The sequence below is a fragment of the Salarias fasciatus genome, chromosome 7 (genome assembly GCF_902148845.1).
Source record: "Salarias fasciatus chromosome 7, fSalaFa1.1, whole genome shotgun sequence".
Lineage (NCBI taxonomy): Eukaryota > Metazoa > Chordata > Actinopteri > Blenniiformes > Blenniidae > Salarias > Salarias fasciatus.
This window is the reverse complement of record NC_043751.1, coordinates 28,499,116-28,607,609: the sequence shown is the minus strand read 5'-3', so window position 1 is coordinate 28,607,609 and position 108,494 is coordinate 28,499,116. Positions and strand designations below refer to the sequence as shown.

The following is a 108,494-nucleotide window of genomic DNA, read 5'->3' as shown; positions in this document are numbered from 1 at the left end:
GAAAGCTTGGTCTCAGTCGCAGGTCACGAGTCTCACAACAGGACAACAACCCAAAACACAGCTAGAAACACCCAAGAATGGCTGAGAGGAAAACATTGGACTGTTCTCAAGTGGCCTTCTATGAGCCCTGACCTAAATCCTATCCAACATCTTTGGAAGGAGCTGAAACCTGCCGTCTGGAAAAGGCAACTGGAGCAGTTTTCTCATGAGGAGTGGCCAAAATACCTGCTGGAAGGCGCAGAAGTCTCAGTGACAGTTACAGGAATCGTTTGATTGCAGTGATTGCCTCAAAAGATTGTGCAACATTTTTGTCCAGGCCTGTATCATGAGTTTATCTTTTTTTTTTATAATAATTCTGTTGAAGCATGGTTGAAAAGCAATGCCTGACTTTCATTGGTTAAATTTCATAGAATTTTTATTTATTACTACTTTTGTCAGATTCAAGTTGTTTCTCTGACTACCGTGAATTTTTCTTTCATTAAACGAAGGGTACCAACAATTTTGTCCACGTCTGTAGATGCCGTTTTATTAATGCTTCAGCCTCTTCAGAAATGAAGTAGCTTTTAGGAGGTGAAACAGATTTAGAACCTTTTAAGACATTTAATGTAAATTTCAGCCCACAGCGCTTCGGATACTGGAAGGTGAGTAAAAATGGAAGAGTTTTAAAATGAGCAGCTGAAAGCTGGATTGACTCATTGTGCAACCAAGAAGCAAAACCAGGAACAAAAAAGTAAGGTCCCCTGTGAAACTTGGATCAAATAATGAAATGAAAGATCAGTCTTTTACCGAATAATCCACATTCACAGAAATCACTGGGTTTTATTTTTATTTGAAGGTACACTTTCTTTAGGCCATAAAGTGCATTATTTTCCCTAAAAATTTGGAGAGGACTTCAGGAGGATGGAGGGGGAAAAAAAGGACGTATATTCAGATCTAACAGACTGAACTTTTGTGCTCTTCTTTGTTTTTATTAGTTTGAATTCTGGGAGGGGGACGAGTTGAAAGGTGACTGTGGTGAAGCACCAGCGTTGAGCACACATTGGAAAATATAGGCACGCCCCCCCCCCCCAACAGTCCTTACAGTACTACAGCTGGACTCTGTGACGCTTCACAGGTTAGTGGATTAAAAAAAAAAAAAAAAAAAAAGAAATTGTTGGCTCTCAGAAAACAACAACAAAAAAAAAGCGATCTAACAAAAGCACTTCTTGACAGCGAGGAACGAATTTGTGCTACGTTTCAACAGGTCATGCTCGTCATTCTCTATAAATTACTTTTAAATAAGAAAATTAATTACAGCATTAAAAACACATTTACATTGGTCGCACCGGCTTGCTTTGCCTGATTGTGCTGCTTTTTGCATCTGAACAGAAAATCCTGCCACCAAACACGACGATGATCCTCGCTCGACTCTCTCTCCAGAAACCCGGACGGCAAACTGCTGTTCTCCCTCATCCTGACACCGTGGCTTCGCAACAATTAATCTCATTTTATTTAGTATTTTCGCCAAGAAAATGACGTTTCACAGTAACCACCAACTGATTGTCATGGTGGCGTGTTTTTTTTCCCCCCCAGGGTTCATTTGGCACAAGTTTCAATTTGAATTCATCCATCAATTAAACCAAGTAAAGAGGGCATTTTAAGGGAGAACGAACATTCCGCCAGATGAATTTCTCATTTTAGAAAGAGAGGAGCAGATGAGACCATCATCACTCGATTTCAGAACCTTCCTCTCAAGCAAAGAAAACAGGGAATACTGTAAATACTTTATATTATACTTAGATGTTTTCTATTTTATAGAAACCAAGCTTGTGACTAATTTCTGTACATAAAAACAACAGTTCCTTTTAAAAAAACAAAACAAAACAAAACAAAGAAAAAAGGTCCTATACAGGTAGGCGGCATTGGAGACCCACCAGCCTTGGTTGGAATGATTCACATCATGATCGGGGAGCTGCGCGACAGTCTGGGCTCCGGCTCTGCTCTGATCCGTGGAGACGGACGTTCGCTCATTAGTGGGAGGTCGATGTTCTGTGAGGCTCCTCTGCTCTAGTGTTGATTGTACCAGAAATGTCTGTTAGTAATCCAGCACAGCTCTAGCAGAGACTCTCACCGAAGGAAATCCAGGCAACAAACAAAAAAAAAAAAAAAAAAAGGAGAGAAGAAAAAGCAGCTTATCCAGCACAAAAAGTTTCCACATTGTCCTTACGAGATTTGGCTTGGAGGTCAGACGGGAGGGTTTGGATCTTATGTACAACACAACAGCAGTTTCCGTGTAGAAAAATCCAACAGCTGGCGGCGAGCGCGGCCTTATGTGCCGTTGGTGCCGGCCTCGTGTTCGTTGTTGTTGTCCGACACGCCGGGGTTGGCGCCGTCGGTCTGGGGGCGCTCCGGCCTCTCTCCCAGCACGGCCACTCGGATCACCTTCAGCCAGCGCAGCTTCAGCTCCTCCGAGTCGGCGGCGAAGCCGTGCACGGACTTGGACTGCGAGAGGCGGAAGGTGGCGGGCGGGTCGGCGGGCCGGGCGCTGTCCTCCACGGTGTAGCCCAGGAGGGGGATGGTGCTTTGGGCCTTCACATCCTGAGGGGTGGGGGGACAATGTGATCAGCATGAAGCGTCTCCAGAGCATCTCGTCGGCTCGGCCGGCCGCTCGGCTTTACCTGCGGGGCGCCGTAGAGGTAGAGCACCAGGCACTCCGTCTCCGGGATGACGCACCAGACCTTCTGCCAGGGCTTGCTCCTCTCCGAGTACTGCAGGAAGCCGCACATGATGCTGCTGTCCGTGAACTGCCCCGCCTCGATCTGCACAGGGAGAACATGCAGGAGTCACGGCGCCGGGTCCGGCCTCCCGTCTGGGTGGAGGCTCGGAGGCATCACGCAGGCGTTGAACCCTCACCTCCAGAATGCCCTTCTTCTTGCCCTCGGTCACGCTCTCGCCCTTCAGGATGGCGTAGCAGTCTTTACAGACCTTGTTCAGCTTGTTGGCGTCGTATTCAAGCGCCACTTTATTGTCTGAGCATTTCCAGCAAACCACCTGCAAGAAGCCAGAATGTGAAAAGAATTTTTTTTTTTTTGCATTTTAAATACTAAAAGTTTCAGAATTATATGTTAATATATTCCTGCAACTGTTTCCTTTTTTGATTGCAGAGATCTTGAAATACGTCTGCAAAATGTCTGCATGAAACACAGCTCTGACGTTCCTGTAATCACTGCTCATGCTGCACCAGATGGTGGATATAAGGAAAAAAGCTTTCATATACCAGCAAAAGTAGGCATAACAGATGTTTTAAAATAATTATTGCATGTTTATTAGTCGTAAGTTACGTAAGTTGATTTTTTTTTTTTTTTACTGGGAGTAACATTTTTTTTGCCCTTTTTTTTAAAAATCAATTTTCTGGAACATCTGAAGGGGAAAAAATATACAGAAAATTCTTGAGTATTTCAAAAAAAATTCTAACATTTAATTGTGATTACATTTTGGAGATACTGCAGCAACTGTATAATGTATAAGCTGCAGTTTCAAAAGGAAAATATGATCAAACAAATCATTGCGAAGGAATCAATCTGCACATTGTTTCATAAAATGTTCAGCATGTTTTTTTGTATCTAAATTAATTTGTGTAATTACTTTGTAGTAGCAAAATCTCTGCATTTGGTGATTGATTAATGGACAGATTATCAGAAAAGTTGAAGATATATTTTGTATATATAAACTAGTAAAGCTGATGGTTTATAATTCTATGACATTTGAACATTGTAGACTAATCTCTTCTTAAAAAATATGACATGTTTAGGCATGAATCTTAAATTTGTTGTTAAATATAGAAACTATAGTGAGGAAAATGAATCATATTGCAAATAATACAAACAATAATCTGATTGAAACAAAGTTTGAATTCACATTTTGTTGAAAATGTACGGAAAACCTGTAACGGTGCATAAAGCATAAAAGTGACAGTTCTGCTTAAATATGACTGTAAAGTTATTTATGTGATGTTTCTTGGTGGTTTTTCTTCAGAGATGATTTTTATCCCACTGAGCAGCGGGTTGAGCAGAATGTGAGGCTCTTGAACCCGTATCCTGCCCGCATCTCTAACCCAAACCCGCCGCCGCTGCCAGGTCCTTCCTCCCACATCAAGACGACTCACGTAGCCGCAGGCTCTGCAGTGGTGCCTCCGCCGGGTGATGGCGTTGAACGGCTCCTTGCACTTCATGCACATGGTCACCTCGTTGTCGCGGATCCACCGGGGGGCTCGCTTCCCGAGCTCGGCTTTCTGCGGAGGGAAACAGGCTCAGAACGACGGCTCGGGCAGGCGGACGCGATCACCTCTAACTGATCTGGATGAGACACTGACCGAGACTTCCTCCACGTCTTTCAGCGCGTTCTTAAAGGACTCGTTCTTCTGATTGAAGATGTCGATGGTCTCCTGGATCGCCTGTGAAACAAGAACAACATCGAAACTGAATTTCTATCAAAATAAGTCAGTCAAAGGGAATAATATTGTGGATTAACGTACCTTAATCCAGCCTGCCTTGTCTTGCTCTGAGCTGCATGAGAGAGGACGATAAAAAAAAAAAAAAAAAAAAAATTAAAACAGAGAATATAGTTGTGTTATTACATGAGTTATTACACTACAGTTACTTTAGCCACAGCTCCTGGGAATACCTGGCCTGGAGCTCTAACGTCCGCTCCTTCCCCGACACCTGGAAGGTGAACGGGTAGTCCTCGTTGTTGGATTCGCGCACCGTCATGCCGTCGATGCCGATCCGCGTCCTCACCGTGTACTTGGGCCCGCCCAGGCTGAACTTGGGGACGCAGTACAGCAGCATGTTGTTGAACTGGTGGGAACAGAAGAGAGACGTTCTGCAGCTGAGCCGCGCGAGGCTTGGATAGCGGTGGATCAGCGGCGCTGCGGCGGATCGGGCTTTCAGCACGCTGCGGGCGCAACATTCAACTCTGCAGGTAGCCTGAACGACACGGCCGGGAAGCATTTCGCGCGCGACTAATGAGAAACAGCCGCGGTGTAATCACATCAGCCTGCAATCTTCATAATTTAAAGATGGGTTCATGAGCCCCCGATGTGTTTTCACACAGGAGGTGTTCCCGGCACGAAGTGATTCACTTGTTTTGATTGAACAGCGCCGCAGACGTTCGGCCTCGGCAGGTTTTCAGAGAGGACGCCTTCGCTCGTTCTCACCAGGAAGAGATGTCGCTCCATCGCCGAGGCGTTCCTGGCCGCCAGCTTGAGGAGGTTGCCCTCCTTGATGAACTCGTTGGAGGCATGCACGATGTCCTCCTCCTCTCCCAGCATCTCGTAAATCTCCATCAGTTTCTTCAGATTCTCCTGAGAGGTTAAGAGCCGTCTGTTTAGTCAGGGGCGAGCGACGCCGTTTGACAGATTCTGCATCAATCAGCGTCACTCACAGACTTTCTGATGGCAGAGTTGGAGTGAGTCGCTGCCGTAGCGATGATTTCTAATGATTCTGAAAACAAACCGAACAGATTTAAATAAAAAGCAGAAGCGGCCTGTCACGGCGCGATGGTTTGGAGCCGCTTCCTCTTACTTTCTGCGTCCCGTCGGTCCGGGTCGTCTTGAGGCAGCTTCTTCAGGTAGTCCTTCAGCAGCATCTCGTACCGGGGGACCCGCTGCACCGGCTCCAGCATGTGGTGCTGGAGCGTTAAACTGCCACACGCCTCCTGACTCTGTGCAGAAATGACAAAAACAAAAGAAGAAGTTTTATGCTGCAAAAATCTAAAAAAAACTTAGGACAAAAATATTCTTTACAGTAAAAGAAGCAAACAGCAAACCGGAGAGGATTTTATCTCACAGATACCTGAATGTCCTGAATTATGGCCTTGAACTGAGGCGAGCGGTCGGTCCAGTGCTTGAGCAGCTCCATGGCCTTGTCGAAATTCTTCACATACTCGGCATACATTTTGAGGAAGGGCGTGAGTTTCTGCAGGATGTCCCCAATACGAGGCGTGGATGCCCTGTGAGGAAGGGGAGAGCATTTTAGTTTTGCGGGAAAAAAACCTTCACCAGGATCAGCGATCTCTCGGTCTCTGAGCTGGAGCTCACCATTCTCCCATGCGCTTCTCCAGGTCCGGCAGCAAAAAATCCCTGTGGAACGTTGTGATGGAGGAGATGTTGGAGAAGATGTTTTTCACCACATCCACAGGGAACGTCCCTTTGTTTGCCTCCTCCATGAGCTTTGCATAAAACTCCTGGAAAAAGGCACAGGTACAGGAAATGGGAGTTACTTTGACTTCCATTAAAAACAGAGGAGCTGAGGCGTTCGGTGAGTTCCTCACCTGGTCCAGCAGCTTTAGCCGAGTCACGTACGCCTTCTCCGTGTTCAGGAGCTCGCTGGCAATGTTAAACAGCTTCTGGTCGTTTGTCTCCTGCAAAAAAAACGGTGCAGTCATGGGATTATGTCTTTATTCTGACTCCCTGAGGGGATACACGAGTGCTTTGTACTCCAGCCTCGCAGTAGGAGGCTATAATGCACCAACATCTGTCTCTCCTATAGTCTCTCTCTCGCTCTCTTCCTGCAGGATCTCTCACGGTGGAAGTGGAAGTGTGTGGTCGGAGCCTCCTGCCCCCATCTGTCTGCAGCCAGTAGATTTATGTCTGCTGCTTTCTGCTCTGTCTCTGCTCAATCCTTTCCTCCACCTCTGATTCTGCAGGGTTCTTCCGACCCTATAACTTGCTCATGTGGAATTGGAATAGAGTGGAAGTCTCTATTAAAAATGCCTTTCAGTGATTGTGTCGTATAGAAGTAAACTTTAATGGAATTGTGTTTGTGTGGAGTTTGCATGTTCTTCTCCACCTCTAAAACAAAACTGCATTAAGGTTTATTGGTAATTCTAAATTCACCTCAACTGTCTGGTATTTTTCGGATCATGCTGATCTGAGCCTTAAAGGGAGTCGTCGGCTGCTAAATGCAGAAGTGGAGCAAATCGTCTGGGCTGCAGAATTACAGTTCGACTTCATTCACATGTTGTTGTCGTTTGAAAAAAAATGCAGCTTCTCTCTGCAAGTTCCTGTTTGTTTCATGGCTGAATTCACACCGAACGTCAACGTGTTAACAAAATGAAATCAGCCAAGCGGCCGAGGGACGGGTTCAGAGCTAACGGTGTAGCGACGACGCTAACGGGGCTCCAGAGTTCAGGCGTTTCAGCCTCGTGTTGTTGATTTTTACAGAATCAAGTTGCACTGGTGTGTGTGTGTGTGTGTGTGTGTGTGTGTGTGTGTGTGTGTGTGTGTGTGTGTGTGTGTGTGTGTGTGTGTGTGGGCCATTAGCATCGAGCTGACAGCAGTCTGGCCTGCGGTGTCAGCGGAGGCTATCAGAACAGGAAATGAAAATATGGAAGAAGGGAAATGACACCACCTGAAACAAAGACACAAATCCCCAACTAAGCCTCGGCCGAGAGTCCGGTCGCAGCCGTCAGACAATAGGTGAAGAACAAAGCTATAATTAATTAACGTGATGTTTTTCTTGCACGCCAGCACATTTTACTGGCAGTACAGATTTGATCAGTAAAGCACTGTCGAGGTCTCAAATGCTAAATGGCTTCATGAGTCCAGCGCACTGATCAATTTACAGTTTACTCTTCAGAGTTTGACACAACAATCCCGAAACATTATCAGAGATCTACCCCACAAATACATCCATGGCTAAACTCACCATGTAGAGTTTGAAACACAACTCCACAGCATAAAACACAACAAGCAGAATCACTCTTAAGTTATCGAACAGACGGGATCTGATTCATCTCTCCAGTTCCATCCATTTATCTTCTCCACTGTTTGATCCCGTTCAGGGTCAAAGGGCGCTGGAGCCGATTCCAGCTGGTTATTGGTGGAGGCAGGTTACGTCACGCGACGGAGAGGCAGACAACAACAACAACAGAAACAGCGACACACTGCCTATTACAGGGACTATTATTCACCTCACAGGCTTGTTTTTGGACTGTGGGAAGACAGTGTGTTGGAGAAAAACACACACACACACACACACACACACACACACACACACACACACACACACACACACACACACACACACACACACACACACACACACACACAAGCAAACATCACACAAAAAGCCTCCAGGTGGAAAAAAAAATCATAATCCTTTTTGGGATTTAATTTCAACATCCTTCTTTTTCTTCTGTATCTACTTTTCAAATTAAGAATAAAGAAACAATTCACACAATTAAATCGGTATTAAGTTTAACAATGTAAAGTTTCCAGGTAAAGACGGTGGGCGGATGGTGGAGGAGTACACCACGTGGCAGCTTCCTGATCGCAAACGTTTTTACATGTCACGGTGGATGAAACACACACTTCTATTAGGCGAGTCAGACAGAACTGTGAAGCAGCATTTAAAGCAAAACTCAATGATCACTTTAATGTGCTTTTATAGCTACTGTTAATAAAGAAGTCTCACAATGCAAAGCTGCACTTAAATCAGCAACAAAGTGAACTTTATTACTTCTCAGCTCAAGCAAACAGAACAAACAAGCTGCTTAAGAATCCAATAAAGTCACTCAGAGTGAATTTATCAGTTTAAATTAAGTAATGAAATCAATCGTCAAAGTTCACCTTAAACTTGACTTGTCTGCCTCTCGGGCTGACGACACCACTGAAAATAAGAGCTGTTTTGACTGAGCAGGATGGAGAGTTAAATATGGGGCATCTAGAGTGACTGAAGCACTATAATCTTCGGCGCTGCCTGTGGCTCCTGCTCTCCCGCAGCGCCGAGGCTGTGTGCTTGTTTTCACCGCCGCAGAAGAAAAGAGACTGATCTAAACCTGAGAGATATTTATAAATGGAGGACGGCAGCCGGCATCATGGTTTCCCAAGCGGGAGGCTGCTGAGGCACGAACTCAGCTGCTCCGATGTTTGACATCTGCTCAGTCTTCACAGAAAATAACCCCTCTGAGACGGACATGGATGCCATGAATATAACACACACACACACACACACACCACACACACACACACACACACACACACACACACACACACACACACACACCACACACACACACAGACACTTCTTCCCTAGTAACTCTACCCTGACAATGTTAGCGTGACCCCCGAGGAGAAGTGGTTCAGATGATTTAATTAGACTGAAAGCTAAGAAAGTAAATACGTGCCAGAGACCGACGAGTCGGCGCAACAACAGAGAAGCCCTGAGAGTCCGTCGGTGTGTGACACAAAGTGTGTATTTTTGGCTGATCTCAACACTGGGAGGGATGAAGCTGTAGGAGTGTGTGTACCTACCTTCTGCCCCGTGCTCCCTGCTTCGCTGTCCGCCGGCGTCCGGCCGTCCTCGCTCTCCGCCCGGCTTCCAGCGTCCGTCCTGTCCGAGTGCGGCGGTGAGTGACCGTCGCTCTGCTCCGCGCCGCCCATGTCTCCATTAACCAGCTTCACGCCCTCGCCCGTTCCATTCCTGCTCTCCTTCGGGTCCTCTTTCTCCATCTGCCCTAGCACCCCGTTGCCCGGCCTGGGCGCATCCTGCGCCGCCGTCACGGGGGCGGAGTGGTTCTCCTGGACCCTGCCGGGCTCCGCCTGCTTGGGGAAGGCGCGGAGAGCCGGGCTGCCGTTGGACGCCTTGCCGACGTGTTTGACCGGCGAGCCGTCTCTCTTGCTCTCTGGGTTGCTGGAGGAACAGTGGAAAAGGCAAAAGGAGGAAGCGGGTCAGCTGGGCAAGAGCGCACAACGAGTTAACCGACGCACTTCCTAAAAAAGAAGGAGACGGGGGAAAAGAGCTGGAAAAAAAATAAAAGAAGACAGATTGCAGGAGGCTATTCAGCAGCTGCTCGCCGTGGCATGCTGACGGAGAGTGCGGGGATCCACGGTAAGCAGAGAGCTTTTACACGTGAGTGTGAGAGTTAAAAATAAACTTGTAGAGATGCACAAACTTCCTGCTGTCTAAAGAGGCTGCTGAACGCTGCTGTAATGCAGAGGAAGTGTGAGCAGAGCCGAGCAGGACTGGAGCTACAGTAATGAGGAAGACAGAGGAGGAGGAGGAGGAGGAGAGGTACAACTACACTCCCGAGAGGTGGGTGCTGTCCTACTTCCAGACACACACACACACACACACACACACACATACATCCACCCTGCTTGATATATGGTGCAGTGAGATCTCGCTTCTCTACTTGGACATGAATGAAAATGAAAAACCAGCTTGCTTGAGTTTGAAAAAAAACAACAACCTAACAGCCTGGTTAAAAAAAGAAAAACAAAAACACACATGCATGTACAATGTCACCATTCAGCTGCCTGACATCCTGTACCAGCAGCCAGTGCAGCTGTTTCCCCACAGATGACCCCCCCCCACCTCCGGCGCTCCAACAAGCGGCGAGGTTAGTAACAGCTAAACTTCACCCCGGAGCAGATTTGATCTAACATACAGTGATGCAGAAACAGGAAGTAGGTGTAAACAGGGGAAAGAAACAGCAGGCTGGCGAAAGACTCCACAGATGAATCAGTTCTGAGGTTTGTGTGCCGTTCACCTCGCACAGGAAGGCTGAATAATACTAAGATTAGCTGGCCACATACACCACTTCGGCCTCCTTTAAGAAAAACACCCACACTTCATTACGTCAACACACACACACACCAGTTCCTCTTTGAATATAAATAACATAGAAAGTGTTGCGGTGCAGAACAGCGTTTCACACTCAAGCCTCCACTTCGCCGTGCGGCTGTTCAGCCGAGCAGCATGTGAACCAGATTAGTATATTAGTAGGCTAATTCTGTTCTCACAGGCTGTGGGCCTTTCTCTGCTCTCCGCTGCGAGGCCGCTAGAGGGATAATCCCCTGCGGCCCGGCTGGGTCTGAATGAGAAAAGAAGCACCCGCTTGCTCTGATTAACCTCATTTCACACCGGAGAGTGCGATGAAAAGGTGCTGCTTTAGGTTCTGCCCGTGTGTTTTTGGGGATTCAGGCTGCAGGACACGACCTGGGAGTGTAAAGATAACAATATTAATGAGACTGCGGGGAAATTTCCCTGCCTCTGCTGCAGTCTGAACATTTCTTTTGGGGGGCAAACTGTACGAGCGAGCAGGCAGGACAAGGGCACCATTGTTGTGTCTCTCATCAGTTTTAAAAGGGCCTCAATCACAGAAACAAGGCTGCAGCTAAAACCTGCATAGTTTATGAAAAAGTTTTTTTTACCTTTTAATGGTTTCGTCACTGTAGAATGATCAAAACTTAAAAGATGCTTGAAAAGGTTTTAGTTGTGAAACATTTATCTGTGTCATGAGTGCATAAAAAGTGAGATCTTTCTCCTACGTGACATTCCAGACAACTCAACGTTAGAAAATCCAGTTTCATCACCAGATCTACAGACAGGAGGAGTAACTCAAACAGATCCTACCTGGTCCTCCTGGGCTTCATCTCACCACGCTGAGCGGCGTCCCACAGCGGAATGAGGCCCTGTGTTTCCACTCGCCTGTACAAATCTCCTCTCATCCCCCCCTCCTCGCCACACTACCGGCCGCTTCGCCAGACTAATCTCCGCCTGCTCCGTCCACGGCTCTCCTCTGAGCTGCAGCCGGCCGGCCGGCGACGGCGACGGCAAACGACTTTAATCAAGACACTTCTGCTTTTCATCCCTGAAATAGCCGCCCCACGAAAGGTTGGGAAAGACGACGTTTTCCGTCACTGTTATGATGACAGCCGGGCCGAGGCTGTTTTATTACAAAACAACGAGGTGACACAGATGGAGCTATTCAACCACAACCAATCTGCACGGCTGGAAATTGCTTTACTGGTGACGGACTGAGAGAAAGTGATTTCAATCAACAAAACAGCCTCTTGCCATGAATAATATTGAACAGAGTGAACAATTCCCAAGACAAATCTTCCAATTACCCATTTTTTGTGTGTTTTATGGCAGTATCAAATTTCTATTTGAATTCTTTAGAGGGAAACACACCGGCAGCGACAGAGACAGAGGGAGGAGGTGAAGAGCGCATACCTGTTCTCCTCAAAACGACTGATGAGGTCTGAGACTTTGGAGTGTTTCTCCTTCACTCTGTCCCGGTTCACAGCTCCTCTTCCTCCTCCTCCTCCTCCTCCTCCTCCTCCCTCCTCCATGATGAATCCGAGTGGCGGCTTGTGGAAGCGGCTCAGGGGAGTCTGGACCTCCGTCACTGGGCTCAGGAGGTGCAGGGGCTTCGGGGGCACTGGAGAGGCGACATGGGAACAGTGTGAGCGCCGGCCTTGAATGCTGATGACCTGCCCTGATGGTTTTCACATTGGTCAACATGCCGCTGTAATGTCACTTGAAAGCTGAAGAGGGCGGTGTAAGACATCCTAACAGACAGCACTCCACACTGAGCTGGTTTTCACACACAAAGTAACCGAACTAAGCCTAAAGTACCAGAAAAGATTAGCCATCTTCTCAAATCAGTGTTTTCTGAATCAATTCCTTGCTTGATTTACAGCCACGGGGGCGGGGAGGGTAAAAACAGAGCTTTGTCCCCCGTCTTATCTGTGTGAAATGATTTACTTAGCTCAAATAAAAGAGGAACGAGTCTCCGGACTCACTGATCCCATTCCAGTTTACATAACTCGATTCCTGTTTTAACTGTTTCGTGAACATGACCACAATCACGTAGCGTACGCAAAGTCCTCACAAACCTAGAGACGATCCAGCCCACCGTGGCTGTTCTACGATTATATCAGTAGGAGAGTCAGGGTCAGAGTGTGGTGTGTCCATACTTTCTCACACCGATGACTCAGTGTGACTCTCACATTGTGTGACCTTCCCGCCGTGCGGCGTGGTTTACTCGCTCGCTCGCCGATGTACCTTGTGGTTTAGACGGCAGCCGGGCCCTGCCGCCGGAGCTGGTTCCATTGACCCCTGCCCGGGTCTTGTCGCCGCTGAGTCCACTGGCACGGTTCAGACAGGCCTGGACGCTGGGCACGCTGCTCTGGGAGAGCGCCGGGCTGCTGCCTAAAGCTGGAGGACACACACAGAACACACACATTACAGTCAGGCCAAAGGGTTCAGAGACTGGACACTGTGCTGCAGAGATGATGGAAATCAAACATGACAAATACAAAGAAAATATTACAAGCAGGATAAAAAAGACGGAATAGAATTCGAATCATTTTAGCAAAGATATCTGTTCCTTTATTTTGATCTGACGAGGAAGCAAGTCTTCATCTGCATCAGGTCAGGCTTTTCTGACCTGGAACTGAAAGTCACTTCTGCTGAGGCACCTCGTTTCAAACGAGAAAACTGTTTTTACTTTCACAACAATAGTTTGGAATCGTTGATATATTTTGTTGCATCACATCACACACATGCATCTCACTGGTCTACAGTAATACATTAATAACAAGAGATCATTCAAAAATTCTTAATTTGCTCCAGACGCCAAATACAATCACGTTCATGTGCCATAAAATAAATGTATCTACCTAAATACACGTGCACACACACACACACCTATATAACCTTTGCAAATAAATGCATATAAATAGATAAATCTTTATTTAATGAACATAAATATGAATATATATTTAATGTACACTCACCTATGCAGACATACATAGTGATTTACCTACACATAGAAATACACATAAACTGTCTAGTATCTTAAACTTATTCTGACTGAATTAAAAAAAACAGTTTGGAAACCAGTTTTCACAGTGAAGCTTTGCAAAAAAGAAAGACAAAACGGAGATGCATTATAAAAATAATGGCATCAATGTTCAATTTTGTTTCCATACACGTTTCAGAATAATGTTAGACGCTGAAACAAACACGCTTAAAATGCAAGAAATCAGTTTTTACAGTGAGCCGTGAAAGATTCTGCAAAGATTGGACTCTGCTAAATCTCCTCGGTTCCTTTGCAGCCGTCTCCTGCAGTGTTTTCCAAGGTTTCCTGCAGCTGGAGTGTTTCTGCATCTTTCCAGAAACAACTCGCACCAGACCGGCGGTGTTCTTTATGTCCCACACAGCAGCAGATAACTCCTATCAAATATTCATTGTTCCAAATATGATTAAGATAAACAGCTGAAGAGTAAATATTAGAGGAGCGTCACACACTTCAGTTGATTATCCAGCTAATGATCCAGTTGATGATTCGCTCCAGCGAGACGTTTTCCCCACAACCAGCTGTCCACAGATGGCACCGCTGCTGCATTTGGACTGAGCGGACAGACTAATTTAACACGGACACACACTGACAGTGTTTACAGCAGTGTAATCTACCCCTCTCTGACCCCACAGTGAACACACACACACACACACACACACACACTGGTCTATGAGAAGCAGCCCACTAAGGCAAATGTCCATTTATGGGGCTTTGCTGCCAGAAGCGAGTCGGCACTCCCATTATTTTACAAGCTATCGGAGCATTAGTTTCCATTTGGGGTGGTCACTTAAGCAGGTGTGTGCGATTTAGCAGAAGACACTGATGTATCGGCCGAATGGAAGAAATCAATGCAGTTCTCTAATCGCGCAGATAAACGGCGAGCGCAGAGCCACAGCCGCAGAGCAGGAAGGGGACATGTTTAGATTTCTGTATGTTCTGTCTGCAGTGAGAGGCGGCCTGCAGCACGGAGAGCGACGGAGAGCGACGAACACTCCTCGTCTGTTTGGCTCTCAGTCACGCTAATAAGGAGAAAGAGAAACTTTCCATCCCGGTACCATAAATCATTGAGAGGAGGTCTTAATTTCTTGATGGACTCCGTCTCCTCTCGTCTCAAAGTGCAGCTGGTTGGTCTATTTATAGCGGAGGACGTCGTCACACACATCAACTTCACATTTTATTTCTGAAAAGGATCTTCCACCCGAGCTGATAGAAGAAGTGTCTGCTCTCTTTGGAAACATTCTCAAGATTATTTTCCTGATTTCAGTTAAATATTGATAAATGACACTAATCAATGAAAAAAACAATCTGTGGTTCAATGCCGTTTAACACATTATGCATTCCCTATATTTTAGTTTAGTTAGTTTTGACAAGGAAGCCTCCATCGTAAATGGTTCGTCTTCGCATAAGCGAGTAGATGGAAAATAACATTTTCATATGAAACGCTGCCGTGGAAACAGGACCCAAGACTTCGTTTTTAAGGCAGACCTGGTTTATACAGCAGCCATTACAAAACCACAAGCAAAAACCGAAACAGACAAACAAAGTAAGCCTCCGTCTCAATGAAAACCAGCAGATATATATGGAAAGTCATTAAGTGAAAGGTTAATTCCTCTGTTTATGCAAAGTGAGTATCGGTCAGTTCTGAGGTAACGCGAACTCGACTTTGGACTATAAACGTGAGAGAGCAGAATATAACAGGCAGGAAGCCTCCGTATGCACTGATATAGTCTGCTCAAAGGTTATTAGGCCCTAGCTGACGCACCAGAGAGCTCGACGAGTCACAAGCAAATTAGATGAGTCAATTTCTTCAGACATCAAACTCCGGAAATTGTAAAGTACAGCCTGGGCCGGGCGCCATTCATGACACCTCTAGAGTTAACACGTAATCTCAAACTGTGGGACCCTCATGAGTGATTTTATAAGTACAAGTTCCATTGTGGTCCCGGTATGGTCCGGCATGGCAGCTGTGTGTTTACTACTTCGGTGCTCTGGTTCCCAAAATGGATTCTTCTGAAATGTACACACTAAACTATGCATTTACGCCTTCGGAGGCATTTTGTTTACAAAAACTGTCGCCTTTACTACGTGCCTAAACGGTGCTTGAAGCCTCACATTACTTTCTAAAGTGATCTTTATCGTACCAACCCCGAAACAGAAAGGAAAAAAGAAGAAAAAAAAAGAACACCACAGAATCATATAGTCACAGTTTCTACTTTTACAGACCGGCCGTAATTAAAGGCAACAGCTTAAAGCGGCGGTCTGACTGGAAACAATCCCACGCTGTGTTTGGGAGTGAAGACTTTCTAAACGTGGGCATAAAATTACCAATCGTTCATGAAGGCTGCCCAAGGAGTTTCTCTGGGCGAGATGCTTCACTTCCCTTTTTGGACACATTAGGTGTGAAAATGAAAACATTCAGCCTCACGTTATGCATCAGATTATAAATATATCACCCAAAATGGAGGCAGGGTCATGGTTACTGCCCGTAACATCCTGTAAACACCACATCTTCATCTTTAATATTCTCCAATACCATGGACAGATTTTTATTCTATTCCAACCTGCCATATAGCATCTTCATGAAGAACGGTAATAAATACAAACTACTATTCTATTAAATCAAACTGACCTTTGCTGTTTTCTGTGCTGCAGGATGACGCCTGTTTGACTGATGTCTGCAACAAGCTGAAGCCGTCAACACCACGTATTCCTTGTTCGTTTTCACGACTGAAGCAGAGCTCAGCGAAAACCGCCTCATAGAGACAGAGAGACACGGCTCACCTGAGCTGAGGGACTTCAGCTCGTTTCTATTCACATGTTCGTATGACTGGTCGGTCCTGAGGCAGTAAACTCACTGCTCCTACCGCCGATCCACAGCCCTCCAGCTCGGACATACGAAAATGTACCACCAGCTCATGGAAACAGCGGAGGAATGCTTCAGTCAGGAGCAAAAAGACTTCAGTGTAACTAATAAACAAGCAGTGACCGAAAACCATGAATCATCCAAACGAGAGTCTGAAACAGACAAAATGAGGTCCGTCAGACGACAGATCCAATAACTGCATCATGCAAATTTTAATATCTGTGCAAATGAGCTGACATTTATCATGTTTACTTTCTCGTTTTATACTGGTTCAATGTAAGAGGGACTATTTTGCAGAAGGAAAACCAAGAACTTGTGCTCGACAGAACAGCTAAAACTGCGTACATCCGTTTTCAATACTGCTTCATCCAACTGCAGCTACCTTGCACAGGTGGCCACAGGAAAAACACACACACCCTAAACCCTAAAATTAAAAAAAAAAAAAAAAGCTAAAAGAAGGGAAAAAAAAGAAAAAAAAAAAATACACACAGAGTGTTCGAGTGGGAGGAAACTGGAAAAATACAAAGAGACGAAGTGCAAAAACCACAAAAAAAGGTCCATGAGCCCAGATTCAAACCAGGGACGGTCTTACTGTGAGGTGTGCGTGCTAAACACTACACAGTTCGAGGCCTTGACCTGTGATCATGATAGGCAGTTTGATTTTACGTTTTTCAAAGTTAGATCCAGTTTTATAAAACTCAGAGCAGCCATGTGGTTTCAGAAACACTGAACTCCGTCCGCCTGTAAGTAAACGGATCATTCGGTGTGAACCGGAGCTGGATCTCTCGAGCTACGTCAGTCAAGAGGCAGGAACATGAGACCCTCACATCAAAAGGTGAAGGATAATTTCTTACACTGACAAGGAAGTGCGGAGACAAACACAGTCCTTTTGTCCCTGCATGTGGCCACACGCAGCGGCTGGTTAATCGTCACTCAGACGATCAGTCACAGTCATTTCTGTTCCCGAAGTCTCCGCCTGACAGCGGCTTATCCGGCCTGCTCTCAATAAGTTCCTCGTTCCACCGTCAATCTCCTTCCAGTAAAGCAGATGCCAGCGCATTAAGGTGACAGTTTCAGGTATGCAGAGAAAAGACACACCTGTTTGTGCGCTGCACCGAGTCGCCGCCCTGGAAATCGATCGACACGGCGTGAAAACACGGATCTGGAGGGTGTGACACATGGAATCACCGGGACCGACTGAGAGCGCTCTGCACCGTTTCTGTTTCGTCTTATTAAACGGGACAGTATATAAAAACAAGATAACCGGAGTGAAGATAGCAGCGAGCCAAAGGTGAAAGGAGCAACTATCTGAAGAACAGCTTATCAAACAACAGTATATAAGGTCGTAAAGCCATGTGTGAGTGTTACAATGACGTGTCCACACCTGTTTACTGTCACTATATTAAAGACCTGGACGGCTGTGGAGAAACAATATCGCATAAATCAACACAAATGGTGGAAGCTCCAGCAGACCAGAGAACAGAAAGAAGCTTCACACAGTCATCCAGACATCAAGCACTCCCTTCAGGAAATCTCAAACTCACCTGGAGCTTGAGAGGAAATCAGCTGTGGAGCTGAAGCTCGGCGTGGCGCGTGTGTGTGTGTTGAGCGTGTGTGTTGAGTGTGTTTGGTCAAAGAGGAACACTGACTTTAAGTTCCACGCAGTCCTCCCCGGGCAGCGCTGCTGTGAGCGATACGGCTGAGACGAAGACTTGCTGTACAAGTCACAGCTCCTCCCTCACTCTCGATCACACACACACTCCAGAGAGCCACACACACACTCACAAAAGCTGGCATAACACACGCCTGCTCTCCTGAACTGATATAATTCACAAAATCACAATAACGACTGAACAGGTAGACTCTCTGATCGCTAACATGTACAAATTATCATATATTATAAATAAATCTAACACTGGGATTAACTGCAAAACAAATCCACCTGTATGCGTGAAGTCTAATATAAATAAAGTGCATCAAACTCATTGATTTTGTTTGTTCGGATTGAATCGTAAAGAGTGAAAGTCAAAGACGCAGAGGAAACACGGTGTACCTCTTTATGTGTGTGTGTGTGTGTGTGTGTGTGTGTGTGTGTGTGTTCCTGGTCTGTCCAATAGTCTAATCAATGATTGACGAGCACACACAGTCGACATTGTTTCACATCAGGGCAGCTAAAATCAAAACGAAGCCTCGCACACTGCGATTATCCCATTGACCTCTTTACCCCAGGCACAGCGTGGGAGCGAATATTCAAAGCAGCAATCGAGAGAAAGTTAGTCACCAAACCAAAGAACTTCAAGCTGTAAGTGTCAAAAAAGACGTGAAAATGAAACAACGATCGGAGGAGCAGATGATTCACACACTGTACCTTCTCCAGACGCCAGTGTGTGGAACTGCAGCTGCAGGCCGTCCATGTTCAGTGTGTGTGATGTTCTGCGTTGGACTGCAGGCGCTCTGCAGCTCGGCCCTCAATATATGTGAACTCTGAAGCGTCTCATGCTTAAAAAAGAGCCGAACCACAGAGGTGGCCTTCATTTCTATGGTAAATGTGGCCTCCTGTCAGCTTTGTGTGAGAAGATGCACAAATGAGCGCACACAGTGAAACACACACATACACACACCTGAGGTTTGTGGCTACAGAGCAGAACGACAAGCAATGGCAAGAATTTTTTTTAATATTCTTTTGTGCTTCAGTGAACGAGTTGAACCAGCAGAAATTCCATTTTCTAAAAGATCTTCACTGATAAAGTTGCAGCTGTTTGGGATTTTAAAAGAAAGAGAACAAAAGGGTAAAAAATGTACAGTTTATGTGTAGAAATTTAAAATACACGGAAGTTGGACTGTTAGAAAACAAAGGAAATAAGTCATGTAATTCAAATTTGCTGAGTTGCACCTATACTTGCCTGATCATTAAGAAGCTTTTAACAGTTACTCAGCAGTGACGATCGGAGCTGCACGCTCATGCTAACACCTCACGTGTGAAATGTTACATATGAACCAAAAACTTACTTCCTCTTAGCAGACCGATAACTTTAGAAGTGCAAACACGATGAAGCACTGCTACCGAATCTCTGAACCAAGACGGACACCGAACTAAAGCCAGGTCGTTTCAGCAGGTTCCGGTCTCGGGCTCAGTCAGTATCGTTCTCGTGTGTGTATCTACTATCTTTTATCCAAATATCCATAAAAAATAAAACACCAAATAGTGTGAAAAGTAAAAGTATTTGTAGAAATTAACTACAGTTTCCCACCTTGACGTAAACAGACACACACATTAATCCAGCCGCCCTACATCACCCAATGAGATTAGAGAGTGCCGTTAAAGTGGATGTCTGGGTGAGGCATTGTGCCCATCGTGTGTGAGTGTGTGTGTGTGTGTGTGTGTGTGTGTGTGTGTGTGTGATAACCATCTTAACATTAGGCATGAGATAAAGGGGATTAGCCGTGTCTATTCAACCACCCAGACTTTCTTCAGATTAACCCCACCTCTAATCCACAGACCGGTCCAGTATCTGGACCCCAATCTGCCCCGGGGTAACAGAGGGGGCAACAACTGAAAGGACAACGCGTCCAAGGAGAGGATGGCGGGGTGCAGAGGTCACACCGACGGGGGAAGAGTGAGCTTGAAAACGGAGAGACGAAGACAAACGGCGAGACGATGAAAACAGACGGGAAGAGAGAAACAGACAGGAAGCCAGATGGAGGAGAGGTGAAGGCATGGAGGGATTTACAGGGAGAATTAAAAGGATGAAAAAAGTAGGTAAAAAAAAAAATGCATAAAAAAAAAAGAAAAAAATAGGAATACCAGTGGGGCTCAAGCACCCATTCGTCCAACAGAGTCACACACACTTGCACGCACATGCGTAAGTTCGAGATAGAAAAATAGAGAAGAGAGCTGCAGCGTTCACACCCCTGCATGGCGTAAGCTGCACAGACGCCTGTTCGTAGTTCACAGAGTCTCCCCACATCCTCACTGCTGCAGAGCAACGTCAGTGGCGGGTTCGCTCCGAAGCCCTGAAGGATCTCTATCCACTCAGTTAACTTTCACTAAGGCTTGAAACTCTCCTGTGATTCTAAATGCAAATAGCTGCAAGTCTCCTGCTGTGAGTCAGAGGAAGTAACCCACAAATAACAAAGCTTTGCATCTTAACGGGGCTGCCGGCGGCGCCATACCTCCCACACTTTACAAGATGAGGATCAAGAAACGGAGCGTCTAATCACTGCGCCAACGTTTCACTGCAGGAATTCTGCTCTACGTTTACAGGTGAACCTTGAATGAAAAGCACTACTTTCTTGGGAGCAAACGAGAGCAAGACAAAAAAAAAAAAAAATCACAATAATGCATTGGAGTGGAGGGGATGGAGAGCGGCCGCCTACCTTGGGACTGTTCGATCTTCACAGCCACGCAGGCCTGGTCGTCAGCGCCCCGGGTCTGGCAGCACGGCGTTTTGCCTTTCCTCTCTGCAAGGAAACCACAGGAAGTTTGGATCAATCGTCCCGCACCCGAGCTCCAAACGTAAAGTGTGAGATTTAAGAGTTCAAAATGAAGATTGGGGACGGAAGAATCAGCCGTTAGCACTTGATCCTCCCATTGACCGTCTGACCCAAACGGCGACTCAGCCGATAGCTGGCGATACATGAAGGAAACCCGATCGTCTGGAAGCTGCGTTTATCAAGACGTAGACTCCCGTTTTGAAAATGAAAGGGATACACAGCTCCTCGGAGGGAGAACCTCTAATTAGTCTGTCTGTGATATGTAGGGCAGAGTCTGTGGGGAAGGCGAACGCCCTTTCAACACAGCCGTTTAATATGCACATAAAAGATTAAAGAGAAAACAGCAACACTCATAAAAACAATGATGGGCTCGCCAGTGTTAGCGCACACACACACACACACACACACACACTGAACTTTGCTCCAAAAGTCTGCTAATATAAAACATCAAACGTGCGCGAGCATCAGTGCCGTTGTTGACATGTGGACGGAACGCACAGCGCAGGTCCTGGAGACGTAGAAATCATGACAATAACACCAAAGAAAGCACACAAGCAATAAAATCTGCCTCAGATTTCTTTGAGAGTGAGAAGAGCAGTGAAAATATATTCTTATGAATGAAAAACACTGTGCCAAGACGAATCTTCTGGCTAGAAATGGGAAATATTCAGGCGTCACTATGAACCGAAAGGCTCCACACACTGATCATTCTGACGTTTTGAGTGCTTTTACTTCAATCCAGCTCCGAAGTGGTCAGTTCCTGATTTGTTAACCCTTCATTGTGCAGATATAGAATCGAGAAAAGACCATATTCTATAACTTCCACATTTCCTTCGTGCTAATGAGTTTGATGCTTCTCAAATAACACAGAGAGAGAAACAGGTATAAAACAGAGACTGGAGCTGTCCGGTGTTTGTGAGGATTAAAGACTTGGCCAGATTTCTTCTCTTGAAATGTCCCTGATTGGAGAAGTTGATATTCTGATATATAAATGAGTTCAAGACGTTACTGTTAATTTGAAAGAAGCAATAATTTACTTGACAATGGGAAGAAAAAACAGAAAATTATGAGCTAAAAAGTAACAAGATCATTCAACTTTGCAGTTATTTAGTAGTTAAGAAACCAAGCTATGAAGGACACTTTCACCACCCTACCCCTTTCCTAACCCTAACCCAAAGACATCAAAGTCTATTAAAAATAAAGCAGTCAACAGAAGGCAGCATGAAAGTGAGCTAATATGAATCTACTTACAGTCTGGTCAATAAATGCATCTGTCAGCATGGATCGCTCCTCATTGTCTCCCAATCTGCATTTTGCATCAAGCACTTAGCGCTCGGCGAGTGGAAGGAAAACGCCGGCGGGCAGAGCCGCGGCGAGGCGACATAATGGAGAGCAGATAATGACACGTAAAAAGAAAAGTGGACAAGCTCAGCGGGAGGCCGTGCACGCCGTCAGGAGGAAGTCCAGCTGACGTGAGCCGGTGTGTGTGTGTGTGTGTGTGTGTGTGTGTGTGTGTGCGAAGGGCGTGTGAGCGTGCGTGTGTGTGTGTGTAGACAGAGAGGTGGAAAGGGGTGGTATGATGTCCTGGCTCAGGGATTAAAGGAGGGTTTTCTCCACCCACCATCTGGACTCCTCATGACGGGCCTGCCTGCTGTTCTCACACACTCACACTCACACTCACACTCACACTCACACTCACACTCACACTCACACTCACACTCACACACACACTCACACACACACTCACACACACACTCACACACACACTCACACACACACTCACACACACACTCACACACACACACACACACACACACACACACACACACACACACACACAAAAACTTATTCCATAGCGGAGCCCCAATCCGCTGTATAAGTTCCTTATTGAGAATATAACTCGTGTAAGCAGCTTATCAAAGCAGCATTATGATACACACACAGACACACAGACACACACACACACACACACACATCAGACAGCATGCGGAGATTCCCCTGTGCAGCGGGGCGATCCTCAGTCTGGTAACCACCATCGTCTTACGCCTATTATTTCCTGAAGTGGGGGATGTGTCACTGTGCCAGAACAGAAAACACACACCGACAGGGCGAAATGCCACGAACCGCGACCCACACATGACAACAACACACTGCGACGTAAAGGTCAAGCGAAAGGGTTTTCAACATGTTCATGTAGGAGAAACACACTCAGAGTACGAGAGTCAGTTCGCCTGTTCATCTGAAGGCTCAACCTCAAGAACTTCCTCTTTTCTTATGTCAGCTTCTTCTTTTTTTATGTTCTATAAACCGGTGTCTCAACCAGACGTTGAAAACCGCAGTGTATAGTTCACAAGGAGGATTTGAGACGGTTTAGCACATGAGAGACCATAAAATACTGAACTACAGTCGTCACACTCCCGACTCCATTGTGTCAACAACGGTATTATCATTTCTTGTTCACCTTTTATAAAAATGTATACCTCTCTATGTTTTAGAAGAGAAACCCACTGGAACTCAAACTATGGATATAATACTGTCCTATATTCCCCCATCAAACCATGGCCCACTGCAAAGACATCCTCAGATCATTTTCTTTTTGGTTGAATTTAAATATATGTTTGGTTTTTATTTAATTTATTCCCCTTTTTTAATTTGCTGGATTTGTGGATTTTAGAAGATAACTCAAAAAACAAAACAAAAAAAAAACAAACAAAAAAAAATCAGCAGAAGGTGTAGCCCACTATCCCACCCACCCCTCCAGGTAAATTTCACTCTGGTAATACTTGGAAATCATAGAAAAATGTCCAGCCAAAAGCAAAGAAAAGCAACTGAACTGCTTTGTAATCAAAGCTAATTTTTTCCCTGCTTATATTAAATGCTTGTTGTTTCAGTTGTACCAAAGGTAAACAGAGATAATGACTACCGGGAACAATGCTAACAGGTTTCACACATTATGTAATGACAAACACTGTAAAACTTTGAGGTTGTGCAACGCCTCGTCTATTTCTGTCTCTGCAATGGAATCAAGGAAGCGTCTCAGATACACCTTATTTTAGTGACTTGCCTTTGATTCATGTGAACATTTACAGATCAGAGGTTTTCTTCTTGTTCTGAGACGCTGCTGTCCATCAGTGTTTGTGTGAAAACGCGGTATCTCCTTATGAGACGGGTCTGCGTCCGGACTGTTTCTGTCTGCGTGTGGGAGCTGCAAAGCAAACACAGGCCTCACGCCGACATCTCAAATGCTGAATGACAGAATGAGCTTCGACTGGATCCCGACCCTCAGTCAACACAGAAACTGACGCTTGGTCTGTTTCCTTTCGCCACGTGCTCGTCTGCGACTCGTGTAGCTGTTTGACTGTTGGGATGGAAAACAGCAGACAAGCCCGGGATGTTTTGGACGAAACGCAGAAACATCAACATTTACATTTATATCATTTTGAGCAGAGTTCAAACAATAACAGGTGATTCAGGAGGACATGGGTTCAAATCTTTCTGAATGGAGTTTGCATGTTCTTCCATAAACGGCATTGTGGGATTCATTGATGATCCAGATGTGAGAAGTATTCTCAGTTTGCTGACCTCTCCAGAAAGTATCCTGCTTTAATCCATGGTAAACGTGGAATTCTGTCACTGGACTATTGAAATTGCCAGAATGTGATTAAATCAGAAAACTTTTAAAGTGCAGCTTGAAAACAAAGAATCTGATTGAGGATGGACTATGGAACCATTCATAAATTAATAACAAAAAACACATCTGAACACAAAGACAGTATTTCCACTGACTGGTCTTAATCCCTTTATAAATCCTGTGAGACGACCAAAGAAAACTAATATTTGATCGTACTAGCGAGCAACAAGTTTCCAAACACTAACTAATAATCGCACAATCTGCGGCGTAAAACTGTGTCATTGGTAAAAGACTCTGCGGTAAACACACGGATGTTTTCCGTGGTGTAAAGTAATTGGTTTCATCTCACCTAATCAGACAGATTACCTCTGCTGTGACAAGCTGCATGTCTGAAATGCTTTTAATGTGACTGCACCCACACTTACAGACACTTACAGACACCCATATGAGTGACAGCACCTGAGTGTGTGTGTGTGTGTGTGTGTGTGTGTGTGTGTGTGTGTGTGTGTGTGTGTCAGCATTAAAAGCTGATTTTGCTCTAATATTTTGTTTATCTCGACAGTTTAACCAGAAAAATTCCCCTCCAGACTTTTTACTCAAAGCAAATTGTGTATTTTTTGAGTTTGCTTCGTCGGTTGTCTCACACACACACACACACACACACACACGCGCACGCACACACACACGCACTCAAAAAACAAAGAACATCTTTACCTCCGCCCATGATAATCCCCTTCCAGTACAACTTTGTTGTCTCGAAAAGATTTCTATCCATCTTTAAATATCGCCCGTCTGTATTATCAGCACCGATAAGGAAAGCCAAGTCCCTCCGTCGCTGGCTGTTCAGCTCATCTCTGTATTTACCCATCAAACCTTTAGAGTATCCGAGCGTCACTGCACAAACCGGTTTCCTAGAAACCAGAGTCACCAGGTGAGAGCAGGAAAGAAGGAATGCATGCATGAAGGGCGGGAGGGAAGGAGGGCGGGAGGGAGAAGTCGTCCTTCAAGGTGTTGAATCACACCCCTGTATTATTGTTTTGAGTGTTTTCCAGTATCAAGGGCAGAGTCGCCCCTGGGTGGGAGGAGAGGAGGCGGACAGGAGGAAAACGCCCCAGAGGGAGGCCAAACGCTGCAGATCGCTGGCGATGATGACGGAGGGACGGCAAGGAAGTGAGGCGGAATGAAGACATGGGAGAGTGAGAATTAACCAGCTCTAGCTGTTTATATTCAACTGCATGCAGTCGTTCCAGATAACCCCGAAAGCGCATTTCCTTTTAAAGCCTCAGTGGCTCCGCACTCACACTGCATGTTCATCACCAGAAGCCCCCAAAGCACCATCTGAACCTCATCTCAGCCCTGATAGCAGACAACAGAAGGACTCTGAAAATTACAGAAACATGAATAGAAACCATCAAATATAAATGACGGGCAATAGATGTCATTAATTTTGAAAAAGGCTGCTTTTTTTTTTTTTTGCTCATAAGGACACAAGAATGCAAAGTAACCTCCAGCTTCATCTGCATGTCTGCATGGCTGCCCTAGATTGAGATAACTGCCATTCAGATGTAGCTCATAAATAATGGAGAGGGGAGAAGACATTAACATGCCAAGTCACACCCCTTTAATCATATGTTCATGCTGGTGATAATATGTGTGTCGGTGAGAGAGAGAGAGAGAGAGAGAGATCTGAGGTTTTCCTGCTTGACACAGTGGAGACTGGCTCCTGAAAGAGAGCAGATGCGTCTGTCTGCGTCCTTCCATAATGGACAATTACCAAGGAGTGATGGCTTTCTGTCACCGGCATAATAGACTGAAAATTAAAAGACCTTGTAAAGCTTTTTATGTGGCCAACACAGCCAGATGAGACCCCTGCTTCAAGCTCACGGTTCAAACAGAGAAACACGATGTAGTTTATTCTCCCGACAACATTTTCATTCTCTCGGGCAAAGAATCAACTCGCCGGCAAATTCCACTGTATGCAGCACATTTCTGATGTTTTACTGCGGCGCTTCAACCTGTCAGGCTTAAAACCACCAATCAGGTCTTCATTAACCCTTTATAAACTACAATCTTAGCTCAACAGCATGTCTTGACTGTAACTTGACTTAATAAGTGAAACGGTTTCCGCTTAATGGAGCTTTCATTAGTCCATCCAGGCTGCTTATTTTGTAAAAACCAAACTATAAATCTGATCCTGTAGCTTACTAAGATCTATGTTCTGTTTTAGTCCAAAAGTCAAAGCGACTGGCTGCCATCGTGTTGCCATGACGACTAAGTGCAGCGACATTTGCCCCTGAGGAAAAGTTAACAGCGGAGACAGAAATATGCCAATTTTTTTTTCTCATTCTGCTTCTATGAACTACGCTGTTTGTGTGATTCCTTTAATGTGAGAGCTGGAGTTAGACCAAAACAATGGAGACGCCGAATGCTGATATGAACACAGAGGTGGAACAGACTAATCCTCCTCCACTGTGATGTCTGTCTCATTCCAGTAAATTAGCCTGAATTACTAATAACCTGCATGAAGCGTGCCAATACAAATAAAAGCGCTTTCAGTTAGCAGCGTTTTTGGATGAAAACCGACTAAATAATTTTAACTTGTATGGCACTTTAGCACTGATTCAATGCATAAAATGCTTTACATTGTTAATCATGTTCACCCGTTCAGACACACATGGTGGCGGCAGTCATGGAAGGTCGTCAACACATCCGACGGCAGACATTTGAGGGAGATGGGGAATGAAACCGGCAACCCTGCCAGTGAAAGATGACACACTGCACTGAGTGGTGTTGTGCACGAACAGGTGTATTCAAATGAGGACTTTGCCTAATTAATCCAGGCATGGTGAAAGCGTGGGAGGATGAAAAGCCTTCACAGAGATACAGAACTGAGGAGCTGAACGCTGGATTCCTGATCATTATCATACGATTAGATAATTACAGAGAGGACTGTTGAAATAAACTAGTATTAAAAAAAAACCAATACTCTCTTCATGCTTGTTGGGAGACTACTGAAGCATAATTTATGGTTTTGATTAATCTCCATTAACAAATCAAATTACGCTTTAGTTTTGTTTAAATCTGATTCGTGTCTCGGCCCGCGTTCTGAACCAGCCCAGAAAGTTTCAGCTACGAAACAACACATTTCTTTCCAGTCACTTCTCCTTCACATTCCAGGAACTCAAACATGTGCCTCATAAAATGTGTACAACGTCGTCCATCATCTCTGTTTCCCAGCATGCTCTCCCGGCAGCCCCAGCATGTGAAGATAAGCTTTTAGCATGATCTGAACACGCTCCGTGGCCCATGTCTAATGAGGTCAGGCCAGCTGGGCGTCTGGGTCCGCTGCGGACAAGACGGAAACCACGGCTTTCTTGGTTGGCACTGCAGGGATAATCATCCTTCATACAAAGAAGACCATAATTGAATATTTGCACATGGTCTGTATGTTTGATCTCAGACGTATCGGCTCCATAATTGATCCAAGCAGTGTGCGTGATGTATTCAGGGCGTTCCCTGGCTTCAGACGGGGGGGGGATCGGCTCCCGCTCACCACAGCTCTGAACTGGTAAAGCAGCATAAAAGACAGATAGAAGGAATGAAAACGGCGGCGCCAGTAACAGAGAGGGAGAGATTGAAGCTGCAGTGTGGATAGAGCGGACTGATCACTGGATACTGAGAAACGAATTGATCGCTGGAGTGAGAGTTTGTGATAGCATCGACACGCCACGTTCATTCACTCATTTAATCGCTCCAAGTTCCGTTTTTTTTTTTTTTTTTTTGCTGTAGTTCTTCTCTTTCCATTATCAATCCTTTTCTTTATCACCTTCAGTCCTCTCGTCTCTTCCACTCCCATCACAACCTGCCTTTTTTCTTCTTCTTCTTTTTTTTTTTTTTTTACCTTGGAAAAACGATCACAGCTGCTGGGCCAGAGCTACCAAATATGTCAATCAATAGCCTGTCTGCCCAATTACCACGTCTGACTGAGTCCCGGCGGACCGGTGCGCTCATAAATGAACAACAATGCTTATTCACAGCAGGCTCCTCTATGATAACGGAGAACCAACCGGACTTGAAAGGTCTCGCTGATTATGTGCAGATATGCGAGTTTGACCTATACGGCGCTTTCAGACCAGGTTTATGGGAAGAAAAGGCATCAACATGCGAAATAAAATAAAGCTGCACTCAAAAGAATGTGTACCCTGCAGGGCCAGATGCCCCCGGGGGTATTTCTTACTACCAGTGAGCTGTTTTTAGTCAAAAGACCTCACAGAACATTTCTGAGCAAAATGCTCACAAAAATAAACTTTCCATCAGATCAGTAAAAGTAATGGACTTCCTGGACTTAAAATACAGCCCCAACTCCAAAAATAACTCCATGAGAAATTCCCACAAACGGACTCTGATGACGGACCTATTGCTCAGTGGAGGCTGCAGTTCACAACGATCAAAGCGGCGAAAAGCTCTATTATCCCAGTGCGTTGAGTAAGAGGGAATACAACCACAACAAATGTTTCGAAACTGAAGGACGACATGACGAGACATCTCAGACTACTGATCTGGTGGATAGAGTCTTAGCTGACATGGATTTCCAACAATGATGCAACGAATGAGATTTGATCTGCTGCGTCGATGTAAAAAGAACTTTAAATTAAAGTGAGACAATTTGCAACAATGATTCCTGCTAAAGTTCCCAAGATGTAACCAATAACCAAATATTTATCACAGAGAGCTGCTGGTTGAAGGAGGTCAGCTTACTTCCACCTGGTGAGATCTGATCAGGAGGAATGCAAAGTTGATAGATAATTACAGGCAATAAGAAGAAAACTTTTATCATGTCAAGTTCTACGTGACTGACCAAAAAAAAAAACAATCAAATCTGGAGCGATTAATGTCCCACGGTTATCTTTGTAAACTGCAGAATGCTGAGTGGGAATGAAAAGCCCGAGAGGCAGCAACTGAATGAACCGGAGCTTAACAGAGGTTCAATTATTTTAACACAATTTGAATGAAAATACTCCAGATAAATACTTCCATCTTGATCTGTCGTCACTGCTTCCCTGTTTATCTTCTTCTGTTGATACCAGAGTATTGAAGAAGCAGTAAACAAGAGAGATTCATTAATTCTAAACAGATTTGACTGAATGCATAATGGATGAAGTAAATAGACGCTGAACATAATGCCAATCAAACAGTGTGGGGAAAGACTTGCGTCTCAAACGGGATCATTGTGCTCGGCATGAATGAGGCCCTCTGACTGGAAGCATCGGAGCCCATGTTCTCAGCTCGGAGCTGGAATGCAAAGAAAACCCTGACAGCAAGCCAGCAGCCTCCAGTCTGTGCCTCAAGACCAATAATGCAAAAAAAAAAAAAAAACAGAAGCCAAAAACTATCACTGATGTGACACAAGCTTCCGTCTTTTGCTGACATGGCTTTTACTAAATGCAAAAAAATCTTTCTTCCTCATTTCTGAAACCAAAGTTGTCAACAAGCCTTCCTTCAAACAGCTCTGCGTATTTCTTGTGAAAGCTCGGTGTATTCAGGGAACGCATGCAGCACTTGATCTGCTGGAATAAAGTGAGTCAAACAGGATCAGTATTTCTTCTCACGATAGACTCTCTCCGCACAGCCGGGACGAAAAGACAAACGGCTGCCAGACACCGAAGGGGTGATGGATCTGCTGGGCAATGACACAGCGGTTTACATTAGACCAGGAACGAGGGGAGGGGGGTGGCGGATAAAGCCCCAAGGTGAGGGGCATGAATCCAGCTGCTGACGGAGCACTTCACACTGCGAGATACAGGTCAGAGGGACGTAAGTCACACACACACCGGCGCATACCTGAGGAGATGGAAAACAGGCCATGACAGGAATACACAAGGCTCCCAGCTCCTCGCCGTCTTCTTCACACATGAATTATTTTTCCCTGCGATACTGCTGATATGACAATCCTCTCACACTCAAAACAACACACACACACTCCTTTTCCGTCTTGTTTTTGCTCACATTTGATTTGGTTGTGGTCTCTGCAGCTGTGAGGAACGCTTTAATGTCTGTCGTTGTTTCTGGGTTCATCGTACATGAGCGTTAAAAAACAGGAGGCGGAGAATGACAGGTACAGAAAGTGTGATCTTAGGATTCCTGAAAGCCATAAAATTTGCATGTCTTCTCTCGCTGTCTGTCCCAGCAGCTTCCTACCTGAACGTTGAGCAGGACTGCAGCTCAGGGGGGTTTCATATGTGGATTGGTTACATCAGTGTGTGAAACACTCATGATTTCCTCTCACAAAAGCTCTCAAACGTGACACAGGACGCGCACGCCTTTTGAGAAATCAGACCCGTCAGTCTTGTTAATGCAACATCAAAGAACAGCTCTTCACGGAAACCTTTCATCACGACAGCCGTAGAGTGTTTCCCCCTGAAAGAAGCTCCATTCATTTTGACTATAGCTTTAAGATTTGTAGCAGGGACCCCTCTGAGCCTGAAGGAACCCCCTCCAAGCAGGATCACACACACACCCAGCAAGGAGCCTTGTCACCATGAGGACTGCTCAATGGCTGCCTCCATTGCTGCACAAGAAAATAGATCTGATAAACCTCCTGCTACCATCTGCCTGTTTGGGAAGCCAGGATTTGGGAGGAAGAGAAAGTACAGAAAATGTATTGATGCTGATTAACTCAATGCTTTCATCTGCAGATACAGCTAAAGCCAAAGGAGTTACAGTGGACAGAGAGACTGGGCTCAGCAGTTTTTATGTATAGCAATGCAAAAGCCACAATCATAGCAATTATATTCCCGTATAAAAGTATTTCATGGGCCTTTATTGATCGGCGATTGGTGGCTAGAAATCATCTGTCATTAAGAGACTGCATGACAGACGTCACATCATAGAGTGTTTGCATACAGCTCAGAGCAGCCCACCATATTTACACACACATGCACTGGACCACATGCAAGCAATATCTGGTACGCGCACGCACACACACACACACACACACACACACACACACACACACACACACACACACACACACACACACACACACACACACACACACACACACACACACACACACACACACACACACACACACACACACACACACACACACTCAGTCTTTTTTTTTTCCCACAGCTCAGTCTGGACAGCTGAGGCCGATTACGCCAATCATGGCAAACAGAGTTAACTAAAATCCACAGCCTTGTGAGCACAGACCCGTGTGTGTGTGTGGGTGTGTGTGTGTTTGTGGCAGATATCTCTAGACAGGCAGCAGCTGAGCGGCTCAGTCAACACCGCCTTAAAGAAAATTAATAGTCCCCTCCAGCCAATACAGCTCCTACTGCTTAGAGTACCCACAGCTCACACACACACACACACACACACACACACACACACACACACACACACACACACACACACACACACACACACACACATGGATTCAGCAACCGCCTGAGGAACATCCTGTGGCGAGATCTCGGGGTTGTCTTTTGTGATGTGAGCTCCTCCCTTTGTTAACCATCACCCTTGGTGGTCGATTCCTGTGTATGTGTGTGTGTGTGTGTGGGTGTGTGTGCAGAATAGCAAACGGTGTCTCTGAGCTCCCCAACCACACCACATTTTTGGCCATCGGCTCCGTTAACCCGACGCCCCGGCGTGGAGGCTGCATTGTGCATGCGCTGGATGCGGCGCGGCGACGCCGGCTGATGGGTTAACCGGTCTGGAAGCAGAGAGAAGCACTGACCTGCGGGGAGGCTGAGAGTGCAGCGAGGTGGAGTCCAGGCAAGAAATTGAAATCCACTGTCAGGCTGAAGTGAAAGGACCTCTCCCTCCTCTGTCTGTCCCGCTCTCTCTGCGCTCTGTCGCTCGCTCTGGCAGGTTCAGGCTTGTGTTAAACTGCTGCCTCGCTGCATTGGTTGCATCCTCCCTTCCTCCTCTCTCTCTCTCGCTCTCGCTCTCTCACTCACACACACACACACACATATATATACTTCAGCGGTCAGTGACAGACCGACTCACCCTTTAGCTCAAGCTCCTGCTGCTGGTCTTTCTTCTCTCAGCCCGTCCTCACTGCTTGGTCTTCCTCCCCAGAGCGAGAGAAAATCACATTCCAGCGGAGACGGGGCATATGGCGGAGGAGCGACACTCAGCCCCGGAGTAAAGCCCCCTCTGTGTGCGTGTGTGCGTGTGTGTGTGGCTGCGGATGTGTGTCGCATGGACAAGCGGTCCCATTGTTTTGGACGAGGGGAGGGCTGAGGGGAAGAAGCCAATGGCCGTACTCAGCCGCCGTCCCCCGCGGCTCGCTGGTGGCCGAGGCAGATATAGGTGCCGAGTGTGACACGCAGCGAACCTCCCCCCCAGCCAGGAGGAAAACAGGGTGTGGTGTGCCTGGTGACAGAGGAGAGGCGAAGCATCTGGACGGGGAGACGACAATGATCAACTGATGTCCGTGTTAGAAAGTGGACGCTTGGTTTTCTGCAGTTTTCAGTCCTGATCTGTCGCCACCAGAGGTTCCAGAAGCAGCGTGGCGTTTTCATCACAGCTCACTGCGACTGGCAAAATGCAAAAAGGTGGCGGGAAAAGGGGAAATGCAGGCCACCCACTCTTTTCACATGGTAGCCAAATCATGAGGAACACACTCCCATGACGAGACACATGGGGCACAGGTCTCACACACACACAAAACCCCACTCAATGTAAATATTTGTTTATGATTTTGATGGAAAGAAAAGGGAAAAAATGTTGAAAAGGCACCATGAATGCATATCTGAGTTGGCTTTAAAGCAATGACTATGTAAAAAAAAAAGTCTCTGGGATGGTGGAGATGTGCAAATTCAGGAAAAAACACACCTGAGTGTGTTCCAAAGGGGAGTTTCCCATTGATAAAGTGGGACGTTAATGAGAGGCAGGTCTGCCGTCTCTGAACTGAACGAGTAAAAGATGAGACAGACACGTTGTTATCCTGTCCTGCATCGATACATGCCAACAGTTCCTCCAGGAAACAAATAAATAACAAACCAGGACCTGAGCTGCTCCAGCGGAATGCACCTGAAGGGAACGACACCTCAGGAAAGCTGATGGAGACTGTGGAAGGGGTGAGCGTTTTACCTCCTCGGGAATCTGCTAACTATTGTTTTGGTGCAGTGCAGGTGTCGCTTTGATCGCTGCATCAGGCTTTTTTTCTTTTTCTGCTGCATCTCTTTGGGTTGTTGGCAGCAGGAGTCACACTGTGCTGGATTTCTGGTTCCGTCAGAAAATGATTTTAGGCGACACAACGATCAGCCATGATTGAATATATAGAGAATCATATTGTACAACCATCTTTAGGAGTGCCAAAGTTTCCCGGAGCTTTGAAGACAAACGCCATCAACAAGACAAACAAAAGAATTTCTTCTAAACATATTTCTGAAGTTTGATTACAATCGTTCCACAAACAAATGCCGCAGTTGCCCTGTAATTAGAGTTTTGTGCTCCAGAGACCGCCGCTGCTGCCAGCTCTGCTGTTCAGCGCTACAGACTGCAGAGCAGATATATTGTAGTGGTCGTCTGAGCTTTCAGTGTTGACTTGGTGCCAGAATTAACTTTCCTAAGCTGTCAAGCCCGTCGAAGAAAATGACCTGCAGGCACAGATGAGCGCTGCAGCGGCGTCAAAAACAACATCTGATGCACAGAATAAATGCAGACAGTCACGTCTTCAGTGCCAGGCTGACAATAATCTGCTCTGATGTCAAAGCATCTTCACTCTATTGTTTTTTTTTTTTTTTTTTATTATTGATAAGGGCAGTCATCGCAGTACTAACCAGTTTCCTTCTTTATGGTTCAGTAGAGCTCAGCTGATTTTACTGATGTCTGAGCCACATTTTAAAACTGCTGCTCTTGTTTTGCTTCAGTCAAGCTCTGGTGTTAATTTGCATGATTTGTGGGTAAATAATGGGTGAATGAGCTGGATAAATGAAGGGTTTATCTTCAAAGTACAAATAATCAGGAGCAGCCACATGATGCCCAGGTCTAGTATAGATTCATATATACTACCTTTTTCCTCCACCTAACTTGTATTTCTTCTTCAAATAAATCAGATCAAATCACAGATCAAAATCTTTTGCCTTGTTCTTTCAATTTCTCATTATCTAATATTTCACCACTCCTGCAAATCCAACAAGAAGCCAGTGATTCAACACAAGCTTTATGAGTTTGGCCTTCACAGCCACTGCCGGACATGCACAGCTTTTAAAATTACTTTGAGCAGCTCCACAAAATGACCTGTTCGCACTCATAATCTCTCTCTCTCACACACACACACACACACACCTTAAAGCACTCTGTGAGTCTGGCCAGACCTGATTATACTGCACGGTAATTATTCACAGGAAGGTCGAGAGAGCAATAACTGTAACCAGCAGCCACGGTCGGCAGCGAGCAGGGCTTCCTGCATGTCTCCGGGTGCGCCATGTGCAGGAAATCAGGATGCCACAGAAATACGTGTGCGCTCCTGGCTTGGCTGTTACCACAAACAGGTCAGCGCTGCAGCACCAGGGTCACGCAGCCTGCGGCCGAGCAGACATGCGAGCGGCGACTGATGCAGATTCAAGGGCAGGCCAGTCTGCGCTCGGTGGCTTGGAAGCCGTAAAACAGCATTAATAAGTAATGGATGCATGAAAATAAAGGCAGAAGAGTCGGAAAATGCTGCAACAAGGTGCAACTACAGTGTTAAGAATGTCTGTGCTCTGAGCATGCATGTCGAACACGGTTCTTCATTAAACCGCTTTACAAGTCAATTAAAACTGTAATCAGTTATTAGCCACAAATTGAAACCACCTATAATATTGATGCACATAAGAATCCTGAGATGATATGATCATAATCGAGAAGAGGGCTGAGGAGTGTTTTCATGTATGGAGGTAGAATAAAACACTTGAGTCCTCATAAGACCTCAGACCGAGCCAATCCAAAAGCCAGAAGTGCACTTTGCTTTACTGAAAATGATACCGCTATTAAGAAACCGTAAATGCTTCAGCTCTGCCAGAACGAGCTCATAATATGGTAATTTAGTCTCATCAAGCCTGTCTTCTCTTTCCCATTCAAATTATTTTCACATCCCAAAATGTTTATATAGCATAAAACTGGGGTTGGTTGAAGTAATTTTTGTCAATTTTTTCTCCATCTCCATTTGTCAACTGAAGGGCTTAATGGAGGTTAGATGAACAACAACCTAAAATTAGAACGAGCGCAGCATCCAACGCTCGCTCAGTGCTTCGGGGCCTGATTAAGCACTGCGGTTAATGTCCTAAGCACAAGTGACGCGCTCACACATTGAAACTTAGCACTACATTTACCCCGATGCTCCGTCCCCCTCAGCCTGCAGCCTAATTGGACGCTATCCTTTCATAAACTCTCAGAGTCTGTGAGAATCAGCAAAACAACGGCAATGCTCAGTCTCGTCTGGACAATTAGGGGGAAATATGCTAGAAGTATCATGAAAAGTGTTGGAATTAATGAGAAAATTAGCAGCTTCTGCCTCTCCTGGCACTGATTATCTGCGGAGAGAGGAGCAGCGTTTCACGAAGTAAAGCCTTTCATGGAAATGTCAGACGTCTAGAATATTTGAATAATTTGTTGGGGAAATTTGACCTCTGACGAACCCCACATTCATTGATTATTATCAGAGAGGTGGCCTGTTGTTTCCATGGTGACACCTAACATCGTCATTGTCTTTCAAACGGTGAGTAATGGGCCTATTTGAGCATTCAGCGTCCAACCTGGAGCGCGATGTGAGCAGGAATTACTGTCATGCAGGACCGAGCGTGTTCAAACGACAAGCCACAAATCCACGGATCTTAATTCCACCTTGTTCATGGAGAGTGTACACACACACACACACACACACACACACACAAGGAGAGGCTCGCCAGCGAGCGCAGGAACATCCCCACTAACTCAGAAACATACCGGCTCATTTGAGAAATGCCATCAAAGCGACACTGTGGGGCGGCGGATAAGCGCCTCCTTGCTGCTTTGCAACCACAGATCAATCTGTCGTCACAAACTGTGAATGTCAGCTTGAAAAATCCTCCGAGAATAGTTTTTTTTTTCCCTCTTCTCTTCACACACAAACACACGCCACAAGCTACCGATTCGAAGCTTCCTTTGTTGGCGACCCATTGAAATTCGGGAGTAATAAAATCTATAATGGAAGGTTTTTACTGCACGCAGAACTTCTGCCGGCAGCGTCAAAGACTCCTTAACAGCGACTATAAAAATCCTGCTTGGTGCGATTTCAGCAAAGAATATTAAAGTTCGGCTCAGGTTATCTGTTAGATTTTCAGAAAACTTTGACACAGACAGACTTTTTCCAGCTGTATTTGATCTCATCGCTGTTTTCCACATTCAGACTGTCGACATCTTTTATAGTCTGATGTAGAAAAAGGGGAGGAGGGCGTTCTATTTGGCCTTTTTCTTATATTTCCAAGCGTGAAACATAATTCATTATGTGCATAAATTCCCTTCTGTCTGATGCTCCGCCACCTCCCGCCCACTCCTCACACGCTGCCCACCTCACACTTTTTTCAGCCTCTTCACAGCTGCGGCCGGCATTTTCTTATCGCCGCCACATCTCCCCTGTCACATCCACCTACCTCTCCATTACTACACTCACTGTCTCTCTCTCTCTCTCTCTCTCTCTCTCTCTCCCTCTCTCACACCAGAGTCTATGTCTTTTTTTCTCTGCTTGGCCTCAGAAGAAAGGAGGAGGCAGGAGAGCAGCATGGCTCCAGGCCATTAGCCACCACAGCTCTATAAGCAGAGGACCGGGGGCCTCCCACACACACACACCATTAATTAAACCCACATCACTTTAGAATGCATGCACACATGCATGTTTACTGACACACACACACACACACACACTCTGCATTTGAGCCCCTTGTCGTTTTCATTGACCCGTTCCTCCTCCAGAGCTCACCACGCACATTATGAAGGTCAACGATGAACGATGTGCGTTGTCTGCACACGCTTACACACACACAAACACACACACACACACACGCGCATGTGTGTGTGAGAAAAACAAAAGCTACAAAGACACGTCAAACGAGGTAGACGGGCCAAGTCCCTGTGTGTGCAGCAGCAGGGCACATCTGTCACGACAGCATGACAGGCGACGGGTCGGCGTCTGCCCCCGCCTCGCAGCCCGGCCTGGATGGGTTCCCGCTATCAGCAGCCTGGCACACTCATCATCAGGCCTGCTGTCAGTCAGTGCCCAAAAACACAATAAAAAAAAAACAAAAAAACAAGGACCTGGTAAAGTGGAGCAGTGTGGATCACACTGAGAGATATTAAGTAAGTTTATCTAGGCAGCAAATTGATTAAATAATGAGTTCCCTGAGAGTGGGAAACACATTCCAGCCTTGAAGAAGCTCCTGTTATTCACCTTATCTCACTCATCTCTCCTCGCGGTAAACACACAGAATAAATCCCCCGATAATCCTCCCTGAATCGAGAAGAGGAGTTTAAAGGAATCAGTTGAAGCAATTAGTACGCCGTGATTTTCATGTTTGTTATCTCAACACTGACTGTGTGCCTTCAGACAACACATCCATACTTATTGACCTCACAGAGAGATCCGTGCTCGTTTCCAGTGCCTATTGTCGACGTGCTTCCCCGAACGCAGCAGGTACAGGTAAAACATTAAAGAGGAGTTCACCGAGTGCTCCAGAAAATCACATGTGGGCGAACAGGATTTGCCACGTTCCCCTCCACATCATGTAACGCTGCACAGATCAGGTCCGACCCACCCAGACATCCGAGGTTCCCTTCAGAGCACACACAATTCGTATGTGACAACACACACTCACACACACACACACACACACACACAAAAAGTGCATATGCACACAATAAAGTTAATGACGGCTGCATTTCAATTATCTGCCTCAGTTTCAGGCTCGTGTTGTTTTACGAGCCGGCTCGCACTCAAACTTTCTGGACTCATTAAAAGTAGATTCTGCTGTTATCAGTAACACCTGTGCTGTTTTTGAGATGAGACTGTCCCACAGGTTCAGCACAGTTCAGATGTTCGAGCCCACCATCACTGTTGAAAGAAAGCCCTCTAGTGGCCAACAGCAAAACTGCACCTGAAACCCCTGGATTTCAGAGCAGCTTGAGAGCATCCAGATGTTTACTCACTTTCACTGCTAAAGTTACTTATATGAACAGGTAAAACCAACAGGAAATGCTCCTGCTAAATTACCTTACTCTTAATTTCTCTTATATTGTTGATTCCTTATATTGCAGCTCACTCCAATCAAAAACATCACGTCGCATTTTGACAGCAAATTACTCACCTGAAAAATTTCAGGCACCAATAGAATCACATGTTTACTGGATCATATGTTTATAAGAGCTGGATTTGGGGAACAACTGTGGGGTAATTGGTAAGTTGTTTTAATGAGGCGGGTTCTTATATACATTGCAGCCATAGTTGCCTCATTATCAGCTGGAACAGGCGCAGAGGTTACAGAGTATACGTGAAGATTCGTCATGCTGAAGGTCAGCGGTGTGCGGCGGCTTTTCAGTCAGGAACAGCAGAAACAGAATCCACGCCACTGCTCAAAGTAAAAACGTTCGGAGCTGTAACACTAATGAACTGATTCAAGGCTGCACTCTTCAACACACACCAATCCCAAAGCCAAGCGGGTGCATTATTCCCAGAAATGCATTATGTTTGAACGTTGACTTGAAGTCACTCATGTAAGGCGACGTTTTACTTGGGCTTATTGTGTCGGAACTAAAGTTGCTGCCAAACGCGGCAGTGATGAAGCCCATGAAGGCACAACAGGCCGTGCAGACGCTGCACTGCCTCATTTAACACACTGAACTGCTTTAAGGCCCATAATCAAGCAGACATCAGGCAGAGCAGGCGTGGCCCGAGCGAGTGAATCCAGGATCAACAGTGAGAAATTCCCTCTTAATTATTTCCCTTCAGATCACACGGCTGAAAATAAAAGCTGCCTCATTACATTTTGGCTTACCACAAACAACTATACAATTAGAGACACCGACTAGCAAACGGAATGTGTGGCACGCCGAGCAGGAAGAGGAGAATGATTTGCATTAATAATCACGAATGCAGAAGAGCATACCTTCCAGGAACTGGCATTCATGACTCATTACGTCTGGATGTGTCCAGCTGAAAAACACAGGACAAGTGGCTCCTGTTCACCTGTCAGAATATAAACCTACAGCTGGAATAACGCAGGACTGTTCGCTCGAGGTGCATCAAAGTGACGGTTTGTGTCAAAAACATTCTGAGCATCGCTTTATGACTCCAGCGAGCCGGAGAACCAACAGGGAAATAAAAAAGTCAGACAACGGGAGAAGAACTGGAGGTCTGTGAGTGATAAAGAATGAATGCCAGGAACAGGTTAACAACCACGCTCACAAGACGGCAACAGACTGCATAACTAAATTTAGATCGTCTCGGTTATAACCTCCACATGACGACCCGATACTGGTTTTCCCCGAGACGCAGATTTCAACCCTCAACTCAGAACACAGCGTCTCAGTAAAGACGATTACATCTCTGTTTGGCTCACACGATCAAGAAAAAATGAGGAAGAAATTCTTAAAAAATAATGGGCAACCTGCAATGGTGTTGATACAACGCAGACTATAAAGGAAAATGGTAGAAATATCAGGTTTATAGGAACATAATCCAAATAGAGAAATAACAGGTGCATCCTCTTGGGGGTTTGAACGCTTCTGGCTAATTTGCATGCATTTCCCATTAAGTATCGTATATATTTAAATTGTGGGCATGGGTGGAAGATTTAGTCTGCCGTTGCATTTAGGAAATGTTGTATTAATTTTTTTTTTTTTATTCATAAAAATATTCAACCAAATGACACACCAAACAATGCAGATCATCATCATTATACTGATGTGGAACCATTTAAAATGGGAATAATCAGCTTTTCCAGTGGGAGAAGATTTTCTGCCAACGAACAATGCCACAAGAAAGAAAGAGGGATAAACCCACAGGGGAGATCAATTCTCGACAAAAAGTCTAAACACTATACAAACACTTAACACTAACAAACACACACAACAGGACGGGGCTGTAATGTGATTTATCTCTCCAAGCCTTTTGAGTGCAAGTGAAAATAAAAGAGCTTGGCTTCAAACGAAACTATCGTCACATTTATTTAACAAAGCTATCAACCGGGACCGTAATCATTAACACACACTCATACACACAGATTATGTGATCATGCCTTGTGGGGACATTTCCTTGGTTTACAATCATTTCCTGAAGATCTGAAAGATTCCAAAGTCAAACTGAACTTGTATAACCGGGACTTATGTCCTGCAGCTTATCACAGCATTGAACTACATTTTACTTCACCTTATCACAACATCAAACTTTAATCTCATCCTTGTTTCATTTGTGTGGATGACATGCAGAAATAGTTTCTCTTTCACTTAATTTTGTCTTAATAAAAGGGATTTTTCATATTTAAAGTCACAAACATCAACCTGTAGATGTGATTCTCCAGAATTTCAATCAGAAAAAATCCTTAAAAAAACTATTATTTTAGTAATGAAATATAACTTGACATAACATGTTTAGGTAAAATCTAAAAAAGAAAAGAAAAAAAAAACATTACATTACATCCTCATCATCTCATCTTTAATAATTCAAGTCCCAAAAAAATTAAGTATATTTCGGCGGTCGTCAAGTCCAAAAATCCAAAACCTCATAAGTCAAAATTTCCTCATCTTAATGTCAAAAATGTTGAACACAGATCGGTAAGTTGCTATTCTGAGCTCCACAGAGTATTTCTGTTGTTATAAATGGCATGGAATCCTCAATTTTATAGGCCTAAAACTCTATGAACTGGGGATGCACACTATATCAGTGTTTATTTCAGTATCAGCTGACATTGATCATTTTTTAAACATATCGGTATTGGTCTGATTAGTAAAACTGATACCAACAGCTGAAATTTATTTGGGTTACTTTAAGTTGGGGAATGTGGAAAAAGAATTTACAGTTCAGTCCTGGTTCTGATATTTTGCATTTCGTTAAAGTAAAAAAATTAAAAAAAACATGGAGTCCAGCTATAGGTTAATGCTGTGATGCCGACAGGTTGTGTTTCTACGGCGTCTCCCACGTAGAAACAATGAGCGTGGTGAAAGCCGCCCGGCCTGCTGCTGTTCCCAGCCCGTTCCTTCCTGCCAGAGAGAATGAAAGCAGAAAGCCTCACACTGTTTCCTCTGGCGGAACCAGAGTGACTCAACCCAAACTCAGCAACAGGATCCCGAGGAAGCCGAGCGGGGCAGCGGAGTTTCAACACACAGACACACACACACACTCATTTCCAGTGCTCAACAGCGGGGTGATGGGCCGTCGGGGACGCTTGCCAAGAGGACCGAGTGGTTGGACGAGGGTCTTAAGAGGGGGAAGCGGTTCCCAGGCCTCTGAGAACAAAACGGCCTCTTTTTTTCCACCGTGGCGGCTTTAAATGCCCCCTCACTCACTGCTGCTGCTCCACAGCGGCAGGCCGGTCCGCATGGAGACCGGCGCGGCCGCCCCGTTAATCAGCCGCTGGACACGACAAGCAAAACACTCAGCATGCAGACACTCATGTCCCCGAACCACCGGCTGCCAACAAAGCCCTCATGAAATGAAGAATTACAGCTGTAACTGCAGAGAGGACGCAGCTTTTAAGGTAATTTGTTTTGCACGGCACTGATGTTTTCACTGAGGACATGGTCAGAGGGAGCAGGTCTGCAGGGCAGAGCAAAGGCACGATCACATTAGCAACCGGATCCCCACGCCTGCAGAAACCAGAGATAAGCTCCAAAACAGCTGGATGCCAGTCAAACGGCGATAACACACCAGCAGGAAATGAATCATGGCCGGAGTGGGGTGGAAAAAAGTGAGTCACAGGTGGTTTTGGGATGAAGATGGGCAAAGAAACTTTTAAAAGAGGGGTGTCAAACATAAGGCCTGTGGACCAAAAGAGGCTTTTTTTCCCCCTTCAAACAAGTTTCTGAAGAGTAGCAGACACAACACAACACAACAAAACACTACACAGCACAACACTGAGACCTGAGTTGAGGTATCAGCATGAAAGATGGCTCCCTCTTTGTAAACAAACCAGTCTCACAGTCATGCTGTCAGGGTGAATTTGTGAAAACATGCGTAAGGCAGCAGCTTCAGGAGACGTTTTTTGGAAAATTTCACCATACTTTGCACCAAAAGGTTTTATTAAAATTGCCTTTATGTTGACACTGTAGTCATTTTTCTTGGTAATTGCTAGATTTGAGGAAAACATCAACTTTTTCATCATGTATACTTTGAGGCACAACAGGGAAACACTTTAGTTTCAATTTAGATGTTATTAAATCGCACTATTTCACCAGTCCAGTGTTTGACACCCCCGCTTTAAAAACTCGACTCATCCTGATGACAGGTGTATTTTTCTACGTATATCCAAATGAATCCAGATCTTACCATAACAGCAGAGCAGACACATCTTTGAGTTTTTACCTTTCCGACTCCAAAACCAGTACTTGCGGCGCCGTTTCATTATCAGTCCACTTTCTTTAATTTGGAAAAAAAAAAATCAAAAATAAATAAAGACAAAGAATCTTTTGCCGAATGTATCTAGATCATGCTGATCCTCTCTAGTGTTATCCGGCCTGCGCGGAGCACCTACCCGAGGAAACAAGTCTCACATGGGACCTCTGCTGACCCCTGGAGAAGGAGTCCATGCTGCGTCCCAGAACGCCGCAGTCTCAAGCCGTGTGTGGAAATCCAAAAATACACCTTTGTTTAGAACTTTCTCTCCTTCCTTCCTCTTCCTGTGGACACCGAGAGGCAGAGGAGACCTCCTGACAGGACGCTGACCTTCGCCGTCCTGCTCAGCTGAAGACAGACGCCGATCCTCCTGTCATCACACACCTCGCCTCCGCCTGGGCTCCGGCCGAGGGGATGTACTAGATTTCACAAAAAGGTGAGAACAAGACGCCGTTTGCACAACTTTTCCCACATCTTCCTCTTTGTAAAATTCCGTCCTCAGAGTTTCGGCCCCCGTCTTGATGGTTCTGAAAGTCTTCGTTCCTGATCTCGCTCGGTACCTTTCTGGGAAGAACCTCTCGGGCTAACAATGCCAGTGAAGAGAGGGAAACGAGTCACGCCGCAGTCAGGAAGCGCCGGCCAGAGCGTGCGAAGGAAAACTGTATCCTGGCTGAAACTCTGCAGATATTCCAGATTTTTTGGGGGGGAGAAATGGGATTCGAAGTGGAGAGCGATGATGGCGTGTCGTGTTTAGGTTGTGACGTTTGGAGGTGAAATAATAAAAGATTCACAATGAAGTAGAAATTCCACAAAAGATCAAGCTGACCTCGAAGGAAATGCATGATGAAAAAGTTCATATATAGAAGCACACGGTTCCAATATGGGAAAATGTCACAAGCCTTTATTTGCCATCATCTTGCAACACAAACAGTCTAAAAGTAGCTCATTGTTCACTTCCTTCTACACCCTGGTTTCTCCTGCAGGAATGTCCAGCTGGGTTGATGGAATAATGGGAACTGTGTTGGTATGTATTCAAATTAAACATATAAGATCACTGCAAATAATACTATAAAATATATATATTGTGAACTGGAAGCTTGACGATGATTATTTTCCTGATTCATCAGGGATCAGCACCACAGGATCAGGTCTACATGGAGGTTTGATTTGTTGTGAGGGAGCATATTTATCTGCAGGAGGTTGACTTTCACGCTGAACAGCCATTTGCTAAGAGGCCAAACATTAATGTGGGTGCAGCGCCCCCTGCTGGGACCTCTGCAAACTGCAACAGCACTTCAGGCCTGCTCCTAAAGTCCATGTTTGAGACTGTTCAGAGGAGTGTGACACAAACAGACAAGAATGAGCCATTTCCTGCTGAGTGCGGCTGACACGCGCACACGCACACACGCACGCACGCACACGCACACACACACACACACACACACACACACACACACACACACACACACACACACACACACACACACACACACACACTGACCTGTAATCTACACCACACCTCCCAGACACATTTCTGCCAGACACAATGCAAACACCAGGAGAGTCATTCCAATAAGCAAGAAAAGGAATCTGGCAATCCCCGTCTCAACATGAAGTCATGTTTTGATCAATAACTGAGGAGGAGAGATTTGACCTTTGATCACTGCAGAACAAATAAGTCAATAAAGTTCCCAGAAGGTCTCAAAACTTGCTAATTTTTGACTCATTTACTGGAAATACCCGGATGTTCTCGACACCGAATTAGATGAAAAGAGGTAAAAAATGGATAATAAGTAAAGCTGTATTTTATATTCTCCTTTTAGTCCTGGTTATCATCAACATGCATCATGTTGTCCACCAGCTGGTTCCTAAATTTGTCTGAAATCTGCAGGCAAACATGACTTGTTTACATGAAGCTTGGCGGCCGAGAGGTCAGAGGAGCAGGTTTATTGGACGTTTTTGGGTTCAAATCCCCAAGCAGGAGCCTTTCGCTCCCTGGTGCATTGCAGCCAGGCAGCCCACTGCTCCTTGCTTTTAGGTTAACTATGAATAGGCCGGGTTAAATGCAGAGAAGGAATTTCACCAGAAAAAAAAAAAAAAGCTTTCTTTCTTTCTTCTTGACTACTTTGCTGCTACTGAAAGAATAGTGAGAGATTTTCAGTTTGCTTAAATAACTTACGAGTTAAAGGCTCTTGGAAGTAAAACTGTGAGCTGCTGGATTTTTTAAGAGAACTACAGGATATTGCAGATTTTATGAAAATATATAGGAAATTCTGACGAGGATGTTTCTGTGAGATTAAACTGTAGTTTAGGAAAAAACAAAATCGAAGCTGATCCTTTTGGCTTGACGCAGCTCAACATAAGCACATGCAAATTCTTCACCCCTTCCAACAAATTCCATTCACAGAGAAAACAGTGCCTTTCCAAAGCCGGAGACGCAGTCTCGTTTGCAGTGATGTGGTTCAGTAGAGCAATCATCCTTGAACCACCATGAACTGCGCTGCACAAGTGAGGCACTGCTGTCTGCAGTGAGCTGAAGCTTGAGCTGGACAGTGAGGCGGTTCAGCGCTGGATGAATGGGCATCAGTACAGCACAACAATATCAGCAACAGCAGGCGAGCAAGCTACACAGCCTCTGATTCATACAGTCCCACTGCCCTCACCTCAGCACACAAAGAAACAATCAGCTCCGTTGTCGCTGCACTGATGCAGCTGTCCACGCAGGAACATCAGCAAAAACCTACACACTCCGAAGCTCCTCCGGCCCCAAATCAGTTCAGCTCGGACACACAGAGACGGGTACTTTCTGGAAATCTGATTCATGCCTCTGTTAGAGCAACATGTTCACCTCCTCTGCATGTCTGTAAGTGCTTTACATTTAAATGCACTCACACACTAATGGAGGCCGCTGCCAAGCTGCTGCATCTCCACTGGGAGCAGTTTGGGGTTCGGTGTCTCACCCCAAGGACATTATAACATATGGACCGGGTAAGAAGGGGGACCGGACCACTGACCTTGGGGCTGAAAGACTCCTCTTATAAAACAAAGTCAGCAGGAGTATGAAATAGAACAATATAATGGTTAACAGGCAGAAAACTGCCATTATATAAACTGTTATCTATCCAGCAGAAAAATCAAACCAGGGGTGAATTGAAGTAACCGGCTCAGAATAGATAATGGCTTAAAGGCTCATTTTAAAGCACTTCTCCTCAAACTGACCCAAGCAGACTGGCTCATTATACGTCTGGAGGCTCATATAATCTGTGGCCCATGAAAGGCAGAAATCAGCTGGGCACGGTGAAATTATGGGACTATAAAGAGTCTCAGTGAGTGAAATGTAAGAAATGAGGGAATGAAAACGTTCAAAGTTCACGTGGAAGGCAGTTTCACCTTTACAGAGCCATGAAAGAAGAGTACGGGTTCCCAAGAAGCATGACAGGACAAAGTCTTGACAGCAGCAATGATAACTCTTTATCAAGGCTCGACAGGCAGCAGAGGTCAGGAGAGCAAAGCAGCACAGAAAAATAAAAGCAATTGATTTATTATTATTTTTTTTAGCTTACATAAACAGTCACCTGTCAGATCACATTGAGGAGTTCACATGGACATCAGTACTCAGCTTCAGCACTAGTTATCTCTGCTTATCTATTATTATAAAAGAATACGTGCATGTGGAGGGAGCAGGCTGTTATGCAATGCGGGGAACAGCAGTGATGGTGAATCTGACCTGCATGATCTGACTGCAGGGTTACTAAAACAGGCTGTGACTCACTGGAGGCTCAGGTCTGTGGATCACTTCCTGACCCTCAGTTCACTGACTGGAGCTGAGGGTGAGTGGGAACCATCGCTGCGCTCTGAACAAAGTTCACATTAATCTGCAGGCACAGCACCTTATCCTCAGCTGCGTGTTTCTACAAGCAGTCTGCACAGTTGCAAGATAACACCAAGTCTCGCAAGGCCTCCTGTTCGATCATGTCCTGATCACTCAGTGATCACTGCTTCTGAGGAAAAATAACCTGCAAAACTGAAATCTGCGAAAACTTTCACCAGTCCACTGACAATCAGTGCTGAGATGGAAAACAAATTGATTTTTTGTCTTCATTTCCCCCACATGTAAGAGTTGAGTTCAGTGAATTCCTCTAAACTGAGGATGAAAACATGCAGCCTGCTGATGGTTAAACAACAAGTAGGGGCTTGCCTTTTGAAACCCTTCATACCTGCTGGTGGTGTGTAAACACGGGCTGTAATGCTGAGGGTGTGTGTGTGTGTGTGTTGGTGTTTTGCAGTCTGGCAATTCCAGGTTTTCCCAACCGCACTGACAAAAACACCGAGAGGCTGAATTACAAGTAAAATACACAAACACTTCTACCAAATACATGATAGGTGGAGAGATAATACACAAATAATGTTATCATTCATACAAATATTAGATTAGCAGGAGAACCATCTAAAACGCACCTTCATCTTCATCCACAGTGTCCAAACTTCGTTGTTTCCGACGGAAAGCGACTCTGTTGAAGTCCGTTTTCCCGGGAGACTCTGGTCGTTCAATCATTTGGACACCGAGGCGAAAGTCCAGCAAAAGAAAAATAAAACAAGGTTTTTTTTTTTTTAGAGAAAACGAAACGCGCCCCTCTCCTTCTTCACCGCGTCCAGCCGCGCCGCCGTAAAGGCTCCTTTACGCACAGACCGGAGCGCGAGCGATCCGTGCGTCATAAATCAATCCTCTGCAGTCACATTGCAGGTCATTAAAGTTGAACCGCGATGCAGGAATCCGCCTCCAAATGTCACCTTCGGCTCGGCTGCCTTCCCGGAGCAGCGCCTGCCTCTAGCCTCTGTGCGTCCTGACGCGGCACACCTCCACACACACACACACATACACTGCTGCGTACGCGCGCGCGCGCCCGTGTTCGAATGAAGAAATAGACATGTTTGTGTACTTTTTTTTTGAACTTTTAACACTTTGTTCCACAAGTAACTAGAGCTACTGCTGCTGAAGTTCCATCAAATCATGAGAGAAAAAGAAAATAAAACTTGCTTGAGCACATAACGAAAGTTTCCTTTTTCCAATTTGCATGTGCGTGATTGACTTCTTTCTGCAAATAATCCACCATCCAATAAAGACAATGCACTCGGTTTACTTATTTTTTAAATTAATTCAAAACACATACTGTTCTACAAAGGATTTAAAGTCTGTTTTCTTGCACTACTATCTCAAAGAAATACTATCAGTTATAAATGATTAAAAGTAAGAGTGGTTAACGGAGGATTTTCAAAAACAGTTTGTAAAAATGTTGGAGACCTTTGATCATCAGGGAGGCTGAGGAGGCGACACACTGCTACAAATCATTCTGGGTAGTCTTGCATTAAAGGCAGCAGCCACCAGTTTATTTCATAATGTAGCTTATTAATGTGTATGTAGATAAAGTAACAATCCGTGATAAATTTTAATATCAAATATTAAATATGAATGACCTTTGCCTTCTCCTGGTGTGGACGCCCCACTGGTAGTGTTTTCCCATGATGCTTAGGGGCCATGCCATGTCTCCCATGCTTTGCTGTGCGCAAAAAATGGGGAGTATGTCTGTTTGTGTGTGTGTGTGTGTGTGTGTGTGTGTGTGTGTGTGTGTGTGTGTGTGTGTGTGTGTGGTGTATACTTATTGATGGTGCGGTTTTTATTCTTTTGTTTTTATTACTGTTTTTTATTGTTCAGCACTTTGCGTAGTTTTTATTAATTTGAAAAAGTGCTATACAAATAAAGTTTCATTGATTGATTGATTGAAATAGAAGCTACTATTTAAAACCACCAAATTTCTTAAATAATTCCTTTTTTGGTTTCTTTATAAGGTCACTCTGAGCCCTAAGAACCCTCCCGACCTCATCAATAACTACATCAGTCTCAATCTGAACTCTTTTCAGAAGTTGAGAACCCTGTACCGTATGGAAGGGAAAGGAAAACGTACAGTGCATCCAGAAAGTATTCACAGCGTTTAACTTTTTCCACATTTTGTTATGTTACAGCCTTATTCCAAATCGGATTCAATTATTATTTTCCCTTAAAATTCTACACATAACACCCCATAATGACAAAATGAAAAAAGTTTTTTTGAGAGTCTTGCAAATTTATTAAAAAACAAAAAACAAAGAAATTACATGTACATAAGTATTCACAGCCTTTGCCATGAAGCTCTAAATTGAGCTCATGTGCATCCTGTTTCCACTGATCATCCTTGAGATGCTTCTACTGCTTAATTGGAGTCCACCTGTGGCAAATTCAGTTGATTGGACCTGATTTGGAAAGGCACACACCTGTCTATATAAGGTTCCACAGTTGGCAGTGCATGTCAGAGCGTAAACCAAGCATGAAGTCAAAGGAATTGTCTGTAGACCTCCGAAACAGGATTGTGATGAGGCACAAGTCTGGGGAAGGGTACAGAAAAATTTCTGCTGCTTTGAAGGTCCCAATGAGCACAGTGGCCTCCATCATCTGTAAATGGAAGACATTTGGAACCACCAGGACTCTTCCTAGAGCCGGCCGGCCATCTAAACTGAGCAATCGGGGGAGAAGGGCCTTAGTCAGAGAGGTGACTAAGAACCCCATGGTCACTTTGTCACAGCTCCAGCGTTCCTCTGTGGAGAGAGGAGAACCTTCCAGAAGGACAACCATCTCTGCAGCAATCCACAAATCAGGCCTGTTTGGTAGAGTGGCCAGACGGAAGCCACTTCTTAGTGAAAGGCACATGGCAGCCCGCCTGGAGTTTGCCAAAAGGCACCTGAAGGACTCTCAGACCATCAGCAAAAAAATTCTCTGGTCTGATGAGACAAAGATTGTACTCTTTGGTGTGAATGCTCGGCGTTTTGTTTGGAGGAAACCAGGCACTGCTCATCACCAGGCCAATACCATCCCTACAGTGAAGCATGGTGGCGGTAGCATCACACTGTGGGGATGTTTTTCAGCAGCAGGAACTGGGAAACTAGTCAAGATAGAGGGGAACATGAATGCAGCAATGTACAGACACATCCTGGATGAAAACCTGCTCCAGAGCGCTCTTGACCTCAAACTGGGGCGGCGGTTCATCTTTCAGCAGGACAACGACCCAAAGCACACAGCCAAGATAGCAAAGAAGTGGCTTCAGGACAACTCTGTGAATCTCCTTGAGTGGCCCAGCCAGAGCCCGGACTTGAATCCAATTGAGCATCTCTGGAGAGATCTGAAAATGGTTGTGCACCGGCGCTCCCCATCCAACTTGATGGAGCTTGAGAGGTGTTGCAAAGAGGAATGGGCAAAACTGCCCAAAGATAGGTGTGCCAAGCTTGTGGCATCATTTTCAAAAAGACTTGAGGCTGTAATTGCTGCCAAAGGTGCATCAACAAAGTATTAAGCAAAGGCTGTGAATACTTATGTACATGTGGTCTCTCAGTTTTTTATTTTTAATAAATTTTCAAGAATCTCAAAAAAACTTTTTTCATGTCATTATGGGGTGTTGTGTAGAATTTTTAGGGAAAAAATGAATTGAATCCAATTTGGTATAAGACTGTAATATAACAAAATGTGGAAAAGGTAACGCGCTGTGAATACTTTCCGGATGCACTGTATGTGACTGAGAATATACTGTACGTATGAGAGAGGACCAGAATGAATTATGGCTTAAAGGCCCCTCATAAATATGTGTTGGTGTTTGTCCATTGATAGAACTCAGTGAGTGTGAGAAGGACTGAAGCTAGACGACTGCTGAGCAGTTAGTTTTAGTCAGTGTTTGTGCTCTGTTGGTGGAGAACTGGATTTGTGGAAACTCTTTTTACATGTGTTGGCATGCGTTTGCTTCATTTGTTTTCTAGTTTTTGCAGTTCTAGCTTCTTCAGGAAGGAATTTAATGCATCAATAAAACTTTCATTAAACATTTTTCTTGTTGTCCTTTCGATTATTTTCCTATTGAATTTAACTTTACCCATGAAACACACTTGTGATAAATAATCACCTAAACATCCTTCTTCCTTGTTGCTTTATCACACTTACTGTTGTAGGGGTACGGCACCCAGTCCCAGCTGACTGTGGGTGAACAGAGGACGCACTGGACGGACCTCCAGTCCATCACTGGACCAGCACAGAGAGAAAAAAAAAACACTCATACACATGGAGAACATGCAAACTCCACATACAGTGGGGATATTCATGTTTTAAGGCAACAGTACAAACCCATTCTCTTCTTCTTTTTTTTTACAGTCTAAATTTCTGTTTGCGTTGTTTTATGAACAAAGAGATTAATTCTTCCTCTTTAGCGTTTTAGAGTGTGAGACAGAGGAACAGAGAAGCACAGAGTCACATTTAAATCCAAGGACAAGTCTTTTATTCACATCTGAAACCAACTGAACGCTGTTCAGAGTGATGGAGAAACCGTAAAACCCACTGTAGTACAGCAAGCATTTTCCTTTTAAAACCGTGCTTTTCTTTTCTTTGTCACTCTTCAGATTAGTCTCTCTCCATCCATCCACAGCTTTGTTGTGCAAAACAACCCCAGAGAGTTAGATCACCAGCGTGGATTCAGAAGCTACTTTCGGACCACAGAAAAGTCTCTCGTCACTCTCCAGCCGCAGAAGTAACAACCTACACAGCTAACAATGACACAGGCACAGACGCACAGAGAGAGTGGACTCATTCAGCGCAGCTGGAACAGAAAAGCTGTCATCACAACACTAATACTGGCTATTTAGTTCCTCGTTATCTGTTTCATGTCCTTCTTCAGTGCAGCGAGGAGAACGTTCACATTGGAGAGAGTATGAGGGCATGAAAAACCGTACATGAAGACGGGAACTATGCAACAAATCGTGTCAATGTCAGCGTTTGAAAAAGAAACACTCGGTCAGCGTAGCGACATTGTTCCCTCTGATCAAGAAAAGCGGGAACACTCCTGCTCTTGTTCGGCTCACGACGTTAGAAATGGTGGAAAGATGAGGTAAACTACCCAGATCAGTCCATGACCGGTGCTACTGTATTGCTCTACAATGCATAGTGCGTATTTGTGCTTGTCTGGTGGAAGCATGTGGACACAGCGAAAAACAAGGAGATGTTACGATAAACAGCTACCAGATGTGGAGAATCTCTGATCGATGGTCAGTGGGGGAGAAAATGTAACGACAGTACAGTCACTCAAAACCCTCTCGTCATCTCACTCCAGGCATTAAAATCTGTGCAACTCAAAAGGCAAAAAAAATAAATAAAATAAAATAAAAGTTCCAGGCCAGCAGTCCTAATTCTGATCTCAAACACTCAGCCTCTCAGCTACAGAACGGACACAAACACGTGGCCAGAGCCTGCTGTAAAAATAAATATAAGTAAAAATGAAAAAGGGAGGTATAAAATAGTCTGGATGCACTTGCAAAAAAAAAAGAAATATTTAAGTTAAAAAAAAAAACAACGTTAGGAAGGTAGTTGAAATTCACTCGTTGCCACCAAAACTCCTGCTTACCTTCATTAGTCTGTTTACAAATCCAAACTCACCGTATTCCATCTGCACTACGTAAAAACGGTAGTTATGTTTCGTTGTAATTATTATCCTGACAAAATGTAATATTTTAAATATTGTATAGTATGCTTATGCAATGTCTTCATTATTTGCAGTTCTTTTTTTTTGTTTGTTTAAATTTTTGTTTTGTTTTTTTTTTTTTGTTCTGAGAAGAAGTAAAATCTTCCATGAAGAACAGTGAATGTGTGAAATCTCCTGCCACCACAGCAGGAATCGATTTCCATCTCGCAGAGAGACACGAAAAAAAAAAACCCCACAAGAAGTTCACAAGTAAATAAATATTTCAGATATAAATTATGAACGGAGTAAATAAATTATAAATAAATAGGAATAAGAAAGAAAGGATTCCAGTGCGTCGCGACTGGATTTCAGTTCAGTCTGTTTCCTCTTTCCAGGAGATCAAGTCGCTTCCAGAGGAGGAGTGAGCGTCCTGCTCCTCTTCAACCACCCGGGTAACCAGGGGGCCTGCCGGGGCCGGGGCTGGGGCTGGGGGGCCCGAGGGGCCGAGGGGGGGTCACAGAGTCCAGGGAACACTGGGTGGGACCTGTGGTTTGAGGGGAGTTACCCCCCCTATCCAGAGTGCTCCTGTCTCTGACTCCTTCAGACCTCGGCGGGGGGGCCGGGGGGCCTGGGGGCCGGGGGGGGGCCAGGCCGTCGGGGGGCTAGGTGTCGGGGGAGCAGGGCTGGTGGTGGGCCAGGCAGTTACGAGGGTCGCAGGGGGACAGAAGGCCACTGCTGCTGGACAGGACTGATCGCTGCTCCTGGAGGGCCGCCGCAAACTTAGGACTGAAAAGAGGAAGAGACACAGCGGGGAGGGAGGGGGGGTAAATGAGCGTGGCGTGAACAAATAGTGATGGATGAGTTATAAAAGAGCGGGAAGCTACTGGCAGGAGAATGAGGGCTTTACTGAATACTGAAGATAACACAATGAGAGGTGAGGAGAGCAGAAAGTCTCACGTGGCTTTCTTTAGGAAAAGTTAGACAATTTGAAAATGACACTTTGATGAAGAAGATCGACACACACAAAGGTAATTCGATCTTTGCACAGTTTTGATCTACATACTGGAGTTTCGGGGCGCAGGCGATTTGTTTTAAATGGTCGTGGTTGCAGCCCGGTTCAGCTTCATTCTAAGTTTTTTACACAGATGGTCATCAGGAAATGAGGCGGGTTTCTCTATAAACACATTGGTGTGATGCAGATCTTCCCATTTAAGTGTATTTTTCAGAAACATAGTCAAACTGTTCCTTAAAACCCATCCAGAAATAAGGTAAGATCTTCTCATTGGGACAAAAATGGTGAAAACAGGGTTGGAAAGAAATGTATCTAGAACAAAAGAGCCAAATACAAAAATGAACTTCAAATAAATCACATAATCCAGTAGCCTGGTAGATTCCCTGTAAACACACACGTGAGGGCAAAATGTCTGCTCAAGGAGAAAACCACCCATTTATGGTTCAGCTTCAGCTCTGAGTGTAACGTGAACTCTCATCACAATAATAACCCTCTGCAATAAATGATAAAGAGACGCCAAATAAATCAGAAAGAATTCCCAACTGCCATGCAAAACTAGACATGCAAGTTTAAAATCAGCAATGTGATCACTCCCTCTTCCAGTGAAAGGTGTTCATTCTTCAATAATGTTAGTGCCTTAGTCAAAAATCACTACTTATTGTTCATGCAGGGTCGACTGTCTTGTTGCAGGTGTTCCACTCCAAAGGAAATAGAAAAGAGAAAAAAGGACGTGACAGGCTGCAAGTACTAGTCTACGCTTTGTGCAGATAGATAGGTAGATAGATAGATAGATAGATAGATAGATAGATAGAAAGCCCACTACTAGCAGGTTCTACATCTGGTTACCTGCGGGCTAGGGAGGCTCTCCCTCGCCTCAGTTGTGGGGAGAGTGACGGTACTGAGGCAGCAGGCTGCTGACAATCTACAAGAAACTGATAAATTAGACAGATATACACAGTGATGACACAAGAGGACAGAGCAGACGGGGTGGACAAGACTGGGGGCGGGGTCTGGTCAGAGACAGAGACTGGAACAGTGCTGGATCCCGGTGGATGTGCAGCAGTTTCTCATTCTGTAACTAAATATTGTGAACCAGCCTCATGTGAGCACACTGACAGGACCGGATACTGGACGGATGGAAAAATTTAAAACCCCCTCAGAGAGCAAACACACAGACACACTGATGTGCAAAAACACAAAGACAGAAGGACGAAAAACAGAAGCTCCAGTTCTGCTGGAACTGAAAACATCAGTGCTGCCTGAAGCTTTGGAGTCTGACATGATTCAACTGCTGCTACATTAATATTCACTCTGCAGCGTTTCACTTAGGATATACAGAATTATCTATTTAGAAAGGAAAAGGGAGTAAACAGAAATGTGGTTCAACACTGCCACCTAGTGTGCATAACTGGATGGATTTGTTTCTCGAATGAATAAAGTGGAAGTTCTTTCCTTCAGATGATCGATAGATAGACGAGGCACAGAGAGGAGACTGGACTGGTCTCAAATAAATTAATCAGGTCATATACTTTAAAGTTTCTGTAAAACAATAACATAATTTACCAAGTAAGACATGCATCAATCAGGTAAAACCTTCAGTCCTGAGGTGTAATTTGTTGATCCTGTCACAGGGAGGCGCTGCCAGACACTGAAATCACAACAGACGCTGCAGTCTTTTTTGCTTAGTTGTCTTTAAAACACTTCCTCTGTAGGACTGAAGTCACATTTTAAGGTTGCAGCAACGGTGAATTATCGATTTAAATCTTCTGTAATCTGCTGGCGTCAGATGCTTCTAAGAACTGAATGTTTTCTGTTCATGTAAATCTGTGTATCCCAACAAATCAAGACGCTTCTGGGACCAGCGGTCGGTTTCGATCACTGTCCTCTCTGAAGATGACACTGAGGTAGTGAGATGAATGAATGAGCTGGACAGTGACAGACGTGGACAGACACGTGAGCGGTTCCACGGAGGGACGTTCACTGAGGTTCTGGGAGGTTTTCAGGGCGATGGCGGATCCACTGTGGACCCCGAACGGTAACTTACTTTGGGCGGGCTGCTTTTGATCTTGGGTACTTTAGCGCCGCGTCCGCGGTGAGTCTGCTCGTGGTCAAACTCCAGGTCCTCCAGGCGCTGGGTCAAGGCCAGCTTCTGCTGGATGGCCATCCGCAGGAGGGAGTTCAGCGTCTTCTTCTCGTCCTCGGCGGCGGCGAGCTGCCGCTGCATCTCGTCCAGCTGGGTGACGTACTCGTCGCACCTGCAGGAGGAGAGAGCGAGAGCGTCGGTTTAGAGGAAGACGCTGCTGTTTGTGGAGGGTCTACACTCGCTGCACTGCTCTGCCTCTGACCGCGTTGCGAACATGGCCCGCAGGGACGAGAACGTGGCGGCGTCTTCCTTCAGCGCCTTCAGCTCGTTCCTCAGCTTCATCATGGTGTCCGTCACCATCGCCTTCTCGTTCTCGTACTTGCTCTTCAAGTTAGCCAGCGCACCTTCTGCTGTCTGCAGCGGAGAACATTTGGATTCAGTTTCCATGGAAACACGTTTTCACTTTTTTTGTACAGAGACAAATAAATCTCTTCACCTGTTTGTTGGCCTTGAGCACCAGTCGGAGCGTGGCTATCTGCTCCCTCTTGGTGCTGAGCAGGGACTTGAGCTTGAGAATCTCCTCCATGCAGGACTCCTTGTCCTTGTCGAGCATCGGCGCCAGCTCCCTGGCCGCGGCGCGCTGCCGGGACAGCTGCAGCGAGCGGTCCACGGCTCTCTGGAGGTGCTTGATCTGGTCTCTGATGATGGCGTTCAGGTTGTAGATGTTCATCGGCTCCTTCCGCAGGTCTCCGCCTGCGTCCGACGGCACCGGAGACGGGCAGGGCGACGCGCCGGCGGCCGGGGAGCCCGTGTGGTTGCGGGTGGGGCTGCTGTGGCAGGATGGAGGGTCCGCTGAGTTGCTGGCTGCCTCGCCGTGGTGGGCGTCTTTGGATGGGGAGTCCATGGGACTCCGGGGGGAATCGGAGGAGCAGGCCGCGGACACGGCGGCCAGGCGGCGCGCCAGGCGGGGCGAGAGCAGGGCGCGCGGGTCGTCGCCGCCCTTGAGGCTGCCGCTGCGCGTGATGCGGCTCTGGCGGTAGTAGTCCAGCATGACGCGGTTGGGCGTCTCGTTGTTGCACAGACAGACGTGGTGGTAGAGCTGAGCCAGCTCCTCGCTGAAGGTCACCAGCTCGTCCTGCGCCGCGTTCAGCATGCCCTGGCTCTCCGTGGCCGTGCTGGCGGACGCCCGCAGCTCCGCCTCCAGGCTCGCCACCCGCTCTCGGCTCTCACGATAGCTCCGCTCCAGATGTGTCACCTGCTTGGAAGAAATCAGACATATTTGTGACTTCATATTGTGTAAAATAGGAACATTTTAGCTTGGTCGTTTAGAGGGCCGGATTGGAGCCTCTCGAAGGCCGGTTTTGGCTGACGGGCCTTATGTTTGACACCTCTGGTGTAAAGGATGTGGTAACAGCAGCTTCTACAGAGATTTGGAGAAAAATTTATCTCATTTAAAGACATGAATAAACTACTGACCTTATCAAAAGTGACTTTAAAAACTCAGAAATGTGAAACGTAACGGTGAAGCGGCGTTTCCTGTGACACACCTGCTCGCTCAGCGCTTGCACCCTGTCGTCGTTGTGGCCGTCCCCCTGCCCCTCCACCGCCTGGTTGTACTTCTCCTTCAGCGCCTTGAGCTCCGCCTTCAGGTCGATCACCTCCGTCACCGCCACCTTGTACTTGCACTCCAGGATCTCGAACCCGTGGATGTCCGGGTCGCGGCGGCCGTTGGCCGGCGGTGAGAAGGAGCCCCCGTCAGGCTTCTCGGTCTCCTGCGGGTCGTCCAGCTCTTTGTCTCCGTTGAGCTGCTTCATGGTGTTGACGCGCTCCGTGAGGCGGTGGACCCGCTCGCTCTGCTCGCTCAGCGCGCCTTGCGTGTGCTGTAACTGAGTCTGTGATTCCTGCAGGTTCATGAGCAGCGTCGCCTTCTCACGTTCCACCTGCAGGAAGGACACAGAAAGCAAAATGTGCGTCAGACGTTTCATTTGGCGAGATTCAGCCGGCCTTTCCTAAAACCCGTGGGTAAGCACAATGGAAATCCCTGTTTATTTGCTTCTTGATCAGCCGAGCTTTCAGCAGAGGGAGAGTTCTTTGCTCCCTCACTAACAGGCTGAACTCTTATTGATTTATCTTTCAACAACCTCAGAGGAAAGCAGATGAACGGAGTAACAGTCGCAAACTGTAAGGATAATTTGTGCAGAAGTCAATTCAGAGAATAAAACAATGAATTAAATCCAGAATGAAACATGTAAAAGCGATTTGACAGACTTCATCTGTCAGTTATCTGCCTGATGCTGCTGGGGTTTACATCTTTCCCCTCGCTAATCAACTTGAAAAAGAAAATTGATTTGGGGGTAATTGTGTTTACAGAGAAAGGCACACCACTAATATGGAAACCACTAATCTAATTTTCTGAATCCCACTGGAGCCCATCAAGGGAAAGATGTAGAGTAATGACTTTATTAGATTTTAACATGAATCTAATCCATCTGTAATTCCATATCATTTATCATTCTATGTGTAATCTTCGACAACGCTGTGCTGCACTCGCGTGACTCAGCCTGCAATCATGTGTAGAGGAAAGCCGTGCTACATTACATAAGCCCAGCATTCATACTTAATGTTTATGTGGATATAGCTTATTGCAACGGAAGCCTGGAACCAATTGTTCTGTTCTTTTCTGTGTTACTGTCCCCTGAACTGCAGCGAAGAGCTGCCACCACGGAGTGTGGTTTCGCAGTGGTTTCTTCCAAAAATCAGCATTTTTGCTAAACTGCGTAAACGGTCTTTATGTCTGACATCATGTCTCCAAAGCAGAAGCAGAAGTCGTGTTTGCTTCCTGCCTCAGCAGGTTTGAAAGAGCGCATAACGGACGACGAGGCGAGACATGGACACCGCGCTGTGCATCAGCACGCTGCCACGCTCATATAATGTCTATTCAGCCGGAGCATGTCGGATGTGTCCCTGTTGAAACACTGTTAATCTTAAATTTCAGTGGAGCGTGCAGTATGTATGATAGCGCATCCATCCGTCTTCTGTATCGCTTCATCCAACGCAGGGTGGTGGAGTCGCTGCCTGCTGGCTATGGCGGCAGGGAGGAAGGGAGGAAAACACACTTAAATTCACACCTACAAGCAATTTAGAGTCACCAATTGACCTCAAAAGCATGTTTTAGGATGGTAGATGATAATGTGTCATTTAGTCAAATACAGATTTAAAAAATTTCTATTCAAAAGTGGCGGCAAGACAAAGATGAATCGGTTAAAAGGAAAAAGAGAGGAATATGGCTTCATAGAAACAAAGGGCAAAATTGGAGCTGTTTGCATCTTTAGAAGTGAAAACCTGGTGAATGAGATCAATCAAGCTGGACGCCTTGAGACGTGTGGAGAATCTAAAGAGTTTATCCTGAGAAAATCCACCTCATAGAGAATATTACATTACATTCCCATTAAAATCAGTTATTTGAGTCATTTATCACTTTTTTCTTATCTTTCTTTCTTTCATCTGTCATTGGTTCTAGTTTCAAACCTCATCAGGTTTTATACTAAAAACTGAAACACACTGTGGGATGGAGAATCAATACGGCTGCCTCCTCATCTGCTGTGCTGCTGGTTTCGACGTCCTCGGCAGCATATTGTTATCTGTAGCCGCAGCAGCAGACGTGCTACAGCCGGCGTCCTTGAAAATGAGCGCTAACTGACTTGAATAAAGAAAACGTCTAACCCTGGCGATGGTGCCGGACGTGTGTTGTGGCGATCCAACTACCCACCTGCAGCAGCTGCTGTTTGAGCTTCTGCATCTCCGACAGGTTGAGCTCGCTGAACAGGTCGGGCACGGGGTGCAGGCCCTCCCCTTTCCGGCCCGGCCGGTAGTCCCCGTTCATCTTGGCCAGCCCCGTGCCCGAGTGGAGGTGGCCGTTGCACCGGTTGCTGTCCTCGTTGTTGCCGTTGGCGGCGGGGACGGCTGCGCTGCCGTTGGTCCCGTTGGTCTCCTCGGGGAACTTGAGGCCCTCGACGCCGGTGACGGTGAGCGCCAGGTGGGCCCCCGCGCCGTACACGCTGTCGCTCAGGCTGATGTGGTGCGCCAGCTCCTTCCGCAGGTTGTTCTTCTGCTCGCGCTCGGTCTTCAGGGCGTCCAGGGCCTCCTCCAGCTGGCTCTCGGAGATTTCCTTCAGGCGTAGCGCGTCTTCCAGCTGACTGTTGAGAAGGACGGTCTCCTCCTCCAGCACCTTGATTTCATGCTTCAGGCCTTCGTATTCCACCTGGAGGGGGCCAAAAAGAGCAGGAACTCAGAAGAAATTTAATTTATTGAGCTGATTATCTGCTTAATGCTGGTAAATGATCACATCAAGGCAAACACATGGACTGGTGTGGGTCTCCGGACTCACCTGGCTCTGCTTCAGCGTCGACACCAGCTTCTGCAGGGTGATGTTCTCCTCCTCCAGCTCAGTGTAGTCCTGAAGCAGCCTGGTCTCTCTGAACTTGTACTCTTTTATTTCCTCCCTCATCCTGCTCCGCTGCAGCTCCAGCATCTCGTTACTCTGCAGACCGAGAAACAAACACATGGAAACAGTTCAGCAGGAAGGAGAAATGTGCAGAAATCCTAAATTCATATGCAGCACAGATACAACCTGACTGACGACGACATCAGACACAATTCAGCACACTGGGGATTTATTTCTCACCCAGACTGTTAATATTTGACTTCTTGCAACACTAGGGTAGGTCCATGAAGCTATTTAATCGACTAAATGCAGTGAGTCAGCACCCCAGGCTCCCTAAAAGGCCATCATGTCAGGTAACCTGCTGTGCAGTGACAGAAACCTCAGCATGAGCTCAACCGGGCAAACTGTTGGCAAGCCATGAACCTGCATACAGTGGAGTTACTCGGTAGCGGTGGGAATATCCCGAGTCTTCCGGAAAATCACATGCACATAAAACAATGGACAATATAAATGATAATCTCGTTATTTAATTAAAAAAAAACCAAAAAAAACAGGATTTCACATTCAAGGCAGCTTGAAAAAAGTCATACATCCCTAAACCACATCAAATTCCATTGAGAAACAAAGAGCAAAACAGAAATGAGTTTTAATGAAGCAATGATTTTACTGGAAAACTGTCTCAAATGTAGAGAATACTGAATCATGAAACATTTACAGCACGTGTGCATTTCTCTTTGCTGCAGAACCGCCTGCAGCTTCCCTGCAGTTCCCTCCACATATGGCAGAAATGCTGACCCACAGATCAGGAGTGGGTGGAAACACACAGAGGAGGGAGCATCTGTGTGTGTGTGTGCGCGCGTGCGTACGTGCGTGTGTATTTGTGAGTGTTTTGAGGAGCTGATTCTATGGTACACACTCCTATTGTAGGGACACGTCATCCTTGAGGAAACATCCTTTGTGGGATTAATGTTCTATTATTAAGTAAAATTGCTTTAAGAACAACTAAGGTTAGGGTACGCGCGCGTGTGTGTGTGTGTGTGTGTGTGTGTGTGTGTGTGTGTGTGTACTCTACTTTTAGAAATGGCCACTAGACTGAAACCGAAGACCGTTATGATACAATCCTCTGAGTGCACAGCGGCTGACAGCATCTCCTGTAATCTTGAAGCTAATGGGGGAAAATAGAATCTGAAAAAAATCTCAGAGGAGTTGCTTCTGTGCACTGAAAACACTTACAGATTAATCGATGATTAACATTGCTAACCTTCAGAGAAAAACAAACGTGCGAAAGCCCAACAGCTGTTTAGTTGTTGTGTTATTAATTATATATAATGAGCAACTCATGTCAACATGTTGTCTAATTCCATTAAAATTACAGTGGGGGGGATTATATTGAGCAGGGTGTGAAGTGCACAGGATTACAGGCCAATTATTGGACAGCGAGGCTCTGTGAAAGGGCAGCCAATCAGGGGTGAGAGCAGCTGGGGTCAGGGACAGTGCGGCACACCAGGCTGGCACCGAGGCCCGACAGAGCTGGTCGGAGGTGAACCTTCGACCCGGAGCTCAGCGCAGCGATAGAAACACACCGGCCGCACCGACGCCTCGCTTTCAGTCATCAGCAGCACTGCTGGTGATGCTGAGTGGAAGCATGTAGAAAAATGGATTATAAAGACTGTTAATGTGCTGTGATCCTCTAAGGGTGTTGTAGAAAATGTAATTAATTACACCTCAGAGAATTAAATAGAAATTATGTTGTGAGCAATTCATTAACTGTTTCTACAAAATTTGCTTTTGCTCTTTGAATTTCTTCTAATATTCAAATTTTCATATCTTTCATGCAATATGGAGCTGCTGTGATATTTCAATTTCCCCTATGTCAAAAGAATAAAAAAGAGCTCTGGTCTGATCTTTCTATAAAACCGTGAGCTTCAAATTTTCACTCTGAAAAAAACATTGTGTGCCCCTATAAAGTGACAGCCGAAGAAAACATATTTTTCCCCTCAGTCAAATAAAATAAAAAAAAATAAAAAAGCTGATCACAATTATTTTAACCATCTGAAACGCCAAAGAACCAATAAATTGAGAAACTTTGACAGAAATCTATATGGTTTCAAAGTGTAAGATAAATATTTAAATCAATCTGAATGAATCCAAGTTGAGTCATCTGCATTCATCTTAAATGTTTCTTAACAATATTGTTGTTGGAATTTGATTCTAAACTGACGTGAGCTAAAGAAAACATTCCCCATAAGAATTTGAATTTCTGTCAGTGCTGACGGTGTTTCTGAAAGCTTTCTTGGATTCTGTTGAAACCTTTTGATTAGACGGGGCCCGTGCCAAATAAAGCCCCGCCCAGCGAGCCCTCGGCACCTGCCGCTCACCATGAGAGAGCCTCGGCCTTTCATTAATGAAGCATCACATGTGAAAATGAGGGTTTCCCAGAGAGGCAGAAGGCACTTCATAAACACCTTATCAAAGGGCCTCCATCAGACAGGTGACATTTGTGCACGGGAGCGACTCTTTAGTGTATTGACTGGGATTAACATGTAATTAGCTTTCTAATTAGATATTGACTTTCCTGAATAAGATCCAGCGCGTGAAGAGAATTCTGTTTACACTCAGTCACATAAGACATGCAGAGAGCGGCAACCTCACAACTGAACAGTTTAGTGAATGAGAGAGTGTGTGTGTGTGTGTGTGTGTGTGTGTGTGTGTGTGTGTGTGTGTGTGTGTGTGTGTGTGTGTGTGTGTGTGTGTGTGTGTGTGTGTGTGTGTGTGTGTCCTATGTGGATGTAGTGTTGGATGTGTAGATGAGCGAGCTCACTCCGCTCCAACACATGTGCCGAGCTCAGGGCATTTCACTTATTCCCCAGCTTAGCACCGGATTTGGCGTCCACAATGGGGTCGTGGCCGCTGTGTCTGACCCCGACTCGAACTCCGGGACCGGCCGACACGGCGGCTGCAGACACACACTGTACGCTTGCATAAATGTGCAATGTGCACACAAGCACAAATACACTGTTTTCTTCATGTTACGTATGAACGTTTTCTGACTTTTCATATCAGATCACATGTATTACACATTGAGAGAGACGGATTAAAAAAACCCCAAGAAACTGCAATGATGACACAGCAGAAAAGGGATCTCTGGGTTCTTTTTGTGTGAAAAAAACAATTACATCAATCGGGGACTGTGCTTGAATGCACATTTTATTGAGAGCACACTGTGAATGCGATTTCTAGACACCTCAACAGATAGCTTTTCATATCTTACATTTAAATAAAATTCCAAATGTGCACTCATAACAAATGTAACTGAATGAAATGTTGTTTGGAATGTGCTACCAATGGAATGCTTATGCAATATACTACAGTTAGGTGTCGCATAGAAGATAAACACATGATAAATAATATATAGAGAAGCTATGTTTGTGCAGTAAAGCTGTTTTGTTGTGAACACCATGTGCTTTCCTCGTCTAACAGTTCCACATTCTCACCTCTCGAAGCTCCTGCACCAGAGCGTTGAGCCTCTCATTCTCTGCCTGGGCGTTGGACGCCACCGAGCGGCTCAGCGTCACCTCGGTCTGCAGCTCCAGCAGCCGGCCCATGTAGTAGGCCTCCTTGGAGGCCGACTCCTGCAGCAGCGTCTCCTCATTGGTCTCCCCGTCCTCCGCCACCTTACGCTGGTTGGTGTAGGCCTGGCCGAACGCCTGTGGGAGGACAGACAGGAGCGTTTAGAGGACAGAGGGAGGGAGGAAGGCTTTTTTTTTTTTTTAGAAATTCAAAATTATACTGACACTGATCCAAATCCTGTCATCAAGCATCAACATCCTAATCCATGCGGGGGATTTACAGCCACCGCCATGAGAATCTGATGTTCACAGTCATGGCGGCGTTGCGTGTTCCTGCTGCTGACCACAGACAGCACGCCTGCAGGGGCTGCCCCTGAAGGATACCTCCTGTCGGCCCATGTGGGTGATGTTTCACTGTGATCAATAGACACAGTGTTCCCATTTTCCTGACACAGGTTTTCACAGCACTGAAAGCTGACTGGTCACGATAAAGGAGCTGAGGCTTGATTGAGGAAATGAAAGCAGCTATCAACAGAAGAAAAAAAAAGAAAAAAAACCCCCACCAAGCATTGTATCAAACACCTGCTCCAATCAGACAAGTTCTAAAAGCACAAAAACCCCTAACACTGCATGAAGTCAGGAGAAAATCCCTGCATTTGTATTTCTCTTCTCTGAATGGAGCGTTATGAATGGTGACTGAACAGTCACCCACATCCAAACATGCTTTTCTGGTTTAAGAAATACCAAGAGCCATTTATTCATTTTGTCCACATATCAGCAGGACAAAACAAATATTCTGCCAGCAGCGACTTCAGAATCAATGCACTAACGTCGGATCGATATCTCATGGTCGACATCTGCAACATAAAAATGTAAACAATGCTTCATGTTTGGGCATTACACTCCGCCTTCACAATGCCTTTCCACCAAATTGACTCTATAACCTAAATAATAAAAGAGTGGTGCATTCTGAACTGGATGTATTAATAATTCACACACATGTCTCCCAATCCCATTACACAATCACAACAACCGCGTCTCTGTTCACGATGAATCATTTATAAGGAACAAGTATCAATTATTTGGAAAAGACGCAAGCTAGCTTTTTCCTTCCTATCAAACTAGTGTATTTTTAATATGCAAGTTAATTTAAGAGAGCATTCTATTTATTTTAGTAAGAAATCTACTTTATAAAAGATCTTCCAAAAATTCTTAGAAATGTAATGCTGTGATTGAGCTCTTGGTTTTGTCCGTTTGAACCTAAATAGCAGCAAAATTAACACAAAGTCAAAGATGCTGTTAGCAGCAGGTTAAAAGCCTGATAAAACATGTGATAGCGAAGTGGCAGTGGCACGGACTTTCTTAACAGGTTGAGCTGAATTTCATTGACAGAGCAGTAAAACAGAAGATCAAGTTTTCCGGGAAAGCAGATGGCGGATGACTAGTAGAGGACCGAGCTCTGAGCCTTGGGGAACTCCTGGGGGCAGAGAAACACTGGATTCAGTGCAGGCATTGATTTTCATGTCTCTTTGTGTGGTCGGAGCAGTGTCAGTGACGTTGAGGGAGAATTCAAGCTGCGAGAGATGATCATTTTAGACTTATTTAAACAGGTTCTTTACATCTTTTTTTCCCTTGCATGATAATGACAGTATTCTTGCTGTCAGATTGTTTAGTGGGTAACTCCTGAAGCCACGTGGCCGTGGTGGTGCTGCGCCAACTACGAGATCTGAACACCATCCAATTACCCTTATTTACTGCCGTTACATTGGACTTGCCGTTTTAACAAAAGGATCATCAAGGGACCAGCAAACATGCAGTGAAGGCTCCTTAAATAACCGACCCAGTGCCCGTCAACGCTCTCGTATTATTATGGACAAAGAGCTCCACTAAATTCAACTAATAGATACAAATTTACTTTCAGTCAGTATGAAGTGACATTTCATCTGCACGCTGTAAATCAGGTGAATAAAAATGGAAAAGACTTCAGTCACAACTTCCTCATTCAAATGCAATGAACCATTTAAACGAAAATTCCTTTTGAATTACAAATGTCACCAGTTAGCATATGAATGAGCACAAGCAATAACCACTACTGTAAAATGTCTCTGAATATTTGGGACATTAAGTCATTCAGCTGCAAAATTGTCCACTTGCTTAATACTGCCTAAAAAAAAAAAAAAAAAAAAAAAAAAACACTCATGCAAAGAAAAAAAAAAATCTTCCTCCAATTCCCTCAAAGGCCTTTTCATCTCCATCTTCTTTTATTTGTCCCTCTCTTTCAGACTCTTCTTTACTCGCCCTCGGTGCCCTCGCTCTCTCTCTCTGGGGAGGCACAGTGATTGTAGTGAATGATTAAGAGAGGGAGAAACGGCCCCAGGAACAAAACAGCTGATTAATTCCAGGCACAGTGTGACTGAATGAGCTGAGAGGTTCTCCACGTCCGAGCCGTCTTTCCAGCAACAGCTGAGTCCTGCGGGGGGCAAAGTGGAAATCCCGGGCCCCCGATCGGGGCAGGTTTTCTTTTTGTTTCGCAAAAACATGCAGAATTTATTCTGAATAACGACTGAATTTCCGACAGTTTGTCATAACCAGACTGCAGTATGAGACTACAGTCTGGAAATCGGAGGAAACAGATGAAATGAGGTGAAAAATTGACAAATTTGGAGAGTTATGGGGCTTGACTATTCTCCGGTCTCCTCTGGCAATCTGACAACACTTCACAATGCTGTTGTTCCCAGTCTAATAGCTACCACTTCATCATTTTCACATGTGGTGTGGGTTAAATAAAGGAAAGTCTTGGTGTGATCACAGACAAGCCAGCTGTCGGTCTTAATTGTGCTACATAAAGCAAAGCTCAAGGTTACTTTATACTTGACATTTCATCATCCGACCATGGTTATTTTGGTAAAATTTTCTATGCACTAACGCCATGTTTTCCAGTGAAAATGCAAAGCTTTCGTTGCATTGTGGGTGTCCGTTCGAAGCCACTGAAAACACAGCTTTTTGAAAATGGCTTTCAAGGTGGAACTTTTCAGAAAAAGCTCAGACTCCATCTCTGTGGAAACAGAGGGAAAACAAAACTTTGTTTAAAATGCTCGGACGCTGTCTCCATCAGAGACAGTTTACTACGACAGCAGTGTGTATACACAGTGAAAGCATTTCAACAGTTTCTCTGCACATGTATGAGTAGAGGGACAATAACATGCATGGTGGCCTCCGTAACAACGCCAATTAACACATCCACAAAGTGAATGATTCCCGCTGTTTGTGTTGAACAGATACCTCCCAGCATGTCAGAACCTCACACTACCAAGACGTACAGATTCCTCCGCGCAGGAGATGATTCAGACATTGTTCATCCACACGGGGTCGGTGATTCCTGGAAGCGTAACGAGAAGCAGATGGCTTCATCGCAGCTTTCCTTTATGGAGGTGAGCCATGCTTCTCCAAGTGCTCTCGCTCCATCTGTGTGCCCCTCCTCCCTCTGAGGAGGACGTTACAGTGGATGACACTGATGGGCGTGACCGGTGCTAACGCACAGTGTGCTCCGGCCCGCTTGTTGCTGCTTCCCCGTATAGCTTCTGTTGGGTTAAAAATAACACGGCGACAGGACGGCATCTTTCATCCTAATTACACAAACAGCACTGACATTGCTGAGTGCTGTATAATTACAATGATGGATCTATAATTCCCCCTGTATCTGTGTCCTAATTGGCACCCTGACGTGAAGAACAGCAGAGAAGATTAAAGTTTAAAACCATTTCCTCAGGATGATATTAATGGCAGCCACTCACTGGCAGTCTGTTTGGATCTGTGCACTGCAAAAACCAAATAATGTATTCAGTCCTGGGGCTCCTTATCCTCGTGTGCCTCAATGGTTAAAGGTCCAGACAATAGAGTCCCTGCAGATAGAGTTTCATCCCCGAGGCCATAGAGGGAGGAGCAGGAAAAGGGAGAAAAAAGAAAAAAAAAATGCTGCAGCAATGTGAGAGGAGTGTGTCTCACCCTGAAATCCTTCCCTGTCTTGTGCAGTCCTTAATGAGGAGTCAGGGGGGTGATCTGCATGTGTGATCCTGTGTTTGTGAGTGTAGATACAGTAGGAATCTATTTTTACACTATTCTTGCTACAGCAATTAATCTTCACCCTGCTTCCTTAATTAGGAGTCAGGCATGCAGACCCAAGAAGTTTGTCTACATTTTAATAGTTAGCCGAAGGTCAATGGATGGAATTGAAATTTCAAGCTAAGACAGAAAAATATGCAATAGCGTTCTGCTGATAAAACCACAAAGGAGCTCTGTCTATTCATACCCCATCACGCTCGAATCGCTGCTGGGAAGGTGAAAAGTAGATAAGTCAACAGAGCCAGTTGTAATGAGTTACCGTGGTGGCCCATGTATAAAATCAGCTGAATCGAAGCTCTCCTATTCATATCAGTGTGTGTATACAAACTTCAATCAATGTGGATCATAATACAATCCAACCGTCTCATTGTGGCATTCAGAATGCAAATCCAGGCAAACCAAAATGGAAACAACTGTGCTTCCAGCATTTACAGTTCTCATGTAAATAAGGCCTAATGCATGCAAAACCCTTACTTCAATACTCCTCTGCACATGTTGTATAAACAAAGAAAATGCTCGCACAAAAAGAGAGTTGGAATGCAATTTGGTACAATTTATGCAAACATAGAAGTAAGTCAGACCCTATAATGTGACAAAAAGGAAAAAAATAAGAAAACGACAGATCATATGTATCAATATACTAAAAATGTGTGATTGTGAAGTGGAGGAAATTTTAACGCCGAACTTTAGTCTCTGTTACTGCAAAAATCTGATGAGTTACACAATCCCAGAAATACTGCTATTAGTCAAATCAGAAGAAGGAAAAACTCTTATGAATACACACAGATAAGAGACACACTCTCCACATTGTGTTTTGTCCAGATGGTTGGCTCAGCCGGCCACAACAGGGATTTCAGAACCATGGAGAGAGACATGCAGGACCGCTGCTGCTGCTGCTGCTGCTGCTGCTGGGAAGCTACATAAACACTGTGAGGAAGCGCACAACACTGGACTAGAACACAGTAGAAAAGAGAGAAGAGGTACAGTATGTGCAACTGAAGCTCAGAGCTTCACGGCTGATTTTAGTTAGGTGAGAATTCTACCATAGCATTGTTGCAGCTGTTTGAAATTGAGCCAAGGTATTCATTTGTTACATAAAAAAAAGTAAAAATAAAAATAAAAACTTATGTTAGATATTTAACATAAGATCCTCATGAATATTCACAGAGCCCGAAACATGAGCTGGACCTCATGTATAAAAGCAACAGCCTGTTTGGTATAAGTGTTTACCAACAGGTATTCAGAGTGTGCCATGCAGTTTGATTGACGTTCAAGTTAAATGCATCTCCTGAGGAGATGCTGAAGGGTTTGAGGGAATCGTTGCTCCAGCTGTCCTTTGACAAGGACACAGAGACATCCCCATGTGCATCTCTTCTTCTCCGCTACGGGGAAAAGCGCCAAGTCAAGAGATCTGTCATCTATAAAAACACACAAGCACATTTCCACAAGCGAGAGGAAGCTGTATAATCACACCCCAGCAACAATGGGGGTCAGACACATGGAGGAAACAAACAAACACATCACAACAAAAGACACAAAATAGTCTAAAGCTGCAACAACAAATCGACAAAATCGATTCAAATCTATGATTAAAAGCACCGGTAAGGATTCGTCGATTCGTCGTGTCGCGTGTTTTGTGCGTCACACGCTATGTCGCTTCGCCGTGACGTCACAGGTGGCGCTTTATGAATGCTGTGTTAAAAACACACACCTGCAGAGTCAGTCACCACAGCGAGGCGGAGGGAGCTGGAGCCACGAAAATATCCGACGTTTTTCCATTTTAAAGTGAGGAAACGTAACACTGCTGTCTAATGCTAATGACTGTGTGTGTGTGTATGTGTGCGCGCAGACCGCGAAGACACTTTTTTCTTCTAGTCTAATCCTCCTAAGCAGAGCTTATAATGTTAACTTAACCACGTTGGTGGTAAGAAATTAATTCTTTAATTTTCTGACAACCTGCGTGAAGACACTGGTCTGAAGAACTGCCCTCATGGTCGTCCAAAACTTTTACCTTCGGCTCGGCAGGGCGCACGGTCCCGAGCGTGCGCGGTGCGCGCCACACGAGCGGAGCGCGAGACGCACTTGATGCCCTGCAGGTTTGAAGCATCATAATCTGTCCAAAATCAAGTCTCCCAAACCAGCAGCCTGATGTTACCGATTAAATTGTGTGTAATCACTCTGAAAGAGCCGACAATCAAACTGCTGTCACGTGATTAATCAATGATTTCTCCTCAGCAACCAGTGAGCATATTAACAGAATATTCAAGGAGCAATCTTTTCCTTTATTCAAACGTAGAAAATCTGGACTGACAGCAAATAAGTATAGAGAGAGAAATTACAGATATGTTTGTTTTTATTTTTTTATTGTTTGATTAATCGGAAAATTGATCGAGTGATTATTAAAATAGTTGCATGCCTAAAGTAACCACATTCTGAAAGTTCACCCCAAACTATTTTCAATATGTCAATGCATACACACACACACATCTAAAATGAAAATTTCACAGTGCTAATGTTCCTTTGTGTGCGTTAATGTGCTCTGGGCCACCAGACGTCCTCCACTGAATCAGCAGGGACGTGTTTACTTTATTATTCTGCCACTGAGTGGCCCGGCATGCTCCACTGCACCATTTAAGTCGTTTAGTTTAATTTCCCTCACTGGGACCTCAGTCGTTCCTCTATTCATGAATTACTGTCCACATAAACAGTGAGGTAGCATGACATGAGTGCTTTATGGATAGCAGAACGGGAGGATTTGCCCTCCTTTCTGGTGCTTCTTCCTGAACTGGCTTTTAGTGCTCCGAAGCCTATTATCCCTCCGATAACAATATGCTATTATGCCGACACTTTGGCATTATAATAAAAAATAATAGCAGAAAAAAGGCTTTAATGCCACTTCAGAGTGGAAAATCCCTGCGATTTGCAGGAAATCCACAGTGGTGTCACATCTGCCGCTCGCTCGCTGACTCAATGTGCAGAAGACATGCTGGGTGACGCTGAGAGGTCTGCCAGCGGACACACTGTGTTTGGTTCAAAAGAGGCTGCTTGTTCAAGTGATTCAACTTGGCGCAAGACTGCTGGCGATAAGAAAGGTGTTTGGATTATTTCCCAGAATGCCTATCACTTTTGTGTGCTCAGTCTGTGCCGTGCTGAGCGGACAGTGAACTGGTGAAGATGCAGCTGTGAGGAAGATTTGTCTCCCAGATCCCAAATGAGTAGGTTTTTACGATCATTTCGGCTCAATCTGAGCTCAAACCAAAGTATTTTTAAACAGGGGATAGTTAATTGTTAATGCAAATGCTTTTAAGGCAAATGATTTCTCTGCAAGGTGAACAAACAGGAATTTGTGACATTAAATAAGAAGCTGTAGCCAGTGAGAGCCACTGATGCACGAGCAAACTGCACAGACTGTACCAGCTGCAACTGTGTCACTCTCTTTGCTTGGTAATGTGCCCTGCAGGAGATCATGAGCTAGCCAAGCACAAAAACACACGGCTCAACCTTCCAGCCGTTCTACCACACTAATTCATGTTCAAAAATACACACGGCTACAGGCACACTCAGACATCCACTTCACTGGCATTCACGTCCGACTCCTGCCATTCACTTGAATAGAGCGCCAGAGCCAGCAGGCTGATGTAATAGATAAAAAAAAAAAAAAAACAAAGTGAAAGAGGAGCAGAGGCTTTACAACAGGAATAGCCATGAAAATGGAACAGCTGGAAAGAAAGATTTAACTAAATAACATAAAAAAATATCTCAAAAATGTAGAAAAATATACATATATGCATCCACTGGCTTGTTCTTTAATCATAATGAATCTGAGTCAAAAACCAAGTTGAGGTTAATGAACCTGTCAATTAATTGTATAAATCATCCAGAGAGATAATTGAACTATCAATCAATCTTTACCTGTAACAAACAAATAATGATGTAATTAGTTCTTGTGTGTTCTGGGACTCCATTGGAGTAGCTATTAATGGTTAAAAATATTTTTAAGAACCTTAAATGTGGCCGTCAGTCCTGATTCAACCTTAGTGGCAAACGGCAGCCTTCTCTGTGTGGAGTTTGCATGTTCTCTTTGGTCTTGTGCACACTCTCAATACTTCATAAATTTTTTCCAATTTTTTTTTTTAGGTGCTTTCTCATCATATTTGGTCCAGAATGGAACAAAGGAGCATTTCCATCATGAGCCCTCAGGGCTGAGTCTCCACGGTGCTGATGGGTGAGTTTTCACAGTGAAGAAGAATTACAGCCGTAATGTGGGATCGACCCACTCTGTCTTCTTGGCGCTACACTTCACCTCCCTCCCTCCCTCCCTCCCTCCTACAGCTCTTTATGTCTTCTTTAGCCACATGGTGGAAGAAGGAAGATTAAGAAAAAAAAAAAAGAAAAAAAAAGGTAAATCAATAAAAACAACACTTAAAAAAGTGAAGGGAGCAGGAGAAATGAGCCGAGGCTCGCGGAGATAGTGTGGAGGAATAAAAAGACACACAGGGTGTCTGGAGATGCTCGGGCTGATTGATATTCTGCATTAGTGCCAGTAGACACACCCAGACGGTCCGCCAGAGGCACGAGGGAGAGAGACAGAGCAGATCCCTCCGATAAAACAGTCTCCGTTCTCCGCAGTGGGTCTCCCGCCGATGACGCCAGACAAACACAGAGTACAATGGAGAGGCCAGCGAGCCACCCCGACCCCGCTGGTATTGACACACGGGGCCTCTGGGTGACTCAGAGCTTTAGTGCAGCCACATCAGAGCCTCCGCAGCAGCGCCGCAGAACCGCCCGAATCCCTTCAGGCTGCTGTAGAAGCAGGTTAATAGAGACACAACATCAGCAAGGGACAGTGAGAGAAATGCATTTTTACTTGAAACGTTGTCGTGTAAACAAAGCCATACAGTCAAACACCTGAAGTTCTTTACTTTATCTCAAAATGACTATTCTTGGCCCCTTTATGCTTTTGGACATGTTGTCTTCTATATCACAGGAAGAATATTTCCTGTTCGATTCTGAGCCTTTCTAAATTTGTTTTGCATGTTCTCCCTCTGCATTAGTGGGTTTTCTGACGGTGTTCCAGCTTCCTAACACAGTTCAAAACTGTTGACATTATTTACAGACTATAAATTGGCCGTAGATGCAAGGATTTTAAAACTGAGTCGTTACACTGATAAAATAAACAGCGGATTTACCTTTATGTGTCATTTATGTACTTGGTATTTTTATTAACTTTATCACAGATTAAAAAAGGTAAAAAAAAAACAGATCATAAAATGAGTGATGTGAAAACACACAATAGAGAACTGCAATATAGGTAATGACAAAGAGCGGGAATAAAGGTTATTGGAGGGATAAGTGATATAAGGATAATAACTATAAGGATAATACAATGATGTAACATTTTATATGGCTTACTGGGATCTGCTATAGGTCCATAGTTCACATATTATATGAAAATCAAAGATCAAAATTAGCAACAATTCAGTGAATATAGAAAATAAATAATAAACACTTAAAACTAATGAATCAACAAACGTGTGTGGCACTTCGGTCAAATTTGTTCCAGATACTCCAATTTCGTCTTTCATAAGACTTCTTTTTAAAAAGTAAAACCTTAACAGACCCACTGAATGTCTTTAGTCTCTGCTCCTTCATTTTCATGACCTACTTTCAAACAGAAAGTGCTGCGATGGGGAGTGCAGTAATTAAACAGGTTAACTAGGAGATGATTTATGTGTCTAACCCGATAACCCCTCCAACAGACAGATCTCTGACCCCGTTCTGTGTGTCACACGCCAATCGTGAGTGCGTGTTTTGTGCTCCCACATGCCTGTGTGTGTGTGCGCGTGTGTGTGTGTGATGGTGACGAGGGAGACGACAGGCGGGATCATGCTCGCTCCCGAGCTCACTGTGCTGGACATAATGGCCTCTGGTCACCGAGATAGGAGACTTCCTTTTCCCGGGCAGTCCAAGAAGATAAGAAGTGAACACGACTCTGCAGGAGAAGAAACTAAATTGCTCTGTCTAGACCCAAAAAAAAAAAAAAAAAAAAATCACTGGAGTCAGTGATGTTTTCAGATCTGATTTGACAAAATCAAATAATAGGAATGCATTTAAAAGTCATCATACAAACAAGGAATACATGTAGCATATGAATGCAAAAGTTTTTTTCGTGCAAGGACAGGCTGATTTTCCGCTTTGCTTTCAGAGTTTGCAGCCGACACAGCTAAAGTAGACGACTAATCAATACAGCAGCCCGCAGGCAGGGGAGTCCTGTTCCTTCTTACTATATTTCACTGCAGCAAAAAGGAGGCTTTCTAAAAAAAAAAAAAAAAAAAAAAAGGAAAAAGAAGAAAAAAAACCCCACCACAGAGTTTATACAATCCTAGACGGTCTCTGCAGATTCATCCCAGCTATTTTCCCTTCATGTGAAGATCGTGAGATTTCAAAAAAGCCAAGGACAAAAGAAAATATAGGTCAGATTGAAAACAAGTGAAGTAAATGATGCTGTATCCTGCGCGGCGTTCTGCTGACGGCCGCACTTCCTCTCCATTAGGTCAACACGGCCATAAAAACCTGAAACAACAAAGACACTCGGCAGATGGGCCTGGGTCGGCCATCGCTGCCCCTACAGCCTGCAGACACAATCACAACATCGCTAGAGAGACAGAAGCCACACACACACACACACACACACACACACACACACACACACACACACACACACACACACGCACGCACGCACGCACGCACGCACTAAAAATGTTCTGACTCAAACACAAAGAGGCGACCTTCCCTTTAGGTGCTCACCCAAAAACCTCCCTCCACATAAAATCCTGAACACAAGGGCAGACAGGTCCTTATCTACATGCTCAACAGCATCCATGTTCCTGTTGCTGAGGTCAGAGGTCAGCCATGATTTATTGGACCATCACATCAACAGACCTCCCCTTCCTGAAAACAGCAGCGCAGCACATGAAAACTTAAATGTGACTGAAATGAAGATGAGTAGCTGTTTCCACGGCGCCTCGCGTTGATAGCAGCTCCGTACGTGACTGATTCGACAGCTGATCAATCTGATAACAGGATGTGATAGATGGGGAGGAGGGGGTGGGGGTGGGGGAGGGGGTGGTGGTGGGGGGGCATCAGGTGTGTTTGACCAACATCCACCCAGCATCACGGTTCAGACTTTTCGACACACAAAGCAGAAATCGATGCATAATTCCACCTTCACTCCGGGAGGGACCGTAGGGGATTGTGGGAAGGGGAGGGGGAGGGGGAGGGGTAACAGGAGATGAGGAGGGGGCATGTTGGGGTGAGGGTAGTTGAAGGAGGGGAATAACGCCATCTCAGGAAGCACCGATTCAGCCCTTCCATCCATGTTTACGACCCTCCTAATGTAAAAGGAGAAAAAACAAAGGAGAGGGGGCAAAAACTATCCTTTCTCTCCTGAAAAGACAGATAAATTTACAACCGCAGCTGCTCTCTCTTCTTCAACTGTTCCAAACACACCGAGAGTTTTAGATAAGTGGAGAAATGTTAATTAGTAATTAGATTTCTGTGAATCCCCAACGGTCTGACTTTCTGAATAATAATTAGCCCGACGCACAGAGGAGGGTCGAGTCTTCTGCTTAACTCTGATGCTCTGGAGTCGTGTCAGCAACTTTTCTCATCCAGCTGCAGAGTGAAATGTTAATCACCTCCTAAAAGGTGATGTTTCATCACTGATACATTAACACTGTTGGGCTCTGTGCCGCAGGACACTGAAGGTTCAGGAGGAACAGCATGTCCCGTCACAAGTTTCACAAATGTATCTGTAGTTCTTTCTATAGTCCCAGTTCTTCCTTTAGTTTCCACATAGGTTTTCCATCATGTGTCAGCAGCCTTTTTGAAGCAGGATTTTGTTTTACTGTTTTTTTTCTGTCCTGAGGCCGAGGTGAAAAATCCTGGTTGGCAATACATTAAAATCAAATCTATTTTGAGATGACTCAATCATCCATTTCTTGAAAATCAATCATTAGATGTGTCTTTTATATTTCAAGTTCTCATTTCAATCTGCAGAACTTGATCACAAAAGCGCATGAAAACATAATGTACCAAATTCAGTCAGCCTCTGTACCTACTGTCTGCATCCTGTGCATGTTGGTATTATAATAATCAATGTTATATATCGATTTGAATTAGTCCAGTTTTTGCGGCAGCTGGTGTGTGTCCACTACCTTTCCTCTCCTGTCTGCTGTCTTGTTGCTCTGTCATGGGATTTTCCCAAATGGTAAATCTCCAAATTCACAATTGCATAAACTCAGCTTAGATCTGAGTCTGTTGGTTTGTTCCAGCTTGTTGTCCAGATTCCAATATAACTCTGTTCTTTTTAAAATCCCTGCAAATGTTCTTTGTTGCTCATTTGATTCATTTTTGACATTCATATTAATGCAGTTTTAGAATGAATATGTAGTTTTTCTTCCATCTGTATTTAGGTTCTGTACACTTACACTTGACATGTTTTATCTCAGTAACTGATTATTGACAATTTGACGAGTGAAGTGTTCAACTAGAATCAAACTCGGGACACTTTTGAACTGGAGCTTTAAACTAAATTCAAAATAAAACTCATTACTTTTATTCAGATTCATTGGATGCATCCAGGAAGTCACTGCTCCTGTTCCAGGAATCACAAGATCTCCATGAAAGATCACTCATGAAAAAAACATGAAGACCAGCAGACTCCCACTGCAGGGAACTCAAACTCAACACCATCTTCAACTTTTCCTTTTGCAAAGGCCTTGCAGACAAAAATTATGCATTGTACAAACCGTTGGCATGACTTTCTGTTAGAGAAAAAGATCATGCTGACATGATGAAACATGACTGAATCTTCCCTCTTTTTGGTATTAAATGTGAAGTCTGACGCAGATCTCAGCTGGCATTTTCCTCAGCCTAAAGCCTTCGGAACAGAACTGACCTGTGAACTACTTGCTCCCAGCCTATCACAAATGCCAATTCTTCTGAAGGTCTGTTGTTCCAAAGAACCACGAGATGAGCTCAGACACTACAGTGGCTGAAAAAGACTAAGTTCATCTCCACACATCTCTGGAGATGACTGGCTACAATCCAAACAGAAGGAACAGGATGGTCCTCAGGTAAAAGTCAAATGACAGAGGAGGCAACTCCAGCGTCTGTACCACGGCGTCTTGAGGACGAATTCCAGTGTTGTTGGCAACGTGATGAAAGAAAATCACTAGAAAGTTACATAAACACACTTCTCAGACCATAGGGCTGCTCTGCAGCAATGGCACCTCAATGTGGCCAATCCAAGGATGATCTGCCCGGAGACAGCACTAACAAGCCAGAAGCACAGGGTAGCCGTGTCGCCGTCACCACTCCGGCATCTATCCAGAGACTTGCAGTACACACACACACACACACACACACTGAGACACGCGGCGATCCAAGGAATGAGAGTGTGATTGGACCGTGAGGCAGAGAGGAGGATGAGGAGGGAGACAGAGAGGCAAAGAGGGAATTCATCGCAGAGGAGAGGGCGGGACGGGGCAAGAAGAAAACACTTTGTGCTTTCAGCACCAAAACATGCCCGGAGCATCTTCTTCCTGTTTGGGCCCAGCAAACAGCAAAGAAATCCATGCAGATGCTTCTGAAGAAAAACAACTTATTAAAAAAAAAAACCCTTATGTGATGACTGCTTCAAACAAAATACTGTAGGATCCTTAAGACAGCTTTTATGTGCCGTATTAGCCTGAAGGCTGTTGGTCTCGTGTCACTGTGACCGTCTGTTATTCTGTTGTGGCTTTCAATAAATATAAACAGATAAAGATGCAGAAGGTTTTCTCTAGGAAGGCCAGATTAGCCTTGTGTTACAGCAGCTGAGTCACGCTGTCGTGCATAAATTTGCTTCTGTTTATTTGGTGATGTGCGTTTACAAGCTGTGTTCTTGTCATTTTCTCTCAATCAGCCGAAATTTGGACATGAAGCAAAGTCCCACAGCAAATAGGACATATGTGCAGACACAGGACAGGCAAATATAGCTGGTCTGTACATCAATACACCTGCAATCACGGTCGCTGAGGCTACATACAGTATCCACACCTGTATGTATGAAAGCTCAACTTAAAACGACCACAGAGGTCGATACTGTCTTTACAGACCTGAAAAAAAGGACAAATGATTGCTAAAATTTGACTTTTAATGTAAATGTATGCACGGTAGCTAGACTGTCATCAACATTTTAAAGTCTGATGAACAAACACAGATGACTGATCGAATATCAAGCATATACTGGAAACCACACAGCAAGTAAGAAAGTAAACAAGAGTCCAAACAGAAGAAGTCTGCTGACTGCAAACAAAACCTGGTGGAGTTTGTTCTTGGAAGTCTACAGCGACGCACATCCTGCCGCTTCACTTTATTATATTTATGTGACGTAACATCGCAGAATGATTCCGAAACGGCCCAAAACTGACAAACTTAGAGCTTGTGGCTGCAGAAGAATGTATCCGTTACACCGACATGCAGGTGCACAGGGACAAAGGCAACGGTACAACTGAACAGCTTAGTCCAGCTTCAATCGCAGCTCCGCTTTGCTGTGCATGTAGTGACTGTAGAAACTACAGTATCTGAATGGATGAACTTCATTCCTCCAATCATCCATCTCCAATCTGCTCCATCCAGCACAGGGTCATGGGGGACGGGATCCAGCTTACAGTGGGTGAGATGCAGCTTACAGGTCATCAGTTCATCTCACTGAATGAAATACTAAATCTAATTTACTCTCACACAACAAAGAGGGATGGTGCAATTTCTTATTGAATTTTCACTCTTCTTTCACTAAAGGAGTCAACGGAGAATCCATTCGGTCGCAGAAGCAATTCCAGTTTCCATCTGCCGCCTCCTGCCCTTCTATAAAAACACCTCCGAGTACAGACAGAGCAGCAGTGATGTTATTGTGGTGGCAGGTTTGGACTCGGTCTCATCCGTTCTCATGAGCACAGACGTGTAGGACAGGCAGATAGGAACCAGAGGGTGTGTGTGTGTGTGTGTGTGTGTGTGTGTGTGTGTGTGTGTGTGTGTGTGTGTGTGTATTGACCTCACAGAAGTAACATCACGTATTCAAAATGTTTCCCCGTCAGGCGAGGGTGCAGAGACGAAGACAGTTATTCGAGTGAAGACAAAGGACAGAGACAGAAACAGCTCACAGATGTAGATGAGGAAAATGTTAGCTCGTCTGCACTGATCTACAGCCGTGAACATTTATGAATTATTGCTGGATCGTCAATAAGCCGACAGCAGTCACGATTTTCCAGTTTTAAAAATGTAGCCAGCTACATCTGGGGGAAAAAATACTGTTTCTTTCTCTGTGATCATGCAGTCATTTGTAAAGCGATCTAAAGGAACAAGTACTGATACCAAGGGTATGATTTTCTGGGGCAGTTTTTAGGGTTGCAGAATGGAAAAAACACGTCAGTAAAGTAGTTTATTTGTTTGGCTTTTACTTAGGGTGAAATTGATACTATTACCTCAAAGCCGTCAGTCACGCTGCACACCTTCCTGCTACTGTAAAACAACTGAGGCGCCTGAAACATGGTTTTTGTCTGTTTACATGACAACAGTGCTCAAAGCCAGTGAAAACACAACTTTTTGAGAACAGTACAACTCCAACTCCATGTAAACAGAGGAAAACACAGCTTTTCTGAAACGCTTCTACTGTGCATGTGCACCTTGGCCTCAGTAAATATAGCTCTTCCGTACATGCATGAGTAGATCAACAATAACAACAATGACGGCCTGGAAACTGGAAAAGTTAAAGCCTACATTCCATTAATCATCATTGGAAGATGGCATGTGAAGCACTTGTCTGTAAATAAATTTTACACGGGCTGCATGATATTCGGTTAACAGACGATATGGGATAATTTAACGGAGTGTCATTAATACTTTAGAATGTGATGATAATGTTGAGCTTTGAGAGTCGTTCTTCCCAAAAACAATGCTCTTTTTCTTCTCATTTTAAGTCACATCAGTGAGTGTTTTTTTTCCCCCTGTTTAATGCATCTGCAGTTCCAAATATTCTCACTTTTTCCCCCTCAGCATGAATGCACAGTGCACGGGAACATAATCCATTCAGTCAGTCAGTCTTTTGTAATGTGTACATTGGCATGAGATTACACTTCGAGAGCCTGGCTATCTGACGCTCTTTAATGTGATATCTATCTCCTCCAGATCGTCATGTCTAAATACTATTATGGGCTTGGGTTTTCTTGTAATTGCAATTTCATCCCACTTTTCTGATGGCTTCATATCAAAGAGAGGCTTTCTGATATAAAAGTGAAAAAAAAAAATGCTTTCTTGGCAGAGCTCTCACTGACTGTTGCTTGTTATTAGCGTTTCCCATCCTTTCCCCTCTGCTCTCCTCGTCCACACAGCCAGCGTCTCACTGCTCCTTTCTCGTCTCCGTCTTATCACGTCCTCAGACATCATCTCCCACATCAGACGTGATCCGATAATCCATAGGAGTGAGTTATCAGTCGGACAGAGCTGTGCTGCTGGCCGTATTAGGCTGTCTCTTCAGCTTAAACTTGTTTTTTTTTTTGCGCTCTGATCATTCAGATTCTGCACGCGAGTTAAAACATAATGTTCCGCTAAGCAGTGGAATGAAAGGGCACGAGAACAAGAGTGTAAATATATAACCAGCCATGCATAATGTAAGCTGTTGAGTGCTGCCTGAAATACTGTACCAGCTTGGGATGCCATCTCATCATGATTTTTTTATTTTGCTATATTTAGTGAGTCAACTGTACAAGAAAAGACCCACAGATGGAGCATTTCCAACATGACTCACACACCGAAAATAGTGTGACTCATTTTTTTTTGAGCACTTATGCCAGATAGTTAGATCTTCACTGGTCCTGTGTTGTCCATTTAGTATGACAAGGATCAATAAAGGTTGTACAGTATTGAGCGGTTAAAATAAATGAAAACACTTCAGTAGGACCAGCAATATTATCTACAGAGCATCTGATAAGATTTTGACTTCCTTGCTTCTCCTCCCCTCTCATTTTCTATGATTAAGGATGGCACCTTATAAATAAAGAATAGGTTTCATAAGTTGTCAGCTAAAATTGTGAACCCCCCCGTAAACCAGCCTTCAGCTGCGCCTCCGCCTGGCCTCTGGGCTCCAGCGGCTCCAAAAGCGACCTTGAGCTGCGAGGCTCCGTCAGCATCCTCCTCTTGTTGCTACATGTGTGCATTAATGAGTGGATGTATAAGCACGCCCTGCATTCATTATTCAAGCATCCCTCAGCACAGGATGATAGAGCCAAGGCCTGTGTTCAGACAGTGCTCAGGAGTATGTGGCTGCATTCGAAGAACTTTTAAGTGTGCTTTAAACACACAGCATCGTTGTATGTTATTTAAAGATTGTGGTTGTAGTGAAATAATGTTAGTGAGTGTGTCTCTTTGCATATTATATGTATCAAGAGACTCAGCAAACTGGTGAACCTTTCCCAACAAGGGAAGGATAAAACAAACACTGAAAAGCTTTGTCTAATTTTCACTCAGTCGGCTGTTGGAGACTTGATCTGTATAGTTTTAGAGCAGGAGTGTCAAAATAATTTTAATTCAGGGGGCCATATAGAGATCAATTTCATGTTGAGTGGGTCAGAATGGTAAAATAATGCTATAATAACCTTTAAATTTGAAATTTAAAGTTCTTTTTTGTTGTGGTCCAGAGGAGGTGATGAAAATGTTTATTTTTCTACTTAAAATGACTATAATCTCAGCATAAAGCCAATTTTAATGAGACCTTCCACTGCACAATACAGTGAAATGTAAAGAATAAAGTTCTATAACTGTTTCATTATGCATGTATTTACAAATCCACCCCGACAACACGACTTTGAGATATGCTAGTTTGATTGCAATGAGGCAGATGTCTTGGGTTGTGTTCATTACTCTTTAGAAAACAATGGGTTCTTTGAGATTTTCGCCATGTGCTTGGTGGCTCACTGGGTCAGATTGGAGCCTCTTGCGGGCTGGTTTTGGTCCACAGGCCTTATGTTTGGCAATCTTTTTCTGTGTACACACAGATGCTTCCAGCTCTTATGATTATATAGTTTAAAATCAAACATCCATTCATCTTTGAGATTGCATGATCCAAATGCATGTTTTTGGAGAACAGGAGGAAAACATGAAAACTCTGGACACAGGATATCCCAGAATACTCTCTCCACGTTCTCTCTCCAATCCACTGCCACCAAAATAATTTAGTACCTGGATGATATATTGAGAAGGACACTTGTCTCTTCTTTCAAAAGGGGGTTGGGGTTTGTGTTCACTGTCCTCCCTGTGATTTCCGCCTGTGGTTTCCTGACAGAACGACTTTCCTCTGCAGGGCAGGAACCTTAAAACAATGCATTCTTCTGGACTCTCATTGTTTTCCTGCAGAATCCTAAACATCACACATGCATCACTGAAATGACAACTTACTCATGCACAGTGCACCACACACACCCTGCAGTTGGAGGACTTTCGGTTGCTGTGAATTGAAGTGATTCTGAACCCTGATGGCTCGTTGAGGTTTGAGACACAGGGTGGATGCAGATGATCCAGCGCACCTGTCCGCAGTGCGTGTGTGTGTGAGAGTGTGTGTGTTCCCCCTCACCTCCTGTAGCTGCTCCAGCTCCTTCCGGAGGGTCTCCTGCTCGGTCTCCAGCTCCACATACTTGAGCTTCAGCGCCTGGTTCTCCTCCAGGACCACCAGCCCGCACTCCGCAGCCCGGATCTTCTCCCGGTTCGCCTCGGCCAGCTCCAGCGTCAGCCGCTCCACCTCGGCCCGGCACTCATCCGCCGATTCTCCGCATCCTCTGCCGGCGGCCATCGCCCCTCTCTGGCTGGGTCTGTGTTCACGTCCTCCCCCTCCACCTCCTCCTCCTCCTCCTCCTCCTCCACCACCACCACGGCGGGTCTGCGGTCCTCCCCTCCGCCTCTCTCCTCCCCGGACGGAGGCAGAGCCAGGCAGGGAGGCGGACGGCTCCTCGGTCTCCGCCCTCCGCTCCGGAGGCAGCGGCGGGAGCTGAGGCCTCAAAGTAGCTTTAAAACATCCCGGTTCCTCTTTGTGCGCCGCTCCGGACTCATAAATGCCAGCGGACACGCACGACAGGTGCAGGTTGACGGTTTAAAGTCTGCTCGGCGAGGCTTTCTGGACACACTCAGCAACACAGCGCCGTTTCTGCTTATTCATTAGTAGCGAGGGCGCCCCCTGGCGGACACCCGCTGGAACTGCACCCAGGCTTTCTGACCTCAAGTCACCGTTCTCAAACATAAGGTGATAAACATAAGGCCCGCGGGCCAAAGCCAGCCCATAAGAGGCTACAATTCGGCCCACGGGCCCACCAAGGAAACTGATAATTGATAAGAAAGCATTGAATTTTTTTTTTCGAGGACTTAAGGCTGTTTTTAAGAGTAGCGAACATAAACACAATACTGAGGACTCATTTACATGACAACGAAAAACTTTGATTGTGTTTTGGGTGTTTCTGAACATGATAATGGGGCATAAAGTCACTAAAATGCAACTTTTTGAAACCAGCTCCCGAGGTTTAACTTTTTGAAAACACCGTGACTCCACTTCCGTGGTAATCCAACTTTCTGAGAAGGTTCTTGGCATGCACAGCACAGCTTTAGGAAATAGTTCTTCTGCACTTGCATGAGTAGATGGACAATAGCAACACTGGTAGCCTCCAGAGTGTCGTGACTCCCAGTCTGTTTTCTCCTGGGACTGAAGGTTTTATAGTTGAGTCACTCAGTCACCCCGCAACAATCCAACTATGGCGTCTGTTCATGTCTATAGTGTGTTGCGCTCTGTGTACTTGTACGTGTGTGGTTTCAATAACAATGAGTAACAACAATCTAACTTGGTTTTTTGTCAATTCACGTCATTGCCAATGTTTATAGCGGATTGTTCCTGCATGCATGTGTGTGTGTGGCTTCATCACAAAATAAAACAGCACCCAGTAGGGATGTGGCATGAAAACACTCTTCAGCATTTCAAAACAGACATCGTTTTAAACATGTTGCTGTGTAACTGCACAACTTTTCAGAAATGAAAATGCAAAAGAAGTGCATTTTCGCTTGCTGAAACCTAACCTTAACCTCACAGCCATGCTGTCTCTGTGCGTTTGTAAAAATATGCATGCAAAAGGCTGCGATATGCAGTAGGTAGAGATGTTTATTTTGGATATTTAGCATCACTTAAATTGGCTTTATGTTGAGATAGCAGTGGCGGCGGTTCAGTGGGTAGAGCAGTTGTCCCACAATCTGGAGGTTGTGAGTTTGATTCCTGTCTCCCACTGTCTGCATGTCGAAGTGTCCTTGGGGAAGACACTGAACCCTGAATTGCCCCCACTGTTGTATGTTCCTTTGGACAGAAGCGTCTGCTAAGTAAATTGTAAATTTTTGGTTGTAATTGTTCAGATTTGGAAAAATATAGACTTTTTAAAGGCATAGTTTATTCCACAAAGAAACATTATTTTTTTTTAAATCTAGAGGCTATCGTGGCACTATTTCACCGGTCAGACACACTCAAGATGAAACTGGGCCACAGACTGAGCCATGCCAGTGAATTCAAACATCTGAAGTCCGCCTTCTTAGCCTTTGACCTAATGAAACTGTCCTACCTTCAATGAAAAAACAAACGTTTAGAGGGGGTTGTGGTCCCAATAACTGTCCACCAACCCACCCAGACAACCATTTTATGACTGCTTTGGTAAACAAACATTTTTCAGAATTTGATCCTCTGGTAGTTTTTGTGATTCAGATGAAATTTAACAACTGAAGCTTCTTGTATGTCCTCAGGAATTCACATTGTTATAAGATCTCAAAAAAAAAAACCATTATCTGTCAGTATAACATCACGAGGAGAACCCTACATAATGTGTAGATTCCTTTCTGTCTTCACAAACCAGTTAAGTTAATGAATTATATGAAAAACAACGAGTGTTGGTCTTTTGAAGTGAGGGCGCTGGTGAGGTTTATGGGCAATGCTTCACCAGAAAACCTGAATGAAAGCGAGAAAGAGAGCACATAAAATAATAAAATGTGATAAAAGGCCAAATGGTAAGCACACATTCTAAGAAAAGACATTTACAACAGCTCTATTTGAGTGCTTTGCAGAGTCTGTCTCGTCCTTTCGAAGCATTTACAGGAGCAGTTTTCAGCATTTCCACATCTAACATCCAGAGCACATTAACCTGGAGTAAACCAAACTTTGTGTGCATTAAACACAGTTTACTGTCCTATCCAGTCCACAATCACACTCATTATGATAAAACGGGAGTATTACAGTTATAAAAGCCTGTTCAAGGCCATTCAGTTGTTCTTGACCACATTTTTTGTGTAACACCACCTATACAACCAGAAGTGCAGTTTATCTTACTGCAAACACTCGCAATAAAAAAGATACGAGAGGGGTGAAAAGTTTAACTCGACTCAGTCTGGTTCAGTGTAATCAGTTATGGCGCTGTTGTGTCAGTTATTAGATTGATAGTCAAGGTAGTGCTCTATTATCTTTCCGAGAATTAGTGATTTATCTGTGAAAAGAAGGTGTGAATGGCTTTAATGCAAGATGTGACGGGGAGTTCTTGTAATGGGACCCCCATACATACACTCACACACACTCAGGAAAAATGTACCAATTAAATTAAGAGGAAGCAAGAAATGATGGGAATGAATTTAAGGAAACAAAGTTTCAGCGGTGAACAGCAGGCTGGCGGCTCCTCCTCACGGTGGTTGGAAGCCGTTTTCACACACTGACATCCTCTTCTTTCAGTGGCGTTTGTCATCAGTCAGCCAGCAAGGTTCTGCTGAAGCTTTTTCCCACATTGAGGTTGTGCCTGACTCTGGGTGTAGTCTCTAATAAACCTCGATCTGTGGCGTTCTGAGCAGCCATGTTATCACAGAGAACAGAGTTTGGTCTCAGACTGAGTAAATACGTGATGAATGACTGGTTGCACAATTTCACCCTGATATGTCTTCACTTTGAGACACCTGTTTGTGAGCAGCGGAGGGGTCGAAGAAGCAAAAAACAAGAGTCAGTAGCAACAGCAAAGAGAAGCTGTTTGGTATTGGCAGGGGAGATTTTGGTAAATGTCCAGCTCCACAGCTCATCCCACAAATGCATTTAAATGTTTCCCATTTTAGAGAGGAAAATTAATCGACTTTACCAATATGATGAAGAATCAGTTTAATTTATGTGTTATTGACTTAGTAGACAAACATAAGTGAACCATTAACATGCACTGAAATCTTTCTGCTTTTTAAAAAATCCAAGGCATCATTTTTTGCACGTATCTCCGCAGCCTAAATATAGCGAGGAAGGCACAGCGGGTTCTCTCCCTTTGATGTGATTCAACAAGTTCTCTGAATTTCTCAGCTGACCTGACATTAACCTCGGTTTACAAGCCCGAATTAAGATAAGGAAAGGTTGCCAGAAAGTCAAACAGTTCATTGTGACAATATATCTTATCTCAGACAAGGAAGTGTGGTGTCATGAAAAAATAAAAACGAAATGCTCTCCTGCACAATATCACTGCACTGGAGTATAAAGCAGAGCTCTTCACAAGATCTGTTCAGCCACATTCTATTCTATTCCAGGTAAATCCAAGACCTGCTAATGCTATCAATATAAAAAAAATAATATTGTAATTGAGAGATTTTAAAATTATTTGGTCAAACCTTTGATGCAGTTACAACACTGTTACAAAAAGATATGCTAAAATGTACCTTCAGTTATTCATAGTGTCACCTTCCACTCATTTGTTTTATCATTTCCTCCTCAAAAATTAATTGGTAAAAATAGCAGAGAAGGACGGATTTTTCCTCTTGCTTCAAAAGCTAAAACCGACTCTCTGCACACGTTAAAAGTCTCTGACTTGGATAAAATCTTTACTTGCATCGAATTTCAAATGAATGTGTTAAATTGTCAGATTTAGGGAATGAAAATATCCCATTGGTAAAAAGTAATCTCATTTCGACAAATCAACAAACAACACGGCACATTTTCCATAGAATAAATAATTAACTGATTTTATTTACAGATTACAAATAGTACAAGTTTGAGACGAAACCCGGCGATGATCTGTTGCACCATAGTTACTTTAAAAAGAATGGATCTGAAGGCGCTACCGCACGGTTTCCCTCATGTCAAAATACAGAGTCCTTTGGTGTGAGGGATGTGTGTTGGTCAGCAGGGACGGGGCTGATGGGAAATACAGACTGGACTGAAGAGGTTTGGGCAGGTAGTATGGCAGCCAGCAGACGGGGCGCAGCAGAGGCTTCTGTGAGGGCCGACAGATGGTCCAGATTCAAAATGCAATGTTTCATCGTCAAACTGCGTAAACAGTTCTCATCAGTATTATTTGAAACAATGAACCAGGAGCGGTTTTACCTCGTTCGGATAAAGGCCGTAACCGGATGCATGCAGGCGCTGTCTCGTCATCAGCTCAATGTCCTTCATCGTTTCGGTCTTTCTCCACTTGGCTCTGCGGTTTTGAAACCAAATCTGAAAAAACAAACAAGATACATATAGTCACATGTTCCTTTTCTTTTCTTTTCTTTTTTTTTTTTTACAGAATATAGAGAAAGACCTTATTTCTTATCACTCATCTTGAGCAAACCGCATAATAAATTAAAATCTAGTCAAGCCAAAGCAAGTAACATTAAAAAAAGACCAAATTACAAAAGACAAATATGTTTTAATGTGTGTTCAAGCGTTTAATAGAAGAGAGCCACTGCTACTTTGGACTGGAATGTTTCTGTTGTTTTATCCGTTTTTATTTCTGCTTGTGTAACATATAAATGATTACAATTATAATAACATTGCATAATTCTTTCTTTATAATACATATATATCACAATGTGGTCTTCAGGAGGTAATGTACACTAAATTTACAGAGCACTTAGGCTTAAAAAAGTAAGAATAAATTCTAATCGGTCCAGCAACTATAATATTTTGAGTGACAGCTAAACATGGTAGATCATAAGTTGACTCATAATTGCAAGATTGCTGTTTTAGCTCAATTAACTTCTTTTAGTTTTTAAAAATCAATCTCTAGTGAACATTGTAATCTTGTCTGATCTTATTAATGATACTTTAGGAGGTAATGCTTCAAGGAAGTATTCCCCCAAAGACCCTTTCGATTGTTCTCTTAAGGATCTCGTGGTCTGAAGCTTCTTGGGCCACATTTTTCAAATTCCATTATTCATCCATATCTTGAAGACATTTGTGGTTCCATAAGAATCCAGTAAATCAGTGAAGCTGTAAGTATCCGATGAATCGGTTTCTAAATTTGTTCAGTTTCAGTTTTTCAGATTTAAAGATACACTTGATGACTGTATTTGATGGAACCAACCACAAAGGCCTGAAACGAAGCCCGACATGTCCCACCTGGATCCGTCCCTCGGTGAGGAGCAGACGAGACGCCAGCTGGTCTCTGGTCAGGACGTCTGGGTAGTGGGTCTGCTGGAAGACCTTCTCCAGCTCCTGCACCTGCCGCGGTGTGAAAGTCACCCGGGTCTGCCTCTTTTTTCTCTGACCTGCAAACAAATCGGCGTCATTTTGATCGTCAGGATGTTCTGAACACCAGCGAGCTCGGCCGGTTCCTCCTCTTTGAGACTCACTCTTGAAGACTGTGGTGGCTTTTGAAGACTCTTCAAGTATCTGAATCTGCGAAGTTTCTGTTGATAGAGGGAACATAAATGCATTTGTGTCCATCTTTGTATTTGCATGTGGCATGAGAATTAGAAAACATACCTGAACGTGGATGATGGTTTGAGAGTTGGCTGTTGTCTTTGATGACAGAACGGCTGTGATGAACTCCGCTCTCTTTTCTGACACATGATGGCCGTCTGAGAATCTCCTCAATGGAATGAGATATTCTAACTGGCGGCTGAGATTCCCTCTCAACATCCACAGAGAATTCCTTTTCAATATCTTCTGCGTTCCTCAGGTATTTATCCTCTGCCATCATTCCATATAAGCCTCAAAATGTAGATTTTATTTCTTAATATTCCAAACCCGCCAGCGTTCTGTCATGAAGGGCTTACAGGGTGAGAAAGCTCTCCTCTGACTGACTTCTCCTCTGTGGGATCTTTATTGCCATCTGTTCCAGGTGAGGCTATGTGTCCAGCCTCTCATTCATGTCAGCCTCTGTATGACCTGCATCACATGGTTCAGACGAGGGAGGAGCAAACAGAAGCACCGTCCTTCTAGGAAATCTCCCCTCGTCAAAGTTTCCCTCCGTGACTGACTCAAGATGTGTTTACTTTAAGGTGTGACGGCGTCTAAATCAGACTTCATACACTTTATTGAAAGGGTTAAATTTCTTCACTGGTGCAAGCATGAGAAAAAAATACTGCTTCAAAGGAGTAGTCCCATAAAAAAATACCTGTGCTTCTGTAGCTTCATTAGCGCTGGGAAAATATTCAACGATAAAGGATATCTAAATTGCCGCTCCTCTTTATGATCAGCTGTTTTATTGAGCAGCTAATCTTCATCTCTTTATCACTGTGGCCCCACTGTGCTCCCTCACACTTTGGTTCACCTCTCAGAGGCTTCTGACACACCAGTGGTGAGTCCTGCTTGATGGGTTTGTCTCCATCTGCTGGTGCTACATCACATCAGACTTTTCGCCTGTTCTTTGCAGATTAAGCTTCAGTGAATTATTGTGCAGGACTTAATTGGCTCATTTCACCTGAACACACTGAATTGTCCTCATCCAACTTCCTTGGTTCGTTGTTGCTGAAGTTTCTGAATCTCAGTTTGTCTTTGAGAGCCACATCCTGAAGCTGGACATGTCTGTCTCCATCAGAGAAAGGCCAGCACAGCTCACTGAGCCCTGGAAAACCCACCAGTGAGTCTCAACACCCATCGAAACACCAGGTAAAACAGTTTTTCACTCTATGCTCTGGAAATGTGTTCATTCTGAGTGCTACAACTCCAAAATGATCAATCAAAGCAAGAAATGTCATGTTTCAGTCCTCAAACTTGTGAGTTGTGTCACAGATTTTCAATCCCTTCAAGGTAACTTTATTACTAATCTAATAAATTAGTAGATTTAAGATATTTTGCTTTTATTGAGAGCAAAATATTCAGTGAAACAGGTGACTTCTGCATTTCAATATGGTGTGGCGGTCCACTAGGGGTGCTCGTCACCAGATTAGAGATTGGTTGATGGGGGGGTGTTGAACCATATATATAGGGGGTTAGTTCCTTCCGGCGGGGTGTTGTTTTGCTTCCTGTCGTGTGTGAAGTCCGACAATAAACTTATAGACCCGCTCTTTCGCCTCCTTGTCTCGGCTTCCACAATGGTTGATTAATTCTAAGCTAATTCTGTTTGGGTTTTTGGTTGTTCTTTAGAAAATCACCCTGAAATAATCTGCTGCTCTAAGTCTACTTACTGAATGACATGCAGTCTGAGATAATGGCTTGAAGCTCCAAGGTTGAATAATTTTTATCAGTGAAAATAGAAGAAAGAAGAAGATCTCTGACCTGCAAACATCTTCTTCTTCTTCTTTGGAGCAGGTGGCGACCAACAACTTAGGTGTACAGCGCCACCTACTGTGTCTCTTGGTGGATGTACTTCAGTTTACATCTAGATCACCGTATTCACTTCAGAGATCTGTAAAACCGCAACAGCATGTATTTTGCGACACCGGGCTGTCGTGGAGGAGTGGCGTGAGCGGACTATCTGGAATTATTGGTGAAACTAATGAGTTTTTGGATGATTAAAGCCATTTTGGGAGCCGGCGCCACACATGCCCCATTGGCTAACAGTATACGGATGTCTGCAGCTCGACTTTGGATCTAAATTTCTCTCGACCCACCTATCGGATCAGAAAACCCTTCTGGGTGGGTATATTGTTCTACTTCCTTCTATAAACAATGTGAAAAGTGTTTAAACTGAACTTGTCCTTTAAGTTACTCGGTACGCTTTCTTCTCTTGTAGGCTGAGAATGTTGTTATATCTGTTTACTGATTGCTGCTGTCTGTCTTTTCACAGGAGAACCAATAAAGCAGCATTTTTTAATATACTGTCTGACTTCTCTTTCAGGGCATCAAACCAACCCAAAAGTCCTTCAAGGTCAGGTTACAACTCCTGCCTCTAGAAAAAAGATGAGATACTTATCTTCATTACTGAACAGGATCCTGTGTACTCCTGATCCCAGAAATGATTTCTGGAAGTTCAGATTTTAATTTGATTAAAGAGCAACGCAGCAAATAACCACTGATTTACATTAACTCTAAAGAAGGAAAGAGTGTCGTTTTGTTCTCTGGAGATTTGAATCTTCCAGACTAGAGCAGAAGTTACCAGCAGCCATACGATGTCTTGATGTTTATTTTTTTGCTGTTTTTTTTTTTTTCTACTTTGAACTTACAGCATTCCAACTAAATTTAACGTCATAGAATTCAGATGTCAAGTTCTTTGTTTTAGGAGCTGAGGACAGAGCTCTCTCTCTCTCTCTCTCTCTCTCTCTCTCTCTCTCTCTCTCTCTCTCTCTCTCTCTCTCTCTCTCTCTCTCTCTCTCTCTCTCTCTCTCTCCAGGAGCCCAGACTGCTCCTCGGTTAGGATGCTCGGGACGCTTTGAAGAGGATCCCATTAAGACGGCTAAAGACAGGATGGCCAAAGCATCAACTGGTGTGATTCACCACTCAATCTGGTACTTTTTAAAAACTATTAAATTTTTTTTCATTCACATATATGTTTAACCATAAACCAAAATACAGAAGGATATCTCCAGAATGTATGGTTTTCTTTCCCAGTCCATTAAATTAGCTCCTAGTGTCATGTTCTCTGCAGGCGTTCATTTCTTCCACTTCTTGCCAAATATATTCTATGACCCTTAAGGGTTTATTTGATAAGTCATCTTTTCCATTGATCTCGATCTTGTTCCAGTGCTGGTTCTGAGTTCTAACCCTTTTACTTGCTATCAGTTTTTTCTACCAGGTACTCATCTTCTCTCTGCACCAGTTATTCTATTTTCCCAGGTTTACTGGGTTCTTCAAAACCCCTCAGATTAAGAGCAGACAACTAAAAACCCAACAGCTGGGCTGGAGGCTATGTGGGACCCAGACAGGGAACCATACACGTCTTCTCATGCTATGTAAATTAAAACCTCTTATATTCGAAATGCAATTAACATAGTATATCAAATTTGAAAGAGTTTTCCAAGCAAACTTCCTCCGTGTGTGAGTGAGTGATACTTCATTGTGTCATGCACATTTTGTACCAATCATCATCCAGAATGTCAATATTCAACTCTGATTCCTATTTGTTATTAAACTTCTGAGCCTTATTCTCCTCTAAGTTTTATAAAACGCTGAAATTTACTCTGATTACATTCAGGCACTATAGTGTGGATGATTCCATTTGGTGTAACAATCAGTTGTAGTCTTTCATAATTTTATCTCAAATGTGTAGATATCTGAAATCTTGTTTTGATAATCCAAATTCCTCTCATTCTTCTAATTAATAATTTCTAGTGAAAATGTTATTATTGGATCTATTGCCCTTTTTTATCATTTCAGCGTTTCTTTTTTTTTTACACTCAAGAAAATTGGAATTTGTAAATCCATGGTTTCGATTTCCTCATCTTTCCACCTTGCTTCATACTCAGACGCTCCCCAGCATGCGAGAGGTCTTGCAGATTTGGTAAGGACATTCTCCTCTTCGTTTTTCTGCCATTCAAAATGAACCTCGAGCTGGTTTTGCCCCAGTAGATTCATTTGTGTTGAGGTATCATGATGGCTAAAAATTGAAAAACGGTATGAAAACCTTGGTTGATCCATATTCATCTGGACAGCCTCAATCCTGGAGCTAGTGTCGGAGGGTTTATAAATCAGCCACCTCCCTCTTCCAGAGTCCAGTTGAAGGATATGTACATTTAAACTTTTGATCCCCTTCAGAGGGAAATCCATCTCTACCAGGTGATTTATTAGCCTTTAATCTACTAAGTCATCCTGTATTTCTTCCTCCGCTCTTTCAGCAGTGAGGTTTATTTCACATTTCGCCAATAGATGGCAGATCGAAGTGTCTTCATCTGCTGACCGAGGTTTTGAAGTCAGCTTTTTGTAGAAATCCTCAAATACATTCCAAATTTTTTCTAGGTCCTCAAAACAGTTGAGAAACAATCTCCGCATTTCACTTCAGTAGTCTCAAATCGTACATGACTATGTAACTCATTTGCCTGTTTTCATTGAGCCATAGTCCTTTCTTTCCAATATTTTAAAACCTGCTCTGTCTCTGTGACTTACTTGTGTTTACCATGAAACGACTGACATGATAACCTCTTTATTCTGCACAAAACTGAATTACTATGATTGTCTGTGATTTACTGAGTGCTGCAGTGTTTGGATTCGTGAATGACAACAAGGTCTCACCGTTCTGCACAGTTCAGTCAGTCACAGTCAAAATCAAATAAATGTAAATCGTGTCACATTTAATTATTTTTTTAATTCATTTATAATTTATTTTTCACGATTCTGCCTTTTACAGCTTGTGAAATGTTTTTCTTTTAAAATCGCCCTGTCTTCAGTTCCAGGATTTGCTACCTGACATGTGATGAGTCCGTATAGACCAGAGGCACAAGTCACATGCAGCCAGAGCGGACCTCATGATGTCCCGGTGCTGCTGCTCTCCCTGATTTGCAAGCTTCATGTGAGCCTAATTTCCTTTTACTATTCTATTTGGTGCAAAATAAGTCAGAAACCTACTATTTGAAAATCCCACAACAGACAAAAGAGATTTTATTTCCCCATACATTTTCAAATCAATGCTTCATGGAAGACATAATAAAAAAGCTTTTTTTGTTTAAAAAAAAGACTTTTCTAAAACAAGAAAATGAACTGTCTATACTATGTTTGATTTAAGAAAAAGTTGCAGAGGTTAAAATGAAAAACAAGTTGATCATTGTATCAATAATTATTTATATTACACTTTTTATGCAGGTTGGTACAATTGAATTTGCTTCGCTGGGAAATTAATAGAATGGCAAAAATAAAACAGAACAAGGATTCAAGACAAGAATGGTTGAAATAGATATTTAAAGATAATTAATTAAAATCTTAAAAAAAGAGTCTAGAATTTTGGAGAAGGTGAAGGAATCCAGATGTCAAATTCCCAAACCATTGTTACTGTTTCCTCCTCTCTGGATTTGTGATGTTTGGAGAGTTCAGATGAGGAAAATTCTTGAATTCAGTGGCAGAAGAAACATCCTCCTCCTCCTCCGCCTCCTCTCACGCATTAACTCTCCTCATTTGACCATCTTAACCAAGGAGATGTGGGCAACTATCAAACTCTTGAATTGGACTAATACCGTCGTTTAATCTAATATCATTCTGGGTGAACTAGAGCCATACGGTTAACTGGAAAATCACTTTATTAGCCTTTCCAGGCTTTTTACAAGTCTCCCATCAATAAAGCCTTTGTTCTCTGATGTCAACACGTGATAGTCATGAAGCATTTTTCCCTCTAAAACAAACATTTGGTGTTAAAATTAGGGGGGAAAAGTCTGACGTAGGAAGACTTCACCCCAGCTGGAGACTGTACTTCTGTTAGATAATTCTGAAGACCAAGAAGCCAGTGGACTGAGGCAGTAACGGTCTGTTCAAGAAGCCTCTCAGAAAATGACACCTTTTGATGCTTTCTCCGATTCCCAGTGTTTCAGTGGGAGAGAAACAGAGTATTTCCTGCTTGCCAAACTCTGGTTGGTCAGCTGCTGTTACTGGTGTAATTCGGTTCACATGAGCTGCTCATTTCTATCAACAAGAGCTGCAGTCTCATGTCTGAACTCTGCTATTTCTCTCTCTCTCTCTCTCTCTCTCTCTCTCTCTCTCTCTCTCTCTCTCTCTCTCTCTCTCTCTCTCTCTCTCTCTCTCAGCGCTGTCCACCCCACCCCGGGAATACTCCCACCTCTCTGCCTTCCTTATCAAACGCTCCGGTCCTCTTCATCCCTCCCCTCTGATCAATGCTTTTTCCAGTTTTCTCCTGGTTCTCTGGCTCTGTAGACGAACACCTGAAGCTGCAGTGTGAGGCGACGACGACATGGCTCCAGAGAAGCAAAGCAATGGACTAGACAACTATGCGTTTGCTGTGAGTATAACTTTATTTAACTTTTTTACCAGGATAGTTTGAGTAATTCATTCTGTAGAATGTACTTTAAGATGCATCTCATTTATTGAGAGTCTGACACTTTCATTCTGTTAGTGCCATGCAGCTTATGAATGCTTTTACTTTTATTTTAAATATATATTAATACTCCCTTTCTGTCTGTCAGTGCCACAGCAAAAAGAAAAAAGACACACATCACTGGAGTCTGATAAGAGACGAAAGGGTTGTGTCATGGCCACACCGGAATGTACTTGTTTACATTCTTGCTCCTCCACGCTCAGTATCACATTATTGGAAGGACAAATGCAACACTGTTTGATGAGAGGAATAGAAGCAGCTTTTTTTTTTAACCTGGTTTTTTTAGTTTTATCCTCACTTGTCTCTTTCTCATATTTGCTTTATCATGGAAATGATTGTGACTACAAATCTGACATGAAGTCTGTAATCTGTCATGGCTGCTGATACTAATGTATGGCCACTCTACTGTTGTCCGGCTTGAAATTCCCTTTTCCCTTAAAACGCTCGTCTCTGCATCAAGCTGGAAGGACGCTTCTGTGACATGACTGACGCCGGAGAGGAGCTGCAGTCCTCGCTGGACGAAGACACCAACAAGCTGGCGTACTGCGTGACCGACGTTCCTCCCTGGTATCTCTGCATCATCCTGGGCATCCAGGTACGCCGGCGGGAGGACGACCGGGGCTCGTCGGGCCTCCGCCGTCCTTCCCTTTGTGCTGAGATGAAGAGGCTCCTGAGCACGGCGGCTGTTGTTGCAGCACAACGCTGTCATGTCCACAGCGTCACATGACAGCTTCTGTTTGGCTTCGTGGCGTTTTGTTTATGAAGGTGTAAAACACGCTGTGAATGTCAGCAGGGCTGAGGAAGTAATGTGTTACTGTGACATTCATCAATAACATGCTTGTTAACTCACTGGTATCAATTTAGTAAAACTGACATATTTACATTCCATGAAATCTGCAGGAGAAAATCTACATCTGTTGTCTTTCTCTGCTCCTGTTCACCTGAGGACAATGATGATAATCATAAAAATAATCAAAAAATATTGATTTGCATGGAGACTTTTATACAATAAAAGTAGCTAACAACAAATTACAGTGAATATATACATCAAATACACGTAAATCAGGGTTGTTAAAGCCATTTTCCTTTCAGGGGCCACATGCAGCACAATCTGATCTCAAGTGGCTCAGACGAGTAAATAACAGCATAATAATATTTCAATAAATACAAGTCTAAATATCTTTGTTTTAGTGCAACAAAGAATTAATATATCATTAAGAAGTTCACATTTAGTGAACTATCCTTTAACAACATGTGACAAACCTGAAATTTGAATGAAAGAACAGTATTTTGAACAGTAGTTTTCACTATTTACAATATTTACACATGAATGTAGAAGGATAGTTCATATTATGAGCAGAATAAGTTGTCACTTCCTGGAAATAATCCTGAACGCTGACACATTTTACATGTGTGGTAACCCTGATCACCTGAACCGTCTCACCACATACTAGAAACTCAAGTGCGCCCCTGTTGGTCAAATAACTGTATTGCAGTTCATGTCATAATTTCTCACAGCTGGAAAATTTCATTTTTCTGGCCAGATTGGACTCTCTGGCGGCCACTTCTGGCCCGTGGGTCATATTTTTGACACCCCGGACTTAGATAGTGTATATTACAGTTCCAGATGTTCCAATGTCTGGACATCTTCCTCCAGCTAACTGAAAAAAATCTGTATTTCACCTCCACACCACCTTCACCTGCTTTTTCAATCTTTCAGCCTGTTTTACTTTACTTTGCTTTACTGTCAGTTGTTTGGGCCATGCCCATGGATGAATGTGATCCCTCTGTGTTCGCAGCACTGCTTGACAGCGTTCGGAGGCATCATCGCCATCCCTCTGATCCTGTCTCAGGGTTTGTGTCTGCAGCACGACGGCCTCACTCAAAGCCACCTCATCAGCACAATCTTCTTCGTTTCTGGGATCTGCACCTTGTTGCAGGTGACCTTCGGCGTCAGGTGAGCGACTGCAGCACGGCGGTTAGTAAACGAGCAGCGTGACCGCTGTAATCAGCCGGGTTCCTGTTTGGTTATAGTCTCTCTAATTGCAGGATGCTTTACATTAATTCACAGTTACTCGCTCCCTCCTTGTTTTTTGTGCTGCATTAATCCGGCGGTACTGGAGGGTGCATTAATGAGGAATTAACCATGCTGCTGCTTCTTGTTAAACAAGCGGAACAGACCAACCTTTGAGCTTTCCTTCTTAACCTGCTATGAACTCTGCAGGCTGCCAAAATTTGCATGCATGACGAACAGTGAAATATTTTACTGTGCTACTGAACACGTTTTCTCTATTAACGGAGACACAACATATCCAGAAACTGTTACATTCTGATTGTTTATGTGGAAATTTCAGTCTTGTTTCGTGTTTATACTGTATTCTAACTCAATGCCTCAATGCCAAGTCATTGTTCCCAGGACTGTTTTCACCTCTCTTCCCCTCGGGGCAGTAACTCATCGCTTGCTCACTGTTTACAAAACAAGTGGCAATTGTGAGTCTTGACACACACATGACGTAATGGCTGTTGTTTTGGGGGGAAAGTACAAACTTGAACGTGGTTTTGCAGCTCGTCGTAGCATCAGCCTTCTTGAATATTGGTGTCACGGCTGGATTAGCAGAGGAATTTCCATCTTATTATGTTTGGAATCTGGCTCTTGCTAAATCCACATTCTCCTGGCTTAGCACCACTGATGCTTTTTTGTCTTGCACCAAATACCTGGATCAACAATTGCTGTGTGCTACTCCACACACAATCAAAAATAGACAATGCCGATTATTTGTGTACATTACCAGCTTCCATCAAAACCTAAATGAATAGCAATGAGATGCTAGTGTCAGCGTGAAGACTGCTGGAGACTCTTGTTTATGTTGTGATGCAGAGTTTCAGCTCAGCTCCAGTCTGACGTGAACTGTTGACAGTAGAGCGAGCCGAGTAATAAGGATCACTACATGGTAGATTACCATAACTGACTTAACTTTCAGTCTAACAGTACATCTTAATGAGAGAGCATCCCTCCGTCTCCACATGATTTAGATCAACTCTTTTCCAACGTATGATTTAAATGAATGAAGCCTGCAGAGAGCAGTTCAGGCTCTCTCACCGTTCTCTACAACGGGGGTGTCAAACATAAGGCATATGAGCCAAAAATGGGCCTGAAATTATATATTGAAGTGAGTTTGACATTTTTGAACACTATCTTCTACCTGACATAAAATATGTCTTCTCTTCATCTCCAGACTGCCGATTCTCCAGGGTGGTACGTTCACCTTGCTGGCCCCCTCCATGGCCATGCTGTCCATGCCAGAGTGGACGTGTCCTGCTTGGACTCAGAATGCCTCTTTAGTCAACACTTCCTCCGCAGACTTCACAGACGTGTGGCAGAGTCGCCTGAGAGCAGTAAGTTAATCTTCACAACATCCAACATGCTGCGCTCAGCTGGAGCCTGGAGAAAATACTCTTAATGTCAGTTTTTCAGACATATTTCTTGTCGGATCATAATGATGCTTTATAAAAAGGTTTATAAAGGAAATATAATGTGTGTATATTTCATGCTTGCCTGAATAATTGCTTTTTTCCTCTGCTTATTAATACCATTCTAGTTATTCTAGCTGGGGGTTTAGTTAGAATTCTATCAAATACAGTGTCAGAAGAAAACAGTTTTTTCTCAGTCAGGAAATATTCGTAATTTTTTGCTTCATTTAGTGCTGTTTGTCCACTGATTTACTTCATACAACATGGAATGTGTTGTCGGTGTGTGAGTCTCTGTTGACATACTGGAGTCCACCACTGTTTGGAATTTGGAAAGTTGCATCTGTTTAATTATATTTTGCAGTTTAATTGCCCAGATGTTCCCATATCTTTTGCTGCCAAGCTTTTGTCTGTTCATCTGCTCATGATGTCTTTTTTCCCTTGTTATTTATATTTATTGTGGCACTATCTGTCCATGTGTTTGAGAGCAATAAAAATCTCAGGTTTAGCAGCTGTTTGCAGGTACAGAACTTTACCAGTGGTGCAGCTGTTGGTGCTCCAGTACAAGTTATGGGGCTTGAATGTTTTTCCTGTGCACTCTTACAGGCCAAATACATGTTTTTGAATTTAACCGGTGACTCTCAGTTGCCCCTAGATCTGAATCTAATTGTGTGTGGAGGCCTGTCTCTCTTTGCTGACCCTTTAATAGACCGGCGGCATTTCCAAGTAGAACACAGCCTTCGTCCAGAGTTATCTGGGATCATTTCCAGCCCTCTGGGACACAGCAGTGTAGAAGCTGAATTTTGTGGATGTCCTGTTAATTAAAATGCTATTTGCAGGCGATCAGAATGCTGTCATGTCATAAAAAGACACAAACGCACCAAGCAAATTGTGAAAAGTGCAAAGAAAGCATTGCATTTTTAACACAGCTGACAAGCAGCATTTAGCCCAAAGCTGTACTGTCAGTGTGACTTTGTTCAGAACATGCATGCAGAAGGCTGCAACAGTTACAAATGTTTCTTGACCATTTCACTGTATTTTGTATCATTAAAACTGGCTTCATGTTGAGGTTGCAGCGATTTTTGTAACTTATTGTTCAGATTTAGAATAAAGTGTAAATTTAATGATTATCATGCCACTTTTTCACCGGTCTGTTCCACTCAGGACAAAATTGGGCGGCGTGTGGCCTCTGAACTAAAATGAGTTTGGCACCACTGTCATACCAGAAGGCTCTTCAGCCAGTGTGAAATGAGCTTTTTGCTGCTTAATACTCTGCTAATATTCCGACTGTTCCCGGTGTGTCTCCAGCTGCAGGGCTCCATCATCGTGGGCTCCCTCTTCCAGATGTTCGTCGGGTTCTCGGGGCTCATCGGGCTCTTCATGCGCTTCATCGGGCCTCTCACCATCGCTCCCACCATCTCCCTCATCGGCCTGTCCCTGTTCGACTCGGCTGGAGGAAGTGCTGGAAACCACTGGGGCATCTCTTCAATGTGGGTGACAGTCTGTTCACAGGCTCTTTCAGGGTGGAGAATAATATACTACATTAATGTATATGGACAATCTTCTCCCCAGATCACTGTGGAAAATCCTTTAGGCTATTTTAATACATATTTTCTACTTCAATAATGTGTTATAAGTTCTATTTAATCTGCTTTCACCTTTTCAAGTTTGTACCAAAAAAATTATTCCCTTGAAATCTGTAAACTCTTAATCTCACTGCCAGGGAGGAAAGCCTATTAAAGGGTTCTTGCCCAATAACTTGCATAGTTGCTGTACTTTGCTGTGAGAAGTTGACTCAGCTGTTTTTTTTTTTTTTTTTCCGTTCTTGTTTGGCGCAGGACCACGGCGCTGATCATCCTGTTCTCACAGTACCTCCGTCACATATCGGTGCCCTTTCCAACTTACAGCAAGGATAAGAAACTGCACACCTCCAGAGTCTACGTCTTTCAAATCCTCCCTGTATGTAAGAATAAAAAAAAAAAATACAGTTTTATTTGCAGTATTTGGGTAAAATACTTTTTGTGTGTCCCTTCAGGTCCTGCTCGGAATCACCCTGTCCTGGCTCATCTGTTACATTCTCACCACCTTTGACGTACTTCCTGCTCAACCGGACATGTACGGTTACCTGGCTCGCACCGATCTGAAAGGAGACGTTATCGGCCAAGCTCCCTGGTTCACCTTCCCGTACCCAGGTACGAGGCTGCAAAACCATTTTGAGGCATATCTTTAAATTTAAAGTGCCACCTTTAGTTGGTTCAGTTGATTTATGTGGTGCTGAATGCAACACGTCGTCACATGGCACTTTGTAAAAAGAAAAAAAAAATGGAGTAAAACTCACAATTCCACATGAGCCAGCATTGGCAGCAGTGGAAGGGGAAACTCCCTTTTACAAGGAAGAAAACCCCGAGTGTACCCAGACCCAGAGGTGGCAGCGTTTTCAGGTTATGGCATGGCAGGAAAGGAATGGAAAGAACTAAAAACAGAGAGCAACAAACACAAGACAGTCCGGCATCACGGTTAGTGGAAATGCTGCAGGCTTGATGAGAGCAGGAGGTAAAGGTCAAAAACTTTCCGTTTTAGTTTCACACATCTTGCAGGAAAGTACAGAGAGAGGACAGACGTGCAGCAGCGAGGATCGGAGAGAAGCTCAGAGCTTTTAAAAAAAGATCTCCCAGGAATCCTCGATTAGGAAAATGTCCAAGGTGATGTGAAGCAGCCCCAACTGCAATCTTTATTTAATAGGAATGGTTTTAAGCCTGATCTCAAAAGTCGAGACTGTGTTGACCCTTCGAACTGAAACCGGGAACCGGCGCCACGAGAAAGGAGCTGCTAGCTGAAAGCTCTGCCACCGAGTTCTACTTTAGGAAACTCGACCGTCTCTCTGGCAGGAACAAAGTGTTCCAGCTCCTTCAGTCATGTTCAGTAAATATGTATTTATTAGCATAACGCTGTGTGGAACAGCGCGGCTCTGCGGATGCATGCAGTGCTGGTTAGACGAACTCTTTCCCGATTTGACTTCCTGTTTCTTTGTGGGACTTCAGGACAGTGGGGGATGCCGACCGTCAGCTTGGCGGGCGTCGTGGGAATCCTGGCCGGCGTCATTTCCTCCATGATAGAGTCGGTTGGGGACTACCACGCCTGTGCCAGGCTATCTGGAGCTCCGCCCCCGCCCAAGCACGCCATCAACAGGGGCATCGGCATCGAGGGCCTGGGCTGCCTCCTGGCCGGCGCCTGGGGAACCGGCAATGGAACCACGTCGTACAGCGAGAACGTGGGAGCCCTCGGCATTACGAAGGTAAATCGGACCCCGGATCTGCCTTTTAATAACGTCCTCACACACACAACTCCCTCCAGGGTCAGACGTTTTTATGATATTATCATAATAATGAGCAAATGAAACCGTTTCTAGATTAGGGAGGTGTCATATAAATGACACTTTTGCGGATCATTAATTCATAATGGCGAGCAGGAAAAGTGACCCCCTGTGGTTTCACAGGCAGTATAAGTCATATTCTGTGAGGAAACCTATTTTTGGGGGAATTTATTTTACGGCAATAATGTGAGCGACCACTGGAAGAAGTTAGCAGCGAGTGTGAGTGGCAGCTCTGGATCCAGCATGACTGATCCTTAAGAAACCACATGGAAAAACGAAACACTGCAAACACAGCCCAATACAGAAGCAGCCTCAAAACAAACAAAGACGGGTCTGTGCTCAGCGCTCGGTTGTGTTTTCTCAGTTTATAGCAACTCATTTTCCAGATTGGTGATGATGTTTCCTTGGCTTGTTTGTCGTTTTATTTCACTCGCCCGTTTCTTTCAAAGCCCCGACCTTCCAGACCCTCCACGTCTGCAGCAGTGGTGTGTATTTGCAGTGGAGTATCTTCTGTATTGCCGCTGTGCAGGTGGGGAGCCGCATGGTGATCGTGGCCGGCGGGGCGTTGATGGTGATCATGGGAGTTTTTGGTAAAGTGGGGGCTGTTTTCACCACCATCCCGTCGCCTGTGATGGGAGGGATGTTCATGGTCATGTTTGGCGTCATCTCAGCTGCAGGGGTTTCTAATCTGCAGGTACACACTTCCTCCATCTCAGTATGATCCGTCGTTATAGTGACCAAAGCACGTTATTTCATAATGGTTGTGTTTTTGTTCTATATTCAGTACGCAGACATGAATTCATCCCGAAACATCTTCATTTTTGGCTTCTCCATGTTCTCCGGTCTGGTCATCCCTAACTGGATTTTAAAGAACCCCAATGCTATCGCTACAGGTGCATAAATAAAACAGAAAGTTAGAATGTTTTTTACTGAACAGGCTGATCTAATGTTTTCTTTTCTTCTGCTTACATTATGTGTCCAGGCGTGATCGAACTTGACCAGGTGTTCCAGGTACTTTTGACAACCAGCATGTTTGTAGGAGGGTTTTTCGGCTTCGTACTGGACAACACAATTCCAGGTATTCTTGAAATTTTCAATTTTTTTAAATGTTAAAACGGTTTAAATAGTCCTAATGCCTCATTATAATATTGTGGCATCAAAGCCATAACAGGACTTTCAGTGTTCTGATTGGTTGTTTTTTTCATGCTGTGGAGCAGGTCTAAGGTTGAGGGTGAGAAAAGGAGGCTTTTTCCCCTGTAGCATAGTAAATCTGTGGACCAGTTGAGGCCTTTTCCCAACATTTTGTGCCTTTTACGTTTTGAGAAGACGCCATGATAATCAGAAACAAGCGTGGAGAGAAATGAGGTTCAAGCTAATCCAGAAAACCTCTGGATTGCAATTTGAATATAGAAGAGTCGGTACGGGTTCTTCTTATGTTCTTATTCCCATAAAACATCAAGTACAGTAATATGTGATCTTATTACAGTTGGTCTACGATACAACAGCTTCATTCATCACGTCTTACATCATGCAGCCAAGTAGAAAAAAAGAATAAAACCTCCATTAAGTAATCATTTGATAGTTTTACTAGACGAGGTATTTAAAGACATTATGACTAAAGATGATTCAGCATCTCCAAGCTTTATGAAAGGCAAGCAAGAGAGCAAAGCCCCAGAATAGCACGAGGGCGGATTCAGGGCTTAACGCGTTTCACACGTGTCCAACAGGGTCAAAGCATGAACGAGGCATCCTGGCCTGGAACAAGGCTCACAAGGACGACTCCAGCAACACGCTGGAGAGCGAGGAGGTCTACAACCTTCCCTTCGGCATCAGCGCCGCCTTGTCGTCCTCCGCCTGGCTGCGTTACGTCCCGTTCTGCCCCGGCGGCAGGCCCGGATCCCTGGACGGGAGCGGGGCCGACACCAACTCGCTGGAGCCCAAACTGTTCCCGGGACGTCCCGAACCCGCGCAGATCATTGTGGGAGTCGGTCTGTGAGCGGTGCTCTCGTGCCAGCCTGCCATTTTTGGGGATTTTCCAGAAACGGTGCCGTCAACGGCAGCTCGGTTTGGACCTTGCGTACTAAAGACACTGTACTGTAACAACATGGCACAGGGTGCTTCAGTCTCCCTTCAGAGGGACTTTCTCTGTCTTTGATTCCAATGTGGACTCTCAATAGACAGACGGACTTTCTACACTGTGTAGGGATCGGTTTGTGCTGCCTCTAGAAGGCCTATGGTGTATGAATCTATATATACACCATATATATAAGAAAGTTAGATCTTTTTTACATGCTGTTCTTTTGAGTGTAATGTGCTGTTTCAAGCAATTTTTGATTGCTTGATTTTAAAATCACTCGTTTTATTTGTTATTTCTTTCCAAACAGGTGCTAATGAACAAACACTGGAAGGACATGTGAATGCAGACCATGTTTAAGGCCACAAGCAATATATAGATCCCACCTATAGTTTCGTTTATATATAGTACAGTACCTCATGTATAAATGAACTTTTAACAGTCGACATTCTGACTGCTTCCTTATCTTTATGTATTTTATCACTTTTTAAGAGGACTTTTCCACCATCCTTTAAGCCTTCGTGCATTCAATATGTAACATTGTCTCAATCAGCACAACTGACTCATATTCGTTATTTTTATTTTATTTTATTTTTTTTAATGAATGTGCATATTAAATTCCAACATGGATCCTTATGGTTAACAGCACCAGTGTTCCCTCATTCTGTCGTTAGATCCTTCTTTATGGCTTTGTATAACTGAACAAACGACTGCGCCCAGGCGTCTCTTTGGTGCTCGCTGCTGGACCCGGCCACCTGCTGGGCGGCGTACACCAGGGTCAGCAGGGTGCGCTCAAAATCCTCCTGACGCAGGCGGCAGGCGTAGTTTGAAAGGTCAGATATGAGCCTGAATATGTCCGTTATCTTCTTGGGAATTATCTCCTCGCAAATGACGTCCAGGTTCTTGGTCTTGCGGAGAGAAGCCAGCTCGGCGTCCTTGACTGAAAACGCACCGCTGCTGTCAAACTGTATCCCGGCCATCAGGATCTGTGTGGCAAACAAAAAAGATGAAAGTGAATCAGTTGTCGATTTTTGTTTCAGGGTTTTCTACTGTGTAAAATTTCACCTCAAATAATAGATGTACGTCACTGAAGGAGCTGTGGAAAGTGGGGTTCATCGGTTCGTCCGCTGCTCTTTTCGTCCTCCTCGCTGCTGGGAATAAGGCTAGTCGGTGAAAAAGAAACAGACGAAACTGATAAATAACAGAAAACATGTTTTCCTTTCAAGTCTCATGACTCGTGACTCATGTGTCTCATCAATTAACCCAAAATTGTCTGTCAGCCGTTCAAAGAGCAGATCTGTGTGACGGGAAAAAACAACAGGATTCGCTGAAGCGATCGTCTGACTCGGGTTCATTCGACACACGGCCGGAAACACTGCGGCTGATCTACGACTTCTGAACCCCGCCGTCTCTGACCTGACAGGTGATTTCTATCAGCAGACAACGATACGTGACTCCGAGCTTCAAAGGCGGAGCAACACATGGAGGAAACAACCGGCTCCAGATGAGTCTCACATGCAGTGTATGGTCTCAGTGTTTGGTTCTGTTTTTACAACATTCCTTATGTTCAGTATTTAGGACAGGATGTTAGCTATGAAAAATATCTTCCAGTCGGTAATGCACTCATAAAGAACTTTCCCCTGAACTTCTTTATAATCTTACGATAAATGGCTGATCCCAGCCAAGTAACAACTTGCTCACATTCAAAGAAAAACAGTGAAACTTCATGGTCAACCAAACTTGTAGAACTCCTTCCACAGCGTGCTTGACTGACGTAGAAACTAAACCGCGGTAGTTTCACCACGTGCAGTCAGAATAACCCTGAAATGTCCCATTGTGCATTGGCTTGAAAAAAAAACTGACAACACAATAATATTGTGAAGGGATACAATCAGAGACATCATCTGCATGCTGTTTCCTGAGATTGTGGTTTAATAACAATACGATTTTCTGTTCTGGATCTGGAAATGAATGCATAGAGCAGATGAAAAAACTTCTCTGTCAGTTGAAAAGTGCGTCACTATGAGGCTAGCAGCAATAACTATAATATATATCCTCTATCATGACCTCACACTGTATGCATTATTCATACTGAGTGTATTTTAGTAAAAAACAGCCAAGAACTCACAGGAAAGTAGAGAAAAAATACGGAAACTCTGAAAAGACTTGCGTAAAATGAGTCATCCAGTCAGACGTCAGCTCCTTCAGGTCCTGCCCTCCATGTGTTTATGTCAGACTCAACACGTGGAACAAGAGTTTCAATGAACCTCTGCTGAATCAGATCTTCCATACAGTCAGAATGATTTCTATGAACCTGAACTGTACTGCTTATTTACACATATACGTCCATCTCCAATTACAATTTCACAGCTCATAAAATATGGGCAAAATGAGTGGGAATGCTATGTAAAGATTTAATAATGCTTCTGGATTTCTGCTGGAAAACACCTGGCAGCAGCAGCTGGCAGCAAAACATTCAGTAAATTGCACAACACTATTAATGTGTTTAGCAGATGAGCTTTGAAGAAGAATCTAATGCTTAGAATTCCATTTTTATAATGAGGTGCTTCTTTCCTTTTCAAATTCCAGCTTTGAAAGTTGACATCCTGTCTGTGGTGAAGAATCCATAACCAAGACCAGATCGTTAACCAGACCCAGATCTTTAACCAGAACCAAGCAGAACAGTTATTTTTAGATTGAAAGTCTCCTCGAGTTGGAGTAAAAATAAACACTTATCAGATAATTGAGAAATCTCATCTGAATAATGTGAACATTTTTAGCAAAATGCTGTTTATTGATAGAACAAGGGTTTCCTATTTCGATTAAGGCCTTTGTTTTTCTATTAGAAACAGGTGCAGATGATATTGGCACCAGCTGTAAATCACAATTAAACCTATAAATCATTACAGGTTTTGCAGCAGAGACAAGAACCTGGGATCACTTGGTGAGAGTTTGGATTTTCGCGGGGAAAACACAAATCACATTTACGCTCTTTCAGGTTTAATCTGATAGAAAAAGAGAGAAAAGAAAACACAGGTACCTCCACGAGGGTCATGCAACAACTGAACTACTGGAAGTAACTGAGCTTTACCTTTACTCTGGCATCGTGCGACCCCTGTCCTGATCCAGCAGTACAGAAGACCAACGATAACCATCTTCCTCGGCAGCATGTCGGCTGATTTACCTTCTTCCACTGCTGTGCCGGCGCTTCTCTGGCATCTCTATCCTCCTCTATGCATGGACAGCCTCATCTGCTGTGGCACTACTCTCTTTCTGCATCACTCACACCCTCTGACTCAGGCTGTTTTCAGAAGTCTGTTTCCTCTCCCCCTCCCCTCCTCATTCATTCGCTCTCTCTTTCTGTACCTCTCTTCGGCAGACACTTTCATCTGGTTGTCATCAAACTCACATCTTTGCTTCTCTCTGACCTTTGTCAGGCCCATGTGAGAGGACTTTGAGTCTATTTTTAACCTAATCTTTATCTTCAGCATTGGTATTTTCAAACGCAGTCGACTAATTTTCTCTTTGTTGCCTCTGAAAACTGTTTATTGTCTCCAGATTTATAAAAGTTACGATCAGGTTTACAGTTACTAGTTACATTCATACAAATAAGTGACGTTTCTTAACTTGTTGCTTCTAGAAGTATGTGAAGCAATTACTCTTAAATCTCTTTTTTTGGGGGGGAGTTTCCTATTAATACAGTGTTTATTGTTATGTTAAGTATTAACAGTACTTGATGAATAGGTTAGCAGTGGGTCAGTCTGTGGACCGATTCAACGATGAGGTACAGCTGAAGTTTGACCACTTTGCTGTGTCTTTCATAAGACGGTACACTTGATTTTTACAGATTTGAAAAACTTGACATAACAATTTTACATAGAAGAAAGACATAAAGGGAAGAATAATGATGATGACAAAGAGCTTGATAACCTTCAAAAGGAAAACTACAAGGGCGTCGTCCTTAATGGACTCAATGAGTGGCGGCTTGAGTTTGAATGTCTCCCTGATAACTGAGCTCCTCATTCTGGCGCCCTGCAGCGAAAACCCATTTCAGCTGCTTGAATCTACAGTGTCATTCTTTGACTGTATCTACAGTCCATCCCTCAATCCCTCGTAACCTGACCTGTGATAAAAAGCTGAAGACATGTGAACTCCTCCACCTGGGGAAACTTTTCCTCCTGTTTTCAATTCAATCCCAGACAATGAGCACACCGTGTCAGAGGGAATATTCAAGGCGATGCAGAGAAAAGGCAGCAGCAGATCAACCGTCACTTCAATTTAAAAGTTTATTATGTGAAACCTCATGAAGCGTAACTGCTGATGACAAAACAGATACATAAACCTTCATTCTTTTGTAGTCAAACACCTGCTGTC

At 44.3% G+C, this 108,494-nt stretch overlaps 5 protein-coding genes across 8 annotated transcripts; 1 reads left to right on the top strand and 4 right to left on the bottom strand.

Moving 5' to 3' along the window:
• Nucleotides 1-1,529: 1,529 nt before the first annotated feature.
• On the bottom strand, nucleotides 1,530-47,985 carry LOC115391315 (FYVE, RhoGEF and PH domain-containing protein 4-like). Of its 4 annotated transcripts, none has more exons than XM_030095480.1 (18): nucleotides 25,335-25,508; nucleotides 20,873-20,956; nucleotides 12,834-12,986; nucleotides 12,000-12,207; nucleotides 9,293-9,671; nucleotides 6,310-6,399; nucleotides 6,077-6,222; nucleotides 5,832-5,988; nucleotides 5,562-5,700; nucleotides 5,422-5,480; nucleotides 5,195-5,341; nucleotides 4,663-4,835; nucleotides 4,514-4,544; nucleotides 4,352-4,432; nucleotides 4,145-4,270; nucleotides 2,893-3,030; nucleotides 2,658-2,798; nucleotides 1,530-2,577 (listed from the first exon to the last, which is right to left on the bottom strand). In XM_030095480.1, the coding sequence occupies exons 1-18, from the start codon at nucleotides 25,486-25,488 to the stop codon at nucleotides 2,308-2,310; spliced, it is 2,676 nt and encodes an 891-aa protein (XP_029951340.1). In that variant the 5' UTR covers nucleotides 25,489-25,508; the 3' UTR covers nucleotides 1,530-2,307. The 4 variants fall into 4 exon arrangements, with proteins under 4 accessions (XP_029951340.1, XP_029951343.1, XP_029951341.1 ...); XM_030095481.1 differs by lacking the exon at nucleotides 25,335-25,508 and adding an exon at nucleotides 47,659-47,985 and having other exon boundaries at nucleotides 2,308-2,577; XM_030095482.1 differs by lacking the exon at nucleotides 25,335-25,508 and adding an exon at nucleotides 43,135-43,171 and having other exon boundaries at nucleotides 2,308-2,577.
• A 5,401-nt stretch (nucleotides 47,986-53,386) lies between these two features.
• Nucleotides 53,387-82,866, bottom strand: LOC115391318 (protein bicaudal D homolog 1-like). The gene is made up of 10 exons (XM_030095486.1): nucleotides 82,626-82,866; nucleotides 63,758-63,970; nucleotides 60,207-60,359; nucleotides 59,589-60,080; nucleotides 57,367-57,759; nucleotides 56,316-57,074; nucleotides 56,082-56,233; nucleotides 55,781-55,991; nucleotides 54,583-54,668; nucleotides 53,387-53,510 (listed from the first exon to the last, which is right to left on the bottom strand). Exons 1-10 carry the CDS (start codon nucleotides 82,839-82,841, stop codon nucleotides 53,387-53,389), a joined length of 2,799 nt encoding a protein of 932 aa, XP_029951346.1. The 5' UTR covers nucleotides 82,842-82,866.
• A 4,275-nt stretch (nucleotides 82,867-87,141) lies between these two features.
• LOC115392354 (intestine-specific homeobox) lies at nucleotides 87,142-88,986 on the bottom strand. Its single transcript, XM_030096948.1, has 4 exons — nucleotides 88,773-88,986; nucleotides 88,407-88,555; nucleotides 87,408-87,521; nucleotides 87,142-87,297 (listed from the first exon to the last, which is right to left on the bottom strand). Exons 1-4 carry the CDS (start codon nucleotides 88,984-88,986, stop codon nucleotides 87,142-87,144), a joined length of 633 nt encoding a protein of 210 aa, XP_029952808.1.
• Nucleotides 88,987-95,686: 6,700 nt separating this feature from the next.
• Nucleotides 95,687-104,042, top strand: LOC115391317 (solute carrier family 23 member 1-like). The gene is made up of 11 exons (XM_030095484.1): nucleotides 95,687-95,800; nucleotides 97,005-97,162; nucleotides 98,442-98,601; nucleotides 99,982-100,163; nucleotides 100,512-100,632; nucleotides 100,709-100,865; nucleotides 101,715-101,968; nucleotides 102,576-102,740; nucleotides 102,831-102,939; nucleotides 103,029-103,124; nucleotides 103,774-104,042. The coding sequence occupies exons 1-11, from the start codon at nucleotides 95,687-95,689 to the stop codon at nucleotides 104,040-104,042; spliced, it is 1,785 nt and encodes a 594-aa protein (XP_029951344.1).
• A 694-nt stretch (nucleotides 104,043-104,736) lies between these two features.
• Nucleotides 104,737-107,387, bottom strand: LOC115392262 (protein FAM180A-like). The gene is made up of 3 exons (XM_030096830.1): nucleotides 107,212-107,387; nucleotides 105,186-105,283; nucleotides 104,737-105,106 (listed from the first exon to the last, which is right to left on the bottom strand). Exons 1-3 carry the CDS (start codon nucleotides 107,288-107,290, stop codon nucleotides 104,780-104,782), a joined length of 504 nt encoding a protein of 167 aa, XP_029952690.1. The 5' UTR covers nucleotides 107,291-107,387; the 3' UTR covers nucleotides 104,737-104,779.
• Between the last annotated feature and the right edge of the window lie 1,107 nt (nucleotides 107,388-108,494).

Excerpts from the sequence above, each read along its gene's own strand:
- LOC115391318 (XM_030095486.1), bottom strand. The coding sequence starts at position 82,841 with ATGGCCGCCGGCAGAGGATGCGGAGAATCGGCGGATGAGTGCCGGGCC. Across the intron at positions 57,760-59,588 it reads TCAAACAGCAGCTGCTGCAG|GTGGAACGTGAGAAGGCGAC; the intron begins GTGGGTAGTTGG and ends TCCTTCCTGCAG. Across the intron at positions 56,234-56,315 it reads TGCTCAAGGCCAACAAACAG|ACAGCAGAAGGTGCGCTGGC; the intron begins GTGAAGAGATTT and ends TCTCCGCTGCAG.
- LOC115391317 (XM_030095484.1), top strand. The coding sequence starts at position 95,687 with ATGACTGACGCCGGAGAGGAGCTGCAGTCCTCGCTGGACGAAGACACC. Across the intron at positions 95,801-97,004 it reads GCATCATCCTGGGCATCCAG|CACTGCTTGACAGCGTTCGG; the intron begins GTACGCCGGCGG and ends CTGTGTTCGCAG. Across the intron at positions 100,633-100,708 it reads ACGTCTTTCAAATCCTCCCT|GTCCTGCTCGGAATCACCCT; the intron begins GTATGTAAGAAT and ends GTGTCCCTTCAG.
- LOC115392354 (XM_030096948.1), bottom strand. The coding sequence starts at position 88,986 with ATGGCAGAGGATAAATACCTGAGGAACGCAGAAGATATTGAAAAGGAA. Across the intron at positions 87,522-88,406 it reads TCACCGAGGGACGGATCCAG|ATTTGGTTTCAAAACCGCAG; the intron begins GTGGGACATGTC and ends TTGTTTTTTCAG. Across the intron at positions 87,298-87,407 it reads ACGGCCTTTATCCGAACGAG|AAGCCTCTGCTGCGCCCCGT; the intron begins GTAAAACCGCTC and ends CGGCCCTCACAG.
- LOC115391315 (XM_030095480.1), bottom strand. The coding sequence starts at position 25,488 with ATGGGTAAATACAGAGATGAGCTGAACAGCCAGCGACGGAGGGACTTG. Across the intron at positions 12,987-20,872 it reads GAAGATCGAACAGTCCCAAG|CTTTAGGCAGCAGCCCGGCG; the intron begins GTAGGCGGCCGC and ends TGTGTCCTCCAG. Across the intron at positions 4,271-4,351 it reads AAGACGTGGAGGAAGTCTCG|AAAGCCGAGCTCGGGAAGCG; the intron begins GTCAGTGTCTCA and ends TTCCCTCCGCAG.
- LOC115392262 (XM_030096830.1), bottom strand. The coding sequence starts at position 107,290 with ATGCTGCCGAGGAAGATGGTTATCGTTGGTCTTCTGTACTGCTGGATC. Across the intron at positions 105,284-107,211 it reads CGCACGATGCCAGAGTAAAG|CCTTATTCCCAGCAGCGAGG; the intron begins GTAAAGCTCAGT and ends TTCACCGACTAG. Across the intron at positions 105,107-105,185 it reads ACGTACATCTATTATTTGAG|ATCCTGATGGCCGGGATACA; the intron begins GTGAAATTTTAC and ends TTTGCCACACAG.